This window comes from Carassius auratus, unplaced genomic scaffold (genome assembly GCF_003368295.1).
Source record: "Carassius auratus strain Wakin unplaced genomic scaffold, ASM336829v1 scaf_tig00217329, whole genome shotgun sequence".
Lineage (NCBI taxonomy): Eukaryota > Metazoa > Chordata > Actinopteri > Cypriniformes > Cyprinidae > Carassius > Carassius auratus.
The window spans coordinates 121,663-253,761 of NW_020529007.1; the positions used below are offsets into that span (position 1 = coordinate 121,663).

The window sequence follows — 132,099 nt, forward strand, 5'->3', positions numbered from 1 at the left end:
GAGTCTCTACTAACCAGCTGATGACTGAATCAGGTGTGTTTGATTAGAGAGAGACACCATGGCCCTCACTGTTGCTGCTCTGATGGACCGATACAGAGGAGCAGAAGATGAACCCTAACCTGACCCTCAGTCACTGTATGAAACAAGAGTTAGGTCTTACACTCCATGATGCTGTACAACGTATTACAGAGAGTCATCTTCAGATCTTCATGGACTCACTGATGACCACTGGGTTATGAGTCGGACTCTCTAACACTTTTGGTGGAGATGTTGATGACCCTACAGGCCTTACGCCTGTTTCTTCAGAGGAAAGACAGTCAGTGCTGACTCTGAGAACACTGCTGTCTGTGAGACGAGATGCATGAATGAGGAACTTGAAAGATAAGAAGTCTGAGTATTTAGAGTACTGTATAGGGCAGAGTAGTGTATTTTATGACTGATTCTTTATTCCTCTGACCGACAACATTGAGAACCGTATTAGCTGCTGTAGATCTGTCAAACTGACCATCTGATGAAGACATGAGGATGAGAAACTTCTCATGATACTCAAGACTCTCTCAACCAGTCCCACGCTCCTCGAGGAATTCACGATTTTAAGTTTCAGGAGAGAATCTGCTCACTGCTGTCTCCACACTTCCATCAGTGAACATCTACCGCTCATTTATTAGATGTATTTCTGCAGATGATTATGATAATAGTGATTATGGGATCATCATATTCCATATAAAGTTTTACAGAGATGTTTTGCATCTAGTCCAGAGTCAAGAGCTACTTACAATCTTGAGATGGTTGACAGCCGTTCTACTTTCATAACTAAAATAGAGTATTAATTATAGCAGCTGTAGAGTTTCAGATCTGTGATCTCACTGTTGAGGTTTGGAAACATATGAGTTAGACCGCAGTAGAGCAGAGATCATCTCTGAACCCAGTTTAGACATACTGTGAATTCTGAATCATTCTGATGACAGATTCTCTTCTTTCTTTCAGTGATCTTCTGTATTCCACTAAACTCCTTTCAGTTAACAGTGGAATGACGATATGTAATCATCCAATCATGGGTTTGATCCAGAGAACACACATGCTCATAAAATGTATATGCTCTATAAATCATAATTTTGCATGATTTCTGTGGGGGAGTTAAGGTGGGTTTCGGTGTGGTCATTCGAGCGAATAAGCCACCTTGTAAAATATGTACGAATTACTGTGAGATCGGTATAAAAAGTCATTACAGATGCAACACGATACTTTCATTATTTTTATGCCCGCTAGAGGCCGCTCTAAATAAAACATAAATATAGGTCATAATAAGGAGGGGTACAGTAATAATTGGGCTATTTATTTAAATTGTTCTAGATTCCTGTCAATTTAATTCTAATTTAATTCTAATTCCTTTTAATTTTGGGAAGTCGTGGCTTAGTGGTTAGAGAGTTTGACTCTTAATCCTTAGGTTGTGGGTTCTAGTCTCTGTCCAGCAATGGACCAACCATGACTGAGGTGCCCCTGAGCAAGGCATTGCTGTGTGCGGTTGCACTTTGGATGAGTGCAAAGGACACATACTTGGCTGTATGTCATGTATTTTTATTAAATTTCTTGTAGGAGAAATTGATTTTAAGAGATTAATTGTTTGTTTGCTTGTTTATAAATTCTATGAATGTATTTTATCTCTTTAATATTATTTACCCAAAACATGTTGGGCCCTATCATACACCCGGCACAATGCGATGCAAGGCGCAGCACGAGTGTGTTTGCTAGTTTCAGTCTGGCGCCATTAGCATTTTCTCGTTCAGCGCCACGCCGTTTAATTAGCTAATGCATTTGTGCTCATTTGTAGCGCCACGGCGTTTAATTAGCTAATGCATTTGTGCTCATTTGTGCACCCATGATTATGCTGGTCTAAAAAAAGAGGTGTGTTCAGGCGCATTGGTGGCACATTGCTATTTTAAGGAGCTGAAAAAAAACAGCTCAAACCTGCTCTAATATCTGGCTTATTTTTTTTTTTTTTTTGTTATTTAAAGAGCGTATCACTGATCATAATCTAGATGTGCTCTGTATGACAGAAACCTGGCTAAAACCTGATGATTACATTATTTTAAATAATTCCTCCCCCCAAGATTATTGTTATAAACATGAGCCGCGTCCTAAAGGCAAAGGGGGAGGTGTTGCTTCAATTTATAACAACGTTTTCAGGATTTCTCAGAGGGCAGGCTTCAAGTATAACTCGTTTGAAGTAATGGTGCTTCATATAACATTATCCAGAGAAACCAATGTTAATGATAAATCCCCTGTTATGTTTGAACTGGCTACTGTATACAGGCCACCAGGGCACCATACAGACTTTATTAAAGAGTTTGGTGATTTTACATCCGAGTTAGTTCTGGGTGCAGATAAAGTTTTAATAGTTGGTGATTTTAATATCCATGTTGATAATGAAAAAGATGCAAACATAACCCCAGATATTTATTCAATACAGTGGCTAAATTAACGAAAAATAAAGCCTCAACAAGTGATGACATTTCCCAACATCACAGCATTAATGACTTTATTAACTACTTTACTTCTTAAATCGATACTATTAGAGATAAAATTGCAACCATTCAGCCGTCAGTTACAGTATCACATCAGACAGTGCACTATAGACCCCCTGAGGAACAGTTCCACTCATTCTCTACTATAGGAGAGGAAGAATTGAATAAACTTGTTAAACCATCTAAACCAACAACATGTATGTTAGACCCTATACCATCTAAGCTCTTAAAAGAGGTGCTTCCAGAAGTCATAGGTCCTCTTCTGACTATTATTAATTCCTCATTGTCATTAGGATTTGTTCCCAAAACCTTCAAACTGGCTGTTATTAAGCCTCTCATAAAAAAACCAACTTGACCCCAAAGAACTAGTTAATTATAGACCAATCTAAAATCTCCCTTTTCTGTCCAAGATACTAGAAAAGGTGGTATCCTCACAATTATATTCCTTCTTAGAGAAAAATGGTATCTGTGAGGATTTCCAGCCAGGATTTAGACCGTATCATAGGACTAAGACTGCTCTACTTAGAGTTACAAATGATCTGCTCTTATCATCTGATCGTGGTTGTATCTCTCTATTAGTTTTATTGGATCTTAGTGCTGCGTTTGACACAATTGACCACAACATTCTTTTGTATAGAATAGAAAACTATTGTTGGCATTAATGGAAGTGCATTAGCATGGTTTAACCCTGAGGTCTAAGGGTATTTTGGGGGGCTGGAGAAGTTTTGTCATTCCCTGACATTTTTGCTTTTTTCAGTTGCTTATAAACATCTAAATGGTTTAAGTCTAATATCACTGTAATCATCACAAACTAGGCCATAATAATATGTAGCCATAATATCATTGATCATTGTTCTCACAAAAAATATTTTCTCATAACATGAGATCTGCAGTTTAGTTTAAGGATGAATCATTGTGCACCTGCTGGACTCCTCAAGTCATTAGGTGTTTCCACTAGCATATTAATATGTCTATATTCATATAATTTTAGGTAATATATCATATGCGTAATACATATGTAATTTCAGAGTTTATCTCCATTAATTAATTAATTAGCATAGAATATTCAATGCTGTTTTATAACAAAGTTCGGGATGAGCAGTCACAGTTCATTAACCTGATTAGCACAAGTGGAGACCAATCAGTAATCAACTCATGACAAGGAATAAATAACAGCAGAACCTACCTCTGTTCATTGACAGTTTTCAGCATCCCTCCTCCACCCCATTTCTCCTCACTTATAGATCCATCTACTCTTACCACAACCGGGGGGAGTACTCTGGGTTCGGGCCACATCCCGAGCTCGGAGCCCTCCACCCGGACAGCACGCCAAATACGCATAAACTTACTGTATTAATATACGTAGATGTGAACTCGTGAAATGTAACTGTGTATATTAAACTGAAAACAAAGTTTAAAATCGTTGATTACTTAATAACTTTTCTCTCTCCGGGAAAAGAGTTTGGACACTGTAACGATAGAACTCCATAATCATCGGGAAGAAGGAGGCGGGAACCGGTGCACAATCAAAACATTTTAATAATCAAAATAAATACAAAACAGCGCACCAGCCCCTCGCGGACGACTGGTGCGCGCAAATAAAAACCAAAACATCAAATAATGTTCCAGGCCTGGTCCTCTCTCGTCCTTCACTATAGTCGCTCCAGTTTTATATCCTTCCATCTCCTACGTGGGACTCGATACCGCCGGTGGGGCGCAGGTGTAGCTCATCTCCAATCACTACACCTGGCCTCACTCCTCGTTCCCACGCCTCTCGGCCCCGCCCCACTCGCCACAGACACATGGTCTAGATTGTTGTACAGCACACAGATATTTATGGCAAGTTCATTTTTTATAATCATTTTCTAGCCTTGTCGTCAAATGACTACAGCCCCATTGACTCCCTCTGCCAATGCATTGATGAAATTAATAGTTGGATGAGCCAGAACTTTCTTCAGTTAGACAAGGAAAAAACTGAAGTCATTGAATTTGGAAACAAAGATGAAGTGTTCAAGGTGAATGCATACCTTGACTCTAGGGGTCAAACAACTAAAAATCAAGTCAGGAATCTTGGTGTGATTCTGGAGACAGACCTTAGTTTCAGTAGTCATGTCAAAGCAGTAACTAAATCAGCATACTATCATTTAAAAAACATTGCAAGAATTAGATGTTTTGTTTCCAGCCAAGACTTGGAGAAACTTGTTCATGCCTTTATCACCAGCAGGATGGACTATTGTAATGGGCTCCTCACCCACCTTCCCAAAAAGACCATTAGACAGCTGCAGCTCATCCAGAACCAGAAGATCTGAGCATATCACACCAGTCCTCAGGTCCTTACACTGGCTTCCAGTTACATTTAGGATTGATTTTAAAGTACTTTTACTCGTATATAAGTCACTAAATGACCTAGGACCGAAATAAAATGCAGATATGTTCACTGAATATAAACCTAACAGAGCACTCAGATCATTAGGATAGAGTCAGTTAGAAATACCAAGGGTTCACACAAAACAAGGGGAGTCCTCCTTTAGTCACACCCGCAGTTGGAATCAGCTTCCAGAAGAGATCAGATGTGCTAAAACACTAGTCACATTTAAATCTAGACTCAAATCTGTTTAGCTGCATTTACTGAATTAGCACTATGCGATGACCGAACCAATTGCACTGTATTTTACGTATTCACTGTATTTTATGTAAAACCATTTCCCATTTCAAACTGTTTTAAATGTATTTTAAATCAGTCCGTTTTTTTACTTTTCCAAAGTATTGCTTGTTTTTATTTTTGTATTATTTTTTCGTGACTATTTTACTTTTTTTAATGTTAAGAACTTTGAATTACCATTGTGTACGAAATGTGCTATATAAATAAACTTGCCTTGCCTTGCCTATAAATCCTGGAATGTATGGAAAATTGCGTATGCATATTTCTATGGCCATTTTGTACACAACATTTATAAACGAGGGCACTGGTCACTATGTCCAGTATCAGCAGTACAGTATGTACGACACAACTAATAATAAACTCATCATGTTCAGATGAACCCTTTCTCAGATTAATTCACTAACTGTCTTGAAGAGAAAACACAGATGTCTTTACCTGTGAGAAGTGAAGAGAGAAAGATCAGTCCCAGCAGACACAAATGACACTTATCAGCCATATTCTCTTTCTGTCAGTCTTCCTCTTCATTATATGATCTCAACTCTTTCTTTAAATAGTCTCAGCTCCTCCTGTGTTTGTTCACTTCCTCTGATCTACAGACCGAGTGTTTAAATGCTGCTTTATAGTGAGATGAAGACATTTGCATACGTTTTCTAAATGTTCTAAAAGCCAGATGTGTTTTGAAGGCCTCGTGGTCACATGACTGTAACTGTATGGAGGATGAGTGATGTGTATGTTGTATATGAAGATTATTAAACCGCACACCCGGGCTCAGCGCCACCCGGTGGCCATAAGAGAACAGCGAACAATGGAAAATTTGCTTATAAAACTGTCAATATTTGTGCCAAATTTCCTGCTGCCAACAGGTGGTGCTATGATTATAACTGAATATTGTCATGTAGATGTCTTCAGCCCAGGACTCTTACCAAATGTGAAGTTTGAGGCAGATCAGACATTGCATGTTTAAGATATTTTAAAACTAGTAATTTCCTGTTGCCAGCAGGTGGTGTATGATTATAACTGAAATAAGTCAAGTCACATCTTTATTGTCACATCACCACAGCACATGTGCCTTCATGAGTGAAATTCTTATGAGCTTGCTCCAGAAATTGCAGAAACATTTAACATATAACCATACAGACTTCAACAGGTGAAAATGTGCAATATGCACATACATATAGTCAGTTCACACAGTGTACTATTAGACATACTTACAGTTAACACTACACCCCAGCCAGCAATGACATGTGGGGTCCAGATGAGGGCTTCATGGGTGGTAAATGTGGGCACCATTATGGGCTTGCACCCGGGATCCACATTGGGGCAAGCCGTGGAAGCCCAGACATACTAAAAATAGGACCTGTAAGGGTACTGCATGGGTCTTAATTGGGCAATTCATGTCAGACCAATTTGGGCCCCACCTGCCCAAATGGGTCTAAATTGGGTTTGCACCCAGGATCCAGTCGTGGATGCCCAGATGGGCTTTAAAAGGGATCTATAAGGGTGTTATGTGGGATCTTAACCGGGCAATTCATGTCAGACCCACCTGCCTAAAGGGGTTTAAAGTGGGCTTGCACCAGGATTCAACCATGAATGCACCTATGGGCTTATAGTGGGCTCTGTAAGGATCTTTAAACCGATACCGAAATTAATAACAGAATGTAAATGTAAATGTAATTATAAGGGTAATTATAGAAACCCCCTTGACCTCATTAATTTTAAAAGCCTGGCTATGGCCATGATTACACATGTGTGTACTGATTTTCATGCATCTATGTAAAATGTAGCTCGAGGTGCACTCCATTGAAATTTTACAAGTGGTGCTATCAAGTCATTTTGTCATACACACATTCAAATGTGAAGAAGAAGGCCCTAATAAGAATAGAAGCCTGAATGTATAGAATAAAGCAATACGCTAATGGAATTAGTGGGCTAAAGTCGACTTTCTTCTAAATAACACACATTTCATGAACCTTTTCAGTGAGTTTAAAATATTCGGCGCCCAGGGGTGCTTCAATAAAATATGAAACCCTGCCCCCTGGTATTTTAGAACCTTCCCCTTACTGTTTCCATGGCGACGCATCAGGCTTGTCACATGACACACCATGTCTACAACACAGGGCTAGGCAAGGCAAGACAAGGCAAGAGTTGACGGAAATGTAACGCTCAGACATCAAACAAGGACTCCGTAACAAGGACAGAAACAACCCAGGTATTTAAAGACAGGTGCAAACGATGTAAGTGGAAACAGCTAAAAACAATGAACAGTGACGATAAGGGGAGGTGAGACCTCTAGTGGACACCCAGGGATACACAGACCAGACACTGTGACATTACCCCCCCTCTAAGGAGCAGCTACCAGATGCTCCTCAGACACACCAAACAAACCAAAAAGACCAGGAGGGAGGAGGACCGGAGGAGGTTCAGGGGGAGGGATGGAGGGCCAGACAAACTGAGGGGAACAGACAGAAACATAACAGAACTCAAGTACACAAAACAGAAGTCCATAAGGAACACCATGTGGCGCCCACCAGGGCGGAGCAGAAGACCACCACAGCCTTGTGGTCAAGGCCAGAGCCCTCCAGGCCTCGGGCACCACCTCGGCATCGGGCACCACCTCGGCCTCCGGAACAGCATCGGCTAGTCACCACTAACCCTCCTGAGTCAGGGCTAGTCACCGCTGACCCTCCTGAGTCAGGTCTAGTCACCACTGACCCTCCAGAGTCAGGTCAAGTCACCGATCTTCTGGAGTCCAGTAAAGACACTAGGGGATTACCGGAGTTTCGTAGTCCCGTTGGTCCGGCCGCACAGAGGTCAGCTCCACCTTGGGGGGCTCCTGTCACAGTGTCTGGGTTGTTGTTCCCTGGGGTTCCACTAGATGTCCTCCTTTCTCACGGTGTCTGTCACCAGATCACTTCCTGTTTCCTTATTTGGTCACCCTTCTCCTTGTTGTGTAATTGATTGTCCCCCACTGGTCTCCTGTTCCGTCATTATCCTTCTGTCTATTCATACCCAGTCTGTCTTAGTCTGTGTGACGGAGTCCTTCTGTCACGTTCGGCGTTATAGGAACGAGGCGAGAGAACCAAGTGCAGGTATGTTTCTTTAATAAGGGTAATCCAAATAGGTAAACAAGCCAAGCAGGGTCAAAACCATAATATCCAAAACAAAACATAAACAGGACACGAACACAGGGCTAGGCAAGGCAAGACAAGGCAAGAGTTGACAGACATGTAATCCTCAGACATAATACAAGGACTCCGTAACAAGGACAGAAACAACCCAGGTATTTAAAGACAGGTGCAAACGATGTAAGTGGAAACAGCTAAAAACAATGAACAGTGACGATAAGGGGAGGTGAGACCTCTAGTGGACACCCAGGGATACACAGACCAGACACTGTGACAATTTATGCGTATTTAAATGTCTGAAACCTAACATATGCATTATGTGGTTAATTACACTGCATATTTGTGATAATATGACAAGAACAGTGCACATCTCTCTCTGGCTCAGTTATGTGACGTCACTGAATGTTTTAATATATGTGGGACCGTACCGCTAAAAAGGTAAATAATATTATAAATACAGGCCTGTTATTCTGAATTATGTGAAAAGGCTAATGAAAATAGGTAACACAAAACGATTATATGGTCACCAAGGTGAATTGGTTTAGTCTTGACTTCTGGTCCTGAGTGACAGTGTTGGGGAGATGGGACATCTGATTATTGTCGAGTGCCAAATAAACTCAGAGATGGACAGGAAAAGGTCAAAGCGATCAGGTGCATAATTTGGAAAAAGAGAAAAGAAGAGGAGAGGAGAAACAAGCAAAAGATAAAGGTATCCATCTATGTTCTCTCTGTATGATTATTATGATTTGTGCAATCGAGAAAGTACATTTCCTCTTTTGACATGACAAGAGTTTGTGACACATTCTTCAGTGTGAGAACAGCAAACATGATCCTAGTCTCAGTCTCAGACGTCACGTCCACTGACTGTTAGCTGAAGGTCTGATACATACGACACACAAAAGTGGAAACACTTCATGAGTTTCCAAAGTCATCATCAGTGGTTGAATTCTACAGGATTTCTGGGAGACGTGTGTCACGTTCTTTAATGTTCTGGCTGGAAACAAAGATGCCATGACACCAAACCCCCTCACGAAAGAAGAAAGCCATAGTGTTCATAAACTGTGATGAGGAGCATTTATCATTTATATGGCATAAACTCTTTAAAATATGTCAGAGTTTTATACACTGGTCTGTTATTATGGAAACATTTCCACACCTCGAAACATGACTCTGAATGTAACAAACTGTGATTGGTTGTTTGACGTGTCAGTCATATAAATATATAAAAACTAAATTTTTGTTTAGTTATACTATTTGCTAATGACTTCATTTGGACAACTTTAAAGGGGATTTTCTCAATATTAAATTTTTTTACATCCTCAGACTCGGACAAATGTTGTCCTTTATGGTAACATTTTATGGTTATAGTAAAAAGAATGATTTTTGAACAACAGGAAAAGTTAAAGATTATGTAAAAAAAAAAAAAATAATAATAAAAATTATAATAATGACAGGACTGAAACAGATACATTGTTTTTTAGAAGATGATGTTCTCCTGTGCCAAGAGTCAGCATGAAAACATAACCTAACACAATAAAGATAGTTTAATACCAAACCTCATTCTCATTGATTTGTGTGCTTTCAACCTTCATATATTTTACATATAAATATATTTCAAAATGGACTTTTTATGCAAGAAAATTTATTTTCTTGGACTGAAATATATAGAGGTCAAAATATATATATATTTATATATTTAAAATATAAATATATTTATATATAAAAATTTGTAAAAAATATATTAAAAATGTTTTATTGGTATATATTTTCATAAATATGTATATTTACGTAAATACATATATTTTTGACAATATTTTGGTATGTTTTTTCAATGTATTTTAAATGTTAAAATACATTTTCAAAAATATACAAATATTGTGCAAATTATATGTACATGAATATATTTTAAAATATATTGTACCAAATTAATTGTTTTGAAAAAGGTTTTATACATTTTGAAATATGTTGTTAAAACAAAAACAAATTGTATATATATATATATATATATATATATATATATATATATATATATATATATATATATATATATATATATATACCCTTTCCTGAGCCGTTAATTTAACTATTCTGATTAAAAATAAAAAAAAACCTCACACTGTAGTTATGGTCAGTTAACTCTTTGTGTGAGTCAGTAACATCATTAAACATCATTAAACATCATTAAACATCATTGGGAAGTCGTGGCCTAATGGTTAGAGGGTTGGACTCCCAATCGAAGGGTTGTGGGTTCTAGTCTCGGGCCGGACAATTGTGGTTGGGGGAGTGCATGTACAGCTCTCTCTCCACCTTCAATACCACGACTTAGGTGCCCTTGAGCAAGGCATCGAACCCCCAACTGCTCCCTGGGCGCCGCAGCATAAATGGCTGCCCACTGCTCCGGGTGTGTGTGTGTGTGTGTGTGTGTGTGTGTGTGTGTGTGTTCACTGCTCTGTGTGTGTGCATTTCGGATGGGTTAAATGCAGAGCACAAATTCTGAGTATGGGTCACCGTACTTGGCTGAATGTCACTTCACTATCACTTTTCACTTTCAGATGTCAGAAGAAAGACTGATGATTCTGTGGTGAGTTTTGTTGATCTATGAGTTATTAATAACCATAAGCTCCACAGAAGACTGACTCTGAAATATCACACTCTTATTACTCACATTAGATCAGTACAAGTTAGTGTATTTCTACGGTTTCTGCTCTAAAGCTCACAGATAGAAAGAAATATAAAGGAAACAATGACACAATCAACATTTCCATTCGTCCTGCTCACAGTGAACAGTATGATTCATCTTCAGTTATTAATGTTGATTTTCGTATGTGTTTATATTTAACAGTTGCTGTGGTAATTTTCACTTCACATTCACATTCACATCATTATTCTGATCTGTGAAAACTGACCCAAACTGAACTGTGAAAGTTTTCAGAAATCGAGCTTGAACTAAAACTGTATTTTTCTAGTCTGCGTGTTTAATAGTCGACATGAGGAATCTTTAACATTCATTACTAGCAGATTTACCAATCAAGTTGGTGAAGATGACATCGGTTTGATTCCTCTAAGTGTCCAACTTAAAAAAGAAAAAAACTCCTGATTTTGGTCCAGAGGACAGTGTCACAAATCATGGAGAATAACCTGCATCCAGTCACCACATCATTCACAAACACACTCACCTCAGTCACTCGTCGACTGGTCTCAAGATTACAAGCGTCTCAGCGAGGGTCTCTTGTCAGCCGGTCGATCCTGAATCCTCAGATATCTGTTGAAGGACAAGAAGATTCAGTTCAGATGAGACTGTTTTCTCTGCTTCTGTTGATCACCTCAGTTTGATTCTCCTGTGTTGTGAGCTTCTCTTCAGTTTTCTTAATAAATTCACCTGCTTGCTTGAATCTGTCTGTTTGTCTCCTTGACCAGTTGTGACCACTCTGTTTACGTTAGAGCTGTTTTGGACTGATTGTTTGAACAATTACTGGATCATTGGACAGAAAACTTGCCCAGAGTTAAGCACCTTAAAATGATCTAAACGCAAACAGAGAAAAGGAATTGAGTAAATCTGGAATATAAACTGTGTTCATTGTAATTCTGTGTTAATTGCATTGAATTATTTTAATGTGTTGATGATTTTTGAATTAATCACATGCATTAAAGTGACAGTCTAAATTCTACTACAAACAGTACTTCAGTCTACAATATTAATGTGTTTATATCTGCATGTGTTCATGTTATTATTTAGATTCATGCAGTGATGCAGGTTTCTTGTTTTGTCGACTAGGAGTAATTGTCCTCTAAAATCATCAGGCCTCAGTGAAGCAGTAGTTTGCATCTCTCCTAGACTTGCTGAATGAATTCATTTCTTCTGAATATTGTGACTAGGTTGTAGATTGAAAATGTTTGTTTTTAGTAAACTTCTTCAAACCCACACTACAAAAGAATCAAAGAATCATGTTAAATCCAGTAATCCCATTAAAGATTATTCATGACATTAGTGCAAAATTTATAGATATAATAATGTGTAAAAAAAAAATTGGGTTTGCAGTGAGTACTATTAATTTAAACGCAGATTGTAAATTCACAATTATTTGAGAATTGAAAAAAAGAATAGGAAGAAAGAAGAAGAAGAAGAAGAAGAAGAAGAAGAAGAGGAAAAAAAGAAAAAAAAAATGCAGCACCGGCTGCAGCCACCACAAAAGATTGCACTTTTAGAAAAAAATGGCTTAAAGGTAAAAAATAAAAAAAAATCAGCACAATTAGATACAGTATATAGATATATAAATAATATATATCAGCACAAATAACACCCTAAGCTAAATATTGTCTAATTATCGGTATCTATAAAATCCCAGAAATAACAGAAATATATATTTTTTTATCAATATTGCAAACCCTTGATTTTTTTTCTTTATTTTTTTGTGCCACCCCAAGATTGACTGTGGCTTCATCTGGCCACCACTATTAAACTTTTCTGGGGCCGCCACTAGTGAGCAGTGTCAAGTGTCATATTACCAAATGCATTATGGTCTTTTGAAATCAAAACTTTTTATAATCTTGGCAACAAACATTGGATCATTGGATTTTGAGAGAGAAGTAATATTGACAGAGAAGACATTTGTCAAAGAAAAATGCATTAAAAACTTTGGATCTCACAGGAACCTCAATTTTTTTATATCAACTTCAATTTTTGAACATAACTTATACCAATTTTAGAGTAAAACCGGTTACATAAAATATATATAATAAATAAAATATAATACAATTAATATAGCAGATTTTATTCACAGTACATTTAAACTTCTAAACATTTTTGATACTTTAATTGTTTGAAAAAAAAAATCACCTTTGACATAATCTGCAGATTTTCTTTAAAAAGAGAACAACGTTAGGTCTATATTCCCAAGTGTTCATAAATTACAAAAATGTAAGTTTGGTTAAAGAAGGGATGTTACAGTTAAGGGGATAAAAGCTTATTTCTGTTATCGCAGGCTTCATTTGTGAATGTAAGATATTGATTTAAATGAAATCAGAAGACTGTGTTCACCCATCAGTGTTTGCTCATGTTTTGCTCATGTGCTGTTCACTAACACTTACAACAAACATCACATTCATTGTGATTCAAGCCATACACCATTGTTCAGTTTCAAATGTTTAATTCAGACATATTTTAGTGACAAGGAGAATTTATATTACAATTTACATCCGATTACAATCATAATCTTTACATAAGATGACAAAAGATGTTTACTGAAACAATCAGTTTTTCTGTTTACTCTCAATGATGAACTGTTCAGTCTCTTCTTACTCAGGTTGATCTTTTGATGAAAGACAAAAACCCATTGATTGTCTGTTTCTACAGATTTCTTCATTTCTTCAGATCTGGTGTGCATCCAGTTTTTGATTTATTAATAGTGTGATTATTAAAAACTACAGGAGCAGTTTATTAAGATAGAAGCAAGAGATCAGTTAAACCTTGTTCACATTCATGTTACTAAACAAACACAGACGGAGAGAAGAAATGAAAGGAGTAGTGCTGATAGTATGAGAAGTGAAAATGAATGAAACAGTCTTTTATTCGATCAGTGGAAAGTCTGTCAGTGTAATGAATGAAGAGTGATCTCTGCTTTTCTTTTGTGAATGTTTCTCAGTTTGCTCCTGTGTTTGTTATAAGCTCCATCAGATACTGACTGTTGAATCAGACTGTAATCTTGAGCATCTTCATCATCAGTCAGTGTTTCACATGTGTTTCAGTCTTTTATACAGCCTTAACACATTTACGTGAGGAAGAAGTCTTAATAAAATCACAATTATGACACTAAATTATGAGTATAAGACTCGGATTGAGATGAAAGTTTGAAATTGTGATTAAAAATGTATTGACACAAATTATAATTGTAGATAAATAGTTGAAATTGTAAATCACAAGTTTAACATACAGTACAGACAAATAAAGTCAGTTGTCATTAAACTTCACTAAACCTCTGTAAGAGTTTCTGTAGAAATCTGACAGAAATAAAGTCAGTCAGTAAAGAGTGAAGCTAGTGTTTGTAGAATTGTTCAATTCTTCTCTGTTGAGATCTTGAGAGATTTAATGTCTTTTATTTCAGTTGATTTAATCTAAGGCTGAAGTCACTTATAGTTGTGTTTCTGCTCGTCTTGATACATTTTGTTGATGGTCTTTGACTGATTCATTTCCTTTAATGTTAAATGTTTGTCATCCTGAGCTTCGATGTATTTCATCATTTTATGTATGTATTCATTTTTACATGACATTGTAGTACCTTCATCTTCTTTCTCTTCACAGAGATGCATTTTGGGGCCAGTGTCCTCCTCCTTTCTTTAAAAGAGTTTTGAAGAAATAACAATCAATCAATAAACAGCACAGTTTAAGATCAGAGTAGTTTAATTATATTCCCAATTAATATAATATAATATAATATAATATAATATAATATAATATAATATAATATAATATAATATAATATAATATAATATAATGCATTACTGTACTGTAGTTGTCTATGTGATGTCACGCTCTCTATAACAAGCATGATATGAAGTTTTGTGTACAAGTGTAATAACAGTAATAGTTGCAGATTGTTTCATTTAGACTATAAGTCTATGGTAATTCACAAATGACTTTAAATGCTATAACCTTCACCTGCACTCAGTGTGGAAAGAGCTGCAAATACAAACATATTCTTGATGTTCACATGTCCACACGAGAGAGAAACTGTACACTGTAGACATTTCCTTTAGATTGACAGATCTGAGCGCAGGAAAATACAGTTCATGCATTCAGCTGATTAATGTTCTTTTGGGCGATGGATGTTGTTGTGAAAACAAACACTACATCGCTTTATTCATGTCACAACACACTGTTCTCGTTTGCTCTCATAGTTTATTTATAGTTTATAATTATAATATAGTTTATTTATACCTTCACAAACAGTAAATAATTCATCAAATGGATGTTGTTTTAAAGCCATATTAGGCTACCTTACTTTTATTTTTATTTTTTTTCGGATCACAGTAGAAGACTATCCAAAAAAAAGAATTTTTTTTTTAATAAATTGTAAAAAAAAAAATGTAATCTGTATAGAAACATACAATTATCCCATGCAACTCATTCCATATTCTGCGTGTTCTGAAGGGAATGTGATAGAGATTGGTGAGAAATATAGAGAATATGTCATCTGTTATTCAGTGAAAATCTCCAGTCTTAAATCAAATGGTGATTCTTTCTTTACACTGGGGAATATCTCTGATCTCAGACAGTGTTATAAAGCCTAGAATGTGTGAAAAGAGCGCTCACTTTATAATCACTAAAAACTGTCACTCACTTCAGTTCATTACGATCTCATGATATTCAGTTAATAAGCTCTTTATCAGCTCAAAGCACATCAATCTCTTATTTACATCGTTTCTACACTTTCTTGAGCTTACAGAACTCAGCAGTGAGTGGATTTTAACTTAAAGAGGACCTAATATCCAAAAATCACTTTAACCCTTGAGTGCTCCTCATTCAGGTCAAAAGTGACCAGAAACCTGAAATGTGACTTTTTTTTTTCTTCATTAAAATCTATTTAATATATTTTTGTTTAGTAATATTTGTTCTTTATTTTGTATTTTGAGATAATTTTATGGTAATTATTAATAATTATACAATTATTATTATACATTTTTCCATTGAAAATAGTACAACATATATATTTTTATTTTATTTTTAATTTTTTTGCCATTTCCCATTTTTGACCGAAGACATTGAGTGTGGTCGTTTATGTTTTCAAGCTTTTTTTTGAATCACGCCCTCGTGTCTTTTTGTGTGTTCACATACCAAGTGCCATAGAAGTCACCAAGTTTCAGTCCGATGAAGCTACGATTTTTAAATATTTAAAATATACATTTATTTGGTCAAAAGTGACCGAAGACCACACAATAGTTAAATGTATTTAAAGGGGGTACAACGCTGTTTAATCATTCAGAGTTGTTTACATTGTTAAAGAGTTTAATTTGGATTTCTTTGTCTATGTTTAATTTATTTTTATTTATTTATTTTCTATGTTTAATCCGTGATTCCCATCCACGTCCTTTATAAGACTGATAAAGTGCAATGCTTTGACTTCTTGAAATCTCTGTTTGTGTTCCTCTGAAGAAACAAAGTCACTACATCTTGGATGCCCTGGAGGTAAGAAGATAAACATCACATTTTCCTTTTAGGAAATTATCCCTTTACATACGCTTAATCAACTGCACAATTAATATTACTGAAAAAAGACCCCTTTACAATAAATCTAAATCTGCTTGAAACTTTATAACCTTCTGCATTATCTATAAAAAAAGATTAATAAACACCTATATATATATATATATATATATATATATATATATATATATATATATATGTTTAAATGCTCAGAATATATATATATATATATATATATATATATATATATATATATATATATATATATATATTAGGGGTGTAACGGTTCACAAAATTCACGGTTCGGTTCGATACGATACACTGATGTCACGGTTCGGTTCGGTTCGGTTCGGTTCGATACGTTTTAGATACAGCAAAATGTAAAAACATCTCAACTTTTCAGAATGCCGCAAGCGCACCGCGGGTCATGTGACAAGAACCAACCAATCAGCTTCATCCTTTCCCGTAACAACGTTGAGAGCTCAGCCAAGATGAAGGATCAGCTGATCATAGTTGTATATGGATTGCAATTTTGAAATAAATTCAGTAGCAGAGCTACTGCAAGCGATTTTTAGAGCTGCAAATCCATTTATCCTTCGCTGAAATTTCCGCGTCTCATGGAGAGAGCACGTCATTGTTGCTTAGCAAAGACAGACGCCTCATGAGCGCTTCTGCCCGAGCGCTTTGGAAAGGAGGAGAAAGACGCGCTTAGCGTTTTCCACGCGTTTTTAGGAGCGATATGTGAATGGCCCCTAAGGCGCTCGCTCACTCAGCATGCGCTGAAGGCTCGTTGCAAAATGTCTAATGCATTTAACAGACCAGAAATATAAGATCCTAAAATAACCAACAGGTCTGGTGTTTGGGTTGGATTCCCTGTAAGCTATAGTGTCTAAATGCTGCAGGGATAGTTTGCTGCGTGCATGTTTCTCCTTTTTTTCGTCTTTTCCCAGATAGTACTGACGCATATATCCCAGATATTCCCGCTGTTTTTTTTTTTTTTTTTTTTTTGTAATCCCGCTGGTGTACCCTGTCATGTTGCAGATGCGACATACCGTTGTTTTTTTATCCACCACTCTCTTGCCATCACCATTATAGCTTAAAGGGAATCCAAAGTGCACCCAAACACCAGACCTGTTGGTTATTGGAGGATCTTCTCATTTCTAGTCTGTTAAACGCATTGGCTATTTTGCAACGAGCCTTCAGCGTGTACTGAGTGAGCGAGCGCCTGCTGAGTAGCCTAACATAAACATATAAGATGGTGTTTTTTTCTTCTTCGGGAGTGTCAGGGGCGTTGCCTGTTACGTTGTTTGGGTTATTGGGCTACCTTGTTGAACGCATATCATTATATTTCTTTCTCTCTCTTTTTTTTTTTTTTTCAAATATAATTAATTACTCCAACGAACCGTTCGGTATAGATAATGCGTACCGCGTACCGAACCGAAAGCGTCGTACCGAACGGTTCAATACGAATACGCGTATCGTTACACCCCTAATATATATATATATATATATATATATGTATATATATATATATATATATATATATATATATATATATATATATATATATATATATATTCTGAGCATTTAAACATTCATGTAATTTAAGCAGATGTCCTCAAAATGTTATACTTTGAAGAAAGCAAGAGTCTTAAAAGTGTTATCTCTTTTTAGATTATATTTCTATATTAAAAGTAACAGCTTCAACACAAAGAGCAGATCAATATAAAATGCTCACATATCTTTACTTAGTTGTTCCAGGAGACTCGCTTATGATGCATTTAACATTTTAAAAGTTTTAAAATATTCAATATTTTGAAAGCTTTAAAATGATTTACACATTAAATTAAATGCTTCTTTATATTAATAAACTTTAAATATTGTCAAACTATTAAATGTGTAAGGCATTTTGAAGACAAATCTTATTCTTTCTTTTGAAATGGCAGCAAATTAACTATAAACATCTTTGCTGGGCACTAATCAAGTTTATACTGATATGTGCAGTCAAGTATGATGAAAATTACTGCATTTTTTTTTATCAAAAACAACACTTAGTAAATCTCGTATCAAAGCCAGGCTGTTTTTTAAGGACACGTGTGTTTTATAAGATTTTAAAGTCGTGTCCTCACTTTTTGTCAACACTGTCAGACATTGATGAAAATGTAATAAATCAGGGAATATGAGGGGCAGCTGTCAGTCTGAAGGACCCTCTGTCACATTCACCTCTGCATCAGTGTCAGACTGACTCTGGTAAGATTTATGGTTTGAGAATATTTTAAATTCTAATGTTAATATTTCCTGTGTCACATCCATGATACTATGTTACACCATCTTCCAGGGAAAGTTGTGGCCAAGTGGTTAGAGGGTTTTACTCCTAACCCTAAGGTTGTGGGTTTGAGTCTTGGGCTGGTAACACCACGACTTTTGACGGGTTAAATGCAGAGCATGGATTCTCAGTATGGGTCACCATATTTGACTGTATGTCACTTCAGTTTCTGAGGAAATTATATTTTATAAATGTTTAGATCATTTTATTTGGCATCCAGCCAGATTTGTGAACAGCGTCAGATGTCTGACAGTGGTGACAGGCCAATGATGGAGTTCACATTCAACATGAATTCATCATATTTTTTCTGGTTTTCAAGCCATTTTATATATTTAAATATATATTAAATACATAAAAGAGTGTTTAATTTTTCTAACAATGTATAAGTACTAAATATACAGCATATATTGCTTTTGTGGATTGATATTCATCACGTCTAGAAGTTTAGGGAACATAAGGGAAAACATAACACTGGATAACACACATCAATACTATGCTCCTGCTCCGGAAGGAAACAGAATGGAGATCAAGGTAAACTGTATTTAATGTCTTCAGGAAACATGCAAGTATCTTCAGTTGATTCTGAAGGTGAAGTACTAAACTGAGTGAAGAGATGGATCTCACAATCATACAGTCACTGCTGGGTTCATCAGTCGTAGATGAAGCATAATCAGAGTCCAAGGATGGGGCTTGTGGGAAATGTAGTGTGAGTCAGTGTAGGTGAGTGAATGGATGTGTGTGTGTGTGTGCTAGTATTCGGGTGATGGAGCCCTCTGCTGGTCAGAGAAGGGAATCACGGGGTTCATCTCCATAACAGACTAAAAATGGAAACGTTTTTCCCTCACCTTTTTGAAAAGTTTTGTGGACAGGCATCAGTTTTGTCAAAACAACCCCCATTCACACACATCCATTACTTGAAAGGCTAAAAGCACTGTGTTATGCATTTACATTATTACATTAGCACTGATAACATCAAGAGATAGCAGAGAGGGTGAGTGTGAGCATAGGTTACGTTGAAAAGTGACATGTGGAGGGTAAGTGATGTGTCAGGAACCATGTTGAGGTTAAAAGTGAGGAGGAAGTGATCCGAGGTGTGCTGTAGAGTGACCAATACTTGTGTTGCAGTGTTGTGTGTGTAAATAAGGTCCAGCTGGTTGCCTGATTTGTGACATGCATACGTGCTGTTTTTCCCAGACGTGTCCTGGCCAGGATTACTATATTGCCTAAAATATCCAGGTTTTGTTTTCCTATTTTAATTTCTGCTTTCGATTTTAAGCAGTGCTGCACAGACCGATCAGCGCATGACATTAAAGTAAACAACAGAAAAAAATTCTAGTTAAAATTTTTTTTAGTTAATATAGAAATCTTGGCCGGGATGCATCCAGGGAAAATGGCACATATGTTCACCGTACCATAGTTAATACTCTCTTGAGATCAAACAGTGTGGAAGTCTGCAGCCTGAGGTTTATCTACTGTAGGTGGATGCTGAAGTGTACAAGCATAACTAGGGGAGAACCATCATCAGGAAAGATTGAGAGAAGCACATCTAATTCATCCACGAGTTGCCCAGTCGTCCTGAGGGTCGATAAACTACTATAAAATGGATTTTAAGAGGGTAGGTGATAGTAACTGAATGAGATTCAAAGGAGCTGTTGATACTCAGATGGTAAATGATTAAATTTACAATCATTAGAGATGAGCAGACCAGTACCTCCACCTCTTCAGTCAAACTGGTGGAGTGGGAAAATGAGAAATTATTGGAGAGTGCTGCAGGTGAAGCAGTGTCCTCAGGTTTGATCCAGGTCTCTGTCAGGGCTATGAGGTTTAGTCTTGATTGACTCGTACAAGAAGTAATAGTCTGTAATACAGCAGACTGGCAATTCCTGAGATCAATAGAAAAAGAAAGTATTGTATTAGTAGACATAGGGAAAGTGCACGAGCTGTTAGAATATTACTGATTACAGTGTGATGCATGGTTCGTGAGTGGTAGTGATTGTAGGGATCTGGAAACACATAGTAAGACTTGGTTATAAAGCTGACAACAGAAGATAAACAAATGGCATTATTCATGCCAGGCCAGTATCTGGTGATGTTTGAACATTTAATATGCATGAATATGTCATATGCATATTTTCACAATTATTATTTGTAGTTTCACACAAAAACAGTAACAGTATTGTTTCAAAAACTTGCACTTTGAAACAATTTTTTTTTCCATTGTTCTGAATGTGTGAGAGTTCACCCCCATCAGTCCAAACTGGGTTCAGAGATCATCAGTTGTGTGTGGGTTAAGATGCCAGTTCCTCTTCTTTCTTCAAGCGAGTTTCTTTAATAACCTCTGCAGTCAAACACACTGAGTTCTCACAGCCAGCAATAACATGTTTCCAAACCTCAACAGCGAGATCACTGCTCTGAAAATATGAGAAAGAGATGTGACGTGCGGCCGAGTATAGAAACACATACTCGGAATTTATGCTCTTCACCAAAATCATCACAAGTGCTTTCACTGGACTGTAGTTATGCTTCATGAAAATCATTACATGACAGATGCAGATGATGAAAATGAGTTTCTGTTTAATAATCATTTGACACTCAGGATAAACTGGAAGATCCAGTAGTAATGAAAAGATTAATCGTGACTTAAACTCTTAAGACCCTGCGGCCTCATGTGAGGACATTATATTTGTGTGAATTTCTCTGAGACTGTTTTAAGTCTGGATGTCCTGCACAGAGATGTCAGATGATTGGATGTTTCACCGTGAACACTTTCTCTCTTGGTCAACAAAATGTCTAAATTAATTTAGGGACACTCTTATGGAAATATGATCATATTTTGTAATTATAATTTTAATGATGTAAAAATATCATTTAAATCAAAATTTTACATTGTGTGTCATAAATCAACATCTCAGGAAAATGTGGGGTTATAAATAAAAATATGACTGAAACTATATGTTATGAAACAAGATGTTGATTTCATAGATGTGCTCATATGAGGAGACTGGGACTAAAAGTATGAGACACAACAAATGAACAGAGAAACAAATCATATTTCAATATTCTGTGAAATATTATATTTTATTATGAAATCTTGTCAATTATTACTATTTTCACTACACTTTTTTCATTACATGTTGCCCCAAAAACACATGTAAATTAGTTTTAGTTTACAGATACATATAAAACTTGTTATGGTCATTTAACACACATTTTAGAGAAAAGAAAAACAATATTGAATCATTCTGTTATAGTTGAAAATCATCTTTTATGCAAAGTTTGGTTAAAAAAAAATGTTTTGCCTATGCATGTTCATTCATGTGTGTGTGTGTGTGTTTTTACGAAATTGAGTCCTCAGAGTCCTTTGAGAGAAATTTAAGAAAGTGTTGTTACCATTGTCCTGTTACACATTTGTACACAGATACCATTCAGTGGGTTGTTACAAGTGTGTAGCTACACAAACATTAGAGCTGAAGATAATATGTACCAATGTGTACTTACACTGTGGTTACATACTATGTACACATCTAGTAACTGTGTAAGTACTAACTCTCACATAAATCATGTTAAATTATGATTTATTGAGCATATACCTTTTCGTGCACATCCGTTCCCTGGGATCGAACCCATGATAGCATGATTACATATCAAGGTATAACGCAATAATCTACCAACTGAGCTACACGAAACGCAAATCACAGTGCAAATAAAAGAGTACAAATCATTAATATGAAAAAGGGAGATGAACTAATTTTAACCATACCAGAAATGTGTATGTAACATGTTCCACTGATGCATAGGGTGGCTTCTTCTTTCCACCAATGTATGTATGTATAAATATACCAACTGATGTTAGCATGAAGTATACATTATATTTTAAACAAACCAACATGTTTCTGTACCTTGTAAGGAACTTGGTCAGTGGTATTTAAGCTATGGTCACTGTTAAAGCTTTAGAGAAACAGAGAAACAGAGAAACAGAGAAACTGAGAAACTGAGAACTGAGAAACGGAGAAACGGAGCAACGGAGAAAGAACACACAGCTGGCAAAGACAACAAGTTTCTCTCCTCTGTCTGATACAAGTTTCTCTCCTATGCCTGATACATATGTCAATAAAGATTTTTGACAAGGCAACTGGTATTCGGCCCTGTGATTGAATTATAAGGGGACAAGACTGATTTTGGATCAACAGTAATCATCTAATTTTCTGCTGGTTTTTCAAAGCAAAATTGGATTGGATTACATTCATCTAGATATAGACTTTCATATGACTAAATCTGGATCACTGGTGCTCTCCGGATCCCTAATAATAAAATAATCTGACCAGAATCAGCAATAACTACTAATAAATCAGAGCTGGTTTCTCAACATGTGATATTATTATAATGGCACTGAATGAAATCATCAGGAGTCACGGTTAATATTCCTCTGCTCGTGTGGTTTCTGTATAATTATGTGTCTGATTTGTGATGGTTCTTGTTCACAGAGGCATAAAGTTGACTGCAGTTTTCCTGAGCTCCAGCTTTTGTTCCTCTGATGGAAGCGTAAGTCACTTTATCATCACAGCGAACCTGAATCAACATCACAGTCTCTGTTTCAACCCACAGTTATTACAGAATGAGCTTTGAGCTCAATTCAAGACAGATTTATATAAGAATAAAACTAATACAGGTCATGTTGAGGGAAGATCAAGAAGTGTTTGCTCACCTTGTTCTTCTTGGCTCTGTTTTTACTGCACGCAGTAACTTCAGTATAAGTCACATCATCTGTCTGCTCCTAAACACGAGTGAAAATACATCAGATCAAGCTGTTAAAGACTCATCCATCACTACTGTGTGAAGAAGACTCATTATTTTACTGCAAATTTTTAGCTTAAATATCTGTAAAAATATCTGTAAAAAATCACACAGACATGAGGTTATGATGAAAGATCAAATTGACATGAAAATTAGCACATAACTGTCAAATATACACAGATATGAAAATATAGATTAATTACTGAAGATGAATCATATTGTTCACTGTGAGCAGGACGAATGGAAATGTTGATTGTGTCATTGTTTCCTTTATATTTCTTTCTATCTGTGAGCTTTAGATCAGAAACAGTAGAAATACACTAACTTGTGCTGATCTAATGTGAGTAATAAGAGTGTGATATTTCATAGTCAGTCTTCTGTGGAGCTTATGGTTATTAATAAATCATAGATCAACAAAACTCACCACAGAGTCATCAGTCTTTCTTCTGACATCTGAAAAATAATGACATGAGAACAGTTATGATCAAACTGTCTCTAATGAAGATGACAATCAGTTTCTAAAAGAGTCTATAATACTTCTAGTGCTGGAATAGAAACATTATTTCTGTTAACTCTATGATTTCTCATTTTATCTGAAAAACTTTGCCTGCTGTTACAGAATATGAGAAACTGTAAAAACTCACCGGCTCTTTTTTTACGAATCAGCCAAAGAATCAGAGCAGGAAGAAGAAGAGCGGCCGAAACACCGACAACAATCACAATCACAATCACTGAGAGAGAGACGATAGAAAGACACGACTGTATTACTGTGTTTCACCAAATATAGAGAGATAACAGACTACCAATAAAATGATAAATGACACATTTAACAGCATGCAGTACTTATTGTGATTTTATGGTAATTTTATTACAGCTGTGCTTTTCTCTGTTCAGTAGATATAAATTCTACATTATCTGAGAGCTTACAGTAAAAATAGTCAATTAAAATGTATTAAACAGCTGGTCGAGCAACACTGTGAACACTGCATCAATAGTACAGTGTTATTAATAATGACCTTCTCTACGGTCACTTTCACTACAGTTAGTGTGACCATTCGTGTCATTTTTACAGGACAGGTCCTTGCCAGGATTTCTATATTGCATTATATTTCCAGGTTTTTCTCTGTTTGCGCTCCTCAGATCGATCGTTGTATGACATCTATGCACCGTGAGAGCTATAGAAAGCAGATGGCTCTGTTTGAATCGCTCTCGCTGTACTTTGATTTCATTCACGATCTGTGCAGCTCTGCTTTAAGATGAACACACACACCTCATATCACTGATCTATAATAGAGAAATTCTTGCTAGTCTTGTAAATGACAAGCAGCAATCTGTTTCTGGATATATTATGTGTCAGGTAAATTAAGTCATTAACCACACGGACCCTTTAAACCCATTTGAATTTAAAGTTAAGCTTTATTTTTTATATATATATTTTTTAAACATTTATTTGACACTTGAGTAACATTTTAAATTCAGATTAGATTGAGACTTTTTGTGACACTTCAAGACGTTTCAAATATTTAAATTCGTGCCATACTTACAGTAAATCTACAGAAGAACAAATGTTTCAGCGGAGAAATAATGCTGGTTTCCGTTCTACTAATAATTAAGCTAGTGTCTGATATACAGTGTTGCTATGGACACCGGTGAATATTAGGGGATATCTGATGTAGCTGAATGCTACAATTGACCAATCAATATCAAGTTTTTTAGAGAGTTGTTTATATGAGCTGAAAGTTATAGACATGATTGTTTAAGATCGTGGGTGAGAGTGACATCTGTTTCATATTTAATAAAGTTACTTTTCACATAACAGTATTAGTTTTCATATTTAAAGATTGTAGATGAAGTACAAGAGAATGAAATAAGAAAATGAATATATAAATTACAAGTGAAGCATGTCTTGAGTTAAAGTTTGAGTTAAAGAGGACTTGATACATTTAGATTCTAGTGTGATTCTAGTGTGAATTCAGTGTCTGAAATGAAGATAGTGATTCTATTGTGAATTCCGTGTGATTCTAGTGTGAATTCAGTGTCTGAAATGAAGATAGTGTTTCTAGTGTGAATTCAGTGTGATTCTAGTGTGAATTCAGTGTCTGAAATGAAGATAGTGTTTCTAGTGTGAATTCAGTGTGATTCTAGTGTAAATTCAGTGTCTGAAATGAAGATAGTGATTCTAGTGTGAATTCAGTGTCTGAAATGAAGATAGTGATTCTAGTGTGAATTCAGTGTGATTCTAGTGTGATTCTAGTGTGAATTCAGTGTGATTTTTGTGTGAATTCAGTGTCTGAAATGAATAAAGTTATTCTAGTGTGAATTCAGTGTGATTCTATCGTTAATTCAGTGTCTGAAATGAAGATAGTGATTCTAGTGTGAATTCAGTGTGATTCTAGTGTGATTTTAGTGTGATTCTTGTGTGACTATAGTGTGAATACAGTGTGATTCTAATGTGGATTCAGTGTCTGAAATGAAGATAGTGATTCTAGTGTGAATTCAGTGTGATTCTAATGTGATTCTAGTGTAAATTCATTGTCTGAAATGAAGATTTCAAATGATGAATCATATTGTTCACTGTGAGCAGGACGAATGGAAATGTTGATTGTGTCATTGGTTCTTTTATATTTATTTCTATCTGTGAGCTTTAGATCAGAAACAGTAGAAATACACTAACCTGGCCTGATCTATTGAGACTAATAAGAGTGTGATATTTCAGAGTCAGTCTTCTGTGGAGCTGACTCTGAAATTGTCTGAAATGAAGATAGTGATTCTAGTGTGATTTCAGTGACTCAAGTGTTATTCTAGTGTGAATTCAGTGTGATTCTAGTGTGAATTTAGTGTCTGAAATGAGAAGGATATACAAACACACCCTGATTCTGAAAGATTGGTGCGATGTCTGGATTCAGTGTTGTTTCTGTAGTTGAAGTTACAACTATTAAAACATAATGGAAATAGAAATATCATACATTAGTGCATGAAGACAGCATTAAGACATTTCTTTAACACAGTGCTGTAGTCCAGAAGTTTATAACAGTTATGCTGCTAAAAGCTGTCCACACTGACATGGAATGACTTTGTATGTTTAATAAATGCTCACTTTATGAGTTTAAACATTTAAACATCTAACCCTCAATTCTATAATTGACATACAATGAAAAATGTTTACATCAGCTGTTATATGGGGATAATAATACAGAACTGCATCCATACCCTGTTTATCAGTAAATCCAGATGGGTGTGCAGCTGCAGTCCTCTCAGAGTTTGGGGTGTTTAATGATTTCGGATTTTCTGTACAAATAAAGGATGCATTTTTAGTTCACATACACCACATTTTGGAAAAAAACATTTTATGGTTTAGATCACTACTATTTCACAATGTCAATATGTATGAAACCGTCAGAGAGTCAAACTGATGTCTGAAAGTTTTCTCTAATCTTCATTTGTTTGAAAAGAGTGTTTCCCAGAACAGGCCATGTGTCCAATGATAAATGTCAAGGCCTTTAACATTTAAAGAAGTCTTTTTTTTCTGTAAAGCTGTTAGGGGATCAGGAGTTAAATAGAGGATCTTATAGAGCTGATGTATCTGATGTCTCGAACCGTTATTCATTATCTCAGTCAGTTATCATTATTAGACAATTAATGCACTCAAACAATGAAACATTATAAAATAAAGATAATTGTGAACAATTCACATATCAGGCTATACAAATATTGCCTACTGCCATTACTGCGTGCCTGTGAAGTGTGACGGTGTGACACTTGCCAGTGACCTCTAATGACATTTCAATGAAAGTGGATCCTGCTCATTAAAGAAAATGTCTGGTGAAAGGGAACATTGGGTAGATGATGTCAGGCAGTGGCCAAAACTAACTAATAAAGGTAATTTATTGACAACATAATGTAATAATGTTAAAATTTTTTAATGCAATTAAGAAGTGTATTAATTGATGACAACAATAAAAACCGAATGGTGTCATTACTAGCTGTGTTGCTAATATGTTCACAAGCTTCACACGTTTCAAATAACTATTAAGCAATCCTTAAAAATATTCTTGTTTGTCAAAATCCGACCGACACTGTCCATTTAGGACCGACCCAATTAATAATTTTTCCCCTTTTAGTCCAACCAACTTGCCGATTGTAAATGCGTTAAGACCCACAGATTTCTTTTTACTCTTCAAACAACTAATACAAATGCAATAAAATGTGAGACACACACAACTGACGCTTTTCACACGCTCTCAAGCCACACATCCATTTTCTCCGTTCGACCGGTAAATCTGTGTAATCCGTATGGCTGTAAACATGGGCAGTCAATGTGCAACAAAGGTTCGTGAATTTCACAAATGGTTTCATTCCAGGACTGTAGTTTTGTGCTGTTGTTAAAACAGCCAACCACATAACACGCTCTTCTCGGCTTCACTGGACAGCATATGTAACGTTACTAAAAAACGAAATAAAAATAAGTTTTCGTACAGCTAAAATCTGCTACAGCCACCTACAGGACCAACACGCTACTTCTGCTAATACCTTAGCAGCAAGGCACGCAGTAATGGCGGCGCTGCTTTACTTCCTTGTTTCGCCGGATTTGTGTATATCTAAAAAAATGATTTTGCCTTGACACAGACTGCATGTTTTATTTTGGATATAGTGGTCAAACATGAAAAACATATTTTCCACATTTCCAGGAAAAAAAATTTAATTTGTTTGTTTTAAAAAACAGATTCCAGTAAATTCATGTAAGTAATTTAGTTATGTAACCCACTCAAATAATTGAGTTGATGGAAGATTTGTGTCAATGTTTCTATTAATTGAGAATTTATTTTTTCATGTATGTATTTTATTTTTCTTGCTTAATGCTTAGCATGTTCAGGCATGCAAAGTATATTTATCTTTTGTATACATGTATTTAATTTTTGCGAAAACAGAATTAACCATTAAAACAGTGCGTCTACGGATGCTGACGTCACTTACATGCCAGCTTGTGGTGAGCGCGATATGAGCCGCATTTCAACTGCTGCTTAATCTTTCTGATTTAATTTCTTCTTTTAATGTAACGTATGCCTGAAATGTTTTGTTGCATTAGTGATCATTGGATACTGTGCTTGCTTGTTGAGATCTGACTGTTTCGTCATGTCGTGGTCATTTTGGATTCGTGACTAGAGGGGAGAAATTAGTTGGATTTCACTACAGATGGTTCATTCGTAAGGAAACATTCTGTGTTTCCCGAGTTCATGCTTACATATAATAATCTGAGGTAAGGTATGCGTGTTAGTGATGTGTCGTTCTTGAACGATTCGTTCATTTTGAATGAATCTTTAATGTGACTCGGTGAGAACGAGTCGTCTCGGGGGCTGATTCGTTCAGTCGCGCATGCGCAATATTCTATAGTTTCTGTTCGGCTAGCAGTAATCAGGGGGACAGGGTTTCATTTTTTTTTTAAGCACCCCTAGGCGCCGCCATTGGCTAGCGGACACCCCCCCCCCCCCTGCTGTTAGCATTCCATTGAATCCCATTCATTTTGGCGTCATTTTGACAGTGAATAACTTTAAATCTGAGGCGTTTAAAGACTCCATTTGTCCATTAATTATTTCTAAAGAAACACGAAAATGTATAAAAGGCCCATTAACTTGCATCTTACGTTATTGTCCCGTAGAAGCAGTTTTTGTAAAAAATAGGCAAACGATTGTGTCATAACCTGCGACTCTGTGTTGCACAGTAGATAAATTACCATATGGACAAGATGAGAAGCTCGTAGACAATCTTTTACTGTCTATGAGGCAATCGTGGGGACTGGGAGGCATAAAGTCAAGGGAGAAGCCCATGCAGAGTACATAAAAAGACACAGGAAAAAATTATTCAACAACGTCTGGAAGATTCGGTGAATGATTCAGTTTTTTCTTGGCACATCGATTAGAAGACTTACAATTGTCAGACAGGTTGCTCATGTGACCTCTATGTCATCAAGTTCAGTTTGAGTCTGAGCAGTACGCTCGACCCCCAGGAAGTGCGTACTTCTAATTGACTTCACTTGTCTATTTATGTTGAATTCAATGGGGTCGCTGTGTCCATTTCTTTTACTGTCTATGGTAGTAATTCACCTGTGCCAGTCAATGCAGTCTGAGCCGGAGAGAGAATTGATTAGTTCATCTTTCGGGTCTTCAGGTTGTTCGTTCTTTTGTTGTTGTTTTTTTTTTAAGTGGATTCTAATCTTCAAAAATGATCTTGTTGTATGATTTATGTCTTTTGAGTTCACCCTTCAGATTAGACTATAGAACTGTAGTGTTACTTGTTTAGGATTCAAAATGTTATTTGCTTTTAATTTATGTCATTATGTCCTTTTTGAGAAATCTTCTTGTACATATTTTAGACCAAAATTTCAAGTCTGCCTCGGAAAAGCAATTATTATTCCAGCAAACTCAAAATTAGATTAAAAATGAACAAACTAGGCTATAAATACTTTGCATTGTAGACTTGGATTATTATATTATTATATAGCCTAGTGTTTATTTACTGATAGACAGTCAAAAAGACAAATTCATCAATATTTTATTTATAACAGGGTTTTATTTATTTATAAAATAATAACACACCACAGATCCTGAAGAAACTGTAACAAAAACACAGTGACAGAAATGTCAGTAATAACGTGCGGGGCTGTCACGTGATTAAGGAACGACTCGACCCAAAAGACTCAAGAGATGAACTAATCAATTCTCTTTCCGGCTCTGACAGCATTGGTTTAGTGTATGGGTCTGTCACGTGATTAAGATGACTCGACCCGAAGACTTGTCAGACAAGAGGTGAGGTGAGCTAAACACAGACTGAAGACCCAGGTTAACAATGAATTAATATTTTCTGTATCTTATAGCATTTTAGTTTTGTATTGTTTGTAGTGTGATCAATGTTTGCAGCCCTCGTATGTCCAATATTACTCAAGTAATTTTGTGTGTTAAACACTTATCACGGCTAAATCCTTGTTTACTTCCACCTCAACTATGGGAAGTATATGTATTTTGCAGTGACTTGGGCTCTTTCCTATGGTTTGTGCTGACCTTTCCATCGTCCAGCGTGTTATCTTCAAACCACCAAGAGCTCACTCAAAACTCATCAACTCTTCCGTAAGATCCTTCGTTGAACTACATCCAAGAAAACCCTCTCAGAGAAACACCATTGCATAGCAACCCGCAATCCAAGAAGTCTCACGAACGAAGCTCCACCCGGCAAAGCCAACCAACCACTCACCATCGATTGCTGTCCCTCAGAACGCATCCTCGACCGACTGTTTGAATGAATGTTTGTGTGTTTTCATTAGTTTAGTTTGTGTGTTTTAGAGTAGTTCAATAAAGCCTTGTTTGATTTTACATACCAGTGTCTTGTGCTCTGTGCTTACAAGTTACTGCCTTAAACTGTAGATTCTGTTACCTTGCTCATAATCAGTTACCATAATTTAATATTATTACCGTAGGCCACGGGATAATATTTTGTCCAGAATTGATAAAATACCCTAACCTCAACTTATCGGTGGACGGATAGTTGATAGTGTTTAATATTAATTCTGAATAATTTGCATACTAATTCGGTTCTTATTTACTTTAATTCAATCCCCTTTGAGTTATATTGATCTTAATTTACAAAGCTTTTTTGCAAAGAAAACAAAAATAGCAACTTTATTCAACAATTCTTCTCCAAATCACATATTCCGCCATTATCGAGAGTAACAAGAGGCATGGACATTGCTTTCCTCTGCGTGTAATCAAGGCTCAGTGCATGCGTGTTCTAGGTCAGCAGCACCATGCGCATGCATTATTTACGTGCTGTTGATAATGGTGGAAGATGCGATTTGGAGAAGAATTGTTGAATTAAGTCGCTGTTTTGGTTTTCTTTGCACAAAATCGTATTCTTGTAGCTTTGTAAAATTACGGTTGAACCACTGATGTCACGTGGACGGTTTTACTGATGTCCTTATTACGACTCTGGGTCTGGGAATGTTCCAGTTCTGTTGCTTACCAGGGTCAGAAAGCTCTCAGATTTCATCAAAAATATCTTAATATTGTGTTCTAAAGATGACTGAAGATCTTGCAGGTTTAGAACGACATGAAGGTTGAGCAGTTAATAATAGAATTTTAATTTTTGGGTAAACTATCCCTTTAATTGGGAATATTGCTAAACTCTGCAGGACAGTGGCTTTCTGTGCTGTTCTGGCCCAGTACCATTTTCCTCTGTAATGTTTGTTAGAATCCCATCTTGACTGCTTGCCTGTATCTCACATGACGAGATGAATGACTGGATTATTATTTTTTTTTTTTACTTGTAATTTTAGAAGAAAAAAAACAAAGGTTAAAGTTGGTTGTTTTCATCTTCAGACTAATGAAATTGAACTATCCAAATGAAGACTCTAGCAGTATGGAGTATATGGTGATTTTTTTATTTTTTTTATTATTCACGTTTGATAAATGATTTGTTAAATTTAATACACAAGAATTTGAGTTCTCCATGCTTTTAAATACTTCTAGGATACAGAGGTTGCCAGCAATCAGGAGGTGATCCAGAAGACTCGTGGGAATCTATTTGAGGTGCATCATTGAAGACAGTCCAGCAGATGTTGGAGTTTTACAGAATTCTTCAAGACCTATAGCAGTTTACAGTCTGCAAAACCATGTTTCTGGGACTTATATATGAACTGAACTTGAGCAACCCTCCTGAACTCAGGTACACATTTGGAATACTGAAGAAGTTATTTCTGGAGCCAGTTCCTGTTCCTGGAATAAGGTTTGATTGGTTACCCATGCATGCCAATTAGAAAATGAGTAGATGTGGATTCAACTGTATTTAAATGTAATTATCAATGAAGATTCGGGAGGAGCGCGTCAGATACTTAGCCTAATCATCACAGGTGGACCACAATCAAGTAATCAATCCCACAGTATAAATATCGCTGACTTACCTCTATCCATTGACGGTTTATCAGCATGCTGGTTCGCCTCGTCAGTCACCTTATCACAGACCCAATTTTCGTACCAACGAAGAGTGCTACACAGGGGATTTATAAGACCTGCTGCTTTTGCCGGACCCGAGATCATTTCTACCCAGCCAAACACGGCCGTTGAGCAGCATTAAGCGTCATCGCGACAGCTGCTATCCTCGCCAAGCCACACATCGTGGCCAATAGACCGTGCAACTCCGAGCTTGCCTGCTCGATACACGATCGCGCCGCCCGAGACCGAGCTCTCGTCGAGCGCTGGATTGCAGCAGAAAGAATCCAACCACGGTTCAGCCTTTCACCACGGCGTTCCGGCCGAGTGGCAGTTTGAGGCCGCTTCCTCTAGCGGCGCGCAGACTAATACATTTCCAGGCGAAGACGCTAAAAAAACAGGTTCTTCTTTTTCTTCATTGGATTTTTACGGCAGTTTGCATTCAAAGTGTTGCATCTAAAAGCAGTTTTGCGGCTAAAGTTTTGTTCCGTCTTCTTCTAGTAGTGTTTTACGGAGGTTTTGGCAAACCAACGTAAAGGTGCATTACCGCCACCCGCTGATCCGGGGTGTGGATTCCGCATAGATTTGGACTACAGATACACCGTTCCGTCGGATGATGATGCCACTTTTTAACCACGAAGCCAAAGGCATTAGGTTAGATTATTGTAATGCCTCGTTCTCAGGCCTTCCAGCTAAATCGTTGAGCAAGCTTCAGTATACAAATTCTGCCGCACGCTTGTACTTCTCCTCGCGAACACATTACACCGGTTCTTTCACAATTACACGGGCTTCCCGTAAACATGAGAATTGATTTTAAAATTCTTATCTTAACATACAAGGCACTTCATGGGACTGCACCTGAGTATTTTTGTGAACTCATCAGTCCTGATATTCCATCACGCTCTCTTCGCTCTACTAACTCTTCACTTCACCAGCCATAATGTGAGCTAAAGACCATGGGGAAAGAGCCTTTTCATATAAAGCCCCTACGCTATGGTATGTACTTCTTCTGCATGCACCTATGTTGGGCGATTTTTGTTGATTAAGTCACATTTATTCAAGACCGTCTGTCTTTAATGAATTATTGTATGTAAGTCTCTGGATAAAAGCGCCTGCTAAATGCTTAATTTAATTTAAAAATTTTCATTTGCATGCAAGTCTTCTGGTAGGACCAAATCATTTAGGGACCTATTTTACCATTCACTGGCGTGATCACTCAAAATTAATCTAAAACGCATCTGCCCTCGTGTTTTGATGCAGGATAGCAAGCATGAGTAAAATTACCATCGCCTTTTAAGGACCGTAATACGGAAAACCGGAAAGTAAGTCTCTTTAGAAACCACTTGGAAGCAAATAGCACATAACTGCCGTTAACCCATTTGCTGCAAGCATCGCCAACGGCCCCAGTCTATGTTTCGTTTTCACAGCACGTTAAACATCACTCTCTTACTTGATCTGGATAAGCCGCGCATCAATTGAAGTCCAAAGACTTTGGCTTTTATATCTGACCAATATTTCGATAAAACATAATTCCAGTGATTAATTTTCCATCATGTCAGGAAAACTATTCCTATTCCTGAACGGTAAACGTCAAAGTGTTAGCTCGTGGACAAATGTTGATCATGGATCTAGTCAGAAAGAATCATGAACAGAAACATCTTTATTTTGGGTATATAATTTCTGCCTCCATGCCAAAAATGGGGGGTATCTTGTAAGGGGTTAACGTTACTGCTATAATCATGTCTTTCGGTACAACGCCTTACAAGACTAAACATGCTCAATCATTTCCAAAAGCCTCTGTTTCCACAGTCCATAATACAACGTGAAAACAGCGTTCCAAACGTATCCACTCGGGAGTCCGTCTAAAGAGCCCGGAGGCCAAATGAGAGGAAAGATGCTTTTCCAACAGGAACATAATAAGGTGGACAAGGCCTGAGGAATCGTCAAATCAGGCAACAAATTGCTAAGCTGGTAACACAGTAGGCTACCCATCCATTTTTAGCTTGCCCCATCAAATATTACTAACACTTTTTACTCTTCCCACAGCCAACATCTACAGCAGCCGAAGCAAGTAGCCTTTCATGTACCTCCTCACTGCCGCAGCAGTGTCTGCTCCCGCAGGGGCCTTTCCTGTACCTCCCCACCGCCGCTGCAGTGTCTGCTCCTGCAGGAGCCTTTCTTGTACCTCCCCACCGCCGCTGGAGGGTCTGCTCCCGCAGGAGCCTTTCCTGTATCTCCCCACCGCCGCTGCAGTGTCTGCTCCCGTAGGAGCCTTTCCCGTATCTCCCCACTGCCGCTGCAGTGTCTGCTCCCGCAGGAGCCTTTTCCGTATCTCCCCACTGCCGCAGCAGTGTCTGCTCCCGCAGGAGCCTTTCCCGTATCTCCCCACTGCCGCAGCAGTGTCTGCTCCCGCAGGAGCCTTTCCCGTTCTCCCCACTGCCGCAGCAGTGTCTGCTCCCGCAGGAGCCCTTCCTATACCTTCTCACTGCTGTGCAGTGTCTGCTCCCGCAGGAGCCTTCCTACACCTTCTCCCTGCTGTGCAGTGTCTGCTCCCGCAGGAGCCTTCCTACACCTCCTCACTGCCGCGCAGTGTCTGCTCCCGCAGGAGCCTTTCCTGTACCTCCACACTGCCGTAGCAGTGTCTGCTCCCGCAGGAGCCTTTCCCGTTCTCCCCACTGCTGTTGCAGCGTCTGCTCCCGCAGGAGCCTTTCCTACACTTAAATATATATAAAAAAAAAAAAAAAAAAAAAAAAAAAAAAAAATACCACACATCACCTCCGCCTAAAGGCATGCCATGCATCTGAGGTTGCGGTGATAGCATCATGTATCGACAATAGCCAAGACGATATTAGGCCCATTCTCCAACCAACGTTTTTTATAATAATCATTAGGCGGCCTACCTTAATTCGGCCTACCTTAATTAATCAAACCGCTCCGTTATCGCATCTCAGCACTGCATTTCCCGCTCGCCCGTGCCCTCAAAGGACGATGTGAGCCCGTAGGTTTAAAAAAAAAAAAAAAAAAAAAAAAAAAAATCATTGGACAAGCGAGATGATCGTAGTGCCGACTACATGAACTAGCAGTATTTAAATATAGTATTTATACTTAATACCAGTGTATCAGTACTTCCGAAAGTATATATATTTTTTTTTGATTATGGGCGATTCCATAGGCTCTTTTCGTGCACCTGCATGGTCAAAATGGTAAATAGTAAGCTCAGACAGTATAAAGAATCTTTCTCTTACTCCACCCATGCACGATTACATCGTCGATATGTACCATCGATCTCACGTGCTGACAATGACCACATCGCCGATACATGGCACCCATTTGGGGTACACTGGCACAGGAAATCCTAATTTATTTTTGCACGCTTAATTTCGGATACTATGACTGCACCAAGATTTTTTCGGACTCATTATCGGAAGCAGCTCATTGGATGTGCTAAACAATTATCCAAGTAAGCCTCACAGCGTCTACCCTCGTAGACAAATAAATCATCCTTAGTATCGAACTCCCTGCCAGGCGCTGCAAGAGGGCTCCCGGTTGAACCAACCTTTGCCTTCTCCATTCAACTATTATAAATCATCCTTAGTATCAAACTCCCTGCCAGGCGCTGCAAGAGGGCTCCCGGTTGAACCAACCTTTGCCTTCTCCATTCAACTATCAGCAAAGCTTACTCGTTTGACAACGCAAATATTCAAATCCTGCCAGATGCTTTCCCACTTAATCAATCTTGGACTTTCCATCCAACCACCAGCGAAGCTTACCCGATTAAAAAAAAAAAAAAAAAAAAGCGACATTTACCTATCGAACACCAATGAGTACATTGCAGCCCAAATAAATTTTCCCTTCGATGGCAAGATGTACCCATTCAATACCGCAAGTTACGCTTTCGCCGAACACTAACGGGCTCTTCACAGATAAAACAATCTCAATTTTCCCTCCGATGGCTGGAGAGACTACCCATCTGGTGTCGCAAATTTTAATAAATATAATAAATGAAAATACAAATAAATATAGAAAATAAATAAATAAATAAATAATAAATAAAAAGACACCGGATGCTGGCCATAGCCTCCCGACCAGATAACCTTACCTTTTTTCAATCCTATGGCCGGCAAGGCTTCTCTCTTCGATGCCAAGAGCTTGAGCTCCCATCGGATGCTGACGAGAGCCTCCCGGCCAGACAACCTCACCTTTTCCATTCTGCGGCCAACAAGGCTTACCCGTTCGTTGCCTGGAGCTCACACTCCCTTCGGACGTAGGTGAAAGCCCCCGGCTACCTGCTTTTCCATTTCTGTCTTTCGTACGGAGAAGTTTACCCGCCCAACGCATGGAGTTAAGGCTCCCATCTAACGTAGGCGAGAGCTTCCCGGCTAGACAACCTTACCTTTTCCGTCCTTTGGCCAGCGAGGCTTAACCGTTCTATCCGGGAGCTAAGCTCCTGTCGGACGAAGGTAAGAGCCTCCCGGCCGGACAACCTTTTCCGTCCTTCAGCCAGAGAGGTTTACCCGTTCGATTCCTGGAGCTAAGCTCCTATCGGACGTCGGTCCGAGCCTCCTGGCTAGACAACCTGACCTTTTCCACCCTTGGCCAGCGAGGCTTACCCGTCCGATGTGAGTGCTCCCATCGGACGCCGGCGACAGCCTCCTGGCCAGCCAACCACGACCCTACTGTGTGTTTCAGGTTACTAACCTACAAGCAAGCTGCTTAAATGCTGCAAGTACCTAACACACAATAAACTCTCCTTCCTTCCTATGGTCACCAAGGCTAAACCGTCTCTTGCCAGGAGTAGCAAACTCCCTTAAACGCCGACGACAGCCTAACGACCACGCAAACTTACCTTTTCCAACCTACGGCCTGCGAGGCTCACCCAGTTTGTCCCCGCCGGACGCTGGCAAGAGCCTCCTGGCCACCTATCGTTACCTTTTCTGTCCGCCATCCGGAGAGGCTTACCCGTTCGATGCGCGTGCTCCCTTCGGACGCCGGCGAGAGCCTCCCGGTTAGACAACCTTACCTTTTCCTTTTCTATGGTCAGCGAGGCTTACCCGTTCGATGTGTGTGCTCCCTTCGGACGCTGGCGAGAGCCTCCTGGTCAGACTTGCTTTACGTTTCCACCCTACGGTCGGCGAGGCTTACCCGTTCGATGTGTGTGCTCCCTTCGAACGTCGGCAACAGTCTCCCGGCCACACAACTTACCTTTCCATTTGACGGTAGGCGAGGCTTAACCGTCCGACGCCACGAGTCTCGTCCTCTCGCCAAATCCTGCAAAAAAAAAAAAAAAAAAAAAAACCTACCCTCAGCTACTCTCACATCTTTTAACCCCGTCTGGCGAGGCTTACCCGTTCGATGTTCTGAGTTTGAGGCCCCATCGGATGCTGCGAGAGTCCTCCCAGTCGGGTTTTCCTTTCCAACCCTCCCCGTCCGCCGAGGCTTACCCGTCTGTCGCGTGCGCTCCCTTCAGACGTCTGGCGAGAGTCTCCCGGACGGGCCTATGCTTGCCAGCCGATGCCGTGAGTCGGGATCTCCCTTCGGATGTTGCCAGAGTCCTCCTTGTCGGCTGGCCCAAAAGCTTTTTATCTGCCTAACCGAGAGGACCCAGACGTCCGTCATCCTGAGTCTCAATCTCCTGTCGGAGGCTTCATGGGCCCTCTCGGTCAGCGTTAGGCCCTTCACCCACTGAATAGCAGGGGCTATCAGCCAGTAGGGCCCGTACGCCGACACCGTGACCTATTCCGGTCGAGGCAACTCGGGTCCTCCCGGTCGGGCACCACAACCACGCCGCTCCTCCTCATCGGCCGGCAGGGCTCACCGATCCAACGCCAAAAAACTCCAGTTGAGCATCGGCCCGAGCCCTACCGACCGGGCGCCAACAACCACGTAGTTCACTAGCTGCAGCTGGTAGGGCCTACTCTCTCAACGCCCAAGTCGCTCCCTCCGGAGTACGTAGGCCCTTCCAGCCTGCCAACGAGATAACTTCTCAGAAACCAAATCAGCCCCCGCCAGTACTCTGCTTTTTGGGGGGCATTCTTTAAACTGGCGGCTGTCCTCCTGTACATTTGCCTTTTTGGGGGGTACTCTAGCTTCGGGCAATTCCCGAGCTCGGAGCCCTTCCCCGGACAGCACGCCAAATACGCATACCATACCTCAGCTAATTATATGTAAGCGTGAACTAGTGAAATGTAATTATCAATGAAGATTCGGGAGGAGCGCGTCAGATACTTAGCCTAATCATCACAGGTGGACCACAATCAAGTAATCAATCCCACAGTATAAATATCGCTGACTTACCTCTATCCATTGACGGTTTATCAGCATCCCTCCTCCACCCCATCTCCTCACTTCAAGTTCACTTTACAATATACGGGGAAGGGGGGGTACTCTAGCTTCGGGCAATTCCCGAGCTCGGAGCCCTTCCCCGGACAGCACGCCAAATACGCATACCATACCTCAGCTAATTATATGTAAGCGTGAACTAGTGAACTGTGTAATTATTTATTGCCTGTTAACAACAATACACTTTGATCATTTGTGACATCTTGTCTTTTTACTCATTACTCAATTTATTTAGACTCAAGACAAATCACACAAAAAATGCTTTGTTTGAAGGGAGTAACTTCAAATAGAAAACATTTAAAGTAACCAGAACTAATTGTGTGGAACCACTGTCCATAATTTAAATGAGTAATTTGAAAGAAACCTCCTTATGTTGATAGAGTGAAACAAATTTGGCTAGATTGTAATAAACCAAAAACATGTTGAGTTAACTTAACCAGTTTAAGTTGAAGCAAAGTGAATAAATTGAGTTGGTTGGACATTAATATTTCACATAGATTCTTCCTCGTTCGATTGTGTTGTCACACCTCAAGGAGTTTGCATAGATTCAAACAATTCCATTAATGTTATCAAAACACAATATGGTTGTGTGGAACCACTGTCCATAATTAAATTATGAACACATGATAGTTAAAAATATATAGCCTGAATACACTGTAAGTTGCTTTGGATAAAAGAATCTGCTAAATGCATACATTTTAATTTTAATTGAATTAAGTAAGTTTAAAGAGTAATTTTTTGAGTGTATTAGCATAACACCATTTTGGAGAATATGAGCTGAACTCCAACTGCATACGCTCTTCTGTGTCAGCCGCACTGCACTGATGTGATGTTTTCTTTCAAATCAAAGCGTAAATACACGCAGAAATCTTATCCTTGTGGCACAGCTGAAACAGAAACAGTGCAACGCAGTTTGAGTTTAGCACATATTCTCCAAAATGGTGATTGGGGGAGACACAGAGGAGAGTAATTGTTGTATAAAAAACTTTTTTTTTTTTTTTTTTTTTTTATTCACGTAAAAAAAATTATTATGTTGTCACTTCATAACATTACAGTTGAATCACTGATGGCAGATGGAGTATTCTGACAATGTTTTTTATAATTTTCTGGACCTTGACAGTGATATTTACCTGGCAGTCTATGGGACAGTCACAAGCCTCCCGGGTTTCATCCAAAATATCTTAAATTGTGTTTTGAAGAAGAACAAAGCTTTTATGGGTTTGGAACGACATGGGGATAAGTGATTAATGACAATTTTCATTTTGGGGTGGAGTATCCCTTTAAGTTAGATCTGTCCTTTTTAACAAAATAATAAAAACAACAAGAAGATATGAATAAATGAATCACATAAATCTTGCACCTGTTTATAATGTACAGTACATTATTAATCTGTGTTTCAGTGCGTGTGTGTGTGAGGGGGAAGAGAGAGAGAGAGAGAGAGAGAGAGAGAGAGAGAGAGAGAGGGGTGATTTGATTTTTTCTCCCCATAAATTATCCATAGGCTTCTCATTCAAAGAGTAAAACTGAAGACCAGTTATTACTGTACACATGCTACTGCCAAAATAAAACAGTGAATAACCAACATGCATTCCACTTGCAAAAAAACTACTCATACTGCTCATTGTATTTTTTATTTTAATGCAGCCAAATTCTCAATAAAGCTGTTTACATTGTTATATTTTTCTGTTTCTGTTGAAAGACAAAGGTATGAATTATGAAATAGTGACTGAAAGTGGCACATTAAGACTACCAGCTCTCCGTTAGATGTTAATCTGATTGATTTATAATCATGACATTGACTAATCAAATATACATAAGATAAAGACAATGAGTGTGCTGTGATTTTGGCTATATTTGCATGTAGAATAGAGTGAGAAGTGACAGAATATCTTGTTAAATGGGAAGTCATGGCCTAATGGTTAGAGGGTTGGACTCCCAATCGAAGGGTTGTGGGTTCTAGTCTCGGGCCGGATGGAATTGTGGGTGGGGGGAGTGCATGAACAGCTCTCTATCCACCTTCAATACCACGACTTAGGTGCCCTTGAGCAAGGCATCGAACCCCCAACTGCTCCCCGGGCGCCACAGCATAAATGGCTGCCCACTGCTCCGGGTGTGTGCTCACAGTGTGTGTGTGTTCACTGCTCTGTGTGTGTGCATTTCGGATGGGTTAAATGCAGAGCACAAATTCTGAGTATGGGTCACCATACTTGGCTGAATATTTCACTTTCACTTTCACTTGTTAATCAGAATATCTGGGAGCTCTCGCTCGTGCAGCTGTACTGGAGAGTGAAGAGACTAAATAAGGTTTGACCAAGAACTCAGGAGCTTTATTTGTTTATTTATTTTGGAAAAAAGTCTCTAAATCTATCGCCAAACTCATACGGCAACACTGCGCACGCTCTGCTTGCTGCTGGGTCACTTGTTGTTGCAGTACGTTTATAAAAAAATAAAAAAAATAAAAAAAAATCACAACGATATTTGTTGAAAGATGAAAAGACAATAAATACGTGACTTATTTCAAGTAATTTAACTCAAGTCCAAGTCAAGTCTCAAATCATGAATACCAAGTCAAAGTCAAGTATTTTATGAATATTGGTCAAGCAAGTCTCAAGTCCTAAAATATGCAACTTATGTCTGACTCGAGTCAAGTCCCTCGAGTCCCCCAGCTCTAGTTCCTGAATGTTTAACATTATATTTGTTGCATACATATCTTAAGTAGACAACTTTAATCTCTAATAACTCCATTCTGCTGTCTGTTGTTCTGTTGTCTGAATATGGCACTTATCACATGCTGTGTGGTATCAATGTTTGGTATCGGGGCGTTTAGGAGCTCAGTATTGATGTGCATCCCTAGAAAATATGCAGCTAATAGAGCACATTTACTGACAAATTAAACACTGTTTATCATCGCAGTGATGTTAACACATTCATTACATGAAGAAACAAAAAACATTTTCATCGAACAACTCTCTCATAAACTAACCACTCGCTCGACTCTTCAGAACAAAACTCTGTGTGAAGACAAAAATATCTCAACTTTAAACACTAACAGGTCTTTCCTTTGACACTTTATTTAAACAACTCTTTCAGTTTAAGTGATAACATGAATTGGTTAACCTGGACAATAGAGGATTCAGTAGAACTGTGTATTTCTGACTGTACCTGGTGTAGAAGTCTCTGCTGTTGTTGAATCAGCTCGAGCTGAAAGATGAATGTTAGTTCAGATGCATCAGAATACAGAAGATGTTCATTAGTTAACACAAGATAACTAACATTATCTATCATTATATTAGCACATCTCAGACTCTTCTACATCTGATCATGAGATTGTTTTCTCACCTGAGATCTTGACAGTGTATGAGACTGAGGTCTGGAGTTGATCTCTGTGAGTAACTACACATCTCCACTCTCCGTTGTGATCTTCATTCAGGATTGTTGTAGACAGATAGCTGATACAGCGATCTGATGAGAATGATATCTGATATCTATACTCTGATCTCGTCTGTTTAACACCAGTCTGATTCACCCAGAACAGATCAATTCCCTCAGAACGGATCCAATCACCACAAGAGACTCCAGCATATGAATATGAGTACAACTGACAGAAGAGAGTCACAGAGAGACCTGCACTGATCTCAGATGAAGAGACTGAAACACAAAATAACAAAGACATCTGACCATGGGCGTAGGTTTAGGGGGGGACGCTAGGTACTAGTCCCTATCAATATTTTGAGATGACAAATTTGTCCCCACAAATATTTAGCAAGCTCCTTTTAACTGCTATTTGGATCTTTGCACTGCTATTTGGATCGATTTTAACGGCCAGGACGATGACAGTACAAGAAACGCCGTAATTTGATTGGTGGCGGAGTATCTGACAGGCTACTTTTGTGCTTGCACTAGCAGCGAGCGGGTGGTTTGTGAGCGCGCATGTTGACGACGCCGACGGTAAGTTACAAGGGATGAGTGTCTCTCTGCCACATACAAAGGCCAGAGTAAAAACATTTTAATATTCCGGGGGGTTTTTTTTGCTCCTTTTTGTACTTTGTAGATGCCACCCAAGAAGAAGAAAGGGGACATAAGAAGCTTTTCCATAAAGCAGAGTCAGAGTGTGAGTAGGCAAAATAACTAGCTAGCCACAAAAATAAACTAGCAGTAGTGACTGACCAGGCTTTCAAATGCATATTGTGTGGAAAATAGTATTAACTGGTGATAGTATGTGTTACCCAGGATGATAGAATGCTACGTTAGCAAGTAACTGAATGTCAATTAGCCTGTAAGTTACCTTAACTCCTTGTGGCAGAGTATTTTTTGTTAGTGTAAATACTAATGTACATAATAATTTATCTTAATAAAACGTTTGGTTGTTCAGCATTACACAGTCTCAGATTTAAATTTTTTGAGAGTGCATTTTTGAGACTATACAGTTATACTAAATCACCATTAAATAACTGGGTGGGGGGGTGTGATGGGGGTGTCCCCACCAAAGCTGAGACCAAACCTAAGCCCATGCATCTGACTCTTCAATCATCATGAGAAGTTAAATGAAAAATTAAATTAGATCTTTTTAAATTGACCACATAATCATTAAATTACCATGAAGAACATGCAGATAAACACCAGCATCAGTTCCTTGTTGTTGATCATTCACATATTGTCTGCAGAAGTAAAGTCCATAATCTTTTTCTGTGACTCTCTTGATGTTCAGAGAGCAGTCAGACTCCAGACTCAGTCTCTCATGTCTCTCTGTGTCTGTCTTCTTTCTCCCTCCAGCAAACAGTTCAACTACTGATAAATAACTGAATCTGTTATAGTTCCATGAAGTTGAGTTACAGCCAGGAAGAGCATTATTACAGGGCAGACCGACATCTTCACCAGAACTGATGAACACATGATCCACTTCACTCAGACCTGAAACACAAGAACAGATGAGTGATTATTGTTATATGATATTAATAAATGAAGACAAAAAACACCCTAGCATTAAAAGATTCAGATCATGCCGTTTTTTTCCTGATTTAAACTGTTAGTTCACCCAAAAATTAAAATAAGCCTGTTTTACTCACCCTTGAGACATCCTCGGTGTGTTTGACTTTCTTCTAATTTTCAGTTTTGGGTGAATTAACCTTTTAATGCAAACACACTCTCCAGAATAAACTATTTATATTATTAAAATGTGAAGTTACATGAGATGTATTAAAATGTAATTTATTCCTGTGTATTTTCAGCATCATTTCTCCAGTCTTCAGTGTCACATGATCCTTCAGAAATCATTATAATATGCTGCTGGATTATTATTGGTGCTCAGTTATTAATAATGGTTAAGTGGTAAAAAATTATGCTGCTTAATATTTCCTGGAAACATTTTTTTTTTTTTTTTTTTTTTTTTTACAATTTATGATTATTTGATGAATATAATGTTCAAAACAACAGCATTTATTTGAAATATAATCTTTTGTAACATTATAAAGGTCTTTAATTGAATGCCTATTAGCAGAATAAAAGCATTACTTTCTATTAAACACACACACACAAACATTTGAATGGTTGTATAGTTCACATATTATTTCTCACATGTACAAGTCTCAGTGACAGAACTTATGTAAGTCTTAGTCAAACTACAGCAGAACAAGAATAACAACAGAAATAAAATAAGAAAGGGGCAAGTCAGAAGTTTAATGCAAACACACTCTGTTAAATTAATTACATTTACATTTATCCAGAATAAACAGTTTGTCTTGATCAGAGAGCTGTTCGAATCACAAACACACTCTTAACATGAAGATAATTCAGCATCAGATGTGTGAGTGTGAAAGCGTCTAGTTTTAGTGCGTTCAGGAATAATCCAGTATGTTCTGTTTGTAACACAATAATAAACTGATCATGTTCAGATGAACTCTTTCTCAGATTAATTCACTAACTGTCTTGAAGAGAAAACACAGATGTCTTTACCTGTGAGAAGTGAAGAGAGAAAGATCAGTCCCAGCAGACACAAGTGACACTTATCAGCCATCTTCTCTTTCTGTCAGTCTTCCTCTTCATTATATTCTCTCAACTCTTTCTTTAAATACTCTCAGCTCTTCATGTGTTTGTTCACTTCCTCTGATCTGTTTACAGTTTTTCAGCTTTACATGGTATATCCAAAAATGTATTATTATGAAAGAAGTGTTTGCCATTTGATGCAAATTCTTCATTCTGACATGTGTTTATGGGATTTTGAATGCAGTGTTGCATTTTGAAAGAGATGTGAGGCATTTTGCATTTTGTGTGTGCAGTTTTGAGAATTGAGTATAGAGTTTTGAAAAAATGAGACTTAGTTTTGAAAACGTGTGTAAGCAATTGGTGAAAACTGTAAGACAACTGGAAATGTAATGTTATGTTAACTTAAATCATTTTAAAACATCTGTTTAATGTTTTTTGTGCAATCTGTTACAAAATGTGAGTTCTGTGAACTTCTTAGGGTTTACAGTGCAGTATTACACAGTACGAAAGAAAAAAAATCCATTGTTCAAAACCTAACTTGACCTTTAACCTCTTTAAAGCATGATTGGTTGGTGTCGAGTGAAGCACATGTGAGGTGTTCGTGTGAGACACTGATGAATTAGTGTGTCATTCTGATCAAGCTACTTCCTGTTAGATTTTTGTGAAACAACTTGATTCAGATCATCTTCAGACCATGACGGCACAAAGTTATGGATTTATTGCTGATATACTAAACTATTGTTGTTAAACACATGATGACACAATGTCAAAATGGTTTTATCTCTGCATTGATCCATAGCCAGGCTCTGAACATTAGTAAGGTCCAGGGGGTTTCTATAATAACCCCTATAAATACAACTAATTATATACACTAACACTTGAAAAGAGACAGAAATGTAGATGTTTTAGAGGGATGCTCATTTTTAAACCATACCCTATTGCTTCAGAGTTTGTTACAGTTTTTCTCGATTGCTTAAACACATTTCTTGAAACTATGCCTCATATTCTCAAAACAGTTAACACAAATCCATAACGTCTCACTCAATTCCCCAAACAACCTATTTTCAGGTCAAAATGAAGCTCTACACTCAAAACCACTCACTCTTGCTGAAAAACCAAACTTTTCCCTCAGACATCACACACAAGCCCTCACACACACACTACAGTATAGTCTTACACACTGGTGAGATCAATTCAAAACAATACTACAAAAACAAAAACCAGTAATAAGTTGTTACTTGTGGTTCTCTCCCTGAAGGAACATTTCACACGATGAACGTGTATACATTAGTACATTTTCTATACCTTAATGTACTTTACAGAACAATACACCAAACAACAACAAAAATATAATCTTCCCCAGCATCACATCTTTGGTCTGGGACAGACATCACAGTCTATACTGGCTCTACTCAGGCAGTGGGGGTAAAAACCTCTCAGATATGACTGATCCATCCCTGTCACACATCAACTGTAATTTCTAGTCAGGCTTCTTCCATTCCTTAGTCTCTGTGTCCTACACAAATAGAAGTAGTGATTTTATAAAATGGAAGCAGACAGAAACTCTATTTGTATGTAAGGCAGATTGATGCATGTGTTGTAACAGAGTACAGCTCTCAAAAGTTACAGTAGAGTACACTGAGGTACATCTACCTGAATGCTTCTATGATCAAGGGGACGGTGAAGCAGCTTAAGTTTGGCTGGACTCATTGTCCAGCCTCCCTCATAGTCATAGCATGGACAAGGACATGGTCAACTAGTGGCACAAATTTCATCTGAGACTCCTTGTCTCTTTGCCCCTCATTGTCATTCTCCTCCTCTTCCTCTTCATTCACCTCTTACTCCACTGCTGACTGTTCTTGCTCATCCTCTTCCTCCTTTTCCTCCAATCTGAGATCATCCCTGAACCCGGTTTGGACTGGTTTAACCCACACAGATCTGAGATCATCTCTGAATCCGGTTTGGACTGGTTTAACCCACACAGATCTGAGATCATCCCTGAACCCGGTTTGGACTGGTTTAACCCACACAGATCTGAGATCATCTCTAAACCCAGTTTGGATGGATGATGCTGTGAATATTCACACATTCAAATCACAGTTCCTCTTCTTTCTTTAACTGTGTTTCTACAGAAGAACTTCTCCTTAATAACCTTAATAAAAAAAATGTCAGTCCATTTATAATTTCACTGTTAGTTTCATTGGTGCAGCGTTTCTAAAATGTTCATTTGAGTGATTTTATGTGAAGCTGTTGCTGTGTTTGAAATGCTATGCTATCATGCTACTCTTACTATTTCTGCAGTATTCAGTGTGTAAGCTGTGCATAGTATGAAAATGTTCTGCATGCATAGAATACCCGGATGACCTGAATCTGATAAATACAGTATAACTCAAGTACACTGAAATCAGTGCAGAAGCTGTGTTCAGAAAGGCATACTACCACACAACTCTTACTATATTGCAGTATGCTGTGTGTATACTGTGAATAGTAAGATAATGTTCTGTATGCATGGAATGCCCGGAATCTTCAAATGCGTGAGTGAACTGGAGATGTGGAATAGTAATTATAAAAACCTTTTATACATATATGTTACTGTAAACTACAAACTATTGCTGTGTATCTAAAAACAATATTGTAAGACATAAATTGTACTTTAATCTCTACAGCACGTTTCTGATCAAGTCAAATGACATCATTTTTATCTCTATAGTGCTTTATACAGTGCAAATTATTTTAAATATATTGAATAATACAAATATTGAAGTAATATAAATAATAATTTTGTTGGCAGAGACTTTTTACATTTACTCCACCCACCAATGTCTGTCTGTGATACACAGCACTGCAAAAGATCTCCATTCATCTCTAATATCAGTATCACAGCGGGTAAAAGACATGCCCTTTACCAAACTTGTTCTAGGCTACTCCTTTTCCCATCACATATCAGAACAGAAAGCAAATTATTTTTCATAAAAATAAAGGAAATATTTGAAAATTGGAAATAAAACGTCTCATTATTAATACAATATTATTTATGAGGTGGATGGCAGTATAGGTGTAGAGAGCGTTTTGTCCAAATAAAGTTGCATCCATTTAATAATATTTTTAAGAACTATAATTTAAACACTATGTTATTGCAAACTGTTTTATACTGTACTACAGTACAGAAATAAAAATATCTACCACCTAACTGCTATTTACACAATTATTATTAGTTCTGCTCAGTATGTACACTGTAAAAAAAGTCCGTAAAAATACAGTACAATATACCGTAATAATTTAAAGGAATTGTCCGTATTTTCTTTTTACAGTCGTTTCTCCGTTATTTTTAACTACGCTTTGCATTGTGGGTACAAGAAGCTCAGTCTACAATCGGCGCGAAACCAATGCTTTTGCAGGCGCCATTATTCACGGAGATAGTCTCTGTCAAAATCTCATTTTAAAGTCGGATTTAGGATTTTGAGAATGGTTCCTACACTTCCTTTGTTAATTATTTTTTGTTAAATGTAACAAACTGTATCGTTAACGTTGTTGCTGCCTGGCTTGTTTGGCAAATGAATGTCGGAGCCGTTGCATTCAACATTTTCAGCATACCGTCACATCTTAACGTTAATTTACTCGACGTGGAGGTACGTGTTGCAGTGGTTGCAGTGCACTCTTTTAGTTTTATAAATAAAGGTTTATTACCTTTTTATTGTTGTTGATGCGGTGTAACGTGTTTGTTAATGAGCATGTCTAAAGCATCAGGCGTATTAATGTTTCTGAGGTGATATTGAGCAGCTGTGATAACGTTAAATCTGAATTGCGGTACAAATGTGTTTAGAGCGCTTTATGCCTTCAACAGGAGCAGGCAGAGCAATTGTCAAGAAAAGAAGACGCCATTAACGTTACAACTTTTTATTTAAAAGAGATTATATGAGCAGAAGATCTGACAACACGGAGTTCTTCAAGGATAACGCACCTTTTCTGCCAAACGAGGTAGGTTTAGACATTTCATCGGCTTATTTATGTTAAACACACACACACACACACGATAAGTTAATTCTGTAACTTTACTGGCAACCTGTCTGTGAACGCACACACGTCATGCACGCACAGAGAATGGTGCTTCATACAAGTTCTCTCACTCTTACACAGACAAAAGCACGCACAAAATGTACATTTTTGGCGAGTGAGAGTCTCAAATAAGTTAATAAGTCTTGACTGATGTAAAGATTAGGGATGTGTCAAATGACATTGATGGTGTTTCTGTTTCTTTTCTTTTTCTTTTCTAATGGCAGGTCATAATTGCTGCTGTACTTTGCATCCCAAGCCCCCCCTGCATTCTCATCACGGGTTTGTATTATGTTTTATTTATTAAGTTTTTATTAATGAAAGCTTATGTGTAGCAAAATTCAGTTAGAAATGTAATATGCAAAATGGCAATGCAATATGTAAAACAGCAATGTGTTTCTGTATTTTAATGTACATTTTGCCTACATGTCCAGTATTTAGTGCAAAATGAAAATGAAAAAAAAAAACATTATATATTTAACATTTGCTATTTCCTACAACAATACTTTTAATATGCAAAATAAAAACATATTTTAATGCTTTATAAGTTGCAAAATTCAAATGAACATATATTACACAAATTGATTAGATTTGTTTAATATGTCCAAGCAAAAACTGTAGTAAAATTATCATTTAAATGCTGTTTTTCCTAAACAAATTTTGACTTGGGGGTAGGACACATGGGATTGCATTTTCATCATAATACAGCATGATAATTGTAGCAAAATACAGTGAGAATTTCAGAATGCAACCAAAGGTGCCACAAAATGGTGGTTTCAATTTCTATTATTCTTAGTGCATTGAAGAAGTGGATTGACACTTACAAGATGTTTCAGTTGCATTTTCACTTAATACCTCGCAATGAATATAAAGTCAGTGTGGATTTGAAATGCATTTGGAAATGCATCACGCCCCTGACCTGTCAATCGTTAGGCTACATCAAGGTGGGGGTCAGCAACAGGACACACAATATGTGTATATTCACTCAACCAAACGCTCTCCACACTGACTTAAACTAAATTTATCGCTGGGTATTAAATGAAAATGGTATTGAAACGTCTTATATGTAAGAGTCAATGCATTTAAGAAAAATAAAGATTTAAATCACCATTTTGCTGCACATTTGGCTCAGAATGCATTGTGAAATTCTCACTGCATTTTTGCTACAATTTCATAAGGTATTATGATGAAATTGCAATCCCAAGTGTCCTACCCCCCAAGTCTAAATGCATTTAGGAAAAACGGCAATTAATAATAATTTAGCTAGATTTTTTGCTTGGACATGTTAAACATCTAATAAATTTGGGTAATGCATTTTCACTGTAATTTTGCAACTTATAAAGTGTTAAAATGTTTTTAATTTGCATTTTAAAACTAGTGTAGAAAATGGCAAATGTAAATTATATAACTTTTTTTTATTTTGCACTAAATTTGACACATGTATGGTAAAATGTTAATTAAAATACAAAACTACATTGGCATTTTATGTATTGCATTGCCATTTTGCACATTTCAAATTGAATTTTGCTATCCATATGGTTCCATATTTATTTACCATTAGGGATGTTCAACACTGACAAGAAATTAGTCATGGAGTCAGTTAACAGAAAGATTGAATCAATGTTTGGAGTGGCTTTCTGAATTTACAATGTGTTGTTTATAATTTCTTTGTTTATTGTTATTGGTGATTCCAGATTGCTGTCACACAAGTTACCATTTCCTCCCCCGTTGTGGTCGGCCGAGCTACACATTCTCTTTGTTTTATTTTAAACATAAATATCCAGAGGAGAATGGCACCTACGCTGGAATTCATTCAAATGTAAGGAACATATCTAATAAAACTGTCTATAAAGCATTTTGTTATGTTGCCATTTAGTTGAAAATAATAAGGGTTAGTTCACTCAAAAGCAAAAATTCTGTCATTAATTACTCACCCTCTTGTTGTTTCGAACCTGTAAGACCTTCATTCATCTTCAGAACACAAATTAAGATATTTTTGATGGAATCTGAGAGCTTTCTGACCCTCCATAGAAAGCAAGTGCCCTACCACGATCAAGGCACAGAAATATAGTATAAGGACTTTGTGAAAATGGTGCATGTGACATCAGTAGTTCAACTGTAATTTTACGTAAATTTTGTGTTCTGAAGATAATTGAATGATTTACGGGTTAAGAACGACATGAAGATGAGTGATTAATGACAGTTTTCATTTTTATGTGAACTAATGATCTCTAAGTATTTCATAAAACATTCTTGACAAGATCACGTGACCGATGCAATTGGAGACCACTGGAAATGCAAGTTTAGCATTTTATAAGCAATGCTTAAAATGGAACTTGATAATTCAATCTCAACCTGTTCTGCACATTACTCTGTACTTCACTTTCATTAATTTTCATTTCTTGTCATTAACAGTCTTCCTTCTAGATTCCAAGGTTTTTTTTTTTTTTTTTTTTTCAAATCTCAATTTAGGACTTGGACTGAACATGCAGCAAAAAAAAAAAAAAAAAAAAAAAAAAAAAGTTTCCTCAAACGGGCACATGGCAAGAGATACTAAAAGCACACAAACACTTGGAGCCCTGATCTTAATTTAGATTGTATAGTTCTCTTAGTTTAACATTAAAATGTCAGGAATGAGTGCATAAATCTTTGTTCTTTATTTTCAAATGCTGTACAAGCTTTTTATTTATTTTTTTTTATGTCAATTGTAGATGCAGATAATTTAGCATGAATAAAAGGTAAGTTAATCTAAGTTCACCCGTAATATTATATGAAAAGTCTCATTCCAATCCTATTAGACTTTTGTTCATTTTTGGAACACTAATGAAGATCCATTTTAATGAAATCTGACAGCTATACTGTATTAGACCTTGAAATGGTAGTTGCATAGGCTGTCAATGGAGGGACAGAAAGCAGAGATTTCATAAAATATACTATTCATTTGTGTTTCAAAGATGAATGGAAATCGTATGGATTTGGAACGGTATGAGGGAAAGTAACTGATGTCAGAATTCACATGTTGTACTTTTAAATAATGTGTTCTATAGGAAAATTATGTAATTTCACTTGACTATTGACTATTAGTCTGTAGCAATTGTTAATAATGACAGCCCTGTCTTTGTATAAATTTTTACCCCATGTATTAAAAAAATAATAAAATAATAAAATCTTTATCTTTGTGACCATTATTTGGTGCAACACCAATATTGTACAGGTACCTGCTCATATTTTATTTTAATTTTGTACGGAATTAAACATTTTAGGATGACTGAAGTGTCCTTTTAATGGTACTGATTGAGTAATTTAATAATACGGAATATTACATTTTAGGTTTGATGGAAGTGTCCCTAAATGGTAAAGAAAAAGTCTGGTAAATCTACGGAAATATCTGTTATAGGGTTTACGGAATTGTCCGTACAATGACGCAAAAAATTACGGAAAATACGGAATTTTCCATTTTAGGTTTGACGGAAGTGTCCGTCAATGGTACAGAAAAACTCAGGTAAATCTACGGAAATATCCGTTTCAAGGTTTACGGAAGTGCCCGTACAATAACGGAAAAAGTGCTGGTAATTAATTACCAGTACTTTTTCCGTTTTTTAACGGAACTTTTTTTAACAGTGTAAAGTCCATTAATTATTAAATGATTTCAATTGGGCAATGTAACATTCTTTACTTGTATGAATCCTTAATTGACAAGCCTTTGTAAAAAAGAATGGTTAGTACATTTACTTGTGAGGTAACAACCTCAGCAGCTGTGCTGAATTAATGTTTTGTCATGTGACAACACTTTACTATACCACTTTGAAACATTTGTTGCTTATTGTATACTGTTTCACACACTATTCTTAAAAAAAAAATGTAGGCAGTATACACTATGTACCGGGCAGTAAGCAGTAAGCAGGTATGCCATCTCGAACACAGCCAGGGTTCCTCATTCACACACCTGGCTGTGATGTTCAAGTGAACTCAAAGACCATGATTAGCTGATTCAGGTGTGTTTAATTAAGCTGCAGCAAGTGTCCCTCCAGGAGCAGGACTGAGGAGACTGATGTAGCTAAAGCACAGATCTACACATACGACCAGCAGATCCCAGACCTGTTCAGGAGCCTCCCCAACACTGCACACGCTGAACGTCTCTACCTCTGGAGTCTCTACTAACCAGCTGATGACTGAATCAGGTGTGTTTGATTAGAGAGAGACACCATGGCCCTCACTGTTGCTGCTCTGATGGACCGATACAGAGGAGCAGAAGATGAACCCTAACCTGACCCTCAGTCACTGTATGAAACAAGAGTTAGGTCTTACACTCCATGATGCTGTACAACGTATTACAGAGAGTCGTCTTCAGATCTTCATGCACTCACTGGGTTATGAGTCGGACTCTCTAACACTTTTGGTGGAGATGTTGATGACCCTACAGGCCTCACGCCTGATTCTTCAGAGGAAAGACAGTCAGTGCTGATTCTGAGAACACTGCTGTCTGTGAGATGAGATGCATGAATGAGGAACTTGAAAGATAAGAAGTCTGAGTATTTAGAGTACTGTATAGGGCAGAGTAGTGTATTTCATGACTTATTCTTTATTCCTCTGACCGACAACATTGAGAACAGAATTAGCTGCTGTAGATCTGTCAAACTGACCATCTGATGAAGACATGAGGATGAGAAACTTCTCATGATACTCAAGACTCTCTCAACCAGTCCCACGCTCCTCGAGGAATTCACGATTTTAAGTTTCAGGAGAGAATCTGCTCACTGCTGTCTCCACACTTCCATCAGTGAACATCTACAGCTCATTTATTTGCTGGATTTCTGCAGATTATTATGATAATAGTGATTATGGGATCATCATATTCCATATAAAGTTTTACAGAGATATTTTGCATCTAGTCCAGAGTCAAGATCTACTTACAATCTTGAGATGGTTGACAGTCGTTCTACTTTCATAACTAAAATAGAGTATTAATTATAGCAGCTGTAGAGTTTCAGATCTGTGATCTCACTGTTGAGGTTTGGAAACATGCGAGTTAGACCGCAGTAGAGCAGAGATCATCTCTGAACCCAGTTTAGACATACTGTGAACTCTGAATCATTCTGATGACAGTTTCTCTTCTTTCTTTCAGTGAGCTTCTGTATGCCACTAAACTCCTTTCAGTTAACAGTGGAATGACGATATGTAATCATCCAATCATGGGTTTGATCCAGAGAACACACGTGCTCATAAAATGTATATGCTCCATAAATCATAATTTTGCATGATTTCTTTGGGGGAGTTAAAGTGGGTTTCACTGTGGTCATTCGAGCGAATAAGCCACCTTGTAAAATATGCACGAATTACTGTGAAATCTGTATAAAAAGTCATTACAGATGCAACACGATACTGTCATTATTTTTATGCCCGCTAGAGGCCGCTCTAAATAAAACATAAATATAGGTCATGATAAGGAGGACAGGGGTACAGTAATAATTGGGATATTTATTTAAATTGTTCTAGATTCCTGTCAATTTAATTTAAATTTAATTCTAATTCCTTTTAATTTTGGGAAGTCGTGGCTTAGTGGTTAGAGAGTTTGACTCTTAATCCTTAGGTTGTGGGTTCTAGTCTCTGTCCAGCAATACCATGACTGAGGTGCCCCTGAGCAAGGCATTGCTGTGTGCGGTTGCACTTTGGATGGGTGCAAAGGACACACTTGGCTGTATGTCATGTGATTTTATTAAATTTTTTGTAGGAGAAATTGATTTTGTTTAAGAGATTAATTGTTTGTTTGCTTGTTTATAAATTCTATGAATGTATTTTATCTCTTTAATATTATTTACCCAAAACATGTTGGGCCCTATAATACACTCGGCACAATGCGATGCAAAGCACAGCACAAGTGTGTTTGCTAGTTTCAGTCTGGCGCCATTAGCATTTTCTCGTTCAGCAACACTCATTTGTGCACCCATGATTATGCTGGTCTAAAAGAGGTGTGTTCAGGCGCATTGGTGGCACATTGCTATTTTAAGGAGCTGAAAAAAAAAACAGCTCAAACCTGCTCTACTATATGGCAAATTTTTTTTTCTTTGTTATTTAAAGAGCGTATCACTGATCATAATCTAGATATGCTCTGTATGACAGAAACCTGGCTAAAACCTGATGATTACATTATTTTAAATAAGTCCTCCCCCCAAGATTACTGTTATAAACATGAGCCGCGTCTAAAAGGCAAAGGGGGAGGTGTTGCTTCAATTTATAACAACGTTTTCAGGATTTCTCAGAGGGCAGGCTTCAAGTATAACTCGTTTGAAGTAATGGTGCTTCATATAACATTATCCAGAGAAACCAATGTTAATGATAAATCCCCTGCTGTGTTTGTACTGGCTACTGTATACAGGCCACCAGGGCACCATACAGACTTTATTAAAGAGTTTGGTGATTTTACATCCGAGTTAGTTCTGGCTGCAGATAAAGTTTTAATAGTTGGTGATTTTAATATCCATGTTGATAATGAAAAAGATGCAAACATAACCCCAGGTATTTATTCAATACAGTGGTTAAATTAACGAAAAATAAATCCTCAACAAGTGTTGACATTTCCCAACATCACAGCAGTAATGACTTTATGAACTACTTTACTTCTAAAATCGATACTATTAGAGATAAAATTGCAACCATTCAGCCGTCAGCTACAGTATCACATCAGACAGTGCACTATAGACCCCCTGAGGAACAGGCCCACTCATTCTCTACTATAGGAGAGGAAGAATTGAATAAACTTGTTAAATCATCTAAACCAACAACATGTATGTTAGACCCTATACCATCTAAGCTCCTAAAAGAGGTGCTTCCAGAAGTCATAGGTCCTCTTCTGACTATTATTAATTCCTCATTGTCATTAGGATATGTCCCCAAAACCTTCAGACTGGCTGTTATTAAGCCTCTCATCAAAAAACCACAACTTGACCCCAAAGAACTAGTTAATTATAGACCAATCTCGAATCTCCCTTTTCTGTCCAAGATACTAGAAAAGGTGGTATCCTCACAATTATATTCCTTCTTAAAGAAAAATGGTATCTGTGAGGATTTCCAGTCAGGCTTTAGACCGTATCATAGTACTGAGACTGCTCTCCTTAGAGTTACAAATGATCTGCTCTTATCATCTGATCGTGGTTGTATCTCTCTATTAGTTTTATTGGATCTTAGTGTTGCCTTCAACACTACTGACCACAACATTCTTTTGCATAGACTTGAACACTTTTTTGGCATTAATGGAAGTGCATTAGCATGGTTTAACCCTCTGATGTCTAAGGGTATTTTTGGGGCCTGGAGAAGTTTTGTCATTCCCTGACATTTGTGCTTTTTTTCAGTTGCTTAAAAACATCTAAATGGTTTAAGTCTAATATCACTGTAATCAGCACAAACTAGGCCATAATAATATGTAGCCATAATATCATTGATCATTGTTCTCACAAAAAATATTTTCTCATAACATGAGCTCTGCAGTTTAGTTTAAGGATGAATCATTGTGCAAGTCATTATGTGTTTCCACTAGCATACTAATATGTCTATATTCATATAATTTTAGGTAATATAACATCTGCGTAATAAATATGTAATTTCAGAGTTTATCTACCCCCTGGTACTTTTATCTCCATTAATTAATTCGGGAGGAGCAGTCACAGTTCATTAACCTGATTAGCACAAGTGGAGACCAATCAGTAATCAACTCATGACAAGGCATAAATAACAGCAGAACCTACCTCTGTTCATTGACAGTTTTCAGCATCCCTCCTCCACCCCATTTCTCCTCACTTATAGATCCATCTACTCTTACCACAACCGGGGGGAGTACTCTGGGTTCGGGCCACATCCCGAGCTCGGAGCCCTCCACCCGGACAGCACGCCAAATACGCATAAACTTACTGTATTAATATACGTAGATGTGAACTCGTGAAATGTAACTGTGTATATTAAACTGAAAACAAAGTTTAAAATCGTTGATTACTTAATTACTTTTCTCTCTCCGGGAAAAGAGTTTGGACACTGTAACGATAGAACTCCATAATCATCGGGAAGAAGGAGGCGGGAACCGGCGCACAATCAAAACATTTTAATATTCAAAATAAATACAAAACAGCGCACCAGCCCCTCGTGGACGACTGGTGCGCGCAAATAAAAACCAAAACATCAAATAATGTCCCAGGCCTGGTCCTCTCTCGTCCTTCACTATAGTCGCTCCAGTTTTATATCCTTCCATCTCCTCCGTGGGACTCGATACCGGCGGTGGGGCGCAGGTGTAGCTCATCTCCAATCACTACACCTGGCCTCACTCCTCGTTCCCACGCCTCTCGGCCCCGCCCCACTCGCCACAGACACATGGTCTAGATTGTTGTACAGCACACAGATATTTATGGCAAGTTAATTTTTTATAATCATTTTCTAGCCTTATCTCCAAATGACTACAGCCCCATTGACTCCCTCTGCCAATGTATTGATGAAATTAATAGTTGGATGAGCCAGAACTTTCTTCAGTTAGACAAGGAAAAAACTGAAGTCATTGCATTTGGAAACAAAGATGAAGTGTTCAAGGTGAATGCATACCTTGACTCTAGGGGTCAAACAACTAAAAATCAAGTCAGGAATCTTGGTGTGATTCTGGAGACAGACCTTAGTTTCAGTAGTCATGTCAAAGCAGTAACTAAATCAGCATACTATCATCTAAAAAACATTGCAAGAATTAGATGTATTGTTTCCAGTCAAGACTTAGAGAAACTTGTTCATGCCTTTATCACCAGCAGGGTGGACTATTGTAATGGGCTCCTCACCGGCCTTCCCAAAAAGACCACTAGACAGCTGCAGCTCATCCAGAACCAGAAAATCTGAGCATATCACACCAGTCCTCAGGTCCTTACACTGGCTTCCAGTTACATTTAGGATTGATTTTAAAGTACTTTTACTCGTATATAAGTCACTAAATGACCTAGGACCGAAATAAAATGCAGATATGTTCACTGAATATAAACCTAACAGAGCACTCAGATCATTAGGATAGAGTCAGTTAGAAATACCAAGGGTTCACACAAAACAAGGGGAGTCCTCCTTTAGTCACACCCGCAGTTGGAATCAGCTTCCAGAAGAGATCAGATGTGCTAAAACACTAGTCACATTTAAATCTAGACTCAAATCTGTTTAGCTGCATTTACTGAATTATCACTGTGCAATGTCCAAACCAATTGCACTGTATTTTACAATATTCACTGTATTTTATGTAAAACCATTTCCCATTTCAAACTGTTTTAAATTTATTTTAAATCAGTCCGTTTTTTTTTTTACTTTTCCAAAGTATTGCTTGTTTTTATGTTTGTATTATTTTTTCGTGACTATTTTACTTTTTTTAATGTTAAGAACTTTGAATTACCATTGTGTACGAAATGTGCTATATTAATAAACTTGCCTTGCCTTGCCTTGCCTATAAATCCTGGTATGTATGGAAAATTGCGTATGCATATTTCTATGGCCATTTTGTACACAACATTTATAAACGAGGGCACTGGTCACTATGTCCAGTATCAGCAGTACAGTATGTACGACACAACTAATAATAAACTCATCATGTTCAGATGAACTCTTTCTCAGATTAATTCACTAACTGTCTTGAAGAGAAAACACAGATGTCTTTACCTGTGAGAAGTGAAGAGAGAAAGATCAGTCCCAGCAGACACAAGTGACACTTATCAGCCATCTTCTCTTTCTGTCAGTCTTCCTCTTCATTATATGATCTCAACTCTTTCTTTAAATAGTCTCAGCTCCTCCTGTGTTTGTTCACTTCCTCTGATCTACAGACCGAGTGTTTAAATGCTGCTTTATAGTGAGATGAAGACATTTGCATAAGTTTTCTAAATGTTCTAAAAGCCAGATGTGTTTTGAAGGCCTCGTGGTCGCATGATTGTAACTGTATGGAGGATGAGTGATGTGTATGTTGTAAATGAAGATTATTAAACCGCACACCCGGGCTCAGCGCCACCCGGTGGCCATAAGAGAACAGCGAACACTGGAAAATATGCTTATAAAACTGTCAATATTTGTGCCAAATTTCCTGCTGCCAACAGGTGGTGCTATGATTATAACTGAATATTGGCATGTAGATGTCTTCAGCCCAGGACTCTCACCAAACGTGAAGTTTGAGGCAGATCAGACATTGCATGTTTAAGATATTTTAAAACTAGTAATTTCCTGTTGCCAGCAGGTGGCGTATGATTATAACTGAAATAAGTCAAGTCACTTTTATTATCACATCACCACAGCACATGTGCCTTCATGAGTGAAATTCTTATGAGCTTGCTCCAGAAATTGCAGAAACATTTAACATATAACCATACAGACTTCAACAGGTGAAAATGTGCAATATGCAAATACATCTAGTCAGTACACACAGTGTACTATTATACATACTTACAGTTAACACTACACCCCAGCCAGCAATGACATGTGGGGTCCAGATGAGGGCTTCATGGGTGGTAAATGTGAGCACCATTATGGGCTTGCACCCGGGATCCACATTGGGGCAAGCCGTGGAAGCCCAGACATACTAAAAATAGGACCTGTAAGGGTACTGCATGGGTCTTAATTGGGCAATTCATGTCAGACCAATTTGGGCCCCACCTGCCCAAATGGGTCTAAATTGGGTTTGCACCCAGGATCCAGTCGTGGATGCCCAGATGGGCTTTAAAAGGGATCTATAAGGGTGTTATGTGGGATCTTAACCGGGCAATTCATGACAGACCCACCTGCCTAAAGGGGTTTAAAGTGGGCTTGCACCAGGATTCAACCATGAATGCACCTATGGGCTTATAGTGGGCTCTGTAAGGATCTTTAAACCGATACCGAAATGAATAACAGAATGTAAATGTAAATGTAATTATAAGGGTAATTATAGAAACCCCCTTGACCTCATTAATTTAAAAAGCCTGGCTATGGCCATGATTACACATGTGTGTACTGATTTTCATGCATCTATGTAAAATGTAGCTCGAGGTGCACTCCATTGAAATTTTATAAGTGGTGCTATCAAGTCTTTTTGTCATACTCACATTCAAATGTGAAGAAGAAGGCCCTAATAAGAATAGAAGCCTGAATGTATAGAATAAAGCAATACTCTAATGGAATTAGTGGGCTAAAGTCGACTTTCTTCTAAATAACACACATTTCATGAACCTTTTCAGTGAGTTTAAAATATTCGGCGCCCAGGGGTGCTTCAATAAAATATGAAACCCTGCCCCCTGGTATTTTAGAACGTTCCCCTTACTGTTTCCATGGCGACGCATCAGGCTTGTCACATGACACACCATGTCTACAACACAGGGCTAGGCAAGGCAAGACAAGGCAAGAGTTGACGGAAATGTAACGCTCAGACATCAAACAAGGACTCCGTAACAAGGACAGAAACAACCCAGGTATTTTAAGACAGGTACAAACGATGTAAGTGGAAACAGCTAAAAACAATGAACAGTGATGATAAGGGGAGGTGAGACCTCTAGTGGACACCCAGGGATACACAGACCAGAAACTGTGACATTACCCCTCTCTAAGGAGCAGCTACCAGATGCTCCTCAGACACACCAAAAAAACCAAAAAGACCAGGAGGGAGGAGGACCGGAGGAGGTTCAGGTGGAGGGATGGAGGGCCAGACAATCTGAGGGGAACAGACAGAAATATAACAGAACTCAAGTACACAAAACAGAAGTCCATAAGGAACACCATGTGGCGCCCACCAGGGCGGAGCTGAAGACCACCACAGCCTTGTGGTCAAGGCCAGAGCCCTCCAGGGCGGAGCGGAAGACCACCACGTCCAGGTGGTCGCCGCCAGAGTCCCCCAGGGCGGAGCAGACGACCACCACATCCTTGTGTTCGATGTCGGAGTCCCCCAGGGCGGAGCCGATGACCAATACGCCCCCATGGTTGAGGCCGGAGTCCCCCAGGACGGAGCAGCAGACCACCCAGTGACTTGACTTGGCTCTGGAGGGTCATCGAACACCTGACTCGACTCCGGAGAGTCCACCGGAACCTGACTCGACTCCTGAGAGTCTACCGGAACCTGACTCGACTCCTGAGAGTTCGCGGGAACATGACTCGACTCTGGAGAGTCCACCGGAACCTGACTCGACTCCGGAGAGTCCACCGGAACCTGACTCGACTCTGGAGAGTCCACCGGTACCTGACTCGACTTCCGGAGAGTCCACGTGAATCTAACTTGACTCTGGAGAGTCCACCGGTACCTGACTCGACTCCGGAGAGTCCATGTGAATCTGACTCGACTTTGGAGAGTTCACAGGAACATGACTCGACTCTGGAGAGTCCACCGGAACCTGACTAGACTCTGGACTGTCTTTGAAGACCTAAGGCACCTCGGCTTCGGGCACTGCCTCTGGAACGGTCTCGGGCACCACCTCGGCATCGGGCACCACCTCGGCCTCCGGAACAGCATCGGGCACCGCCTCGGCATCGGGCACCACCTCGGCCTCTGGAACAGCATCGGCTAGTCACCGCTGACCCTCCTGAGTCAGGGCTAGTCACCGCTGACCCTCCTGAGTCAGGTCTAGTCACCACTGACCCTCCAGAGTCAGGTCAAGTCACCGATCTTCTGGAGTCCAGTAAAGACACTAGGGGATTACCAGAGTTTCGTAGTCCCGTTGGTCCGGCCCGCACAGAGGTCAGCTCCGCCTTGGGGGGCTCCTGTCACAGTGTCTGGGTTGTTGTTCCCTGGGGTTCCACTAGATGTCCTCCTTTCTCACGGTGTCTGTCACCAGATCACTTCCTGTTTCCTTATTTGGTCACCCCTCTCCTTGTTGTGTAATTGATTGTCCCCCACCGGTCTCCTGTTCCCTCATTATCCTTCTGTCTATTTATACCCAGTCTGTCTTAGTCTGTGTGACGGAGTCCTTCCGAGGCGAGAGAACCAAGTGCAGGTATGTTTCTTTAATAAGGGTAATCCAAACGGGTAAACAAGCCAAGCAGGGTCAAAACCAGAATATCCAAAACAAAACATAAACAGGACACGAACACAGGGCTAGGCAAGGCAAGACAAGGCAAGAGTTGACAGACATGTAATGCTCAGACATCATACAAGGACTCCGTAACAAGGACAGAAACAACCCAGGTATTTAAAGACAGGTGCAAACGATGTAAGTGGAAACAGCTAAAAACAATGAACAGTGACGATAAGGGGAGGTGAGACCTCTAGTGGACACCCAGGGATACACAGACCAGACACTGTGACAATTTATGCGTATTTAAATGTCTGAAACCTAACATATGCATTATGTGGTTAATTACACTGCATATTTGTGATAATATGACAAGAACAGTGCACATCTCTCTCTGGCTCAGTTATGTGACATCACCGAATGTTTTAATATATGTGGGACCATACCGCTAAAAAAGGTAAATAATATTATAAATACAGGCCTGTTATTCTGAATTATGTGAAAAGGCTACTAAAAATAGGTAACACAAAACGGTTATATGGTCACCAAGGTGAATTGGTTTAGTCTTGACTTCTGGTCGTGAGTGACAGTGTTGGGGAGATGGGACATCTGATGATTGTCGAGTGCCAAATAAACTCAGAGATGGACAGGAAAAGGTCAAAGCGATCAGGTGCATAATTTGGAAAAAGAGAAAAGAAGAGGAGAGGAGAAACAAGTAAAAGATAAAGGTATCCATCTATGTTCTCTCTGTATGATTATTATGATTTGTGCAATCGAGAAAGTACATTTCCTCTTTTGACATGACAAGAGGTTGTGACACATTCTTCAGTGTGAGAACAGCAAACATGATCCTAGTCTCAGTCTCAGACATCACGTCCACTGACTGTTAGCTGAACGTCTGATACATACGACACACAAAAGTGGAAACACTTCATGAGTTTCCAAAGTCATCGTCAGTGGTTGAATTCTACAGGATTTCTGGGAGATGTGTGTGTCACGTTCTTTAATGTTCTGCCTGGAAACAAAGATGCCATGACACCAAACCCCCTCACGAAAGAAGAAAGCCGTAGTGTTCACAACTGTGATGAGGAGCGTTTATCAGGATCAGCTAAACACTGGATTCTCAAAATTATGTGAAAAGTTTGTGGCATAAACTCTTTAAAATATGTCAGAGTTTTACACACTGGTCTGTTATTATGGAAACATTTCCACACCTCGAAACATGACTCTGAATGAAACAAACTGTGATTGGTTGTTTGACGTGTCAGTCATATAAATATTTAAAAACTAAATTTTTGTTTAGTTATACTATTTGCTAATGACTTCATTTGGACAACTTTAAAGGGGATTTTCTCAATATTACATTTTTTTACATCCTCAGACTCGGACAAATGTTGTCCTTTATGGTAACATTTTATGGTTATAGTAAAAAGAATGATTTTTGAACAACAGGAAAAGTTAAAGATTATGTAAAAAAATAAAAATAATAATAATACAAATTATAATAATGACAGGACTGAAACAGATACATTGTTTTTTAGAAGATGGTGTTCTCCTGTGCCAAGAGTCAGTATGAAAACATAACCTAACACAATAAAGATAGTTTAATACCAAACCTCATTCTCATTGATTTGTATGCTTTCAACCTTCATATATTTTACATATAAATATATTTCAAAATGGACTTTTTATGCAAGAAAATTTATTTTCTTGGACTGAAATATATAGAGGTCAATATATATATATATATATATATATATATATATATATATATATATATATATATATATATATATATATATATTTAAAATATAAATATATTTATATATAAAAATGTGTAAAAAAATATATTAAAAATGTTTTATTGGTATATATTTTCATAAATATGTATATTTACGTAAATACATATATTTTTGACAATGTTTTGGTATGTTTTTTCAATGTATTTTTAATGTTAAAATAAATTTTAAAAAATATACAAATATTGTGCAAATTATATGTACATGAATATATTTTAAAATATATTGTACCAAATTAATTTTTTTGAAAAAGGTTTTATACATTTTATACATGAAAAACAAATTGTATATATATATATATATATATATATATATATATATATATATATATATATATATATATACCCTTTCCTGAGCCGTTAACTTAACTATTCTGATTAAAAATAAAAAAAAACTCACACTGTAGTTATGGTCAGTTAACTCTTTGTGTGAGTCAGTAACATCATTATTCTGATCTGTGAAGACTGACCCAAACTGAACTGTGAAGTTTTCAGAAATCGAGCTTGACCTAAAACTGTATTTGTGTATTCCAGCAGTCTGCGTGTTTAATAGTCAACATGAGGAATGCAGCACCGGCTGCAGCCACCACAAAAGATTGCACTTTTAGAAAAAAATGGCTTAAAGGTAAAAAAAAAAAAAAAAAATCAGCACAATTAGATACAGTATATAGATATATAAATAAGATATATCACCACAATAACACCCTAAGCTAAATATTGTCTAATTATCAGTATCGATAAAAACCCAGAAATAAATATATTTTGTCAATATTGCAAACCCTTGATTTTTTTTCTTTATTTTTTTGTGCCACCCCAAGATTTACTGTGGCTTCATCTGGCCACCACTATTAAACTTTTCTGGGGCCGCCACTAGTGAGCAGTGTCAAGTGTCATATTACCAAATGCATTATGGTCTTTTGAAATCAAAACTTTTTATAATCTTGGCAACAAACATTGGATCATTGGATTTTGAGAGAGAAGTAATATTGACAGAGAAGACATTTGTTACAGAAAAATGCATTAAAAACTTTGGATCTCACAGGAACCTCAATTATTTTATATCAACTTCAATTTTGGAACATAACTTATTTAGACATAAGGCTTTAATTTTCTACCAATTTTAGAGTAAAACCTGTTATATAAAATATGTATAATAAATAAAATATAATACGATTAATATAGCACATTTTATTCAAAGTGCATTTTAACTTCTAAACATTTTTGATACTTTAATTGTTTGATTTTTTTTTTACCTTTGACATAATCTGCAGATTTTCTTTAAAAAGAGAACAACGTTAGGTCTATATTCCCAAGTGTTCATAAATTACAAAAATGTAAGTTTGGTTAGTGCACTTTAATGCTACGTTAAAGAAGGGAGGTCACAGTTAAGGGGATAAAGGCTCATTTCTGTTATCGCAGGCTTCATTTGTGAATGTAAGATATTGATTTAAATGAAATCAGAAGACTGTGTTCACCCATCAGTGTTTGCTCATGTTTTGCTCATGTGCTGTTCACTAACACTTACAACAAACATCACATTCATTGTGATTCAAGCCATACACCATTGTTCAGTTTTAAAATGTTTAATTCAGAAATATTTTAGTGATAAGGAGAATTTATATTACATTTTACATCCTATTACAATCATAATTTTTACATAAGATAACAAAAGATGTTTACTGAAACAATCAGTTTTTCTGTTTACTCTCAATGATGAACTGTTCAGTCTCTTCTTACTCAGGTTGATCTTTTGATGAAAGACAAAAACCCATTGATTGTCTGTTTCTACAGATTTCTTCATTTCTTCAGATCTGGTGTGCATCCAGTTTTTGATTTATTAATAGTGTGATTATTAAAAACTACAGGAGCAGTTTATTAACACAGAAGCAAGAGATCAGTTAAACCTTGTTCACATTCATGTTACTAAACAAACACAGATGGAGAGAAGAAATGAAAGGAGTAGTGCTGATAGTATGAGAAGTGAAAATGAATGAAACAGTCTTTTATTCGATCAGTGGAAAGTCTGTCACTGTAATGAATGAAGAGTGATCTCTGCTTTTCTTTTGTGAATGTTTCTCAGTTTGCTCCTGTGTTTGTTATAAGCTCCATCAGATACTGACTGTTGAATCAGACTGTAATCTTGAGCATCTTCATCATCAGTCAGTGTTTCACATGTGTTTCAGTCTTTAATACAGCCTTTAACACATTTACATGAGGAAGAAGTCTTAATAAAATCACAATTATGACACTAAATTGTGAATATTGGATTGGAATTGAGATGAAAGTTTGAAATTGGGATTAAAAATGTATTGACACAAATTATAATTGTAGATAAATAGTTGAAATTGTAAATCACAAGTTTAACATACAGTACAGACAAATAAAGTCAGTGGGCATTAAACTTCACTAAACCTCTGTAAGAGTTTCTGTAGAAATCTGACAGAAATAAAGTCAGTCAGTAATGTGTGAAGCTAGTGTTTGTAGAATTGTTCAATTCTTCTCTGTTGAGATCTTGAGAGATTTAATGTCTTTTATTTCAGTTGATTTAATCTAAGACTGAAGTCACTTATAGTTGTGTTTCTGCTCGTCTTGAGCTTTTTTCAGTCTAATATTATTTCAGTTGATGGTCTTTGACTGATTCATTTCCTTTAATGTTAAATGTTTGTCATCCTGAGCTTCGATGTATTGCATCATTTTATGAATGTATTTATTTTTACATGACATTGTAGTACCTTCATCTTCTTTCTCTTCACAGAGATGCATTTTGGGGCCAGTGTCCTCCAGTTTTGAGGAAATAACAATCAATCAATAAACAAACACTACATCGCTTTATTCATGTCACAACATACTGTTCTCGTTTGCTCTCATAGTTTATTTATAGTTATAGTTATAATATAGTTTATTTATACCTTCACAAACAGAAAATAATTAATCAAATGGATGTTGTTTTAAAGCCATATTAGGCTATCTTACTTTTATTTTTATTTTTTTCGGATCACAGTAGAAGTGTCACAACCACACCTGCTACACTCCCAGGATCGGACACTTACGCCACACCCACTCGTCCCCAATCACCTGAATTCTAAACACCTGTGCATCATCACCAGCACCACATATAAAGCCACCAGTCACCATCACTCAGTGTCTGGTCTTGCACCGATCTCCTCACTTACCTGAACAACGTTAATCTACCTACCTGATCTGCTTTCCCCTCTTCATCCTCATCGGAACTTCTACTACCATCGTCTTCGTCTGAGTCACCGTCTGCACCACCACTCACCTGAAGGAAAGTAGTGTTGTTTCTGTGTCCTCCACGTGTCAAGATTCACCTGTGTCTGAAACCTCTGATTCACATTAAATACTGTTTCACTGAATCCTCTGTGTCCTCGTCTGTGTCTGACAGAAGACCAGACCCGATGCAGAGCTCTCCAGATACAGGCGAGGACCGCACCGCGGATCCCTTCACCGAACTGGTTAACGCTGTACGGTCCTCACTACTACAACAAACTCAACTTTCTGCTTCGACTATCACCGCTACACCGCCGGTCACTTCTTCAGTTGCCCCTGCGAGTCCCATGGCCAAACCTGCGACATACAGCGGAACGGCGGAGGATTGCAGCGGGTTCCTACTACAGTGTTCCCTCTACATGGAATCCAACGCTCATTTATTCACCACTGAACGCAGTCGAGTCGCATTCATCATCAACCTGCTCTCAGGTAAAGCTCTTCAATGGGCTCAATCTCTCTGGGACTCTAACTCCTCAGCTATCGGATCGGTAACAAATTTCTGTTCTCAGTTAAAATCCGTCTTTGGTCAACAAACTTCGGCCTTATCTGTCCATGATCAACTGTTTACAATTCGCCAACAGAGAGATGAATCCGTGAGTGATTATGCCGTACGCTTCCGTACACTTGCTTACATAAGCGGCTGGAATGAAACCGCCTTAATTACGGCATATCGTCACGGTTTGTGTGACAGAGTACAAGAGTTGATTGTGGTATATGAAGACTCACTGGGACTTGAGTGTCTAATCCAAAAATCCATTAGAGTTGCCCAGAGACTCACTGCCTGTCATCCGCTCACTCCCACTGTACTTCCTCCGCCCGCTATACCATCTGTCGCTCCTCCAGCACCAGAACCCATGCAAGTGGATTCTAACCATCTATCCACATCGGAACGTCAGCGGAGGATTAACACCGGCCTGTGCCTCTACTGTGGGGGAGATGGACACCTCTTACCATCCTGTCCAGTACGACCTCCACGCCCAGTGGTGAGTACCATCCATATTCCACCTCTAACTGCTCCTTTGGCTAAAACCTGGGTTACTTTAAGACATCTCCATTCTTCCGTTTCAGTACAAGCCCTCATCGACTCCGGTTCGGTGGGGAACTTCATCAACCGGCAAACATTAACTTGTCTAAGTGCCAAGCGTCATCGAAGCCCCGTCAAACTCAAAATAACAACAATACAGGGAAAACCGCTGGGCAAGGGTCGTGTCCATTATTTCTCCCCCACAATCATCCTCCGCGTGGGACTCCTGCACGAGGAAAACATTACGTTTATGGTGCTGGAGGAATCCACCGCAGACATCATCCTGGGACGCCCCTGGCTAAATCAACACCAACCTCACTTCCATTGGCCCACTGGTGAGATCCTGAAATGGGGACAATCCTGTCATCCTACCTGTATCACTCCCCCAACTAAAGTTCCCAAGGTCATTCCTCCCGGGAAGAAGTCATCCCTACCGGTCCAGTCCACATCAGTGGAAAGCCCCGACTCTGAGGCTGATCATGTCATCCCTCCGGAATATCGGGCGTCCCAGGATGTGTTCAGTAAGCGGTTGGCAACGAAACTTCCACCTCATAGGCCATGGGACTGCGCCATCGACCTCCTGCCTGGAGCAACCCTTCCTAAAGGACGAGTCTATCCACTGTCCATCCCGGAGCAGAAGGCCATGGAGGAGTACATACAGGAAGCACTCGCTCAGGAGTTCATCCGACCATCTACTTCCCCTGCCGCTTCCAGCTTTTTCTTCGTGGCCAAGAAGGACGGAGGCTTGAGGCCGTGTATCGACTATCGCCACCTCAACTCTCAAACCATCAAATTCAGCTATCCTCTTCCCCTGGTCCCAGCAGCATTAGAACAACTACGCGGAGCCAAGATCTTCACAAAACTGGACTTGAGGAGCGCCTACAACTTAATCTGCATCCGGAAGGGGGACGAGTGGAAGACTGCTTTCATTACCCCTTCCGGACACTACGAATACCGGGTCATGCCGTATGGGTTATCCAACAGTCCATCCGTCTTCCAAAATTTCATGAATGAAGTCTTCAGAGAATACCTTAACCAGTTCGTAATTGTCTACATCGACGACATCCTCATCTACTCCACTTCCAAGGAGGAACACATCCAACATGTCACGCTCGTACTCCGAAAACTCCGGGAACACCACCTCTACCTCAAATTGGAAAAATGTGAGTTCCACACGCCCTCAGTCCAGTTCCTGGGATACATCATCGACCCACAAGGCGTGAAGATGGACCAGGGGAAGGTGGACGCCATTACACACTGGCCTCAACCTGGTTCCATTAAAGACCTCCAACGCTTCCTGGGCTTTGCCAACTTCTATAGAAGATTCATCCAAGATTACAGTTTACTCAGCTCCCCTCTAACTTCTCCCCTCCGGAACCGGCCCAAGTCTCTGTCCTGGAACCCCGAAGCCACAGAAGCCTTCCACCGACTCAAGCAGGCCTTCAAGACTGCTCCGATCCTGGTCCACCCTGACCCTAAGCAACAGTTCATTGTGGAAGTGGACGCCTCATCAACCGGAGTTGGAGCAGTCCTATCCCAGCGGCAGGGGGATCCTCCAAGACTCCATCCATGCGCCTTCTTCTCGAAGAAGCTATCCCCGGCGGAGCAAAATTATGACATCGGTAACCGTGAACTACTGGCCATCAAGCTGGCTCTGGAAGAATGGCGTCATTGGCTGGAGGGAGCCCAGTTCCCTTTCGAGGTAGTAACAGACCACCGGAACCTGGAATACCTCCGTGAAGCTAAAAGACTGAATCATCGCCAAGCCAGATGGGCCCTGTTCTTCACGAGATTCAACTTCAAGGTCACATACCGTCCTGGCTCTCAGAACAATAGAGCCGATGCCCTCTCCCGTCTTCATCAAGCAGATCCTGAACCCGAATCTCCGGAACCAATCCTCCCTCCAGCCATGATTGTAAGTCCCATCCAATGGAACATTGATCATCTGATTGAACAAGAAAACCTTCAACACCCAGCTCCGCCGGGAGGTCCAGGAGGGAAACTCTTTGTCCCCCCTCAACATCGGATTACCCTCCTGGACTTAGTTCATACCTCTCCGGGATCTGGACATCCAGGCAGGAGGCGGACCCTCTCGCTCCTTCAACAACGTTACTGGTGGCCATCGATGGCTCTGGATACCGTCCGCTACCTCAAGGGATGCTCCGTCTGCGCCATAGCAGACACCCCTAGAAGACTCCCGGAGGGTAAACTGGTGCCTCTGCCCATTCCTGAACGTCCCTGGACCCATATAGGTATAGATTTCATGACTGACCTCCCCCTTTCTCAAGGCTACACCTGTATGCTGGTAGTGGTTGACAGGTTCTCAAAGTCATGTAAACTCATCCCCCTCAAAGGGCTTCCCACTGCATTTGAAGCGGCAGAGGCACTGTTCCACAATGTATTCCGCCACTTTGGCATTCCTGAGGACATCGTCTCCGACCGGGGTCCCCAGTTCATCTCCAGAGTCTGGTCCGCTTTCTTCCGTCTTCTAGGGGTGTCCGTCAGCCTCTCTTACGGATACCACCCACAGACCAACGGCCAGACGGAGCGTAAGATACAGGAGCTTGGGAGGTTCCTGAGGATATACTGCCACCGTAACCAGGACTGTTGGAGCCAGTACCTACCCTGGGCCGAATACGCTCAGAACTCCCTCCAGCAATCCACCACAGGCCTCATCCCCTTCCAATGTGTCCTCGGATACCAGCCTCTGCTCTTCCCATGGTCAGATGAGCCCTCGGAGGTCCCAGCGGTAGATCACTGGTTCCGACAGAGCGAGAGGGTCTGGGACTCGGCTCACGTGCATCTCCAGCGGGCAGTGCGGAGGCATAAGGAGCAAGCGGACGCTCGTCGAAGACCTAAACCGCAATACCAACCTGGACAGCGAGTCTGGCTCTCGACGAGGGATATCCACCTCCGGCTGCCCTGCCGTAAGCTGAGTCCCCGATACATCGGACGATTCACCATTGAACGGCAACTGAATGAAGTGACCTATCGACTCCAGCTACCTGCACAATACCGCATCTCACCCTCATTCCATGTCTCACTCCTCAAACCCTTCACTGAACCCTTGTCTCCTCCATCCACAGAGCCTGGTGATGATGCCGTACCTCCTCCTCCAGCCATCGAAGAAGACAACGACATCTTCCGGGTTAGAGCTATCCTCGACTCTCGACGACGGGGTCCACAATTGGAGTACCTGGTAGACTGGGAGAATTAAGGCCCGGAGGAGCGTTGCTGGGTTAATCGCAACGACATCCTGGACCCCAGCCTTCTCACTGACTTTAACCGAGACCATCAAGACCGCCCCGCTCCCCGTGGCCGAGGTAGACCCGTCGTCGTACAAGATCCCAGCCGTCAGGAGCCGCCCGTGAAGGAGGGGGTACTGTCACAACCACACCTGCTACACTCCCAGGATCGGACACTTACGCCACACCCACTCGTCCCCAATCACCTGAATTCTAAACACCTGTGCATCATCACCAGCACCACATATAAAGCCACCAGTCACCATCACTCAGTGTCTGGTCTTGCACCGATCTCCTCACTTACCTGAACGACGTTAATCTACCTACCTGATCTGCCTTCCCCTCTTCATCCTCATCGGAACTTCTACTACCATCGTCTGAGTCACCGTCTGCACCACCACTCACCTGAAGGAAAGTTGTGTTGTTTCTGTGTCCTCCACGTGTCAAGATTCACCTGTGTCTGAAACCTCTGATTCACATTAAATACTGTTTCACTGAATCCTCTGTGTCCTCGTCTGTGTCTGACAAGAAGACTATCCAAAAAAGAAAAAATAATTTAATAAATTGTAAAGAATTTCAATCTGAATAGAAACATAAAATTATCCCATGCAACTCATTCCATATTCTGCGTGTTCTGAAGGGAATGTGATAGAGATTGGTGAGGAATATAGAGAATATGTCATCTGTTATTCAGTGAAAATCTCCAGTCTTAAATCAAATGGTGATTCTTTCTTTACACTGGTGAATATCTCTGATCTCAGACAGTGTTATAAAGCCTAGAATGTGTGAAAAGAGCGCTCACTTTATAATCACTAAAAACTGTCACTCACTTCAGTTCATTATGATCTCATGATATTCAGTTAATAAGCTCTTTATCAGCTCAAAGCACATCAATCTCTTATTTACATCGTTTCTACACTTTCTTGAGCTTACAGAACTCAGCAGTGAGTGGATTTTAACTTAAAGAGACCTATTCTCCAAAAATCACTTTAACCCTTGAGTGCTCCTCATTCAGGTCAAAATTGACCAGAAACCTGAAATGTGACTTTTTTTTCTTCAGTAAAATCTATTTAATATATTTTTGTTTAGTAATATTTGTTCTTTATTTTGTATTTTGAGATAATTTGATGGTAATTATTAATAATTATACAATAATTATTATACAAAAAATTTCCATTGAAAATAGTACAAACATTTGTTTTTCTCTAGTTTTTCAATTTAAAATAGAGACTAGGCCTTTAAAATAATTTTTTAAGCAGCTTATCTCCTCCTCTGAGAGAAAAGAAAGAAAAACTGTAATCTTCTGGTGTAAACACTAGATGCCTGTATAGGACTCTATAGAGAGACTTTTGAATTCTCTAGTTGTTTTTATACATAATTATTTACTTTTATTAGGCTGTGGTTTTAAATGTATAAATGTATATCATGTCACAACCATGAGTCTATGTTACACCATCTTCCAGGGAAAGTTGTGGCCAAGTGGTTAGAGAGTTTGACTCCTAACCTAAGGTTGTGGGTTTGAGTCTTGGGCTGGTAACACCATGACTTTGGATGGGTTAAATGCAGAGCATGGATTCTCAGTATGGGTCACCATATTTGACTGTATGTCACTTCAGTTTCTGAGGAAATTATATTTTATAAATGTTTAGATCATTTTATTTGGCATCCAGCCAGATTTGTGAACAGCGTCAGATGTCTGACAGTGGTGACAGGCCAATGATGGAGTTCACATTCAACATGAATTCATCATATTTTTTTCTGGTTTTCAAGCCATTTTATATATTTAAATATATATATATATATTAAATACATAAAAGAGTGTTTAATTTTTCTAATAATGTATAAATACTAAATATACAGCATATATTGCTTTTGTGGATTGATATTCATCACTTCTAGCAGAAGTTTAGGGAACATAAGGGAACACATAACACTGGATAACACACATCAATACTATGCTCCTGCTCCGGAAGGAAACAGGATGGAGATCAAGGTAAACTGTATTTAATGTCTTCAGGAAACATGCAAGTATCTTCAGTTGAGTCTGAAGGTGAAGTACTAAACTGAGTGAAGAGATGGATCTCACAATCATACAGTCACTGCTGGGTTCATCAGTCATAGATCAATCCAGCTAACACACAGTGTTATAAACCAAGGGTTACATAGCTATTTATTAAAGAAACCAGAAGTAAAGAAGAGAAACTGGCATCTAAGGGAAGATTTACACAACAACGATACTGTAACGAGACGTCACTCGAAGTGGGATCCATAAGCAGGCTTTATTAACAATAATCAGGGTCAGGATCAGCAAACACAACAGTGTGGATCAGGCAGAATCGTGGTCGTTAAACAAAAGTCCAATAATCAATAGCAATAGTCAGAAGACAGGCAGTAACAATCGAAGACGGGGAACAGACAATATCAGCAACAGGTAATCAAACAGGTTATGAACACTCAGAAATGATCCCCATAGTAAACACAAGACCTCACGATGAACACAAGGAAACTGGGAGCTTTATACTGAAGACCAATGAGCTACAGCTGTAGCATAATCAGAGTCCAAGGATGGGGCTTGTGGGAAATGTAGTGTGAGTCAGTGTAGGTGAGTGAATGGATGTGTGTGTGTGTGTGTGTGTGTGTGTGTGTGTGTGTGTGTGTGTGTGTGCGTGTGTGTGTGTGTGTGTGTGTGTGTGCTAGTATTCGGGTGATGGAGCCCTCTGCTGGTCAGAGAAGGGAATCACGGGGTTCATCTCCATAACAGACTAAAAATGGAAGTTTTTCCCTCACGTTTTTGAAAAGTTTTGTGGACAGGCATCAGTTTTGTCAAAACAACCCCCATTCACACACATACATTACTTAAAAAGCTAAAAGCACTGTGTTATGCATTTACATTGTTACATTAGCACTGATAACATCAAGACAGAGCAGATAGCCGAGAGGGTGAGTGTGAGTGTAGGTAACATTGAAAAGTGACATGTGGAGGGTAAGTGATGTGTCAGGAACCATGTTGAGGTTAAGAGTGAGGAGGATTTGATCCGAGGTGTGCTGTAGAGTAACCAATACTTGATCAGTGGAGCAGTGTTGTGTGTAAATAAGGTCCAGCTGGTTGTCTGAGTTGTGATTAGTCGTAGTTTAGGGTGAACATACGTGCCGTTTTTCCCAGACGTGTCCTGGCCAGGATTACTATATTGCCTAAAATATCCAGGTTTTGTTTTCCTGTTTTAATTTCTTTTTTCAATTTGAAGCAGCGCTGCACAGACGATCGTCGCATGACATCAAATTACACAACAGAAAAAAAATTCAAAATTCAACAATTTTTATTTTAGTTGATATATATATATGTGTGTGTGTTCACCGTACAATAGTTAATACTCTCTTGAGATCAAATAGTGTGTAAGTCTGCAGCCTGAGGTTTATCTACTGTAGGTGGATGCTGAAGTCTTCAAGCAGTACTAGGGGAGAACCATCATCAGGAAAGATTGAGAGCAGCACATCTAATTCATCCACGAGTTGCCCAGTCGTCCTGAGGGTCAATAAACTACTATAAAATGGATTTTAAGAGAGTGGGTGATAGAGGCCGAATGTGATTCAAAGGAGCTGTTGATAACCAGAGATGGTAAATTATTAAATTTCCAATAATTAGAGATGAGCAGACGAGTACCTCCACCTCTTCCAGTCAAACGGGGGGAGTGGGAAAATGAGAAATTATTGAAGAGTGCTGCAGGTGTAGCAATGTCCTCAGGTTTGATCCAGGTTTCTATCAGGGCTATGAGGTTTAGTCTTGAATGACTCGTACAAGAAGCAGTAGTCTGTAGTACTGCGGTCGGGCAATTCCTGAGATCAATAGAAAAAGAAAGTATTGTATTAGTAGACATAGGGAAAGTGCACGAGCTGTTAGAATATGATTACAGTGTGATGTATGGTTCGTGAGTGGTAGTGATTGTAGTGATCTGGAAACACATAGTAAGACTTGTTTATAAAGCTGACAACAGAAGGGAAACAAGTGGCATTATTCATCCCAGGCCAGTATCTGGTGATGTTTGAACATGTAATATGCATGAATATGTCACCATTTTCACAATTATTTATTTGTAGTTCACACAAAAACAGTAACAGTATTGTTTTTCTTTTTCACTGTTGCTTGCACAGTTCTGTAAATGTGTTAGAAAAAAAGAAACACCCCCTGAATGTGTGAGAGTTCACCCCCATCAGTCCAAACTGGGTTCAGAGATCATCAGTTGTGTGTGGGTTAAGATGCCAGTTCCTCTTCTTTCTTCAAGCGAGTTTCTTTAATAACCTCTGCGGTCAAACACACTGAGTTCTCACAGCCAGAAATAACATGTTTCCAAACCTCAACAGTGAGATCACTGCTCTGAAAATATTAGAAAGAGACGTGACGTGCGCCAAGTATAGAAACACATACTGGGAATTTATTCTCTTCACCAAAATCATCTCAAGTGCTTTCACTGGACTGCAGTTATGCTTCATGAAAATCATTACATGACAGATTCAGATGATGAAAATGTGTTTCTGTTTAATAATCATTTGACACTCAGGATAAACTGGCAGATCCAGTAGTAATGAAAAGATTTATCGTGACTTAAATTCTTAAGACGCTGCGGCCTCATGTGAGGACATTATATTTGTGTGAATTTCTCTGAGACTGTTTTAAGTCTGGATGTCCTGCACAGAGATGCCAGATGATTGGATGTTTCACCGTGAACAAAATGTCTGAAATTAATTTAGTGACACTCTTATGGAAATATCATATATCATAATATCATATTTTGTAATTATCATTTAAATCAAATTTTTACATTGTGTGTCATAAATCAACATCTCAGGAAAATGTTATGGGTTTTTAAATCAAAATATGACTTTGTTATGATGTTGATTTCATAGATGTGCTCATATGAGGAGACTGGGACTAAAAGCATGAGACACAACAAATGAACAGAGAAATAAATTATATTTCAATATTCTGTGAAATATCATATATTATTATGAAGTCTTGTAAATTATTACTCCCATTATTACACTATAATAAACCCAATATTTAATTACAATTTCCCCCGAAAACACAATATGCAAATTAAATTTAGTTTATAGATATATGGTAAAAAAGAAAACCTTTTTATGGTCATTTTACACACATTTTGCAGAAAGAAAAATGGTATATTGAATCATTCTGTTATAACATAGTTGAGAATCATCTTTTTTAACAAAGTTTGGTAAAAACAAACAACAACAACAAACAAACAAACAAAAAAATCTTGAAACCTAAAAATGTATTGGTGATTTATTTCTATAGTTTTTTTCCTATGCATGTTCATTCAGGTCTTTTTATTATTTTAAAGAAATTGAGTCCTGATGTCCTCTACTGAGCATATAGCATAACAAATTAATTAAATATATATTCTATATATACCTTTTTCTCTGGTTTTAATAGACTAGCTTGTACAATGATGGACAAAATTGTTTCACTACAGTCATGGCCAAAAATACTGGCACCATTGGTAAATATGATCTTTTCACAGAAGGCTGTGGAAATTACTATTCATTGTTAATCCTTTGATCTTTTATTTAAAAATTCACAAAAATGTATTCTTTCATTGGATAATAAGAATTTAAAATGGGGGGGAACATCATTATTAAATAAATGTTTTTTTTTTTCTTTTCTTAAATCCTCGATGGACACAATTATTGGCACCTATAGAATGTTTTATGAGTAATATATCTCTGAAGTATATTCCCATTCATATTCACAATATTGAGCACTCCAGCATGATTATAAACATGAAATCATCCAGCTCTGGCTTCCTGTTTCACAGAAATATAAAGAGGAGGGGAAACAAAGCCCAAATGCCCTTAATCATCCAGCACAATGAGAAAAAACTAAGAATATATTTCTGATGTGCAGCAAAAGATAATTGAGCTTCACAAATTGGTGAAGTGGCTTTAAGAAAAGAGCTAGAGCAGTGAAAATTCCCATTTCCACCATCAGGACAATAATTAAGAGTTTCCAACCAACAGAAAATGTTACAAAACTGTCTGGAAGAGGACGTGTGTCTATATCTTCCTAATGCACAGTGAGCAGGAGAGTCTGAGTGGCTAAAGACTCTCCAAGGGTCACAGCTGGAGAATTGCAGAAAATAGTTGAGTCTCAGAAAACCTTTAAAAAAAAATAGTCAAACAGAACCTACATCTGTCAGGGAAAGGAACAGGATCCAACTGCGGTTGAATGAATGAGACGTTTTATTGAGAAACTCAGAGGACTTAATCCGTTGGAGCACGAGACAGTCAGCACTCTGCATGAACAGTCAGCTCGAAGATCCCTACGGCGACAGCCGCACAGCAGCGAGGAACAGGTGGCAGATCAGCACTGGGAAGCTGAAGCGTCCGAAGGCAATGCACAGGCGAGTCGAGACAGCCGCTTGGTTGATGTGGGCTACTGAGTAACGAGAGGCAAGGCAGAAAAAAAAAAAAAAAAGCAGGAACAGCAGGTCGACTAGATAGAGAAAAGACACAAAAACGGAGTCAGGCAAACTATGACAATCAACAAGAAGCTTACTGTAGCAACGCTTACGGACTGACACAAGATAGCAAAAACAAGGGTATGATAAAGGGAAGATAATCAGAGTAAGACAGGGTGCAGGTGAGGGAGAAAAAGTTAACAGGGATAACAAGAGGGGCGGAGAAAACATAGCGGGAATAGTGAAACACATGGCCAGCCAGCAAAACCCAAATCATGTGCTCCAGGACAGAAAAAGCCTCAGCCCCCACCAGTGGCGGCTCCAGACAATTTTGATTGGGGGGGCAATGGGGGGTCCTGGTCTTTTCAAGGGGGGTCTCATGAAAACCAACAAAAAATACAGTGGACATGGCTAATAACTGCATATTTCTGCTACTAAACAACAAAAACACCTTTGCAATGTAAACAAATGACAGGCTACATTTGTTATTCATATCCTTCACACTGCACTTTCATGTCAGGTATATTATGCATTTTTATTGACATTGATATTTTTACATTTATTTCCAGATAGATATTATTGAGTTTACAGGTTAAAGTGGTCTTGCTGTTGTAAACACTGTTGCTATTGTAGAAAAAATAATTGCATCACATTTAAAATATAATTATATTTTAATTCATTTCTGAATTGTTTTTATTTTTATAATGATAATTCAGAGAATGAGAAAATCTGAATAAGCCTTACCAGTGTTGTGATAATTATTTTTACGTGTTAAAAATAAATAAGTACTGTAATATAATAAAAGTTTATTCAAATAACATAAAGACCAGACCCTTCGATGCCTGTGAAACTTTTCTCCCTCAAACAACACGCTAGTGTTACTTCTACACTACAGGCTACACACAGCAATATAAACAACGTATCTGCATGTTCTCACATCACATCGTTCTTGTAAAATAATAATAAGTAAATAAACACCAAAATCACTTCGCTGAGAATGAAACACCACTTACCAGCTGCCACGATGTTTAAAATATCCTCTAGCAATTAAAAAATGCGCGTGCAGCATGAGGGATCTTCCCGGTTGGATGAGGTCGTAGTCAGGTGAACGGTCATCATGTTGGTCATTTTATTTACGGCTAAATTATTATTAATAAATTGTACTAATATTATGATTGGGCGTGGGCAGGCATTCACAAAAGTGTATGTTATTACAAAAAAAAATTTGAGGAAATTTTGCTTTGACAAAAGGGCACTTAAGGGGCAAAGGAGCAGGTGCTCAAGTGAACCGGTTCTTTCGGACAATTCGATCAAATAAACCAGTTGAAGAAAAATGGTTCACCGGTTCTTTTGCGCTCGATGTAATGCCGTCATTGGCGATGATTGCCCTTCATTCAAGCCTTTGGTTTACCCGCGCTTATAACATTAGCACAGAATCAGTTCAGAATCAATCACCAAAAGAATCAGTTCGGTTCAGATGCGCTCTGTGTCAGTCTGCTTCACACTGAATCACGCATGCGCAGTTATCATCAGCTCATCGGTTCTCGAATCGGACGCGTCCGACAGAAACGGTTCTCGGTTCATTGTATGAATAAATGTCGAAATAATTATTATTTATTATTGTTCTGCGTAGTTTTAAGAGAAACATTTTTGGATCTTTATCCCGAGTATATATATTTTTTAATCAGGAAGAGGCTGGGGGGTCAAATGGGGGGTCAAGGCATTTTTTTGGCAGGGTCTTGAGACCCCCCAAGACCCCCCCTGGCGCCGCCGGTGGCCCCCACTGAGATCATGACAACATCACCACATGTTGTTTGGGAGGGTTACAAGAAAAATTATTCTAGCTCATCCAAAAACAAATTAAAGCATCATGAGTTTGGTGAACACAGCGATAAAAAGTACCCCATGTGTACAATGAAATATACTGATGTATTTTTGATGTTGTGGGCCTATATTTCTGCTGGAGGTCCTGGACATCTTGTTTAGACACATGGCATCATGGATTCTATCAAATACCAACAGACACAAAAATCATTAAGTGACTGACTCCGTTAGAAATCTTATAATGACCATGTTTCTATCTTCCAATTGTACATTAATCCCAACACAAACCCTCAAAAACAACAAATAAATGGGTCACTGAGCAAGAAACCAAGCTTCAGCTATAGCCATTCCAGTCCTCTGACCTGAACCCCAAGGAAAATGAGAGGAGTGAACTGAAGAGGAGAAGCAGCAACATGGAGCTGTGAATCTAAAGGGTCTGGAGTGATTCTGGATGAAGGAATGGCCTCTGATCTCTGATCTCTTGTCAGGTGTTCTCTAACCTCATCAGGCATTATAGGAGAAAATTTAGAGCTGTTAAAATGGAAAATGGAGGGTTCAAAATGTATTGAATTAAAAGGGTGCCATTAATTGTGGCCAATGTGTATTAGAGGGGAAAACTAAATAAAAAAAACACATGTAAAACACAGTTTTCCCCATTTTAAATTATTATTATCTGATGAAAGGATAAATTTTAGTGATTTTTTTTTAAATAAAAGATCAAACGTATTAACAAAGCTGATTAATTTTCACAGCCTTCTTTGATCATATTTACTTTAAGGGTGCCGATATTTTTGACCATGACTATATATATATATTCATTATACATACACACACGTTTCACATAGGTTATTTTATTATTGACAAATAAAACACAATATTGCAAACAGCTGCTCAAATGATTCAAACACCAGATTATCATTGCTGTCTCATTGTGATAAACACTTACTGTACATCATCATGTAGCTTTGCCTGTTCTCATAATTAGTGCAAGCTGATTAATGTTAATTATATCCAGAATCAGGTAATCATTTCACTGGTTTTTCAAAGCAAAACTGGATTGGATGACAATGATCTACAGGTGCTGGTCATATAATTAAAATATCTGATTTCCGAAGGAAATACAAAATATACTTTCATGAGAGAACATAACTTTGGACCACTCAGCAGCAGTCCAGTCCTTTTTGTCTTTAGACGCTTCTGACACTGTCTGTTGTTCAAGAATGGCTTGACACAAGGAATGCGAAGCTGAAACCCATGTCTTGCATACGTCTGTGTGTAGTGGTTCTTGAAGCACTGACTCCAGCTGCAGTCCACTCTTTGTGGATCTCCTCCACATTTTTTATGCAAAGGCCTTTGCAGGTGTTTTGAGTTAATTAGCTGATTAGAGTCTGGCACCAGGTGTCTTCGATATTGAACCTTTTCACAATATTCTAATTTTCTGAGATACTGAATTTGCGATTTTCCTTAGTTGTCAGTTATAATCATCAAAAATTAAAAGAAATAAACATTCTGAATATATCAGTCTGTGTGTAATGAATGAATATAATATACAAGTTTCACTTTTTGAATGGAATTAGTGAAATAAATAAACTTTTTGATGATATTCAGAATATATGACTAGCACCTGTAGATATTATGGGTGCTCCGATCGGCCGATCGTTATGCGCATCTCGTCAGTAAAGCCGGTTCTCTAATCAGCGGTTAATTCCATCAGGTGCTTGATTTCACATAGAGCAGCTGTTACTACACAGAGCTGTTGTTAATAGAGAAGATGCGCAAATCCACGTTCATTTTCAGCGTTTATTGGCGCATCTTCTCAGTTAACAACGGCTCTGTGTAGTAACAGCTGCTCTATGTGAAATCAAGCACCTGATGAAATTTACCGCTGATTAGAGAACCGGCTTTACTGACGAGATGCGCATTAACGATTGGCCGAATAAACTGACCAGAATCAGCAATAACTACTAATAAATCAGGGCTGGTTTCTTAATGTGAAAGACACTGCTATTATTATAATGGCACTGAATGAAATCATCAGGAGTCACGGTTCATTCTCCTCTGCTCGTGTGGTTTCTGTATAATTATTTGTCTGATTTGTGATGGTTCTTGTTCACAGAGGCATAAAGTTGACTGCAGTTTTCCTGAGCTCCAGCTTTTGTTCCTCTGATGGAAGCGTAAGTCACTTTATCATCACAGCGAACCTGAATCAACATCACAGTCTCTGTTTCAACCCACAGTTATTACAGAATGAGGTTTGAGCTCAATTCAAGACAGATTTATAGAAGAATAAAACTAATACAGGTTATGTTGAGGAAGATCAAGAAGTGTTTGCTCACCTTGTCCTTTGTGGATATGTTTTATTACTGCGCGCAATAAATAATATAAGTCACATCATCTGTCTGCTCCTAAACACGAGTGAAAATATATCAGATCAAGCTGTTAAAGCTCATCCATCACTACTGTGTGAAGAAGACTCATTATTTTACTGCTAATGTTTAGCTCAAATATCTGTAAAAACTTCAGGTTCAGTGAAAATCTACATGAGATTATGATGAACGATCTAGTGACAGGAAAATGACCACAGCAACTGTCAAATACACACAAATATTAAAATATACATGAATTACTGAAGATGAATCATATTGTTCACTGTGATCAGGACGAATGGAAATGTTGATTGTGTCATTGTTTCCTTTATATTTCTTTCTATCTGTGAGCTTTAAAGCAGAAACAGTAGAAATACACTAACTTGTGCTGATCTAATGTGAGTAATAAGAGTGTGATATTTCAGAGTCAGTCTTCTGTGGAGCTTATGGTTATTAATAACTCATAGATCAACAAAACTCACCACAGAGTCATCAGTCTCTCTTCTGACATCTGAAAAATAATGAAATGAGAACAGTTATGATCAAACTGTCTCTAATGAAGATGACAATCAGTTTCTAAAAGAGTCTAGAAGAATTCTAGTGCTGGAATAGAAACATTATTTCTGTTAACTCTATGATTTCTCATAACTTCTTCAAAACTTTGCCTGCTGTTACAGAATATGAGAAACTGTAAAAACTCACCGGCTCTTTTTTTACGAATCAGCCAAAGAATCAGAGCAGGAAGAAGAAGAGCGACCGAAACACCGACAACAATCACAATCACTGAGAGAGAGACGATAGAGAGACACGACTGTATTACTGTGTTTCACCAAATATAGAGAGATAACAGACTATCAATAAAATGATAAATGACACATTTAACAGCATGCAGTACTTATTGTGATTTTATGGTAAGTTTATTACAGCTGTGTTTTTCTCTGAGCTGCTGTCACTTCATGGTTCAGTAGATATAAAGTCTACATTATCTGAAAGCTTACAGTAAAAATAGTTAATTAAAATGTATTAAACAGCTGGTCGAGCAACACTGTGAACACTGCATTAATAGTACCATGTTATTAATAATGACCTTCTCTACGGTCACTTTCACTACAGTTAGGGTGACCATTCGTGTCATTTTTACAGGACAGGTCCTTGCCAGGATTTCTATATTGCATTATATTTCCAGGTTTTTCTCTGTTTGCGCTCCACAGATCGATCGTTGTATGACATCTATGCACCGTGAGAGCTATAGAAAGCAGACGGCTCTGTTCGAATCGCTTTCGCTGTACTTTGATTTCATTCACGATCTGTGCAGCGCTGCTTTAAGATGAACACACACACCTCATATCACTGATCTATAATAGAGAAATTATTGCTAGTCTTGTAAATGACAAGCAGCAATCTGTTTCTGGATATATTATGTGTCAGGTAAATTCACCCATTAACCACACGGACCCTTTAAACCCATGTGAATTTCAAGTTAAGCTTTTATTTTTATAAACATTTATTTGACACTTGAGTAACATTTTAAATTCAGATTAGATTAAGACTTTTTGTGGCACTTCAAGAAGTTTCAAATATTTAAATTCCAGCCATACTTACAGTAAATCTACAGAAGAACAAATGTTTCAGCGGAGAAATAATGCTGGTTTCTGTTCTACTAATAATCAAGCTGGTGTCTGATATACAGTGTTGCTATGGACACCGGTGAATATTAGGGGATATCTGATGGCTGAATGCTACAATCGACCAATCAGAATCAAGTTTTTTAGAGAGTTGTTTATACGAAATATGATATTTAATAAAGATACTTTTCACATAACAGTATTAGTCTTCATATTTAAAGATTGTAGATGAAGTACAAGAGAATGAAATTATAAAATGAATATATAAATTACAAATGAAGCATGTCTTGAGTTAAAGTTTGAGTTAAAGAGGACTTGATACATTTACTGTAGATTTTAGTGTGATTCTATTGTGAATTCAGTGTGATTTTACTGTAATTTCAGTGTCTGAAACGAAGATAGTGATACTAGTATGATTCTAGAGTGAATTCAGTGTGATTCTAATGTGAATTCAGTGTCTGAAATGAATATAGTTATTCTAGTGTGAATTCAGTGTGATTCTAGTGTGAATTCGGTGTCTTGAATGAAGATAGTGGTTCTAGTGTGAATTCAGAGTCTGAAACGAGGAGGATGTACAAACATACCTTTCCAAGTGATTGGTGCGGTGTCTTGACTCAGTGTTGTTTCTGTAGTTGAAGTTACAACTATTAAAACATGATGGAAAATAGAGATATCATACATTTGTGCATGAAGACAGCATTAAGACATTTCTTTAACACAGTGCTGTAATCCAGAAGTTTATATCAGTTATGCTGCTGAAAGCTGTTCATATTAACATGGAATGACTTTAATAAATGCTCACTCTATGAGTTTAAACATTTAAACATCTGACCCTCAATTCTATCATTGACATACAATGAAAAATGTTTACATCAGCTTTTATATGGGGATAATAATACAGAACGGCATCCATACCCTGTTGATCAGTAAATCCAGATGGGTGTGCAGCTGCAGTCCTCTCAAAGTTTGGGGTGTTTAATGGTTTCTGATTTTCTGTACAAATAAAGGATGCATTTTTAGTTCACATACACCACATTTTGAAAAAAAAAAAAAAAACATTTTATGGTTTAGATCACTACTATTTCACAATGTCAATATCTATGAAACTGTCAGAGAGTCAAACTGATCTCTGAAAGTTTTCTCTAATCTTCATTTGTTTGAAAAGATTGTTTTCCCAGAACAGGCCATGTGTCCAATGATAAATGTCAAGGCCTTTAACATTTAAATAAGTCTTTTTTTTCTGTAAAGCTGTTATCTTAGGGGATCAGGAGTTAAATAGAGGATCTTATAGAGCTGATGTATCTGATTTCTCAAACCGTTATTCATTATCTCAGTCAGTTATCATTATTAGACAATTAATGCACTCAGAAACAATGAAACATTATAAAATAAAGATAATTGTGAAAAATTCACATATCAGGCTATACAAAAATCCCCCGTGAACTCTATGGGCGCCGCCATCTTGCCTGCCACCATTACTGTGTGCCTGTGAAGTGTGACGGTGTGACACTTGCCGGTGCCCTCTAATGACATTTCAATGAAAGTGGATCCTGCTCATTAAAGAAAATGTCTGGTGAAAGGGAAGAGTGGGTAGATGATGTCAGGCAGTGGCCAAAACTAACTGATAAAGGTAATTTATTGACAACATAATGTAATAATGTTAAAAAATGTCATGCAATTAAGAAGTGTATTAATTGATGACAACAATAAAAACCGAATGGTGTCATTACTAGCTGTGTTGCTAATATGTTCACAAGCTTCACAAGTTTCAAATAACTATTAAGCAATCCTTAATAATATTCTTGTTTGTCATAACACGACCGATCCTGTCCATTTAGGACCGACCCAATTAATAATTTTTCCCCTTTTAGTCCAACCAACTTGCCGATTGTAATTGCGTTAAGGCCCACAGATTTCTTTTTACTCTTCACACAACTAATACAAATGCAATAAAATGTGAAGCACATGCATTTTCACACGCTCTCAAGCCACACATCCATTTTCTCCGCTCGACCAGGAAATCTGTGTAATCCGTATGGCCGTAAACATGGGCAGTCAATGTGCAACAAAGGTTCGTGAATTTCACAAATGGTTTCATTCCAGGACTGTAGTTTTGTGCTGTTGTTAAAACAGCCAACCACATAACACGCTCTTCTCGGCTTCACTGGACAGCATATGTAACGTTACTAAAAAACAATAAATAAAAATACGTTTTCGTACAGCTAAAATCTGCTACAGCCGCCTACAGGACCAACACGCTACTTCTGCTAATACCTTAGCAGCAAGGCACGCAGTAATGACGGCGCTGCTTTACTTCCTTGTTTCGCCGGATTTGTGTATATCTAAAAAAATGATTTTGCCTTGACACAGACTGCATGTTTTATTTTGGATATAGTGGTCAAACATGAAAAACATATTTTCCACATTTCCAGGAAATTTTTTTTAATTTGTTTATTTTACAAGCAGATTCTAGTCAATTCATTTATGTAACCCACTCAAATAATTGAGTTGATGGAAGATTTGTGTCAATATTTCTGATAATTGAGAATTAATTTTTTCATGTATGTATTTTATTTTTCTTGCTTAATGCATAGCATGTTCAGGCATGTAAAGTATATTTATTTTTTGTATACTTGTATTTAATTTGTGCGAAACAGAATTAACTATTAAAACATCAACAGATGCTGATGTCACTTGCATTCCAGCTCGTGGTGAGCGCAATATGAAGTATTAATTTCTACAATCACCCCCCACCCCCCTCCAAAAATGATATTGACTCCAAGCTTTTGAATGGAATTGTGTATAATGTTTTATTTTTTATTTTTTTTTAATCTGATCTTTATAATCAAAGAATCCTGAAAACAAATGTACTCAACTGTTTTAAATATTGAAAACAATAATAATAATAATAAATGTTTCTTGACCAGCAAATCATCATATTAGAATGATTTCTGAAGATCATGTGACATTGAAGACTGAATAGCCCATAACTGAAATGAGTAATTTGAAAGAAACCTCCTTATGTTGATAGAGTGAAACAAAATTTGGTTAGATTGTAATAAACCAAAACATGTTCACTTAACTTAACCTGTTTAAGTTAAAGCAAAGTGAATAAATTGATTTGGTTGGACATTACTATTTCACATAGATTCTTCCTCATTCAGTTGTGTTGTCACAACACAGTGAGTTTGCATAGATTCAAAAAATTCCATTAATGTAATCAAAACACAATTTGGTTGTGTGGAACCACTGTCCATAATTGAATTATGAACACATGATAGTTAAAAATGTATAGCCTGAATGCACTGTAAGTCGCTTTGGATAAAAGAAAGTGCATAAATAAAAGTGCATACATTTTAATTTTAATTGAATTATGTAAGTTTAAAGAGTAATTTTTTGAGAGCATCAGCGTAGCACCATTCTTGAGAATATGAGCTGAACTCCAACTGCATACGCTCTTCTGTGTCAGCCGCGCTGCACTGATGTGATGTTTTCTTTCAAATCAAAGTGTAAATACACGCAGAAAACTTATCCTACTGACACAGCTGAAACAGAAACAGTGCAACGCAGTTTGAGTTTAGTACATATCCTCCAAAATGGTGCAATGGTGATTGGGAGAGACACAGAGGAGAGGAATTGTTGAATAAAATTCTATTTTTATTTTCTTATTTGCGTACAAAATGTATATTGTTGTCACTTCATAACATTACAGTTGAATCACTGATGGCAGATGGAGTATTCTGACGATGCTTTTCATAATTTTCTGGACCTTGACAGTGATATTTTCTTGCAGTCTATGGGACAGTCACAAGCCTCCCAGGTTTCATCCAAAATATCTTAAATTGTGTTTTGAAGAAGAACAAAGCTTTTATGGGTTTGGAACGACATGGGGATAAGTGATAAATGACAATTTTCATTTTGGGGTGGAGTATCCCTTTAAGTTAGATCTGTCCTTTTTAACAAAATAATAAAAACAACAAGAAGATATGAATAAATGAATCACATAAATCTTGCACCTGTTTATAATGTACATTATTAATCTGTGTGTCAGTGCGTGTGTGTGTGTGAGGGGGAGAGAGAGAGAGAGAGAGGGGGGGTGATTTGAGTGAGTGTGAGTTAATGTGTGTGTGAATGTGTGCATGGTTGTGCTTGTAAGTTTTTTTAGGCTTCTCATTCAAAGAGTAAAACTGAAGACCAATTATTACTGTACACATGCTACTGCCAAATAATAATAATTATAATTATAATAAGCTGACTTTCCTTATAAACAGTGAATAACCAACATGCATTCCACTTGCAAAAAAATACATTTGATACTGCTCATTGTATTTTTGTATTTTAATGCAGCCAATAAAGCTGTTTTCACTGTTATATTTTTCTGTTTCTGTTGTAAGACAAAGGTATGAATTATGAAATAGTGACTGAGAGCGGCACATTAAGACTACCAGCTCTCTGTTAGATGTTAATCTGATTGATTTATAATCATGACATTGACTAATCAAATATACATTAGATAAAGACAATGAGTGTGCTGTGATTTTGGCTATATTTGCATGTAGAATAGAGTGAGAAGTGACAGAATATCTTGTTTATCAGAATATCTGGGAGCTCTCGCTCGTGCGGCAGTACTGGAGAGTGAAGAGACTTCATAAGGTTTGACCAAGAAGTCAGGAGCTTTATCTGTTTATTTATTTTGGGAAAAAGTCTCTAAATCTATCGCCAAACTCATACGGCAACACTGTGCACGCTCTGCTGGGTCACTTGTTAAAAAAAAAATTATATAAAAACAAAAACCACAACTATATTTATTGAAAGAAGAAAAGACAATAATAAATACGTGACTTATTTCAAGTAATTTAACTCAAGTCCGAGTCGAGTCTCAAATCATGAATACCAAGTCAAAGTCAAGTATTTTATGAATATTGGTCAAGCAAGTCTCAAGTCCTAAAATATGCAACTTATGTCTGACTCGAGTCAAGACCCTCGAGTCCCCCAGCTCTAGTTAATACTGAATGTTTAACATTATATTTGTTGCATACATATCTTAAGTAGACAACTTTAATCTCTAATAACTCCATTCTGTTGTCCTTTGTTCTGTTGTCTGAATATGGCACTTGTCACATGCTGTGATGTATCGGGGCTTTTAGGAGCTCAGTATTGAGCCAGATACCAATGTGCATCCCTAGAAAATATGCAGCTAATAGAGCACATTTACTGACAAATTCAATAGAACTGTGTATTTCTGACTGTACCTGGTGTAGAAGTCTCTGCTGTTGTTGAATCAGCTCGAGCTGAAAGATGAATGTTAGTTCAGATGCATCAGAATACAGAAGATGTTCATTAGATAACACACAAGATAACTAACATTATCTATCATTATATTATCACATCTCAGACTCTTCTACATCTGATCATGAGATTGTTTTCTCACCTGAGATCTTGACAGTGTATGAGACTGAGGTCTTGAGTTGATCTCTCTGAGTAACTTCACATCTCCACTCTCTGTTTTCATCTTCATTCAGGATTGTTGTCTTCAGAGAGATGTAACAGTGATCTGATGAGAATGATATCTGATATCTGGAGTCTGAGTTTGTCAGTTTAACACCAGCCTGATTCACCCAGAACAGATCAATTCCCTCAGAATGGATCAAATCATCACAAGAGACTTTATGATATGATGAATATGAATACAACTGACAGAAGAGAGTCAGAGAGTGACCTGCACTGATCTCAGTCTGTGACGGTGATGAAGAGACTGAAACACAGAATAACACACACATCACACACTCATCAATCATCACGAGAAGTTAAATGAAGAATTTGAACCTTTTTAAATTGATCATATAATCATTAAAATACCATGAAGAACATGCAGAAAAACACGAGCATCAGTTCCCAGTTGTTGTCCATTCTCATATTGTCTGCAGGTGTAAGATCCACAATCTTCTTTTGTGACGCTCTTGATGTTCAGAGAGCAGTCAGACTCCAGACTCAGTCTCTCATGTCTCTCTGTGTCTGTCTTCTTTCTCCCTGAATTAATCAGTTCAACTGTTGCTGAATAACTGAATCTGTTATAGGTCCATGTAGTTGATTTACAGTCAGGAAGATCATTATTACAGGGCAGACGGACATCTTCACCAGAACTGATGAACACATGAGCATCATCCACTCCACTGAGACCTGAAACACAAGAACACATGAGTGATTATTATACGATATGTTAATAAATGAAAGCATAAAAACACTAGCATTAAAGGATTCAGATCATGCAGTCTATTTCCTGATTAAAACAGTTCACCCAAAAATTTAAATAAGCCTGTGTTTAACTCACCCTCGAGACATCCTCGGTGTGTTTGACTTTCTTCTAATTTTCAGTTTTAGGTGAATTAACCCTTTAATGCAAACACACTCTCCAGAATAAACTATTTATATTATTAAAATGTGAAGTTACATGAGATGTATTAAAATGTAATTTATTCCTGTGTATTTTCAGCATCATTACTCCAGTCTTTAGTGTTAAATGATCCTTCAGAAATCATTATAATATGCTGCTGGATTATTATTTCTGCTCAGTTATTAATAATGGTTCAGTGGTAAAAGTTTCTGCTGCTTAATATTTCCTGGAAACATTTTTTTTTATGATTATTTGATGAATATAATGTTCGAAAGAACAGCATTTATTTGAAATATAATCTTTTGTAACATTATAAATGTTTTTACTTTCAATTGAATGCCTATTTGCAGAATAAAAGCATTAATTTATATTAAACACACACCAAACATTTGAATGGTCGTATAGTTCATGTTTTATTTCTCAAATGTTCAAGTCTCAGTGACAGAACTTTTTGTAAGGTTTAGGCAAACTACAGAACAAGAATAACATCAGAAATAAATAAGTAAGGGGTAGAGAGAAAGATCAGTCCCAGCAGACACAAGTGACACTTATCAGCCATCTTCTCTTTCTGTCAGTCTTCCTCTTCATTATATTCTCTCAACTCTTTCTTTAAATACTCTCAGCTCTTCCTGTGTGTGTTCACTTCCTCTGATCTGTTTACAGTTTTTCTCGATTGCTTAAACACATTTGCCCACTCTGACATCACATTTTCAAAACAGTTAACACACAGGATAAAACTGAAGCCCAATGGCCAAAATGACTCATTTTGTTAGCAAAATGCTTGAACACTACAAAACATGCAACATAAGCAAATATTTCCATCAAACACCACAACTTGTGGTCAAAAATTAATTTATTATTTCAATCAATCATTACACAATGGACAACAAAATACAGCCATCAATATTAAATTATACTTTACAAACTCAAATGGTTACATTATATACTGTGCTGCAAACCATTCACTCACAAGACGAGAGTGGTGGAAAGCCACATTGTCCGAAATTATGACATACAGAGTCACGCCAGGCCTCAACAGCCCTCTCTCTTCAGGTGGAATCAGTAATTCTTTCAAAGCATCAAGAAATGTGACGAGGCGTTCTGTATTGTATGTGGCAATAGTTGGTATTTGGCAAAGGACTCCATCACTGGAGATGGCAGCACACATGGGGATATAGTCACCCCTCTGACCTGGCACTGTGCCCAATGATGTTCCTCCTCGTCACCTCACTTTACAGAGGTTGAAGCCGGCTTCATTCACACAAATTTATTTGTGATGTGCCCCTTCAGCTTCAAGCTCCATTATTCTCTATTCATCATTAACTATGGTAAACAAGGTATTACAATAAAAAATCTGTATCTGCACAAACTGGAATCGTGGCTCCTTTACAATGTCAGAGTTTCTTTTTGAACTCAGTACAGCTGCTTCATTCTGACATGGTTTCGTTTAAGGACTCGATCTATAGTTGCCAAACTCACACTGTTTATATTTCTAAATGCTCCCTGATCTTCAATTACTGCTGCCTGGATTTGACGCAGTCTGATTGCATTGTTTGCCACTACCATATCTACAATGGCAGACTCCTCTTCAATACTAAATATCTTTCCTCTGCCACCAGTGTGTGGTAATGTGTGGATTCTATAGAGTAAAAGCAAAAACCATGTCAAAAGACATTACTGTATGACAGTCACATAAACAGGATTGATAAAACACCTGCATTACTGTACACACAGTTTGTTCTGCTAACAGGGCAATACAGTAAAGCTGAAATACACAGTGGTATACATTACAGTAACACTGTGAATGACCTGTTCTCATTCCCAAAAAGCCCGACACTAGATGCCATAGTGCTCCGACTCAGAATGGGATGGACCCTTTGTCCAGCCTTTCTAAAGGACAAGCCATGATTGATGACATGGTCAATAAATGTTGCCCGAATTTCATTTGAAACGTGATGGCTCCCCCATCACGCAAACAAACTCCTCTTCTTTAGGCCGCTCTGCCATGGCCTCTTACTCTCCTTCCGTGCCTCTGGCCTCTTTCATCCATGCTTGCAAATAGCAACACAGAGGTGGCATCTTTTATAGATGGATGAGGACTGATTGCTGATTGAAGAGTTTTATAATTTAAGAGATTTATAATTATGCAAGTACTCTCTATTAGCTGTGAATAGATTTTTTTCTTTTGTTCAACACAGTGAATCCAACAGAGTTTAGGGTCTTTCAATGAGATCTGTGGTAACTGTTTTGACAAAGGGTGTGAAAAATATGTGAAACAAAAAAAAGTGTATAAACATTTGCAAGAGAAGACTTCTGCTGAGCTAATAATGTGATAATGAAGATCAAGCAGATACCAGTTTCATTAAGTGTGTCTTAATCATGCTAAAGCTGCTGTTTACTGACACGATGTCAGTGTGTGATGGAGAAGAGCTGCTTCACATTGTGTGAAATGTGTCAGAACTGAATATTGTTAACTTCATTTGATCTATACACAATCTAAATACATTACTGATGCTTTCACTTCTGTCAGTCGATTCCTGCATGCCATTCAATTCTAGAAATAATATCATTTAGTTATTAGTGATAAAACTGGGCTGTTACTGAAAATGTTTCCACTATCCACGACTCACATGTTGAAAATGAATACAAAAAAATTTAACTGCTTGCGTACATTTTCAAAACTTTGCCTCTTTTTTTCTCTAAACTTTACACACAAATCCAAGAAATGCACACACAAACAGCAAAATGCCTCACATCTCTCACAAAACAAAGTACTGCAATCAAAATACCACAAACACATCTCAAAAGCAAACATTTGTCTTATGTTTTGTCTTATGTTGCAAACACCTTTGCCATAATATTATATTTTTGGATTTATCATATAAACAGTTATTCAAAAGCTCTTCTTTCATGAGCCGCTGTGTACACTTCTGAACAAGATTGAAAGTAACTTGACTTAGTGATGTTGAAAAATTCACGGTAAACATAAAAGCAAGATTGAAACCAAACTATTTGTTTTTACTGTAAGTATTTGTGGTTGTGAATACACACTGTAAAACCAAACAGTGAAACTAATCAAATGAAATTAGTTAATTGCTCTCCAATAATAATGAAAGTTCATTGTACTTAATTTAAGTTTTAAATTTAAATAAGTTCTGTAAACTCAAAATTTTGTTGTAGTAAGGTGAACTTAAAATGATTGTGTTTTCTAATTCCCAGCATGCTTTGCATCAGAAAACAAGGAAAATAAATTTAGAAATTAAGTGTTATTTTGTGTGTTTTTACACAAGATTAACATAAAGGGACATAAGTTAGTACTTAAAGTTACAGGTTGTAGGACCTGCCACTAGAAGGCGCACTACCAAAACAATAACAATCGCGTGGTTTGATGAAGCTAAGAAGGAGCGTGGATTTATGGGATTTGTTGTCTTCTACCCATCCACTGACGACCATCAATCAGACGGAAAGATAAATCTTGTATTTAATGCAAGTTCAACGATTTGCGCGAGTAGATTACATACAAAGTCAATGCAAAGACGCGATCAGAAAATGGATCATACGCATCCTCGCACCTCGCTAAGCTACTTCCGTATATGTCCACGACACTGTTGTCATGTGGTTTCTACATCAGTAAAGGCGGTAACAAAGGGAAACTAACGTCATTGACAGGCGACTGCACTGCCCCGTGTCACTGTTTAGAATGGAAATTTTCCCACGATTTACAAGTAGTTGAAAACATTAGAGATATTGTTAGTAATCAGCTGGACAAAATATATAACACTAGCCTAGTGTTTTTTGGATATGTTACTATTGTATTATAGTTACACTATTGTTACTGCAACAATCTTACAAATTGTACCTTTAAATGTTGTTTTATATTAGAATTCACAAAGGTTTCTGTTATGTTGGTTTTGTAGTGTTACCGTTGTGGTGAAGACTAGAGCATTTTGAAGAGAATTTTGAAGAGATCTCTGTCTCTCTGAGGCTTGAAGACGTGCTGCAGCAGTGGATCACTCCTGAGTACTTGATCTGTGTATTCTGGTTCAAATAAATATGGTTGTGAAAAAAAAATTAACGTTGTCTGTTGATATATTGAAATCGCCTTCCATTGCAATTTCCTGTACATCTAAATATGTTTAGATCTTCACAGTGAAAGGTAACACTTCCGAAATCTCTGTGTAAACCATAGACAGTAAGTGTAAACAATGTGTGACGTACAAGTGCAAGAGATCACTTCCAGCACTTTCCGCGCTTGCGCAGACTAAGACAGAGCACGCGCAAACGTCACACGACAATAGGAAGCATGCCCGGCCACAGATCAGTTGGACGTGGTTGTGTACAAGAGGTAACAGCTATATAAATACTGTTCGTTTTCTTACATAAACCGCTCGTTTCGTGTCTTAGGTCATCAATGTGTACTTACGATGGGGAATTGTTTAATTTGGACTCCTCTGTGCATGCTCTTTGAGGTGATGACCATAGACCTCCATTATATGAGGCACAGACAATAACGGTTTGACCTAAAAATATAAAAATGGGAAATACTGAGGAAACAAAGACACCTATCTTGGATGCCCTTGAGGTAAGCTAAAACATATAAAAATTTAATTTGAAAGTGAACCATCCCTTTAACTTAAAACATAAAAAAACACTTAAATGTATTGTGTAATCTGTTACAAAATATGTTTTGAGTTCTGTGAACTTGTTAGGGTTTACAGTGCAGTGTTACACAGTACGAAAGAAAAAAACAATCCATTGTTAAAAACCTATAGCTTGACCTTTGGCCTCTTTAAAGCATGATTGGTTGGTGTTGAGTGAAGCACATGTGAGGTGTTCGTGTGAAACACTGATGAATTAGTGTGTCATTCTGATCAAGCTACTTCCTGTTAGATTTTTGTGAAACAACTTGATTCAGATCATCTTCAGACCATGACGGCACAAAGTTATGGATTTCTTGCTGATATATCAAACCGTTATTGTTTAACAGATCATGATGGCACAATGTCAAAATGATTTTATCTCTTCAATGATCCATTTCTTGAAACTATGTCTCATATTCTCAAAACAGTTAACACAAATCCATAACGTCTCACTCAATTCCCCAAACAACCTATTTTCAGGTCAGAATTTAGACGCTCTACACTCAATACCATTCACTCTTGCTGAAAAAACTAACTTTGCCCTCAGACATCACACACAAGCCCTCAAACACACACACACACACACACACTACAGTATAGTCTTACACACTGGTGAGATCAATTCAAAACAATACTACAAAAACCAAAAACCACATTTGGTCTAGGACAGACATCACAGTCTATACTGGCTCTAGTCAGGCAGCGGGGGTAAAAACCTCTCAGATATGACTGATCCATCCCTGTCACACATCAACTGTAATGTCTAGTCAGCCTTCTTCCATCCCATCATCTCTGTGTTCTACACAACAAAGTATTGATTTTATAAAAGTACTTTTTATAAGATGGAAGCAGACAGCAACTCTATTTGTATGTAAGGCAGATTGATGCCTGTGTTGTAACAGAGTACAGCTCTCAAAAGTTACAGTAGAGTAAACTGAGGTACATCTACCTGAATGTTTCTATGATCAAGGGGACGGTGAAGCAGCTTAAGTTTGGCTGGACTCATTGTCCAGCCTCCCTCATAATCATAGCATGGACAAGGACATGGTCAACTAGTGGCACAAATTTCATCTGAGACTCCTGGTCTCCTTGCCCCTCATTGTCATTCTCCTCCTCTTCCTCTTCATTCACCTCTTCCTCCACTGCTTACTGTTCTCGCTCATCCTCTTCCTCTCTGGTGTCCTCGATCTTTTCAATCATGTCTCTCTGGATCCATTGTTTTAAAACTGAATGAACTGAATGGGGCTCTTTTATCTCTCAACTGAAGGTTCTGACTGGTGTGTGATAAATTTTGACTCTTAGTTTTTCCACTAAGGTAATTGTGTGCTATTTGATTTTAAACTGTGCAGACCTGAGTGAACAAAATTGAATGCTAGTGCTTTCTAGATGACCACATGGTGTAAGCACTGAGAAATGTAGGGATTTGTGTGAAGAGTTTTGCAGTAACAGTTCACCAAATCTGACTCATGTGCTAAAGCAGGGGAATAGTGTTTATAGTTCAGCAAAATATGTGTGCTTTGTCAAAAATTTTTAATTTTGACATTTTAGTTTAAAAGCCTGGTTAAAGTGTTTTAGCAATCGAGAAAAACTGTAATAGTAAAGCAGCTTAAGTTTGGCTGGACTCATTGCCCAGCCTCCCTCATAGTCATACCATGGACAAGGACATGGTCAACTAGTGGCATACATTCCATCTGAGACTCCTGGTCTCCTTTCCCCTCATCCTCATCCTCATTCTCCTCCTCTTCCTCTTCATCCACCTTTTCCTCCACTGCTGACTGTTCTTGTTCATCCTCTTCCTCCTCTTCCTCCTATCTAAGATCATCTCTGAACCCGGTTTGGGCTGGTTTAACCCACACAGATCTGAGATCATCCCTGAACCCGGTTTGGACTGGTTTAACCCACACAGATCTGAGATCATCTCTGAACCTGGTTTGGACTGGTTTAACCCACACAGATCTGAGATCATCTTTGAACCCGGTTTGGACTGGTTTAACCCACACAGATCTGAGACCATCTCTGAACCCGGTTTGGACTGGTTTAACCCACACAGATCTGAGATCATCTCTGAACCCGGTTTGGATGGATGATGCTGTGAATATTCACACATTCAAATCACAGTTCCTCTTCTTTCTTTAACTGGGTTTCTACAGAAGAACTTCTCCTTAATAAATAAAAATTGTAGTCCATTTACAAATTCACTGTTAGTTTCATTGGTGCAGCGTTTCTAAAATGTTCATTTGAGTGATTTTCTGTGAAGCTGTTGCTGTGTTTGAAATGCTATGCTATCATGCTACTCTTACTATTTCTGCAGTATTCAGTGTGTATGCTGTGCATAGTATGAAAATGTTCTGCATGCATAGAATACCCGGATGACCTGAATCTGATAAATACAGTATAACTCAAGTACACTGAAATCAGTACAGAAGCAGTGTTCAGAAAGGCATACTACCACACAACTCCTACTATATTACAGTATGCTGTGTGAATACTGTGAATAGTAAGATAATGTTCTGTATGCATGGAATACCCGGAATCTTCAAATGCGTGAGTGAACTGGAGATGTGGAATAGTAATTATAAAAACCTTTTATACATACATGTTACTGTAAACTAGAAACTATTGCTGTGTATTTAAAAACAATATCGTAAGACATAAATTGTACTTTAATCTCTACAGCACGTTTCTGATCAAGTCAAATGACATCATTTTTATCTCTATAGTGCTTTATACAGTGCAAATTATTTTAAATATATTGAATAATACAAATATTGAAGTAATATAAATAATAATTTAGTTGGCAGAGACTATTTACATTAACTCCACCCACCAATGTCTGTCTGTGATACACAGCACTGCAAAAGATCTCCATTCATCTCTAATATCAGTAACACAGCGGGTAAAAGACATGCCCTTTACCAAACTTGTTCTAGGCTACTCCTTTTCCCATCACATATCAGATCAGAAATGAAATTATTTTTCATAAAAATAAAGGAAATATTAGAAAATTGGAAATAAAACGGCTCATTATTAATACAATATTACTTATGAGGTGGTTGGCAGTATAGGTGTAGAGAGCTTTTTGTTCAAATAAAGTTGCATCCATTTAATAATATTATTAAGAACGATCATTTAAACACACTATTGCATACTGTTTTTACGTTTACTTTTTTTAGGCAAGTATGCACTATGTACTGGGCAGTAAGCAGGTATGCCATCTCAAACACAGCCAGGGTTCCTCATTCAGACACCTGGCTGTGATGTTCAAGTGAACTCAAAGACCTCGATTAGCTGATTCAGATGTGTTTAAATAAGCTGCAGAAAGTGTCCCTCCAGGAGCAGGACTGAGGAGACTGATGTAGCTAAAGCACAGATCTACACATACGACCAGCAGACCCCAGACCTGTTCAGGAGCCTCCCCAACACTGCACACGCTGAACGTCTCTACCTCTGGAGTCTCTACTAACCAGCTGAAGACTGAATCAGGTGTGTTTGATTAGAGAGAGACACCATGGCCATCACTGTTGCTGCTCTGATGGACCGATACAGAGGAGAAGACGATGAACCCTGACATGACCCTCAGTCACTGTATGAAACAAGAGTTAGGTCTTACACTCCATGATGCTGTACAACGTATTACAGAGAGTCGTCTTCAGATCTTCATGCACTCACTGATGAGCCCTGGGTTATGAGTCGGACTCTCTAACACTTTTGGTGGAGATGTTGATGACCCTGCAGGCCTTACGCCTGATTCTTCAGAAGAAAGACAGTCAGTGCTGATTCTGAGAACACTGCTGTCTGTCAGACGAGATGCATGAATGAGGAACTTGAAAGATAAGAAGTCTGAGTATTTAGAGTACTGTATAGGGCAGAGTAGTGTATTTCATGACTTATTCTTTATTCCTCTGACCAGAGCCGGCCCTAGACCTTTGGGGGCCCTAAGCAAAATTGGTTGGAGGCCCCTTTGACCGTTTTAAGTAAGGCCTACAGAAATTAATGACTACCTTGTAACTATACTGTACGTATTATATCTACTATGTTATTTTTAAATTTTTTAGTCTATTAAATTATGTTTTAATTATTCTATGTATGCTGTATGTTAATTATCTTTTTTACGCTGCTGGCCCTGAGTAAGTATTTCGTTCTTATGTGGCAACATGTACAGAATGACAATAAAAGACCTTGAGTTCTTGAGTTGAGTTCCATGTTTGATGTCTAACAGGAAAATTATGATACCACTGAGCTGAATGGCAGTGCAGTTCAACGAACACACACTGATGAACTTGCTGAATAAAAAGACTGATAAAGTGATTTTCACTGACCATAAAATAAACATTTTTAATTGACACCAGAGTTTAAGAGGCACAAACAACAGCCTTTATATAGAATTTAAATGAAATAGAGCAAATAGAACTGAATACTGTGTTGTGAACCAGGAAAAGTATTATGTTATTAGCATTTATTACATGGCTTGGTTGAATCCCAATGTAGAATGCGGTTTGTCATTTCTTAATAACAGACCGCTGCGAAGTAGAACACACCATTGCCATAAACAGAGCGCTATGGACGCGGAGCGGACAATTTTCTTTAACATGGAGTCACAGTGTGCAGCGCTGCGCTGCTCAAGTGCGCATTTAAAAGTTCACGGCACAAAGCGAAGAAATGTCGAGCGCACAAATCCTAATGTATATCTGTCCAACAGTTTATTGATCATTTGTTTCTTCACAGTTTTAAATTCCAGTTAGTGTGTGTTTGATGCCTTTTCATAGTCCTTGTGATGTCTCCGTGATCTATCACTACACATGGTAGCGAGTCGTTTAAAAACAGCAACAAACATAAAATACAAATACACAAAATAAAGTCATCTTATGCAAATCCACAGCCTTTTATCTACAGATCAAGCATTATAATGTGAATATATCATATATTGAAGAGAGTTTTACCATGCACGAGGCGCACGCGCTGTTTGAATAACGTTACTGAATGGAGAATGATTGACGAGGAAAAACGAGTTTCCGTAAACTTTAATTTAATGATGTAAATAGTCTTCTGTCCCTCACATTAAGCTATGGAATGGCTTCAGATGACTTCGTGAAATTATAATCAGACGGACCCTCTCAGATCCAAGTCACCCAAAATGACGAAAAAAAAGCGGGAGGCGCCGAAAAGCGCGCTAAGTGTTTGCATCCCAATATAAGACTTTTAGACTGTAGATTATCTATACAGGTATCGGAAAATTAAGCCTACAGGTTTATGTACCTTTATCGTCGTTTTTCATGGCCAGAAAGATATTTTCGTTTCTTGTCAGACATCGTCGACGCTGGAGTACGTTAACTGACTGACAGACACTGACCGGGTGACGAGTGACATCATAGGGGTCAGTCAGGGTCAAGATTCGCGGGGAACTCGCCATAATAAAGAACTAAATAAAAAACAACTTTGCTTATCATGATGCCTGATAAAGAGCCCTGTAGGCCCATTTCTTTTTATTTATTTATTTTATGTTACTTTTGTTGTATGATTTTTTTTCACCCACTATATAGCAGTGACTCAATGGGGCCCTCTGCTGGACACTGGGCCCTTTGCAATTGCAAGGGTCGCTTAGTGGCTCGGCCGGCTCTGCCTCTGACCGACAACATTGAGAACAGAATTAGCTGCTGTAGATCTGTCAAACTGACCATCTGATGAAGACATGAGGATGAGAAACTTCTCATGATACTCAAGACTCTCTCAACCAGTCCCACGCTCCTCGAGGAATTCATGATTTTAAGTTTCAGGAGAGAATCTGCTCACTGCTGTCTCCACACTTCCATCAGTGAACATCTACAGCTCATTTATTTGATGTATTTCTGCAGATGATTATGATAATAGTGATTATGGGATCATCATATTCCATATAAAGTTTTACAGAGATGTTTTGCATCTAGTCCAGAGTCAAGATCAACTTACAATCTTGAGATGGTTGACAGGAGTTCTACTTTCATAACTAAAATAGAGTATTAATTATAGCAGCTGTAGTGTTTCAGATCTGTGATCTCACTGTTGAGGTTTGGAAACATGTGAGTTAGACCGCAGTAGAGCAGAAATCATCTCTGAACCCAGTTTAGACATACTGTGAACTCTGAATCATTCTGATGACAGTTTCTCTTCTTTCTTTCAGTGAGCTTCTGTATGACACTAAACTCTTTCAGTTAACAATTGAATGACGATATGTAATCATCCAATCATGGGTTTGATCCAGAGAACACACATGCTCATAAAATGTACATGCTCTGTAAATCATAATTTTGCATGATTTCTTTGGGGGAGTTAAAGTGGGTTTCACTGTGGTCATTCGAGTGAATAAGCCACCTTGTAAAATATGTACGAATTACTGTGAGATCGGTATAAAAAGTCATTACAGATGCAACACGATACTGTCATTATTTTTATGCCCGCTAGAGGCCGCTCTAAATAAAACATAAATATAGGTCATAATAAGGAGGACAGGGGTACAGTAATAATTGGGCTATTTATTTAAATTGTTCTAGATTCCTGTCAATTTCATTTAAATTTAATTCTAATTCCTTTTAGTTTCAGGAAGCCATGGCTTAGTGGTTAGAGAGTTTGACTCTTAATCCTCAGGTTGTGGGTTCTAGTCTCGGTCTGGCAATACCATGCCCTGTGTGTGTGTGTGTGTGTGTGTGTGTGTGTGTGTGTGTGTGTGTGTGTGTGTGTGTGTGTGTGTGTGTGTGTGTGTGTGTGTGTGTGTGTGTGTGTGTGTGTACACTTTGGATAGGTGCAAAGCACACATGCTGTATGTCATGTCATTTTATTAAATTTCTTGTAGGAGAAATTGATTTTGTTTAAGAGATTAATTGTTTGTTTGCTTGTTTATAAATTCTATGAATGTATTTTATCTCTTTAATATTATTTACCCAAAACATGTTGGGCCCTATCATACACCCGGCACAATGCGATGCAAGGCGCAGCACAAGTGTGTTTGCTAGTTTCAGTCTGGCGCCATTAGCATTTTCTCGTTCATCATCACGGCGTTTAATTAGCTAATGCATTTGCACTCATTTGTGCACCCATGATTATGCTGGTCTAAAAAAAGAGGTGTGTTCAGGCGCATTGGTGGCACATTGCTATTTTAAGGAGCTGAAAAAAAAAACAGCTCAAACCTGCTCTAATATCTGGCAATAAAAATATTTTATTTGTTCTAAGAGCGTATCACTGATCATAACATAGATGTGCTCTGTTTGACAGAAACCTGGCTAAAACCTGATGATTACATTATTTTAAATGAGTCCACCCCCCAAGATCACTGTTATAAACATGAGTCGCGTCTAAAAGGTAAAGGGGGAGGTGTTGCTTCAATTTATAACAACGTTTTCAGGATTTCTCAGAGGGCAGGCTTCAAGTATAACTCGTTTGAAGTAATGGTGCTTCATATAACATTATCCAGTGAAACAAATGTTAATGATAAATCCCCTGTTATGTTTGTACTGGCTACTGTATACAGGCCACCAGGGCACCATACAGACTTTATTAAAGAGTTTGCTGATGCTACAGTATCACATCAGACAGTGCACTATAGACCCCCTGAGGAACAGTTCCACTCATTCTCTACTATAGGAGAGGAAGAATTGTATAAACTTGTTAAGTCATCTAAACCAACAACATGTATGTTAAACCCTATACCATCTAAGCTCCTAAAAGAGGTGCTTCCAGAAGTCATAGGTCCTCTTCTGACTATTATTAATTCCTCATTGTCATTAGGATATGCCCCAAAACCTTCAAACTGGCTGTTATTAATTATAGACCAATCTCGAATCTCCCTTTTCTGTACAAGATACTAGAAAAGGTGGTATCCTCACAATTATATTCCTTCTTAGAGAAAAATGGTATATGTGAGGATTTCCAGTCAGGATTTAGACCGTATCATAGTACTGAGACTGCTCTCCTTAGAGTTACAAATTATCTGCTCTTATCATCTGATCGTGGTTGTATCTCCCTATTAGTTTTATTGGATCTTAGTGTTGCCTTCGACACTACTGACCACAGCATTCTTTTATATAGACTTGAACACTGTGTTGGCATTGATTGAAGTGCATTAGCATGGTTTAACCCTCTGAGGTCTAAGGGTATTTTGGGGGGCTGGAGAAGTTTTGTCATTCCCTGACATTTGTGCTTTTTTCAGTTGCTTATAAACATCTAAATGGCTTAAGTCTAATATCACTGTAGTCAGCACAAACTGGGCCATAATAATATCTAGCCATAATATCATTGATCATTGTTCTTACAAACATGGACTATTGTAATGGGCTCCTCACCCACCTTCCCAAAAAGACCATTAGACAGCTGCAGCTCATCCAGAACCAGAAGATCTGAGCATATCACACCAGTCCTCAGGTCCTTACACTGGCTTCCAGTTACATTTAGGATTGATTTTAAAATACTTTTACTCGTATATAAGTCACTAAATGACCCAGGACCAAAATATAATGCAGATATGTTCACTGAATATAAGCCTAACAGAGCACTCAGATCATTAGGATCGAGTCAGTTAGAAATACCAAGGGTTCACACAAAACAAGGGGAATCCTCCTTTAGTTACTATGCTGCCCGCAGTTGGAATCAGCTTCCAGAAGAGATCAGATGTGCTAAAACACTAGTCACATTTAAATCTAGACTCAAATCTGTTTAGCTGCATTTAGTGAATTAGCACTATGCTATGTCTGAACTGATTGCACTGTATTTTACGTATTCACTGTTTTTTTATGTAAAATCATTTCCTATTTCAAACTGTTTTAAATTAATTTTAAATCAGTCCGTTTTTTTTTTTTTTTACTTTTCCAAAGTATTGCTTGTTTTTATTTTTGTTATTATTTTATGATTATTTTACTTTATTTTATGTAAGGCACTTTGAATTACCATTGTGTACGAAATGTGCTATATAAAAATAAGCTTGCCTTGCCTTGCCTATAAATCATGATATGTTTGGAAAATTGCATATGCATATTTCTATGGCCACTTTGTGCATACACAACATTTATAAACGAGATCACTGGTCACTATGTCCAGTATCAGCAGTACAGTGTGTTCTGCAGCACGACACAACCAATAATAAACTGATCATGTTCTGATGAACTCTTTCTCAGATTAATTCACTAACTGTCTTGAAGAGAAAACACAGATGTCTTTACCTGTGAGAAGTGAAGAGAGAAAGATCAGTCCCAGCAGACACAAGTGACACTTATCAGCCATCTTCTCTTTCTGTCAGTCTTCCTCTTCATTATATTCTCTCAACTCTTTCTTTAAATACTCTCAGCTCTTCCTGTGTGTGTTCACTTCCTCTGATCTACAGACTGAGTGTTGAAATGCTGCTTTATAGTGAGATGATGCCAGTGCTGCTTGACTTTTCTCTTGGTCATATTGATTAAATATTATATTTATCCTATAGAAGACATTTGCATCAGTTTTCTAAATGTTCTAAAAGCCAGATGTGTTTTGAAGGGCTCATGGTCACATGACTGTAACAGTATGGAGGATGAGTAAAGATGATTAAACCGTTCACAGCTCGAGTGTAATGTATGTGCCTCTGGAAACCTCTGGGCTCCTTTAAAGATTTACTTTTAAAAATAGACCAACAGGTAAACTGCCACAATTAAAGGAGAATCAGAGGAACTAATGAATAATTGTAGACGGTGAGGGGAGTAACACACATTAAAGAATATAGAAATAAACAAAACCTGTCAATATGCTTATTGGATATTAAAGCTGCATGCAGCAATGAAAGGGCCCTCACACCCGGGCTCAGTGCCACCCAGTGACCATAGGAGAACAGCGGACATTGGAAAATATGCTTATAAAATGTAAATATTTGTGCCAAATTTCCTGCTGCCAACAGGTGGTGCTATGATTAAAACTGAATATTGGCATGTAGATGTCTTCAGCCCAGGACTCTCACCAAATGTGTAGTTTGAGGAAGATCAGACATTTCATGATTAAGTTAGTTTAAAACTAGTCATTTCCTGTTGCCAGCAGGTGGCGTATGATTATAACTGAAATAAGTCAAGTCACATCTTTATTATCACATCACCACAGCACATGTGCCTTCGTGAGTGAAATTCTTATGAGCTTGCTCCAGAAATTGCAGAAACAATTAACATATAACCATACAGACTTCAACAGGTGAAAATGTGCAATATGCACATACATATAGTCAGTTCACACAGTGTACTATTAGACATACTTACAGTTAACACTACACCCCAGCCAGCAATGACATGTGGGGCCCAGATGAGGGCTTCATGAGTGGCAAATGTGGGCACCATTATGGGCTTGCACCCGGGATCCACATTGGGGCAAGCCGTGGAAGCCCAGACGTACTAAAAGTGGAACCTGTAAGGGTACTGCAAGGGTCTTAATTGTGCAATTCATGTCAGACCAATTTGGGCCCCACCTGCTTAAAGGGGTTTAAAGTGGGCTTGCACCAGGATTCAACCATGAATGCACCTATGGGCTTATAGTGGGCTCTGTAAGGATCTTTAAACCGATACCGAAATGAATAACAGAATGTAAATGTAAATGTAATTATAAGGGTAATTATAGAAACCCCCTTGACCTCATTAATTTAAAAAGCCTGGCTATGGCCATGATTACACATGTGTGTACTGATTTTCATGCATCTATGTAAAATGTAGCTCGAGGTGCACTCCATTGAAATTTTATAAGTGGTGCTATCAAGTCATTTTGTCATACACACATTCAAATGTGAAGAAGAAGGGGGCCCTAATAAGAATAGAAGCAATACTCTAATGGAATTAGTGGGCTAAAGTAGACTTTCTTCTTAATAACGCACATTTCATGAACCTTTTCAGTGTGAGTTTAAAATATTCGGCGCCCAGGGGTGCTTCAGTAAAATATGAAACCCTGCCCCCTGCTATTTTAGAACGTTCCCCTTACTGTTTCCATAACGACGCATCAGGCTTGTCACATGACACACCACGTCTACAATAACACTGAATGTCAGATGGATCACTTTTATTTCTTTTTCCTTTTTTATTTAAAATATTCACAAACTTGCATACCATGTCATGAACAATCTAAATGTAAATGAGTGTGTTTTGTCGTTAATCTTTCTAAAAGATCTTGATGGTGATCTGTAATGTGAGATGGGTGCCGCCATGTTTGATCGAGTCCTGTCAGTCAGATTTACAGCCGTGAATTCATCAATCTCTCCCGAAATACAAGTAATCAGTGATGAATAAACTGGGTGATGAATAGAGTGAACTTTATAGTTACTTACACTATGTGTATCTGATATGAATAAAGCACATCTGAATATATTACATCTGAATGGATTGTTATTGTTGTTTCCATAGGTATTTTTCAAACTCTAAATGTATTGTTTTACTAGTATTTATGTGTATTTAAATGTCTGAAACTAAAATATGCATTATGTGGTTAATTACACTGCATATTTGTGATAATATGACAAGAACAGTGCACATCTCTCTCTGGTTCAGTTATGTGACGTCACCGAATGTTTTAATATATGTGGGACCGTACTGCTAAAAAAGGTAAATAATATTATAAATACAGGCCTGTTATTCTGAATCGTGTGAAAAGGCTAATAAAAATAGGTAACACAAAACGGTTATATGGTCACCAAGGTGAATTGGTTTAGTCTTGACTTCTGGTCGTGAGTGACAGTGTTGGGGAGATGGGAAATCTGATTATTGTCGAGTGCCAAATAAACTCAGAGATGGACAGGAAAAGGTCAAGCCATCAGGTGCCCAATTTGGAAAAAGAGAAAAGAAGAAGAGGAGAAACGAGCAAAAGATAAAGGTTTGCATCTATGTTCTCTCTGTATGATTATTACGATATCTACGCGATGAATGATGGGCTAGTGTTAATTGGTGAGGATAGTGAACCGTAAAAAGTGTGTTTCCTGTAGTAATTGCAATGGTTAAATAACTGAATTCACTAAAGTGTGTTTTTCAAATGTTCTGATGAAGGATTTGTGCAATCGAGAAAGTAAATTTCCTCTTTTGACATGACAAGAGGTTGTGACACATTCTTCAGTGTGAGAACAGCAAACATGATCCTAGTCTCAGTCTCAGACGTCACGTCCACCGACTGTTAGCTGAACGTCTGAAGCATACGACACACAAAAGAAACACTTCATGAGTTTCCAAAGTCATCGTCAGTGGTTGAATTCTACAGGATTTCTGGGAGATGTGTGTGTCACGTTCTTTAAAGTTCTGCCTGGAAACAAAGATGCCATGACACCAAACCCCCTCACGAAAGAAGAAAGCCGTAGTGTTCACAATGAGGAGCATTTATCAGGATCAACTAAACACTGGATTCTCAAAATTATGTGAAAAGTTTGTGGCATAAAATCTTTAAAATATGTCAGAGAGTTTTACACCAGTCTGTTATTGTGGAAACATTTCCACACCTCGAAACATGATGCTGAATGAAACTAACTGTGATTGGTTGTTTGATGTGTCAGTCAAACGTCCTCATGGACGGGCCTTGGCCAATGAAAGCTGGTATGAATTCCAGATCTTCAACCGTCAGTCTACACGAGACTAATGTGAGCCTGGAGCACAGAAGCAGTCAGAAATAACACAGGTATATTTGAAGCAATAGCCAACAATACAGTGTATGGGTCACAATTATAGATTTTTTCTTTATAAAAAGAATATAGAAATAAACAAAACCTGTCAATATGCTTATTGGATATTAAAGCTGCATGCAGCAATGAAAGGGCCCTCACACCCGAGCTCAGCGCCACCCAGTGACCATAGGAGAACAGCGAACTTTGGAAAATATGCTTATAAAATTGTAAATATTTGTGCCAAATTTCCTGCTGCCAACAGGTGGTGCTATGATTAAAACTGAATATTGGCATGTAGATGTCTTCAGCCCAGGACTCTCACCAAATGTGTAGTTTGAGGAAGATCAGACATTTCATGATTAAGTTAGTTTAAAACTAGTCATTTCCTGTTGCCAGCAGGTGGCGTATGATTATAACTGAAATAAGTCAAGTCACATCTTTATTATCACATCACCACAGCACATGTGCCTTCATGAGTGAAATTCTTATGAGCTTGCTCCAGAAATTGCAGAAACAATTAACATATAACCATACAGACTTCAACAGGTGAAAATGTGCAATATGCAAATACATATAGTCAGCACACACAGTGTACTATTAGACATACTTACAGTTAACACTACACCCCAGCCAGCAATGACATGTGGGGTCCAGATTAGGGCTATATGGGCGGCAAATGTGGGCACCATTATGGGCTTGCACCCGGGATCCACATTGGGGCAAGCCGTGGAAGCCCAGACGTACTAAAAATAGGACCTGTAAGGGTACTGCATGGCTCTTAATTGTGCAATTCATGTCAGACCAATTTGGGCCTCACCTGCCCAAATGGGTCTAAATTGGGTTTGCACCCAGGATCCAGCTGTGGATGCCCAGATGGGCTTTAAAAGGGATCTATAAGAGTGTTATGTGGGATCTTAACTGAGTAATTCATATCAGACCAATTTGGGCCCCACCTGCTTAAAGGGGTTTAAAGTGGGCTTGCATCAGGATTCAACCATGAATGCACCTATGGGCTTATAGTGGGCTCTGTAAGGATCTTTAAACCGGTACCGAAATGAATAACAGAATGTAAATGTAAATGTAATTATAAGGGTAATTATAGAAACCCCCTGGACCTCGTTAATTTTCAAAGCCTGGCTATGTTCATGGTTACATGTGTGAACTGATTTTCATGCATCTATGTAAAATGTAGCTCGAGGTGCACTCCATTGAAATTTTACAGGTGCTGCTATCAAGTCATTCTGTCACACACACATTCAAATGTGAAGAAGAAGAAGGCCCTAAAAAGAATAGAAGCCTGAATGTATAGAATACAGCAATACTCTAATGGAATTAGTGGGCTTAAGTCGACTTTCTTCTAAATAACACACATTTCATGAACCTTTTCAGTGTGAATTTAAAATATTTGGCGCCCAGGGGTGCTTCAGTAAAATATGAAACCCTGCCCCCTGGTATTTTAGAACGTTCCCCTTACTGTTTCCATAACGACGCATCAGGCTTGTCACATGACACATCACGTCTACAATAACACTGAATGATAGATGGATCACTTTTATTTCTTTTTCCTTTTTTATTTAAAATATTCACAAACTTGCATACCATGTCATGAACAATCTAAATGTAAATGTGTGTTTTGTCGTTTAAAACTCTTTCTAAAGGATCTTGATGGTGATCTGTCGGATTTACAGCTGTGAAATCATCAATCTCTCCCGAAATACAAGTAATCAGTGACGAATAAACTGGGTGATGAATAGACTGAACTTTATATTTACTTACACTATGTGTATCTGATATGAATAAAGCACATCTGAATATATTACATCTGAATGGATTGTTATTGTTGTTTCCATAGACATATGCGTGTATTTTTCAAACTCTAAATGTATTGTTTTACTAGTATTTATGTGTATTTAAATGTCTGAAACCTAAAATATGCATTATGTGGTTAAGAACACTGCATATTTGTGATAATATGACAAGAGCAGTGAGTCTCTCTCTGGTTCAGCGCAGATAAAGCGCAGAAACGAATTTGAGATGTTATGTGACGTCACCGAATGTTTTAATATATGTGGGACCGTATCGCTAAAAAGGTTAATAATATCATAAATACAGGCCTGTTATTCTGAATCGTGTGAAAAGGCTAATAAAAATAGGTAACACAAAACGGTTATATGGTCACCAAGGTGAATTGGTTTAGTCGTGACTTCTGGAGTGACAGTGTTGGGGAGATGGGACATCTGTTGATTGTCAAGTGCCAAATAAACTCAGAGATGGACAGGAGTGTGTTTTTCAAATGTTCTGATGAAATTCAGTTTCCTCTTTTGACATGACAAGAGGTTGTGACACATTCTTCAGTGTGAGAACAGCAAACATGATCCTAGTCTCAGTCTCAGACGTCACGTCCACTGACTGTTAGCTGAACGTCTGATACATACGACACACAAAAGAAACACTTCATGAGTTTCCAAAGTCATCGTCAGTGGTTGAATTCTACAGGATTTCTGTGAGACGTGTGTCACGTTCTTTAATGTTCTGCCTGGAAACAAAGATGCCATGACACCAAACCCCCTCACGAAAGAAGAAAGCCGTAGTGTTCACAATGAGGAGCATTTATCAGGATCAACTAAACACTGGAAGTATGTGAATAGTTTGTTCCATAAAATCTTTAAAATATGTCAGAGTTTTATACACTTGTCTGTTATTATGGAAACATTTCTACACCTCGAAACATGACGCTGAATGAAACAAACTGTGATTGGTTGTTTGACGTGTCAGTCATATAAATATATAAAAACTACATTTTTGTTTAGTTATACGCATTACTGATGACTTCATTTGCACAACTTTAAAGGAGATTTAATTTTTTTGCACCCTCAGACTCCAAATATTGTCCTTTATGGTAACATTTCATGGTTGAAGTAAAAAGAAAGACTTTTTGAACAGCAGGAAAAGTTAAAGGTTATGTAAAAAAAAAAAAATAATAATAAAAAAATAATAATAATTAATAATAATGACAGGACTGAAACAGATGCTTTGTTTTTTAGAAGATGGTGTTCTCCTGTGCCAAGAGTCAGTATGAAAGCATAACCTAACACAATAAAGATAGTTTAATACCAAACCTCATTCTCATTGATTTGTGTGCTTTCAACCTTCATATATTTTACATATAAATATATTTCAAAATGGACTTTTTAGGCAAGAAAATTTATTTTCTTGGACTGAAATATATAGAGGTCAATATATATATATATATATATATATATATATATATATATATATATATATATATATATATATATATATATGTATATATATATATATATATGTATATATATATATATATGTATATATATATATATATGTATATATATATATATATATATATATATATATATATATATATATATATATATATATATATATATATATTTAAATATATATTTGTAAAAACTATATTTAAAATAGTTTTAAATATGTATTTTTGGCAATATTTTAGTATTTTTTTTTCAATGTATTTTAAAAGTTAAAATACATTTTCAAAAATATACAAATATTGTGCAAATGATATGTACATGAATATATTTTGAAATATATTTTACCAAATTTATTTTTTGGAAAGGTTTTGGAAAGGTTTTTTGTACATTTTGAAATATGTTTAAAAAACGAAAACAAATTATATATATATTTCCTGAGCCGTTAACTTAACTATTCTGATTTAAAAAAAACCTCACACTGTAGTTATGGTCAGTTGTGTGAGTCAGTATCATCACTATTCTAATCTGTGAAAACTGACCCAAACTGAACTGTGAAGTTTTCAGAAATCGAGCTCGACCTAAAACTGTATTTGTGTATTCCAGCAGTCTGCGTGTTTACTAGGAATAGTTGACATGAGGAATGCCTATCTTTAACATTCATTACTAGCAGACTTACCAATCAAGTTGGTGAAGAAGACATCGGTTTAAGTGTCCAACTAAAAAAAAAAAAAAATGATTTCGGTCCAGAGGACAGTGTCACAAATCATGGAGAATAACCTGCATCCAGTTCCCACATCATTCACAAACACACTCACCTCAGTCACTCGTCGACTGGTCTCAAGATTACAAGCGTCTCAGCGAGGGTCTCTTGTCACCCTGTCGATCCTGAATCCTCAGATATCTGTTGAAGAACAAGAAGTTTCAGTTCAGATGAGACTGTTTTCTCTGCTTCTGTTGATCACCTCAGTTTGATTCTCCTGTGTTGTGAGCTTCTCTTCAGTTTTCTTAATAAATTTACCTGCTTTCTTCAATCTGTCTGTTTGACTCCTTGACCAGCTGTGACCGCTTTCTTTACATTAGATCTGTTTTGGACTGATTGTTTGAACACTTACTGGATCACTGGACAGAAAGCTTCCCCAGAGATAAGCACCGTAAAATGATCTAAACGCAAACAGACAAGAGAAATTGAGTAAATCTGGAATATTGTAATTTGTAATTCTGTGTTAATTGCATTGAATTATTTTAATGTGTTGAGGATTTTTGAATTAATCTCATGCATTAAAGTGACAGTCTAAATTCTACTACAAACAGTACTTCAGTCTACAATATTAATGTGTTTATATCTGCATGTGTTCATGTGATTATACAGTTTTATACAATGATGCAGGTTTCTTCATTCTTTTGTTTATCAAGTTTTGTCGACTAGGAGTAATTGTCCTCTAAAATCATCAGGCCTCAGTGAAGCAGTAGTTTGTATCTCTCCTAGACTTGCTGAATGAATTAATTTAACTGTGACTACAGTAGGTTGTGGGTCAGTTTGGAGGACAAACACTGAAAATGTTTGTTTTTAGTAAACTTCGTCAAACCCACACTACAAATTTCGTTGACAATTGTAATAAACATGGACTTTCATTAACCACTTAACTGGCACCTGTGGGACACTTGGCACTCTTTTTTTTTTTTTTTTTTTTTTTGTCCTTTTTCTCTATCAAATGTTTTAGTTATCATCATAAATTATCATTTGAAAGCTGAGAAGCCCAAGATTCATCCTGTGAAAACATTGCTTTATCATGGAGATGGTATTTTAAAATCTTACAGCGGTCTCCTCCCTCTTACTGGACAGTGACAAGGGTCATATTTCAAACTGCATTATGGTCTTTAGGAATCAAAACTTTTTATAATCTTGGCAACAAACATATCATTGGATTTTGAGAGAGAAGTAATATTGACAGAGAAGACATTTGTCACAGAAAAATGCATTAAAAACTTTGGATCTCACAGGAACCTCAATTATTTTATATCAACTTCAATTTTGGAACATAACTTATTTAGACATAAGGCTTTCATTTTCTACCAATTTTAGAGTAAAACCAGTTACATAAAATATATATAATAAATAAAATGTAATACAATTAATATAGCACATTTTATTTACAGTACATTTAAACTTCTAAACATTTTTGATACTTTAATTGTTTGAAAAAAAAATCTACCTTTGACATAATCTGCAGATTTTCTTTAAAAAGAGAACAACGTTAGGTCTATATTCCCAAGTGTTCATAAATTACACAAATGTAAGTTTGGTTAGTGGACTTTATTGCTATGTTAAAGAAGGGAGGTCACAGTTAAGGGGATAAAAGCTCATTTCTGTTATTGCAGGCTTCATTTGTGAATGTAAGATATTGATTTAAATGAAATCAGAAGACTGTGTTCCCCATCAGTGTTTGCTCATGTTTTGCTCATGTGCTGTTCACTAACTCTTACAACAAACATCACATTCATTGTGATTCAAGCCACACACCATTGTTCAGTTTTAAAATGTTTAATTCAGAAATATTTTAGTGACAAGGAGAAAATATATTACAATTTACATCCGATTACAATCATAATTTTTACATAAGATGACAAAAGATGTACTGAAACAATCAGTTTTTCTGTTTACTCTCAGTGATGAACTGTTCAGTCTCTTCTTACTCAGGTTGATCTTTTGATGAAAGACAAAAACCCATTGATTGTCTGTTTCTACAGATTTCTTCATTTCTTCAGATCTGGTGTGCATCCAGTTTTTGATTTATTAATAGTGTGATTATTAAAAACTACAGGAGCAGTTTATTAACACAGAAGCAAGAGATCAGTTAAACCTTGTTCACATTCATGTTACTAAACAAACACAGACAGAGAGAAGAAATGAAAGGAGTAGTGTTGATAGTATGAGAAGTGAAAATGAATGAAACAGTCTTTTATTCGATCAGTGGAAAGTCTGTCACTGTAATGAATGAAGAGTGATCTCTGCTTTTCTTTTGTGAATGTTTCTCAGTTTGCTCCTGTGTTTGTTATAAGCTCCATCAGATACTGACTGTTGAATCAGACTGTAATCTTGAGCATCTTCATCATCAGTCAGTGTTTCACATGTGTTTCAGTCTTTTATACAGCCTCTAACACATTTATGTGAGGAAGAAGTCATAATAAAATCACAATTATGACAAACTAAATTGTAAATGTTAGATTGGAATTGAGATGAAAGTTTGAAATTGTGATTAAAAATGTATTGACACAAAACTCTGTTGAAATTATAATTAATTAGATAAAAAGTTGAAATTGTATATCACAAGTTTAACATACAGAAAAATAAAGTCAGTTGTCATTAAACATCACCTAAACCTCTGTAATCCTCAGTAAGAGTTTCTGTAGAAATCTGACTCTCATATAATTCTCAATTACCTCAAATGCAATACACAGCATTTCCTTTAGATTGGCAGGGAAATACATTTCATGCATTCAGCAAATACATTTTCTTTTGGGTGATGGATGTTGTTGGGAAAACAAACACTACATCGCTGATCTGGAGTCTGTTCTCGTTTGCTCTCATAGTTTATAGTGTATTCATACCTTCACAAACAGAAAATAATGAATCAAATGGATGTTGTTTTAAAGCCACATTAGGCTACCTTACTTTTAGTTTTTTTTATTTTTTTTTTCGGATCAAAGTAGAAGACTATCCAAAAAAGAAAAAATTATTTAAGAAATTGTAAACTGTTTCAATCTGTTTAGAAACATAAAATTATCCCATGCAACTCATTCCATATTCTACGTGTTCTGCATGTGATAGAGATTGGTGAGAAATATAGAGAATATGTCATCTGTTATTCAGTAAAAAAGATCTCCAGTCTTTGCATTTGTGCCTTTATGTTAGTGTGATGCAGGAAAAGCACATGAGAGTCATTTTTAAATATACAGATGAAATAAAATGGTGATTCTTTCTTTACACTGGTGAATATCTCTGATCTCAGACAGTGTTATAAAGCCTAGAATGTGTGAAAAGAGAGCTCACTTTATAATCACTAAAAACTGTCACTCACTTCAGTTCATTACGATCTCATGATATTCAGTTAATAAGCTCTTTATCAGCTCAAAGCACATCAATCTCTTATTTACATCGTTTCTACACTTTCTTGAGCTTACAGAACTCAGCAGTGAGTGGATTTTAACTTAAAGAGACCTATTCTCCAAAAATCACTTTAACCCTTGAGTGCTCCTCATTCAGGTCAAAAGTGACCAGAAACCTGAAATGTTACTTTTTTTTTCTTCAATAAAATCTATTTAATATATTTTTGTTCAGTAATATTTGTTCTTTATTTTGTATTTTGAGATCATTTTATGGTGATAATTTTACAATAATTATTATCAATGCAGTATCTCTGATTAAAATCCATTTTTTAAGCAGCTTAGCTCCTCCTCTGAGAGCAAAGAAAGAAAAACTGTAATTTTCTGGTGTAAACACTAGATGTCTGTATATGACTCTATAGAGAGGCTTTTGAATTCTCTGGTTGTTTTTATACATAATTATTTACTTTTATTAGGTTGTGGTTTTAAATGTCGATTTGAAGTTTCAGTTTATGAATTATTATTACTACAGTCAAACCTGAATACAGGAAGCACTTTATTATACATTATACTTTATTATACATACAGAATTAAAACTATTGAAATGTAATAAAAATTAACAGGTAACAGTTTATCAACAGATAATCATAGAGCAGATCAATATAAAATCCTCACATATGTGCTAATTCACACAGTCTTTCTATCTATTCAAGTCTTTCTATTGTTAACATTTCTAGCCATAGTTTGTTTTCATAAAAATATCTTTGTTAAAGGTTGGTGAGGAACAAACACACGAGGAAGGAGATCAACAAAAATGTATTTTAATTAGACTATCCAGGAGACTGGTAATCAAATCCAAATTAAATCAATGAATAAACATCAACGAGAGCAGAGAGAACACCAAACAGGAAGAAAAATCTTCTTTGTAGATGTAGAGTATGTAGAGTAACTATAACAAATGTAATCTGTGCAAGATAAATCTCAAAGTGGAATAACATTATAGAAATAGCAGCAGTAAAATGTGATAACGGTACACATCCACTCCTCTCACAGATCACGAGACATTCAGTGGAGCAGCTCGTAAACTTCTGCTCAAGTTCAGTGTTAAACAAAGGTAGAGACTCTCACAGAAACCTTCCTGCCTCATTCTTATCAGAATCTGAGAAACATAATAATTACAACACCATTATTAATGACAGCAGCATTAACATACTGGTTCATGTTTCTTAATGTATAAGTTTATAGGCGAGCGGGTAAACCCAGGAGAGTCACGTGACTGTACATCTGAGAGATGACAAGTAAACACTGTCATAAACATTTATGCTAAAGTTAAATAGATAGTGATGCTATCTCTTAACATCTACGGTATTCTTGATAATCAATAACTTACCTTCATTTTAAAGTCTTTATTATTTTTCAACTCTTCAGCTGTGCAGTAAAATTCACTTTAAATTCACATTTCATTCATGCAGATGACATGAAACAGCAGGAGATGGCAGCAGATCACTCACTGGCTGCGTCTGCTATTTCAACTCTTGCTTTTGGATTTATTATAAAACGACTACATCTTACAATGCTTTATCTTTACCTGTAAAAACTGCTAAATACATTTAGCCAGACTTGTTAATCTAAATTATGCTGAATCTGAATGTGCAGCTCTGTTTTTGACATTGGCTTGTCAGATGTTTTGTCATCACTATCAATCATGACAATGACTCACAGACATAATTTAGCAGATTTACTTGTGTATATTTTAACGCTTTTGATTGATAATCAATGGCATATCAGTTTATGTGGTGTATTCATTAGTGTCTTTGTAAAAATGTTTTTGCCATGACTATAAACTGATGTGACACTTATTAATATCATTCTTTCATCTCTGTACATAAAGAGACCCAGCTCCCAGTTTGTGCTCGTCTATAATTTTAATTAAACAGTTATTTACAAAATGAGCCTGCAATAGCAGAAACAACTATTTTTTGATTAAAGTAAAGGTCCACATTTATTAATAATCAATGAAATGAAAATGATCAATTAAATCAGAATAAATGTTTGAGATTATTGTTTATTTTAAACGGTGTATTTCAATGTCAAATGTTTACAGGTATTTTTTTATTATTTTTTTGCGCTGTAGGGTTTGATGAAGAGTAAACAAACATTTTCACGTCCTCCAACTTGACCCACAACCTGATCAGTTTGTACATTAAATTCATTAATTCATCATTCACTTTCAGTTAAACTAGATACTAAATTCCCCTCCCATCAGTCACCTAGTGTATTGCTGGACTTGTTATAGTCAACAATATCTCATATCTTATATCAATATCTCCCCTCCTGCACACACTAGTGCTGTTCACAGAGAGCAGAAGCTGCAGAGGAAAGCCCAGGTGTTTCTCAGTGATCAGGAATGCTCTAATAATGAAGTTTAATGTGAGGAGTTTCATCATTGATGGCAAACAACACAATTATACGAGCAACATTCACTTCAGCAATAGTTTGACTCTCAGCCAGAAGTCTAACAATTCAATATCCAACAGCTAGTCATTATTCAATCAAATTTAATATAATTTCCTCACATGCTTGCTGCTGCTGCAATAAATGTGAAGACACAAGAAAAACATGTTCTAAACCTTACAGAAATTACAACTTTAAATGTTGCTCAAATTGTATAAAGTGTGTTTGATGAATGTGAAATATGACAAATACCATGAACTACTCGCTTAATCATTTATCTGGCATTTAAAGCTCTAGTGAGAAAATTAAAACATGGAAAGCTCAAAAGACAAATGGCTTTCAAAAGTAAAAGTATTAAATTCATTTTAATGCAAGTAGAATCATAAGGAAATCAAAATGGAAACAGGTCATCTTAGCTCAAATTGATTTATTTGAGATCAATACAAAATAGTAAAAACACTTCATTAGCATGTTAACAAGATCAGCAGTTTAAGACACTAACTTTTAAGCACAAAACAAAAGATTCTTCTCTTTACGATGTACATAGTCTTCCCTGAATAAATCAAAATACATGTAAACTAATCTAACACATGAACACACACACTCAAACATTCACAAGCTGCAGAAATAAAGTGAGGAAAGAATGAGTTTACGAGAGTGAAAATGTGAAATCCAATGTTTATAGAAATAGTCAATTCCTCAGACCTGAAGAGCATTTCATCAGTAAACCCTTGCATTGAGTTTCTCAGTGAGGCTATTAAACTTTATATTAAATGCACCAGTTCAGCTAGAATCTGGAGATTGTACTTGTGTTGCCTTTGTTTTAAGAGGAGTCCTTCTGTATGGCATGGCTGTAGAAAGGGGTTTCTGTAGGTTGTTGATTGGCTGGAGTTCAGTAATCATTGGAAAGTGATTCAGTAGTCTTGGGCGTTTGCTGAAGGATGGTCTTGAGTCGTGTTTGCTGGATGAAGTTTTAAAAGTGGTACAGACAACGTGCAACATGGCTTTATGGCAAAACGTAGAACACAAATCTCTCAGAAAATTGGAAAATAAAATAAACTAATGTAGAAGAAAGAAACAAAACCTGCTGAGACAAAAAAAAATAAAAATTGTTGTGAGTTTTTAAACTCATTTGTTGGACACAAGTCTAAAAGTGTCGTGACCAAATAGACATTGGGCCCTTTTTTAATCATCTAAATGCAAAGTGTAAAGCGACACAGATCCAGGCTCCTCCCACAATTGTTGATTGACACTGGTGTTTAAGCACAGACCCTCTCTGAGTGTGTTAATTCATCATTATTTCGACGCCAGAGTAGATGTAGACAAGAACGCTACCTACGCAATTCAGGAGTACAGCTTTTGGATGTAATAATAGATCTGATCATATTCAGGGTTTAAACACACTCTCTCTGTGTAAATCTAGATTAAAGACACATTTTTAGCTAAGCATTCACACAATGTTTCTTGTAACTTGGTACTTCAGCTATATCTGGTCAAATTGCATCCCGAGGCAACTAGGAATTAGACAAGCTTTGGTCCGGATAAAACCCTTATGAATATCTGAGATGACCAAATACCTGAGAAGAGATGATTAAATTTTAAACAAAGTATGTTATAGACTTTTTATTAAGACCCTAAAGATTCATATGAACCTGCGGAAAATGGAAATCTGATGACCCCTTTATAATGAGTCTCAAAGTATCCTTTACGTGCCAAACACTTTCCACACTGAGAGCAGGTGAAAGGCCAAAATGAAATATGAGTTACCAAGTGAGTAATGGCTCATTTCCATTTAGCATTACGGTTCGGTACAGTACAGTATTGTATGCATACTATACATTTCCGTTTCCACTCTCAGAATTTGTGAATGGTACCAAAATAGCGAAACCATACAGTACCACTTTTTTTCAGGTATCCTTCCACTAGTGTACCTAGCACAGCAAAGGGTAGCAAAAGGGTGGAGCTAAACTAACCGCAGAACATTTATTGGTTGACTAGAATCGTCACTTTTGTGTGATATAAGGGGATAAAGCTTTTCCTTCACTGGTTCCTGCTCTGTTCTCCATTATTGTTGGGCATTTATATACATCAGAGTGCGTAAAAACACACACAAAAATAACTGTGTATTTGATCATTTTATATTTTTACAAAATAACAAACAATAGCCATGAAACGTCATTACCTCAAAGGGTTAGGTCACCAAAAATGAAAATTATGTCATTATATTTAGCTATTTTTGTACCAAAATGTATTTTCAATGCTTCAAAAAATTCTAACGGACCCTCTGATGCTGATGACTACTTTGATGCTGTTTTTCTTACCTTTCTGGACATGGACAGTATACCGTACACACAGCTTAAATGGAGGGACTGAGAGCTTTCGGACTAAATCTCAAATATCTAAAACTGTGTTCCAAAGATGAACGGAGGTCTTACGGGTTTGGATCGACATGAGGGTGTGTCATTTTTTGGTGAACTAACTCTTTAAGACCTGCATAATTTTCCAGATATTACTGTTATTGTGTCATGAAATGTAGGTTTTAAGAGTTATTCAGGCATGAATGTACTTTAGTCATTGAAAATTTGCTATGCTGATTTCTGAGCTCTAGGCAATCACCGGGAGCTCAGTGCTAATGTATCCACCGAGAGCTGCCTTAGCTTGGCTAGTCTTTCCGTCATTTGCCGCTGGCTCTGATGTCTCTGTAGTGATAAAACACGAGAAACTGTGAGAGTTTGTTTTGTGTTGGCTATATTTAACAGGCATTTGTGGTTTCATGAATCCATCATTTGTTCCTTTTCATATCTTTTTGGCTGAGCACAGTTATGTTTAACTTTATATTTGTTGTCAACCAATATATAACCAAGGCCGATATATTGACCAATATTTGGCATTTTTGCTTGGCCGATGTGTTCGAGGCAGCACTGAACTGTTATTTATTCTTATATAAGTCTCTTAAACTTTATACTTATCCTTTTATAATGGCTATTAGTGTTCATTAACACTGATTTTTCACAAAACAAGGCAGAGTTGTGCTTATTGTCACAGTTCATCATCAATCGCTACTTTCCAGCATACACTACACCTACCAAATAAGGGTACTTTTGGTAGTGGAAACGCAAGTCTGATCAGGGTTCCCCGTATCAAATCATACTTTACTGAACTGTACTGTACCGATGAGTGGGAACGAGCCATAAGGTCTCCTTTCTGTGTAAAACTCTTTCCACACTGAGAGCAGGTGAAAGGCTTTTCTGAAGTGTGAGTTACCAAATTATTAAGGTCTCATTTTTGTTCTAAACACATTTCACACTGAGAGCAGGTAAAAGGTTTTTTACCCAGTATGAATAAACATGTGTCTCTTAAGGGTTGATTTATATGTAAAACTCTTTCCACACTGAGAGCAACTGAAAGGCTTTACTGAAGTGTGAGTAACCAAATGATCCTTAAGGTGTCCTTTCTGCGTAAAACTCTTTCCACACTGAGAGCAACTGAAAGGCTTTACTGAAGTGTGAGATACCAGATGATTTTTAAGTGCTCCTTTCTGTGTGTAACTCTTTCCACACTCAGAGCAGCTGTAAGGCTTTATCCCAGCATGAATCAACATGTGCTTCTCAAGGCATACTTTACGACTGAAAGTGTTTCCACACTGAGAGCAGCTGAAAGGCTTTTCTGAAGTGTGAGTTACCAGATGATTATTAAGTTGTCCTTTCTGTGTGAAACTCTTTCCACACTCAGAGCAGCTGTAAGGCTTTATCCCAGTATGAATAAACATGTGCTTCTCAAGGCATGCTTTACGACTGAAAGCGTTTCCACACTGAGAGCAGCAGAAAGACTTTATCTGAGTATGAATTAACATGTGCTTCTCACGGCCTGATTTATGTGTAAAAGTCTTCTTACACTGAGAGCAACTGAAAGACTTTATCCCAGTATGAATTAACATGTGAGTCTTGAGGTTTTCTTTATATGTACAACTCTTTCCACACTCAGAGCAGATGTAAGGCTTTATCCCAGCATGAATCAACATGTGCTTCTCAAGGCTTGCTTTACGATTGAAAGTGTTTCCACATTGAGAGCAGCTGAAAGGCTTTTCTGAAGCGTGGGTTACCAAATGATTATTAAGGTTTCCTTTCTGTGCGTAACTCTTTCCACACTGAGAGCAGCTGTAAGGCTTTTCTGAAGTGTGAGTTAACAAATGATTTTTAAGGTGTCCTTTCCGTGTAAAGCTCTTCCCACACTGAGAGCAGCTGAAAGGCCTTTTGACGTCTGTTTTTTTAATGTTGCAAATTACAGATTTTTCTCCATTGACATCTTGATCTTTCTGATCCTGATATTCCTCCTCCACGTCATTCAGATCTGGTCTTTCTTCCTTCATTTTCATTAGGCCTGAAATTAAATCATTATAAAGATGAAAATCAATTTATACATTTGAAAAATAAAAGGATGAAATGAGTGTACAAATGAAAACAATGCCAAAACGGTCCCTTTTTAATACAGATAATATCTAAAAACACTGCATTGTGCTGAGAGGCCAGTAGATGGTGATGTTACTTTGTAGAGAAACTACACATTGGCTACGTTTACACGCACCCAAATAATCCGTTTGTAATCTTATTAACGGCTCAGTTGGATTGAAAAACTTTCATATAAATAGCTTAATCTGATTGAGCTTGATCCTAATGAAATTCGAATGGTTTGAATGGTTTGGATGCTAAAGAACATTTCATGACGTCTCAGACAACTGTAAATTTATGGCTACTGTGGTTTAATTATAAATGCTATCATCAATTCATATTTACCATAGTAAAATTATTTTATTTGCCTCTATTATTTTATACTGTAAAAACTTCAACCACATTGGTTGAAAATGAATAAAGGTTGAAATATTATATTAGAAGTTGTACTTATATTTTTTTTGTAAAGTTATCCAAAGGAATCATTAGCTAATTAAAAAAATTACATTATTTATTGTAATAAAAATAATCGTTAGATTAGACGACAAATCAGAAAAATAATTGTTAGTTGCAGCTCTATTGGCTACCAATAACTGCTCGCATAAAATTCAAGGCATTGATGTTTGCCAACAAAACCACCACTGGCTCTGCACCCATTTAACTAAATTTATTACTTCAGACTTATGTTCTGCAAGTGAACGTCGATTGATTGTGCCATCCCAAAGAATCACAAAGTCACTTTTACGGAGTTTTAAATTAAATGTTCCCTCCTGGTGGAATGACCTCCCCAACTCAATCAGAGCAGCTGAGTCCTTAGCCATCTTCAAGAATCGGCTTAAAACCCATCTCTTCTCTAACTTTAGCACTCACTATTCTATTCTAAAAAACAAACAAAAAAAACTTATCTAACTATTTATCTTATATTTTTGTATTCTATTTTCTTTTCTTTTACTATACAAGTATTAAAAAATACCTCTAACACTAGCTTGTTCTATTCTTTTTTTCTATTCTATCGGTTTTCTTTTTATTATATTATTTAAAAGCCCTTGCTACGTGTTCTGTGTTTATGCTAACTGAGACTTGTTATAGCACTTACATATTGCTATTTTGTTGTTTTTAATTGCTTCCATTGTCCTCATTTGGATAATTGGATAAAAGTGTCTGCTAAATGACTAAATGTACATTTAAATGTCATTTTCACTCTCACTATTTGAGCAATGCACATGTAAAAAAAAAAGTATTCCAATTTGAAGCTTGTGACATAAACATGCACATTAATCCAATCACTTTATTAAAGGGGGGGGGGGGTGAAATGCTATTTCATGCATACTGAGTTTTTTACACTGTTAAAGAGTTAAAGAGATTCCCATGCTAAACATGGTCAAAGTTTCAAAAATTAAGTTGTACGTTTGAAGGAGTATTTCTGTTCCAAAATACTCCTTCTGGTTTGTCACAAGTTTCGGAAAGTTTTTTTTGAGTATGGCTCTGTGTGACGTTAGATGGAGCGGAATTTCCTTATATGGGTCCTAAGGGCACTTCTGCCGGAAGAGCTCGCGCTCCAGTATAGCAGAGCACTGAGAGCACAGACATTCACTGATCAGAGTGAGAGCGTCGCGAAATGTCACAAAAGAAGTGTGTTTTTGGTTGCCAGGGCAAGACAACCCTGCACAGATTACCAAAAAAAAAAAAAAAAACAGCATTTTATTTTTACAGAGCATCAACGGAGTTGTGCAAGTGTTTTTGTTTGTTCCCTGCATTTCGAAGATGCTTGTTTTACAAACAAGACCCAGTTTGACGCCGGATTTGCACATCGTTTATTTCTTAAGGATAATGCAGTCCCAACGAAAAAGGGTCACGATCGTGTGTTGGAACCGCATGCGGTGAGTAAAACTGCTTCAAATATCTCTGTGTTGTTAACTTAGCTATCGGCGCGTAAGCACATCAAGTAAACAACATGCGATGTTGTCATCAAACTGCACTTTCCACATGTACAGCTTAAAAAAAAAAGAAAAAAAAAAAAAAAAAAAAGACGACAAAGTGGAACTTCCAAAACCGCTAAGCAAATATATACAGTTTCAGTACATACCACATAGAGATGTCGTTGCTGATGCTGCTCTTGTTAAATTTCAGCCTCTGGATCTGATTCTGGATCATAAATATACGCTGAATCTGACTGTTAGCCATGGTTTGTTTTGGATGATGTTTTTTTCCTCACGGTAATGTCACAGCTTCCAAACGCTCTCAACGCAAAAGCCTACTCGCGCTTGTGATTCTTTAGCTCCGCCCACATGTCACGCCTCCAGCCGGTCGTGTTTTTTCGGGAAAAATCGGTACAGACTATCTTTCTCTTATGAATATAATAAAACCAAAGACTTTTTGGAGTTATGAAGGATGCAGTACTACTCTATAGGTACTCAAGATTAACAGGATATTGAGTGAAAACAAGCATTTCACCCCCCCTTTAAGCATTCATATAAACACTACAATCAGATTCATCAATAATAACGAATTCAGTTCGATCGAACCAAAAGTGCCCATGTAAACATAGCCATTGACAGCTCCAGCTATCAAGGTTTGTTCTTTGATAGAGATGCACTAATTGCAATTTTCTATGCCAATTCCAAAATCCTGTGTGATCTACCGATACGGATTTGTGCAAATTCAGATTTTTCTTCACATTTTTCCCCCTAACAGCTATAATTGACTGCATATACAAAAAAATAAACTTTTCTTCAATCCAAAGTTTTATTTTCATAAAAAATGTAACCATATATAAAGTAATAAAATAAGAAAAAATTTAAAAAATGTAAACAACAGCAAAAATAGTTAATTCAGGTAAGAAATACTACAGAAATTGAAGTATTCAAATGTTAATTTTTATCAAATGCAATTTCTGTAGTCTTCATTATAAACATTAAATACAAATGAATGCTTACCATTAAAGTTATGAAACGTATTCAGTCAAGAGCAGAGTGGTTTTCTTTTTTTTGTTAACATGATAGACCAGCAGCAGGAATATTGGACTGTGGTGCCTTTAAGAGTTTTTCCATGGACTATAACACTGTTACACAACATGTGTTCCCTTTCTCAACTATTTAACGTTCCAAAACTAACTGTGTTTAACTTGATACTCGCCAAGACATTTTAACACAGTTAATATAGCCACTTATTTTAGTATTTGTGGCTCACAAGCTAGGCTTGTGCGCTCCACTAATATAGATCAGATATAAGTGAGAAACCTGTGGGAATGACTAAAATAATGCACAATTCAAGCACTATTTAACTGGAGCAAATAAGACGTGTAAGACAGAAGGGGTCATTGGAGAGAACAGCGATTGCAAAGTTTTAAAATCCCTGGTAGCACTTCGGGCAGGTAATCTTCTGATTTTGGTAGCCAAAAATTTAACTAGCCAAAATAAAAAATACAAACACAAAAAAAAAAAAATCTTAGAAAAAAAAAACATTATAATATAATATAATATATATATATATATATATATATATATATATATATATATATAAAAAATCAGATAAATGTCAATCAAAAATATTTTCAATATACAGATAAACAAATATGAAGGAAGGAATTTTATTTCACTATTTACAGGGTATCTGCATAATTAAAAAAAAAAATTTAAGTCCATTTTAAGAGCTGCTGAAGTAACACGAATGAGTAGGGTTGGATAATGTCTGTGATAACAGTATTGAGCCATAAAATTACATGATTTACAGTTTAGATAGGCCTACAGGTTTTCATAAAAACAAAGCATTTCAGCCTTTAGACCATTTTTATGAAAAACTATAAATCAAGAATAAATTGTCAATTTAGAACAGTTAATTTAATACATACATTTTTATCTTAATTGTTTAGATTTCCAGAAGGCACATTAACTTATTTCTCATGTACAACTTTGCCGTGTTAAAACATGAGTTGACATTTGCATTGATCTGACCATAAACAGCAAGAAAGGCTTGTTGGTAGGGGTGGGAGATATTAACAAAAATGTATATCTTGATATTTTTTTCAATATCTCGATATCGATATTCAGACAATAATTTTCCTTTAATCCTTTAAAGAAATGTTTGCAAATTGGCAAAGAAGGTCCAGCTGGTCTTTTGACTTGCTGCATTTGACCTATTATTGTATAGAATTACTAGTACATAAAGATATTTTGTCATATGGAGTTTTCTTTGTGAATGTTTCTGCCATGTTGTGTCTGTTCTTTTATTTTGTACCGTGTTTGTAGCAGCAGTGCTGTTTTGTTCAGCACGAAGCCTTTCATACTCTTCAAACTGTGTTTTGTGCGTGGTACGGAGATGATGGAAGAGGTTGGTTGTGGCGCTCTGCTATACGGCGATCTGCATATGACAAATTCTACAGCTGGGCGACTTTTGTTGCTCGTCCAAACCATCTCAAGGCTAAATAAGCTGACCCACATCTCGCTGTTAGCTCTGGCACTGGTTTTGAAGATGACTGTGTATTTTCGCTTTCTTCGCTAATTTTTGTGTTGTTGCACTCGAAGCTAGATAACAAGTGACTAATGAGTAACATACGCACGGCACACTGTAATGACGTAAGAGGTCAGGGGCACTGAGGCATTATGGGTAGTTCACTGTATTAATAAAGAAGCCCTGTAAAAATAGAAGAAGCCCTGTTCGTGTTCAGAGGCTATTCCGGTGGATCTCTTGGGACAATGTATTCCATCTTTTGGACTCCTCATTATACAACACAATTTTCTAATGATGCAACCACGAAGCTCACCACTTGGGGATGCCACAGACATTTAAGAAATGTAACTTCAGACTTCAGTTTTCCAAAAACAATGCATATTTTGCCTTTTCTAGCAGCTATTTTATTAATCATACATCAGCTTTACTCCTTACGTTTTTGGATTTTTGTAACGTCATAACACACGTCATAACACACAGCTCAGAGTAGTTGTATTGCAAATTAGTAGCAGCTTACTCTCGTGCAATCGAGGAACGATCGTGATTTTGTACAAAAAAAAAACAAACCCCTACTACATTATTAAAATCGCTACATATAATTGTTTAAAAGGTGATAGTGTGTATTATTTGTTTTCTCTTTAACTTCCTTCAGCTCTTTTCATGTTTGGGGGGTTGGATTGTACAAATTATTAAATATTCCCCAATTTTGCATATCGTCCAGACAACAATTTGGATATTATCATCTAGATATATAGCCCACCCCTAATTGTGGAAATGCAAATTCATTCTCTGCCACAAGGAGGAGCTTTAGGAGCGCTGAAATATTGTGGTTTTCCCGGTAAAGGCTGTACACAAAGCAGCTCCGTGCTCATAAACACTGCTTCATCAGGAATTATTGGAAAAATTAATGCATACCAATTAGAGCCCGACCGATATATCGACCGGACGATATTATCGGCCGATATGAGCTTATTGCATTTAAATCGGCATCGGCGTTTATAACGGCCGATGAAACATGAGAAACAGAGTCTCATGCTTCACTCATGTTATGAGTGTTGCATAGTTTGCCCACCAGAGGGAGCTCCGCAGTTGCAGAGAGTCTGCAACTCCACTATAGAAGAAAGCGATCAGCCAAGCCACAAGAGATGTAGCCTACTGTTTTGACGGTGAGTCTGTCGTTCGTCATGTGAGATGATTTAGTTCATACACTGTATATAAAAACGGTGTGGTAGTTCTAGCTAACGGTCCTATCATTATCACTTCTAAATATTCTGTAACATCACTTACAGCCGCTAATGCATTGCTATATTAGATTAGCCACAAAGCTAATACCATGTTTATCAGTGGAAGAGCGCTAACGTTAATAAGAGGTCAAACTATAACTTTAACGTTTATCTTATTCTAAATATATCTGCAGTGTTTCCCACATAATGACCGCGTAAGGGTCCGTTCACATATCGCGCTTAAAATGCATGGAAAACGCTAGGCGCGCCGCTTTTTCCTTCTCCAAAGCGCTCGGGCAGAAGCGCTCCTGAGGCGTCTGCCTTTGCTTAACAACCATGACGTGCTCTCTCCATGAAGACGCGGAAATTTCAGCAAAGGATAAATGGATTTGCAGCGCTAAAAATCGCTCGCAGTAGCTCTGCTAATAAATTTATTTCAAAATGGCAATCCATATACAGCTATGAACAGCTGTTCCTTCATCTTGGCTCAGTTTTCAACGTTGTTACGGGAAAGGATGAAGCTGATTGGTTAGTTCTTGTCACATGACCCGCGGTGCACCTGCGGCATTCTGAAAAGTTGAAATGTTTTTAACTCGATGCGGTGCGGACGCGCCTGGAAAAAATGGGCGCGTCGCACAGCGTGCACGTCGCTTCCCTGCACAAAGAGAAGATATACGGGTCCGTTGTGAATGTGTCTGTGAGAGCAAATATAGTGTAGTAACAGTAACTACAGTAGGTGCGTCAGAAATGATTAAACCAGAGGGGACATGTAAATAAATATGAGCTGAACAGGCGCTTTGTTCTTTTTTTTTTTTTTTTTACAGATTGTTTCAAAGCAGCTTTACAGACATAACAGGAAAATGTTGTAATAATATGGTTAAATATAGGTAATATGTCATACCTATTGCTTGACAAATAAAATAATATATATATTTCTCATTTTTGCCTATGTAGGAGATCCCGGTTTATTATAATTCTAATTCTAATGATGACATGAGTAATGATACATGGTGATATTATTAATACACATGCTTATTCTTTCTCTGTCTCTCTTTCTGCCCTACAGATACCTGAAAAAGGTGAATGCTGTAGCAGCAAAGTGTGGGACTACTTCTGCAAATACTTTAACTTTAGTATTACAATTTATTTACAGTACACACACAGACTGTTAAAACCAGCTTCAACTGGAAGAAAGTAAAAGTTTTAAATGTTTAAAATCAGACTGTTTTTTGGTCATTAAAAAATATATACTTTTGATGTGCAATTGTTTAGTCATTGAGACCGTAACTAAGGCTTTTTTTTTTTAAACATAAATCCCTTCTGGAAAATGATTTATACAGCACACATACATAGAACAGGCAGATATTTTGCTATTGAATGTTGTGTAAGTGCAGTTTATAGGAAATGGGTCTAATATCCAGTTTATTTTCAAAATCAAAATATCGGCTTATAAATCGGCTCTTTTCGAGTTAATATCGGCATCAGCCCCCAAAAATCCATATCGGTCGGGCTCTAATACCAATGACATGTTTCTGAGGACAGTTGGTTCCCTTCAGATACATTCATATGAAGAAAAGATATCCGCGGCACGTGTAGACTTCAAACGTGCAGCGCTCATATTTATTCAGTGACATCTAGGGCTGGGATAAACGGTTATTTTTTAAATGATTAATCTAGCGATTATTTTTTCGATGCATCGATTAATCTAACGATTAATTTTTTTCGGACTGATTCGATTTCGATTATCTCCCCATTAATTGACTACTAACAATTTATACATGTTGATTTACATATCTGAATGAAAAAAAACATGATTTCCTTAACATTGCAATATATGTTTATTGCTCTTAAAAATTACACAATAAAAGACTGACTAAGAATGCATTACTTTGCACTTGTATAGAGATAGCATTCAATAAAACCTTGAAGCCTTGAAAACACATAGCTTACTGAAACAAGCTTACTGAACACATAGGACCTAGCTTACTGAAAAAAGTTCTTCTTTCAGATGAAAATAACAACAACTTGATGTCTAGCATTCAATAAAAAAGCTCACCCAAAATACTTGTTTAGAGCAATTGAAAGAATACAGTAACCAATGTAAACTTGAGGGGCTATAAGCTAATACAGAGAGTGCTTTTCCAAAATAAATAAATAAATAATTAACAGTGGGAGCCAGCAGCCTGTCATGGAGAAAAAAAAAAATCTCCCAATGCTCCACGTGAAACTTTGGCGTTCCGCCCTTTTTCTATCGTGTCTAATGATTTTGGTTAATATGCAGAGAGAGAGAGAGAGAGAGAGAGAGAGAGAGAGCAAGAGAGAGAGAGAGCGAGCAAGACAGCACTCGTGTAGTTTGAAGACTGTGAGTGCGCGTGAAACTTTAGTGTTTCGCCCTTTTTCACTTTTTCGTGTTTAATGATTTTGGTTAATATCAGTGGCGTAGCCACAGGTGTGCCAGGGTGTGCCTGTGCCACACACAGTGGCAGCTGGCACGCCTAAAAATAGATGCAGAATTATTTTTTATAGTCTCAATAAAAAATGTTTACGAAACTTGGGCTACTGTTGTTTACTTAGAAAATATATATATTTTTAAATCAACCCTTTCACGCGTAAATTACGAATATTTTAACTGACCCCTTGTTTCCATAGCGACGCGTCATGATTGTCACGTGACACACCGCAGCCACTAACAGATCATCTGTTACAGATGTATCGGTATTCGTTTTATTTAGTTTTTCATTTTTTATTAAAATATATAAACAAACTTGCTTAACATGTCAACTATCTGATATTCCAATTCTTCGATTAAAAACCTTTATAAATTATCTTGATCTATAACGAGATGAGCGCTGCAGTTCAGAGTCCTGTCAGCCGGATTTAACGTACAGCACATGGATTCCCCAGTTTCTCCCGAAATACATGAAAGTAAGTGGCTGTTGAACTGGACAAAGAATAGAGTAAACTTTATTGTTCTGCTATGTGTGTCTGATTTATGAATTAAACACGTCGGCAAATTACATTTGAATAGATAGTTTTTGCTGCTTCCATAGACATCAGTGTGTATTTTACAAACTACCAATGTATTGTTTAACTAGTGATTATGTATATTTACATGTATGAAACCTAAAATAAACATTATGTTGTCGAAAACACTTCATATTGTGATATATGACAAGCGCTGAGCGCGTCTGTCTCTGGGTCAGTGCCAGCCAACGCGCGAAAGCTGTTTGAATCTGGCAGTTCTGTGACGCCACTGAACATTTTAAATCATACTCTCAGGGGCACAGAAATAAGAATCCAATATATGGTGCAATAATGCTAAAAATGTTCAAATGTAATTTACATTTTTAATTATTTTTGTTAAAATATATGTGCCGACATTTGGACTGCCAACCAATCAGCAAACAGCAGCTGACTGTGACCCCAGCAGTCTATGATATAAACAGATAATTTTTGATTGCACATTGCTAGCTATCAGTATGTCGCAGAGCTCCTTTCTTAATTTTTTTTTAGCAAAAAACCTTGGCTTGATGGACACAAGGCCTTAATTTTACACCTGATGAGGATGTTTCTCCCTCCCCGGGCCCAACATCAACAGACAGTGTTGCCAGATTGGAAATGTCCAAGTATCGTAGCAGAAGTTCAAAATTATCGTATTTGGAAGAAAATTATTATATTTAACAATTAACTACATGTTGACACGACCTGCAAATTACCACTAGGAGTATGGTTGGACGGAAGCAGTGCGAAAAAAATGCTATCCCATAATGTTGCACAGTAATCTGACAATAAATGTGGCACACCCAGATTTCATATGAACACGCAGAGTCTCTTTTCTGGCTACGCCACTGGTTAATATGCACAAGGTAGAGAGAGAGCAAGAAGCGCTCGTGTTGTTTGAAGACTGTGAGTGTGCGCGCGCAGCCGGGGCTCTCTCTCGTACGCGCCCTGTCAGGCATCACTCACCGATCAAATTAGGCTTTGACAGCCGCCAAAAAAAAGATCAATGCAGAAAAACCCCTGGATTTGGTTATATAACGTTGGACAGAATGTTGATCCGGCCATCGCGTATATTCAGCGCACATAAGGTAAACGTTTTGCAAACGTTTTTTAGAGAAATAAAACAGGTCGACGAATCGACGCGCATATTTTGCGTCGACGTATTTTTTGCGTCAACGTCATCGATGACCTCGACGCGTTGTCCCAGCCCTAGTGACATCATTGCCCTATACAGGCATATCACAACTCTTGTCTTTCCGTGCCCAACTGTAAGACCTCTTGAAATTATAATTAAGACATTTCTTATACCATTTAACATATTTAAAACTTCTTATGTCCTTATGTTTGATAGAACTCACAACAACAATTCTCATCATTGATTAACTGGTCTGCCCACATTGCTAGATCATCCGGTCACGTCAAATACATCACTGAATTACGCATTTCTGTGGACATTTTTTTTGCTTTATTGGCACACTATTTTTCTATTTAATGTTTTTCAGTTGCTTTGTTACAATCTATATAGTTAGAAGCGTTATATAAAATAAAGAGATTTATGTGACCCAAAACATGAAAAATTCTTTATTTTAAGCTTTAATCTAATTCAATAGCATAACTGTCCTGTCAGGTGCGACTTTGAAAGGTGTGTATCCTTGGTGCAAAAAAAACGTTCAGTTTACAGACATCTCCTTATCAATAAATGTCACAAATTCACCTGCCACCACAGTCTGTGTGGACAGACTGAACACGGACAGAGTGAAGCAATTAATACTCAGCGCGAAAAACATTCATTGTAGGGCTGGCAAATAATTCAATATCACCGTTATTGAAAAATATATATATTGCGATACATATTGTTATGATTTTAAACATTTCTGATATTTTGATATACATCACCAGTGTTCCCGTACATTGATTTCTTTTTAGTGTTTGACTTT

General features: G+C 37.6%; 2 protein-coding genes and 1 long non-coding RNA gene across 4 annotated transcripts; 1 reads left to right on the forward strand and 2 right to left on the reverse strand.

The window, feature by feature from the left end:
- Positions 1–22,493: 22,493 nt before the first annotated feature.
- On the reverse strand, positions 22,494–103,918 carry LOC113100666 (uncharacterized). Of its 2 annotated transcripts, none has more exons than XM_026265289.1 (10): positions 103,809–103,918; positions 89,449–89,769; positions 89,021–89,344; positions 88,842–88,880; positions 84,505–84,582; positions 26,502–26,564; positions 24,277–24,363; positions 24,057–24,085; positions 23,544–23,612; positions 22,494–23,407 (listed from the first exon to the last, which is right to left on the reverse strand). In XM_026265289.1, exons 1-10 carry the CDS (start codon positions 103,867–103,869, stop codon positions 23,288–23,290), a joined length of 1,191 nt encoding a protein of 396 aa, XP_026121074.1. In that variant the 5' UTR covers positions 103,870–103,918; the 3' UTR covers positions 22,494–23,287. The 2 variants fall into 2 exon arrangements, with proteins under 2 accessions (XP_026121074.1, XP_026121075.1); XM_026265290.1 differs by lacking the exons at positions 22,494–23,407; positions 23,544–23,612; positions 24,057–24,085; positions 24,277–24,363; positions 26,502–26,564 and adding exons at positions 81,513–81,799; positions 81,935–82,003; positions 82,447–82,475; positions 82,667–82,747; positions 84,174–84,233.
- Positions 48,294–51,029, forward strand: LOC113100672 (uncharacterized). Its single transcript, XR_003289760.1, has 4 exons — positions 48,294–48,557; positions 48,773–48,906; positions 49,209–49,263; positions 50,676–51,029. It is a non-coding gene; the product is annotated as an uncharacterized LOC113100672 (long non-coding RNA).
- A 15,535-nt stretch (positions 103,919–119,453) lies between the features above and the next one.
- LOC113100668 (gastrula zinc finger protein XlCGF8.2DB-like) lies at positions 119,454–121,632 on the reverse strand. The gene has a single exon (XM_026265293.1). It carries the CDS (start codon positions 121,415–121,417, stop codon positions 120,371–120,373), a length of 1,047 nt encoding a protein of 348 aa, XP_026121078.1. The 5' UTR covers positions 121,418–121,632; the 3' UTR covers positions 119,454–120,370.
- Positions 121,633–132,099: the final 10,467 nt, after the last annotated feature.

Excerpts from the sequence above, each read along its gene's own strand:
- LOC113100666 (XM_026265289.1), bottom strand. The coding sequence starts at position 103,869 with ATGGCTGATAAGTGTCACTTGTGTCTGCTGGGACTGATCTTTCTCTCT. Across the intron at positions 26,565-84,504 it reads TGGATTTACTGATCAACAGG|TTGTAACTTCAACTACAGAA; the intron begins GTATGGATGCCG and ends ATGTTTTAATAG. Across the intron at positions 23,613-24,056 it reads GAAAGACTGATGACTCTGTG|GAGCAGACAGATGATGTGAC; the intron begins GTGAGTTTTGTT and ends ACTCGTGTTTAG.
- LOC113100668 (XM_026265293.1), bottom strand. The coding sequence starts at position 121,417 with ATGAAAATGAAGGAAGAAAGACCAGATCTGAATGACGTGGAGGAGGAA.